This window comes from Cetorhinus maximus, chromosome 12 (genome assembly GCF_964194155.1).
Source record: "Cetorhinus maximus chromosome 12, sCetMax3.hap1.1, whole genome shotgun sequence".
NCBI lineage: Eukaryota > Metazoa > Chordata > Chondrichthyes > Lamniformes > Cetorhinidae > Cetorhinus > Cetorhinus maximus.
Window position 1 is genome coordinate 56,127,405 of NC_135890.1, and position 144,179 is coordinate 56,271,583.

The 144,179-nt window shown below is 47.2% G+C and overlaps 2 protein-coding genes across 3 annotated transcripts in view; one reads left to right on the forward strand and one right to left on the reverse strand.

Moving 5' to 3' along the window:
- Positions 1–36,934: 36,934 nt before the first annotated feature.
- LOC144687076 (uncharacterized) lies at positions 36,935–101,418 on the reverse strand. Its single transcript, XM_078552841.1, has 5 exons — positions 101,321–101,418; positions 54,462–54,646; positions 51,595–51,783; positions 41,203–41,296; positions 36,935–37,896 (listed from the first exon to the last, which is right to left on the reverse strand). Exons 1-5 carry the CDS (start codon positions 101,342–101,344, stop codon positions 37,618–37,620), a joined length of 771 nt encoding a protein of 256 aa, XP_078408967.1. The 5' UTR covers positions 101,345–101,418; the 3' UTR covers positions 36,935–37,617.
- Positions 101,419–123,478: 22,060 nt separating this feature from the next.
- Positions 123,479–144,179, forward strand: part of rassf8b (Ras association domain family member 8b) — a 124,648-nt gene continuing 103,947 nt past the window's right edge. The window contains exon 1 of one of the 2 annotated variants that reach the window (XM_078553662.1): positions 123,479–124,050. The gene's annotated coding sequence lies outside the window, so the exon portion shown is untranslated. The remainder of the gene's footprint in view (positions 124,051–144,179) is intronic. The other variant, XM_078553656.1, reaches the window with a different exon arrangement.

Consider the following 144,179-nt stretch of genomic DNA (forward strand, 5'->3'; position numbering starts at 1 on the left):
ATGAAGCCAAAATACATCACTTGCAGATCAACTGAGCTCTGCACTGCAGTGATCAGTCTATAATCCTTCAGGTGGCATGACACAAGATTGAGATCTTCATTTTATACATTGTTATCTGGGTGGTAACTTCGTGAATAACATTCCAACCTGCTTTAATAGGTGTGTATGAATTAGTTTGTACATTTCTACATGAATGATGCCTCAATTAGTTAGATTCTTGAAATTGAAACCACAAATTATCAGAATAAATGTCAGTCACAAACTCCTGTTCATTTTAAGAAACAGATAAATCTCATCAGCGAATCCATTTAGATTTACCAGAGCCACAAAATAAGATTGATTTTTGAGGGTTGATTTTAACCTTCCTAACTCATATTGACATGGAAATTCCTCAATATCCCAGCACCAAACACAAGCTATCACTAACACCAGACACTGAAACATCTAGACACTGACCCCCACCTCCAGACACTGACGTCAACCCTGTCCCCCCAGCCATTGCCTGAGACACTGAAACCTCCCAGAACTAATTCCAGACACTGACCCCTCTAGACACTGACACCCTCCCCCAGACACTGATACCACCCCATGTCCCCACCACCTCACACACTGATCACCTCCCAGTACTAACTGCAGACACTGATCCCTCTAGACATTGACACCCCCTCAGACACTGACATCGCCTCACCCCTCCCCACCCCCACCACCTCAGACACTGATCCCCTCCCAGCATTAACTCCAGACACAGACCATCTCCCAGCATTAACTCCAGACACTGACCATCTCCTAGCATTAACTCCAGACACTGACCAGCTCCCAGCATTAACTCCAGACACTGACCATCTCCCAGCATTAACTCCAGACACTGACCATCTCCCAGCATTAATTCCAGGTACTAACCATCTCCCAGCATTAACTCCAGACACTGACCACCTCCCAGCATTAACTCCAGACACTAACCATCTCCCAGCATTAACTCCAGACACTGACCACCTCCCAGCATTAACTGCAGGCATTGACTACCTCCCAGCATTAACTCCAGACACTGACCCCATTCTCCCTTCAACATTAATTCCTGGCTCTGCCTCTCCACCAGAGCCATTAAAGGGTTTCACACGGTGGTATATGAAGAAGAGTATTGGTATTGAATTACCATTAACGTACCCTGCCAGGCCACAGGTCAGCCAGCTTTCCGTTCCATTTAAAGTCACATTTCAGCTTCAATTCTGGGCTGACAGGGGAAGGGGAGGGTGGAGGGGTTGGGTTGGGGGTGGGGGGGGGTGCGGGGTGGTTGGAGGGGAGGTGGGACGATGGGTGAAGCCATAATGTTTCTTCTTCCTGTTTTCACGAATTCCCGACTGCAGTTGGGGATTGAATCCGAGGAGGATTTTTCCAGAAGGCACTCTATAATTCCCCCCTGGATCACCCTGTTATGTCCAGTGGTTCCCAAGGCTGCTGAGAACAGTTACATTTCCCCATTAAGGCTAAGTTACTTCAAAAATACTTCACTGGCATAAATCAGACTGGGCATCCAGAGGTCATGAAGTCATTGTGGAAATGCAAATCATTCTTTCTTTAATAAAAGATATTAAGACATAAATGAACAAAAGAAATCGAACTTAGTGAGATTGACCTGTTAACATCTCACTCCCGGACACTCTGTTTCTTATTGGAATAATGGCATAGTGAACAGGGCCAGAAACTTCTGGACTATTAAATTCTAAGCTGCAGAGACCATTTCTGGGTCCCAGCCTTACTTGTGTCAGTGGCTCACCCTCTGCACAATTTTATGGGAGGCGCCTATTTAACAGTCTATCTCTGTGTTCGCTGCCATGGCTTTGGTGAAACTGGGGCTATTGCGTATTGAATTACCTAACTGGACCTCCCGTCACTGTCGGGGGAGTAATGATGGGGAAGCCACTTCCAGTAATGATGCACAGAAGTGGGAACATGCTGGGGAGCTGGCCTGATGCTTCTCTTTCACAATTTCCACAGCTTTCCACAGCCAAAGTTGCCTCCACAGGACTGGGAAAAGTCAGGCCTAGATTACACGACCAGTAATTGAGGGAATGCAGGCGTGGGGTGGGGGAAATTGGATCAGCTCTGAAATGGGCACAGGGGTCAGGATGCATGATTAGCTCGTGCCCATTTGTTCTGATGCAGGCAGCAGTGAAACTTCTTGCTGCCGGCTCATTTACAGGGTTGCAGCATGCAGTCAGTGCGAGAGAGTCAGTACTCAAATCAGGAGTGTGATGGAATAATCCCCATGGATGAGTGCGGCTCCCACAACACGCAAGAAGTTTGACACCATCCAGGACAAAGCAGCCCATTTGATTGGCACCAAATCCACAAACATTCACTCCTTCCACCACTGACACACAGTAGTAGCAGTGTGTACCATCTACAAGATGCACTGCAGGAACTCACCAAGGGTCGTTAGACAGCACCTTCCAAACCTATGACCACCACCATCTAGAAGGACAAGGGCAGCAGTACATTGGAACATCACCACCTGGGAAGATCCCCACCAAGCCACTCACCATCCTGATATGGAAATATATTGCCATTCCTTCACTGTCACTGGGTCAAAATCCTGGAACTCCCTCCCTAACAGCACTGTGGGTGTACCTACACCACATGGACTGCAGCAGTTCAAGAAGGCAGCTCACCACCACCTTCTCAAGCGCAATTAGGGATGGGCAATAAATATTGGCTTTGCCAGCGACACCCACATCCCATGAACGAATAAAAAAAAGCCACTGTTAAGCGGCTGCACCCCTGAGTAGGAGACGCAAAATCAAGAGAGGCTGAGTCCAAGCAAGCCTGTTCCACTTAAAGCCAGCCTGCAACTCTTAGGGCAGAATGTTTCGTCCCAAGGGAGGGTGAGTGCGCGCCCGAGCAGAACGGGAGTAAAATAGTGCATGATGGCATCAGGTGAGCAGCTCAACGTCATCATGTGCTTGCGTGATATTTCGCTCGGTGGGCACACGTGGGTGCCGGAGCCGCACCCGCCATTAATTAAGCCGCCACTTAAGGCCCTTAACAGTCCAATTGTCTGTGATTTTTCATTGCCCATACAATTTTCTGCTTGTTGCACAGGCCAAATGGGCAGGCGGGCAGCCAACATTTTCACAAACCTCATCCCAGGGCGGGATGAAAAGGGTCAGCAGCATTGCCAGTGGGAGTAGTGAGGAGTTTTGGAGATAGTTTGCTGCTGGTGACTTATTGGTACTTGGCAGCTTCATCTCTGTTCGGGGCTTCATTCTTAGCATTTCCAGGCTCCATTTCAGGACTCATTGGTATCTGAAAGGCCCCGGAGGATTCAGACCGTGCGAACCCTTCCAGGTATCAGACAGCCTTCCCTTACCCCGGTAATGGAGATTGTAGTGTCCGCTGGAGGCAGCTCCTCTGAGGAGGAAGAGAGGGGCAGAAGGGAGAGGAGGCCAGGTGTCCCAATGCAGCCTCCAGGGGAGGGACCTGTGGGAGGAGAGTCGCAGGCACAAGGGGTGCAGGGCCAGCAGGTAGACCAAGGTGGAAGGGGCTGCAGAAGACGCCACTATCCTGCTGCCAGGGTTCACAGGCAGCGATGCAGCTACCTCAATATGTCTGGGATGCAGTGCTGGAGGAAGCTCCGCCTCTCAAGGGAGACTGTGACCTCTATTTGCCAGATGATTGGGCCTGAGATCAGCTCCGACTGTGTGGTTGGACACCCCACGCCAGTGGCTCTGAAGGTCACAGTGGCCCTCAACTTCTATGCCACCGGCTCTTTCCAGGGGTCAGTGGGGGATCATTGTGGAGTGTCCCAATCAGCTGTCCACAGTTGCGTCAAGCTGGTGACAGAAGCTCTGTTCAGGTGGGTACTGACCTTTATTCTTTACCGTACTGATGAGGCCAGCCAGGCTGAGCGAGCCAGAGACTTTGCAGCGATTGCTGGGTTCCTCCACGCCCAGGGTGCCATTGACTGCACACATGTGGCCATCAAGGCACCAGCGGGTCAGCTGGGTGCCTTCGTCAACAGGAAAGGCTTCCACTCCATGAACGTGCAGATAGTGTGTGACCACAGGATGCAGATTTTGCAAGTCTGTGCATGGTACCCTGGCAGCTCCCATGATGCGTACATCCTCAGACACTCCCAGGTGCCGAGGCTCTTCAGTGCTCCAGCCCGACTGGATGGATGGCTGCTGGGTAAGGGTGGTGGTAGAGAGAACCATAAGTCTTCTCAAGATGCGCTTCAGATGCCTGAACTGTTCATGGGGAGCACCCAGAGTGGGTGTGGTTGCATGCTGCGCTCTCTACAATCTGGCACTGGCAAGGGGGGACCCACTGGAGGAAGAGGATCTTGAGGCAGCTGCACAGGCCACAGAGGATGAGTCCAGTAGTGAGTCCGAAGATGAGCACGGTGAGGAGAATGCTGAGGGCATGGATGCAGACCTCGGTAACCTCCAGGGAGGCAGGGACACCAGGGATGCCTTGATCAACACTCCTTCAGCTAAGCTGCCAAAGATCAGCTTCAAACACATGCCAGGGCTGCTGCCTCCATCCCGGATGTCCGAAAGGAGCCTTTCATTTGAACACGAAGAATACTCAGTGCCTGTGCAAAAAGCTCAGAACCATCTACGTCCAGCATTATATACTAGCGTTCCCCACACCAATAAAATAAAAAGGTGAAACCATGAAGACAAAAACGCAATTTATGTCATTCTGACAACTCAATAATCTTAACAGAAACTTTTCTGGTATTCAACATCGGACCAGTATACAAAAATGAACATAAAATCATCCATGACCTCTTCGTCTTGTGCTCATGGTGCCTTTAACTTACGTTTGCGAGTGCTACATCTTGGAGCTCCCCCCTCGCTGGCATTGGAGGCAGCCTGCTGACCCTGCTGTCTTGTTGGCCTTGATGACTTTGGCGGTCGCCCTCTAGCCACTGGAGCCTGTGCTGGCCTCACCTGGGAGGGAGCAACCAGTGCCATGCCTGGCATCTCCCCAGTCGCCGCAGCTTCATCAGATGCCACGGTCACTGGTGGAGGGGCGGAGGAGCTGCTGCCATCATCCAGAGCGCCCCGAGAGGAGCCCGCAGAGATGGCAGGCCCCACGTGCGCCATTGTGAGGTCGCTCTGGACCTCCCTGCTCACCATTGATGGGCGGGCACCTCGCTGGCATACTGGGTGCCTCATCCATCTCCCACACTGGCACTGACCACCTGAGGCCATTACCTGTGCGAGGGCTTGAAGGTCTGAGCGCAACCCCAGGAACCCCTCATTCTGTCCCTGGAGCTGCCTCTCCATGAGAGTCACCACTATCTCAATGGAGGAGGCAGTGCACTGGGCCACGAGGGTCAATTCAGTGCTCACGCTCAGCACAGACTCCTCCATCATAGGGACCATGCCACGCAGACCCTCATGGATTTCCACCAGATGCTCTCGCACATCTCACTGGGCATCCAGCATCTCCCACCTAATGGACTCCAGAGGCTCATCATCTGCCTTCAACTGACCATCGTCTTGGTCCCCAGCAGTCCCCCGACTGCCGGCACCCTGGGCACTCTCTGCCTTCGCCTGCACCTCAAGTAAGTGTGAAGTGCCCCCACCAATGTGCACTGAGATACTAGCTGCTGCTCTAATGCCCACTGAGGTCCTGGTATCTGTGCTGGTTCAGAGAGTGGGTGTGACGCAGGTGCAACAGAAGCTCGGTGGTCCTCCAGTGTCAGGGGTGGCCCTTCGGGGTCTGCAGAGCGAACGCCTGCTGGTGAACCTAAAAGGGAGAAGAAGGACATGTCATTAGTTACCGTCATCACCCTGTCACTGTGCCTGCCAGGCACCCTGGTGAGACAATGGAGATCTGTATCATGGTGCCCTCATCTTCCAATGATCAATGAGGACTCCAGGTTCGAGGCTCCCATCAATGAAGACACTACACTAGAATAGTTGCACAAGCCAAAATTCTCACCTCTCTGTGCACTGCACTCTTACCTTCATCTGGCACCCCCGCCTCTCCACACCCGGTTGCACGTGGGGCGTGGCGGCTCTCGTGCTCCAGGGCACCTTGCTCATACCTCAAAAGGATTAGGAGGCTAGCAGGGCCTCCGCCAGTCCGCAATCTTTCTATTTTGTTATGGGTCATCTTCTCCTGAAAGGACAGAGGAACATTGATCAGTTCACTCTGTACCTGCAGCTCCATTACAGCCTGGCCAACCCCAGCTGAGGAACATCTCACAGGGCACATCTGAGTCGTGGCCCTCGAGCCACAAGGCACTCAGTCCAAGCAGCCAGGGCTCACCCCCTTGGCCAGCTCCGACATCACTGACAGTTGGCACTCAGACTCTAACATCCCTGATCTCCACGCGGGGACGGCCACACCTTAACACTTCTGCACACTGACCCATGCCAACACGGTACTCACCCTTCCTAAGCGCAGCAGGTCATTGAAGCGCTTCTGGCACTGCACCCAGGAGCACCGCACCACGTCACAGCTGCTGACCAGCACTGCCACCTCCTCCCATGCCCCCTTGGTGAGGTGCGGTGGCCTCTTCCTCCCATCTCTGGGGACAAGGGTGTCCCTCCTGGCAGCCACCTCCTCCACGAGTACAGCAAGTCACTCATCAGGAAAGTGGAGGGGGGCCGAGTGCCCACCTGACCTGCCCTCCCACCTGCCCTGTCCGGCTGCACTCAAGTCCATCGTGCCGGCTCAGGGAACGTCCTCCGTGGCAGACTGGGCCATTTTTAAGCCATTGGACCCGGCGGCCAACAGGCCCCTGCCCGTGCTTGGCCCTTCCCGACCAGTGCGAGGCCACGTTTCACGCTGGGCCGGCCTTAATTAGCCCGCAAGTGTGAAATTGCGGCCAGGGCCCGATCACGGGCTGTGATCCATTTCACAGCTGCTCCGGGCCCATCCAAAGAAGGGAAAATCCTGCCCTTAATGTGAATGTGTATCTTTGCTGTGGCAGGTGTTGAATTCCAGGTGCTGGAACTCAATGTACAAGTGACTTCAGCCTGGGAAAAACACAGGAATGATGCAACATGACAGACAGTGCGCTCCAAGGTTCACCAACACAGCAATGATGGCTTAGTCAGGAAGTGGACAGGAGGAGGGGAGCCTCTATCCACAGGGAGCCAGGAGGCCCTGCAGAAAAGCTCTGAAAAGGAAATAGGAGCAGATAGCCGTGCAGGTCAAAGCCAGCAGCGTAGTCCCGAGATCTGGACACGGTCCTGAAAGAGGTTCAATGACCTTACAGGAGTGGTTAAGGTCAGTAAGTGCATCTTCATACAACACATTCTACCAACTGCAGCACAATCCTGACTTGGAAATATATCACCGTTCCTTCACTGTCGCTGGGTCAAAATCCTGGAACTCCCTCCCTAACAGCGCTGAGGGCAATTACGGATGGGCAATAAATGCTGGCCTAGCCAGTGATGCCCACATCCCATGAATGAAAAAAAACTGGCCTCAGCCACTGCTCAACTGACCATACCCCATCATTCACCTACCAACAATCTCTGTCAATGATGATTCATACCTAACATTCATAGCTTCATCTCACCCTCGCACACTCAGCACTGCTGCCCACATCTGACAGCTTACACATCCTGCCAGCTATTCAACCATGATCAGCATCAGCCAAAGACATTGCACCACACTCACTGATCCAACACCTTCTCTCTGACTGTTAGGACAAGGTGACATGTAACCACAGGCAGCAGCACCTGGCTGATGGGTGACTGGCGCAGCCACACGTCCTTACCCCGATGGGGGAGATGATGCTCGCCATCATTGGAGGGAGCAAGACTGACGCCGTGCTCGGTGGCGATGCTGAAAAGATTGAAGGTGACAGAATCTTCCTATCTAATCCTCCTTCTCATATCCCACATCCCCCTCATCTCTCAATCTCATCTGATTTACCAGCAGCCCGTAGTGTCAGCAGTGATCTCTTGCTTTCCCCTTCCCCTCACCACAATTCTACCCTTAGGCATCTGAAAGGGGAAAGGCACAAGAGTTTCCAGTTGGACAGGCAGTGGTGTAGGGGAATGAAGCATCAGTGCAAGGACAGTCCGATGATGAAACACTGTCACTCGCAGGCACCAGATGACACTGCACATACCTCAGAGGTTAACACAGGGGTGGAATCTGCCGGTGGTGAGTCGCTGGTCACAAATGGCCTGCAGTCAGGACGGGGGTAAGGGCAGCACAGGAACCAGCAGGCCAGAGGGTAAGGTCGCACGCGAGTTCTGCTGAAGGGGACTCAGGTCAGGACTCTGGTAGGGCAGGATGCAGGAAAAAGCTGATGGGCATGCACAAAGAGATACCTGGTAGATTGGTAGGACTTCCAAAATGCCTGTGGTCACTCTCCAGGACCTGGTTCTAACTTAGCCCAGGACTTTGCGCAGAGAATTGAGCACGTCCTTTGCAGTGTGGAAGTGGTGGCCAACTCCATGGGGACACTTGTGGAGCTGGCCAAGATGTAGCATCTCATGGCCGATGTCTCAGCTTCCATTGTAGCAGAAGCAGAAGCCGCCTAACAACCAAATGCTGCAGCGCAAACTTGGACTGAAGTTATCGGAGCTCAGCTTATTGGCACACAAGCACAGCTTGCTGCTGCAGAGGCTCAGACTGCTGTCATCATGGTTGCAGATACCAATGTTCAAAAAGGGGCTTGCAGGGTCTCACAGCAGCCCTGCAATATTTACTCCAACAGATTACAAGCATTGCACCACCCCGGAGGTACAGCAGTGGCTCCGTCCAGTAGGAACCTGCTGTCCTTCCTCAAAACAACAGCATTCACACTCCCACCAGTGCCACTCCACCCTTTCCCCTGCTATTGCCTGTCAGCACCCCCAAGCCCAGACTGCTGCTGCCCTTACCTGCTGTGCACAGGTGACCTTCCAGGGCCAGCGCTGCTGGAAGGCATTCTCCAAGGAATCTGCAGCCTCCCCCGGTGAAGTCTGCAGCCTTTCACCAGTCGTGGTGAAGCCACTAGGGTATCAGTGTGTAGGAAGAGCAGTAGACAAAGGCACTCAGAAGATAATCTCTAAGGAATGCACGAATGTGGTTAGTTAACTTATGGGCGGAATTTTATGGCAGCAGGAATTTATGTTTCCGCCAAAGTCAATGGAGTTTGGAATGGCTCACTGCATTTTATGGCCCCCATCCTCACCGCAACAGAGCCGTAAAATTCCGGCCTATGTATGGGACACTGGGTGGTTTGGCTGATAAAGTTGTTTTGGAATGTTTGATTTGTGATGGTGTGGATGATGACCAAGAGGATACTGAGTTGGTTGGTTACAGAGGGTCACTAAGTTGGAAGGTTGCTGGTGAACGGGGAGTCGAGGTCAGCTTCATTGGTACTGCAGTCGGCTGAGCTTTCCTTCCTGCTGCTGAAGATACGTTCAGTTCTGTGAGGTTAAGGCGTTAGCTGCATTGTTGAGATCAAAAGTGGCGTTGCTGCAGTTGAATCAAGTCATACACTAACTGACGTCACAATCTGCATACTTCCAGCGCACACTCCTAACACCCACGCTAAAGCCGTCATCAAAATGACCATAGCCAGCACTAGCAGCATGCATTTGCACCCACAGCGGCAAAACAAAACGGGCGCTACAGAGCCGTATTTTGCAGCTTGTGAGTTCAAAACCCACCTTGGCTGTTTGTGAATTTGAATTCAGTTACTCCACTGTCTGGAGTAAAAAACTGGTGTCAGTCAGCGTGACTATGAAGCTGCAAAAACCCGACGGCCAATTAGAGAAAGAAATCTGCCCAGTCTGGACTATTTGTGACTCCAGTCCCACAGCAAAGCAGTCGACTCTTAACTGTCCTCTGAAGTGGCCGAGCAAACCACTCAGTTACATCAAGGACACAAACACCTTCCCAGCCCGGCAATGAATGGGCAATAAATAGCAGCCTTGCCACAGTTGCTCATATTCCAAGAATGAATAACATTGCTTTTACTGCTTAATTATTTGTTTCCTAAAGGAGAAAGCTGGATGTTAGTCCCAAGACTCACAGTGCAAGACTGCAAAGAGTAGGAGAGAAGCAGTTAGTTGACACCAAGGTTGAGATTTAAAACCAAGTGGATTGCAAGAGAAAATGAAAAGTGTATCGTTATATCCTTAACACACATCAAATTTTCTAAGGTTTTGTAAGTCAATGCATTTGCTTTATTGAATGTAAGAAAAATAGAATGGATGTTGGGCTGGATTTGCATTAGCGAAGCAGGTAGCTCAGTAGAAAATGTCCCATTAGACCAATTGCTGCTTGGTGGGAGGGGAAGGGGTGGGGGGCTATGGGATGGAGTCAGGTTTGCCACCCCCCAGACGCAGATCGGAGGCAACCACAAGGGCGGCCAAGTGCTGATGGAAGCCGGTTAAGAGGCCCACCCTTGGTTCTCTGGGACTGCATCCCAGTTGTTTTGTTAAACTTTAGGCCCTCTAGCCCTCACTGCTCACACCCTATCACTCCCCCACCCACTCTCCAAGGCACCCCCATGCAAATTCAATGCCAACTCATGCCAACCCACCCACCTCCCTTGTCTCTTACAGCCTCCAGGCCAACTCACCCAGTATCCACCATGGAAAGACCTCTGCAGCCATGTTGAGATGAAATAAAATAGAGTTCTACAAATGTAATTCAGTCTTTACTATTATAAAAAAAACTTCCATTCACGAAAGCCCATTCAATCCTTTTAAATATCCTAAAGTGGTTAATCTCTTATAAAAACAAACTTCTACTTATAATCCCATATCAAAGACACTAATCCTTGAATAGCCTCTTTGAGCTGTCAATCAAATTGTGAACTTAGAACTCTCCTGCTGAAATAATTATCTCTCTCTCTAGGTACTATGCCCTGAAAGGGCTACAATGGACTTCTATTTTGGTCCATAGATATGTTTGGCAAGGTACTGCAGTAGTTTGCCATTGCCTTCTGCAAATGACTAACTGGAAACTCTTACTGTCTGCCATTGGTGTATTGGAAGGATTTACGGCTAATAATCAGCCTGTTTAGCCACATTATAAACATGACCATCAAGTACCTGGGGTGGGACTTGAACCCAGAACTTCTGGCTTAGAGGTAGGGACAGTACCCACTCTACCACAAGTCCTTCTGGGGATAATTATAGCTTTTGGAAATCAGTCAAACATTCATAGAGTCCTTAGGGAAATGTAATCAAACACATTGTAACTGCCAGAACAGAGTTTTTTTTAACCTATCACTGATACCAGCAGTCTTTTTTTTAAAGTATAAAGAGCAGACTATTTAAATAACTTCACATCATGACAGTTGTCCAGGCCTTATCCACCCTTTAAGAGCCTTTATGTCTCCTCCATAAACCTGTGACTCCCACACTGCAAGTTAAGGCCTTTGCAACAGCTAAAAGGTCTGTTTGAACTCAGCATCCAATTCCAATGGCCCTGCTAAGTTCAGGTTCCCCACATGTGGTAAGTCATGTCCCCCCTGCCTTTCCCCTACCGACAGAAATGGAATCTATCAGAAATAGGAGCAGGACTTCTGCATCCAGGCCCCGCCCACCATTTTGGAAGCTGTGCGGAGTCTCCATGACTCTGCAAAAATCAGGCCCATGGTGTCAATTTGCACTCAGTGGGTAGTACTACGGCGTCTGAGGGCTGTGGATTTAAGTCCCACTCCAAAAACGTGAGCTGACACTTCTGTAGCCTCTGTTACAAATGAGGAAGCATGGCAGCCAACTTGTGCACAATAAGATCTCACCTGTTTTAGGTTTCAATTGGGGGATTAATCTTGGCCAGGACTCTGGGGAAAGCTAAGACACTGCTGACACAATGTGATGCCTTAAAACTATAAACAGAAAACTATAAATCTTCAGGTTTTAGAACCGAATGCCATCCACCCATTCAGGTGGGCCTATAATTCCCATTATTCTATTTGAAGAAGGGCAATGGAGCTCTCCTGGTTGGAGATGCTGTCTTTCCGATGAGACATTAGGGCAGGCTCTATCTGCCTTCTCCAGTGGATCTAAATGACTCCATAGCACGATTCAAAGAAGAACAAGCGAGTTTGTCCTTATGTCCTGGCTGTCAGGTCATTAACTGACTTAAACTGAGCCTTCACATCTGGGGATCAAATCCAGCCTCTGAGGGCTGCTGGCCAATCAAAGAGCCTGCAGCTCTCTGATCCCAGCAGCACCTCCAAGAGCAGTGGCCATTTCTGGAACCACAGTCAGTCTGCAATGGGGATCGTTGGTGGAGCTAGATGAGAGAGAAAACGGGAGGGTGGGACAGGCTCCAGTGAGGAAAGTGGTGGGGGTGTGGGGGGGGGGAGGGGGAGCCAGGGTGGATAGGGCATGGGGGAGGGGAAATGTGGGATTAGGAAGACCTGAGTGGGCAGGAGGGGGCTCCACATGGGACCCATAAACCTCACCTCGCCCAGCCACCAGCCCGAGCAGTGAAAGCTACCAGGCTGCAAACTTGATACCGGCCTCCTCCCACTGTGTGTAAATGCGGCGAATGTGGCATGGTACCCAATGTTACGCCTCACCACCTGCCAACTCACCAATTGGGGGCTGTAAAACCCTGGCTTACTTGTGGGAAGTTGGGCACTAATTGGCAGTGACCATAAGAATCAAATTCATTGGCTGTTAAATCATTTTGGGCATCTTAAGTAAATAGGAAAAAAGTCACATCGATACAAGTTCCTCCTTTGTCAATGTAGATCTATCTATATAATTTCAAAACTGACAAATTTGGAAAAAAAGAAAATACTATTCTAGTCTGAGTGATTTTAAATGATCTTCACTCACCTGTTTCCTCCCAATTGGTCTAGTGCGTACTTCAGATCATTAACACTGAATGCTGATGCCTGACTGAGTGCGTCTTGAGAAAACAGTGGCAAAAACCTTTTGTAAAACATTACAGGCTGTGGAATAAAAATAGCTTGCTGTGTGCAAGGTAAAAACACTGGTAATAACTTCCTGCAACTGAGGGACCTCGACTGAACATTGAAAGCACTAATCAGAACAGACAGAAGAGCTGAAGAGAGACAGAATGTGGACAGTGGAACTAATTAAACTTTGACTTTGTGTTTGGAGGCTCCCTGAGTGCCTGTCAAGCTGTAAGCAGCTGCCGATACGCGCTGGTGCACCAGAATGGATGAGTTACCGCAAAGTTGAAGTCTCTGTGCAATTTCTTTCCTTAGCTCTACCTTTAGGCAGAGTTGAGGTGTAGGGACAGACTTTGATAGTAGGTTTTGATGATAGTCCAGCGAAAAAGAAGCCCGGAGTATTTTAATTCTCCCGCCTCAGTTAAATGCCGCTGGCCAACTTCCTAACCTTTTCCCTCTGCAGACCAAGGAATGCTGGAGATCATTTTAGCATAATTTTTCACTCTGGAAAGTGGCGCTCCAGTGCAGTACTGAGGGTGTGCTGCACTGTCAGAGGTGCTGTATGTCAGACAAGATGTTAAACTGAGGCCCCATTTGCCTGCTCATGGCACTATTTTCAAGAAAAGCAGGGGAGTTATCCCCAGTGCCCTGGCCAAAGTTTATCTCTCAATCAACATCACAAAAACTGATTATCTGTTCATTAACACGTTGTTGTCCATGGGATCTTGCTGTGTGCATATTGGCTTCTGCGTTTCCTACATTACAACAGTGACTACACTTCAAAACTGCTTATTGGCTGCAAAGCGCTTTGAGATGTCCTGTAGTCATGAAAGGTACTATAAAAATGCAAGTCATTCTTTTCTTTAGCTCAACCGTTGAGGGGTGATGTCAGGGAGTATGAATTCACAAAGGAAGATAGTGGAAATCTGGAACTGTCTCTCTCAAAAAGCTGTTGAGGTTGGGAGTCAAATGAAAACTTCAAAACTGTAATTGATATCTTTTCGCTAGGCAAGGATATAAAGGGACATGGAGCCAAGCCAAGAAGATGCAGTTAAAATACAGGTCAGATGCCTATTAATTGAAAGGCAGAACAAGCTCAAGGGGCTGACTTCTGTTTCGATGCTTTCTACTGAGTTCCTATTCGGAAGGGCTGGAAGATCTGTTGGGGTTGGGGAGGTATTTAAATGAGGCCCCAGGGTTAAAATACTCAGTACCTCATTTCTGGGGCAGTGGGTCAGTTCACCCACACCGCTGACCCAAAATCTGGGCCACATACTCAGTCATGTGCATATACTCCCAGACTCACACTGTCACTTTCATCGGTTTGTGTACCAGACTCAACAGTTTAGCATTTCAACTTGTCAAATCAAAAGTAACAAACTTAAAACGGCAAAGAAGCAAATGAAAATACAAATTACAGTAGCCAATTCTTGAAATCTATCACTGGGATACTTCCTGGTGGATTTATTGCAAATTTACACATTCAAGACATTGATTCTAGTCTCATTAAGAACCAATTACACCATTATTGAGACCATTCTTATTGTAAACCAGGTCTGGTTATCGCCAGATTATTATGAGGGGGGCATAATTTTACAATTCAGTGCCAATCATTGCTCATTGGGTAGCATTCTTGCCTCTAAATCACAAGGTTCCAGGTTCAAATCCCACCTCAGGACTTGAGCACATGAATCAATGCTGGTGCTCCAGTGCAGTACTGAGGGTGTGCTGCACTGTTGGAGGTGCTGCGTGTTGGATGAGATGTTAACCCAAGGCCCCGACTGCCTGCTCACATAAGCTGCATGTTAAAGAGCCAGCAGTAACCCTTCTTGACCTTAAGGATATTCTCTGCCCCGATCGACAGATAATACCTCTGGCATTTTACAGTCCAGTGCTCATCACTGTTTTGGAAAGAACTGTTTTGGCTCATGTTATGAACTTGTCATCTCCACTATGTTACTCTTCCCTTTGAGTAACAGTGTTCAACAAATCAGATGCAGCACATCACTTCATTTTCTGATCATTCATGCATCAAGCACTCCTACAGTAAATAAACAAAGACCCCTCACTTTACCAGACCTTGATTAAAAGCAGGACTGTGTGACTAGAGCAGCGCAGTCCAATACTTTCTATAATGTGGTTAATTGGGAACCCAGGTGTGGTTAATTACATTTCTGATTAGTAAATATTAGCCAATAGATGCTGTCATTGGGCCTGTGATCTCAATAGACATATTCACATAGCGGATACAAGTGAGTTTTAATCTTTTTGGCTGTAAAATGGTGAGAGAAAGACCAGAAAGTGAAGGTATTTATTGATCATACTTTATTGGTTACCAGATATTGGGAGATGGTTATTATGTAAATGTACACACGTGGAGTACATTTACCTGTGTTGTCTGTGTGTGTGTGTGTGTGTATGAGGTATTCTACTAAAATTACTGCATGTTGTTAAAATGGGGTTAAATGCAGCCTTGCTAGTGGCTGGTCAGCTTATTCTATTGAACAACACTGGGCTCTAGGGCACATCACAACCTGCCAAAATACAGAATACCTTTTCATTGGCAAACTCATTATTCTATGCAAAACAATGTAGAGGAGGAAAAAGATTCTTCATTGTCTGTTTATATCCTCCAAGAAACCTTAAAAGCATTTCAGTCCTACCTCCATAAAACATAACTAGAAGCTGGTGCTGGTCTCCTTGAACCACTATAGCTCCGGCTTCCACCTGAGGTAATTGTCAAAGACTCAAATACTGTCCTGAGGTAAATCAATAAAAGCAAACAAAGCAACTCGCATGCTATAGTAAAACAGAAAGGTTTATATATTCTAACTCAGCAGTGGCAGAAATTTTAGATACACAAGGGAAAAAATAAAAAAACCACCTCTTGAACCTCTCTCAGGAAACATAACTTCACTTCACCTGGTAGCGAAAGGTCACAATTAGCAGGATGAGATCAGTCAGTTGAAGCCTTGTTTGAGGGACTTACTTAGACCACTAGGTTTAAACCAGAGCCATAGTGCTTCAAGGTCCAGCACCAGCTTCTAGTTATGAGCAATTAATGCCGGCCAGTCCTGCATCACTCACATCCCTATAACAAATGTTTACAAATTTCAATCTCCAAATGCAATTTCAGTTTAGCACTGAGTATAAACCAGGCCTCTCACTCCCCTTGTTCTGTTGTTGTAAATTCTGCTGTCCATATTCTAACTCGCACTCGTTCACCCATCATCCTTGATGCTCACTAACCTACACCGGTTTCTAGTCTGGCAATGCCTCAATTTTAAGATTCACATCCTTGAGCTCAAATCCCTCCATGGCATCACCCTTCCCTATCTCTGTAACCTCCTCCAGCCCTACAATGCTCTTAGAACTCTGTTTTTCCAACTAAGTCCTTGTGTACTACACACTTCCACCGCCCACTGTTGGCAGGCATGGCTTCAACCATCTAGACCTAAATTCTGGAATTCCTTCGCTAAATATCTCCACCTTTCCATCTCTCTCTCCTCCTTTAAAATGTTCCTTAAAACCTACCTCTTTGACCAAGTTTTTCATCACGTGTCCTAGTAACTCCTATTGCATAGAATATGTAGCTTAGAAATACGTAATTAGGCCCAACCAGTCCATATATTGATCATTATGAGTGCGTTAGTGTCTTGATTACCAGATATTGGGAGATAGTTGTTATGGAAATGTAGTCACATGAAGTACGTTTACCTGTATTGTGCGAGTTCCTACTCCACATAAGCTCCTTCTATCTTTCCTCATCTAACTCTGTCGTTGAACTCTCTGTTTGTCTAGCTTCCTCTTAAATGCATCTATACTATTCACTTCAATCTGTGGTAACGAGTTCTACATTCTCACCACTCTGAGGAAAGAAGTTTCTCCTGAATTCTCTACTGAGTTTCTATAGTGATGGACTCCAGTTCTGCTGGAAGAAACATTCTGGGCAGGATTTTACAGGCCCTGCAGGGTGGTGGGCTGGGGGGTGGGGCTGGGGGGTGTGGGGATGGAAAAGAGCAATGAGCTGCAGCTGAACAGCTCCCTGATGGATATCCTGCCTCCGAGACATTTTCCTAGCAGTGGGACCAGATGTGGAGCTGGCCAGATAGGTGGGCAGCTGATTTGCATATGGAGCCAAGACATTTTTCACACAGTTGAGTGATTTCCACGGCCCCCCCACCCCGACTCACGCTATCAGCTGTATGGTGATGGCCTCTTCACATAGTTTGGGGGGGGGGGGGGGGTGAAGTGGGATGGTCCCGGTTGTATCCAGAGGCTCCATGGCCCACATGGGGGCCACAGACAGGGAAGCCAGCCCCCACAGTCATAAAGATCTCCTTGGAGGGGTTTCCACTCCACCCCTCAGCACTCTGAATTTTCCCTTTTGTTAAAAACTTGCCTATCGGTGGGTGGAGGGTGGGGGGTCGAGACCTCCTGCCCACCTCACCCAGGGCTGAGGCTTCAGAGCTGCCAGTTTCTGATTGGACCGGCAGCATCAGGAACCCGCCCACTGTCCTCAATTGGATGGCAGGCCCTCAGGTGACCAGTTAGGAGGTTGTTGGCAGTAAAATCACTAAGCAAGCGGCACTGCCAGCAGGTGGGTCCCAATTTCCATCCCAAGTCCCATGGTGAAATTCAGGCCCCTGTATTTTTTTATTTATTTGTTCATGGGATGTGGGTGTCACTGGCTAGGCCAACAGCAGCTATTGCCCATCCCTAACTGCCCTTGACAACTGAGTGGCTTGCTAGGCCATTTAAGAGTCAACAACATTGCTGTGGGTCAGGGGGGCCACATGTAGGCCAGATCAGCTAAGGATGGCAGATTTCCTTCCCTAAAGGACATCAGTGAACCAGATGGGCTTTTATGACAATCAACAATAGTTTCATGGTCACCACTGGACTTTTAATTCCAGATTTTTTATTGAATTCAAATTTCACCATCTGCCATGGTGGGATTCAAACCCGGGTCCCCAGAGCAATACCCTGAGTCTCTGGATTACTAGTCTAGTTAGTCACAATTCCACTACGTCACCGCCTCCACTCTATCAAAGTCTTTCGTAATTTTAAAGATCTCATTGGGTCAACCCTCAGCTGTTCATTCTTTCTTGATAGGTATAATCTTGGATTTCTGGTATCACCCTTGTAAATTTTTGTGTACAGTCTCCTGTGCCTCTGTATCCTTTGTGTAAAATGGAGAACAGAAATGACACACAGTACTCCAAGGCTGAAATTTTCCTTCTCTGTTGGCATCGGGTGTCAGGGCGGGTGTGAGTGGGCAATATGGTCCGAAGGCCAAAAATCGGTCTCATGACATTGTGAAACCAGTTGGTGATGGTCAGCCCTGCCCGTCGATGGCGGGCGCCCCTCCTACTGCCGCACGTTGGGAATGTCATTTTAATACATCTGCATATAATTATAACCCTTGCCCAACGGAATCAGCTCCCCATGCTGGATCATCCTGGCATGTCGGCGTGATTGACATGTGTTTCACAACAGCATTTAAAAGGCGTGCACCTCGTGAGCTGAACTTCGAGGGGAACTCGGAGGTGAGTGCACAGTAATGTTGTGGAGCGCTCGCGAGGGTCACCCACTGGGCTTCAAGGTTGAGGCACCGCCCATTCAGCAAAGGGCACAGGAAAGTCGCTTTTTCCTGGCTGGCTGACAGTGCGGTGCCAGGGCAAGGGCTGCACTGCGGTTGGGGTAGGTTGGGTGTGGGGGGTGGTGGGGGGCAAGGCAGCACAGTCTGGTGCGAGTTGTGGGCAGCAAGAGAACATGGTCTGATGTGCATCGGGGGGGTGGGGAGGTGGGGAGGTGGGGCCAAGGCAGCAAGGTCTGATGGTAGTGCACAAGCACACGTGGTTGTGGTTGGGGCTGGGGAGCGGTGCGGCCATGCACTTGTATAAAATGACCATTCCCCCGTAGCTGAGACAGTTCAGGTGCAGCTGCATTGACATGCATGGAGTCGGGCCTCCAGCTTATCTGCCCACTCAAGCAATGCAGAGGTATGAAAATGCCACCAAGTGCTCCGGATCTTTTCATCCCTTGGGCACAGACTACAAACTAATGAGCGTTTTCGTGGACTACAGAACAATTGGATGACTGAGCACATTGTACAACCTTCTTGTGAAAGCTGTCCATGGAGCAGTCACTGCTGGACTGCTGGAGGCTCAAAGCCCCTTTCAATGTCATCATTCAGGTTAAGCCTCGTGGCTGACAGAGAGCAGAGACGAAGGAGAAGGCAGCAATGGAGGTGCCTGACTGCGTCCACCACACCCACAGGAAGAAGGGGCAGCTGGGGCTCCTCCACACACTGCTGAAGAGCAGTGAGACGTCACTGGTCAGTGCCTAGCCAGACCCAGCGTCTACATACTGCGTTTTCATTCATACAGACAATCAAGAACCAGTGTCACCATAGACTGCCCAGGTCTGGGGAACTGGTCGGTCACATGCTGCAGGATTTGGCGCCACGTGGACATGGAGGGCATCCACTGCCAGTGGCTGTGAAAGTGACAGCGGCGCTCAATTTCTATGCCAGTGACTCCTTTCAGGGCTCTACAGGTGACCTCTATGAGATATCACAAGCCACCACCCACAAATGCATCCATCAGGTCACGGATGCCATCTTCGCGAAGGCATAGAACTTTGTGCATTTTACCTGGGATCAGGAAGCAAGGGCACTGGGATTTGCACAGATCCTGGGTTTCCCACAGGTGCAGGGTGCCATCAACTGCACTTACGTGGTGCTCAGATCTCCGTGGCAACAAGCAATCAACTACCTCAACTGTAAGGGCTGGCAGTAGCTGAATGTTCAGCCGGTGTGTGACAACCACAAACACATCCTGTAGGTCTCCGCACCGTCCCCAGGGAGCGTCCACAACTGCTACATTCTCAGTCGGTCACAGATCCCTGACATCTTCCAGGGTCCACAGAAACTGCAGGATTGGCTCCTCGGGGACAAGGGGATGTGGCGGATGGCACTTGTGTGGTGGTCTCAGGCTGCAGCAGAGCGATGGTATAACGAGGCTCGTGCTGCAGCTCACACCTTGGTGCAGCAGACTATGGGGATGCTGAAAATGAGGTTCCGGTGCCTGGGCTGGTATGGTGGTATCAGCATCACCTGCTGCGCCCTTTACAACCTGGCGCTGCAATGGGGAGAGGAGCTGCCTGGGGAGGAGATGGAGGAGCTGCATGTCTCCTCCAATGAGGAGGACATCGACAGGGATGAGGATGAGGAGGTCCACGAAGGCGACGATAATAGCGATGAGGCTCTCGCACTGACCAGATGAGGCAGGCATGCTCAGGAGGGCCTCATAGCTGCTAGATTTGTGGAGGATGATGACAATGTGCAGTGAGGAGACACCATAGATGCTCACATCACATCTCTGAAAGTTTGACTCCAGTCCGGCTGATGGCAGTGCACATACCCTCTGTGATAAGGCTCGTGTCATGGAGACGCAGCGGATGCCCCTAGTCCCTACATTCCAGGAGGGTGATGATGAGATGCAGTGGGGACCCTCCATAGATCCTCACATAGTTTATGTGAATGTCTGACTCCTGTCTGGCTGATGGCACCTTGCTTGCGCTCTGTGAACAGGGTCATATCATGGAAAAAGCAAAATACTGCAGATGCTGAAATCTGAAATAAAAACAGAAAATGCTGGAAAAGCTCAGCAGGTCTGACAGTATCTGTGGAGAGAGAAACAGAGTTAACATTTTGAGTCCATATGGCTCTTCTTCAGAGCTAAGTAGAAGTAGAAATGAGATGGAATTTATCATGGAGATGCAACGAGGAAACTTTAACTTCTTCTGATCCTATGGCATCCTTGCCAGCCACACCTCACATAGAGAGAATGACAGACCCCTGTGCTGCCGGCCCAGGACATTCTGGCAGCAATGATAAGCCCCATCGCGGTGCAGGCATGACTGATGTGTCCAGTGTCAGTGAATGCACACCAGCAGTGTGCTGGGAAGGTTGCACAGAGCACAGAGAAGAGAGCCTGGACTGAGACACCTGCCTTTATCTTGTGCAGAAAAGGTTTCAAATCTGAGCAACATGAACACTGCTCATCAGAACAAGGAGCCATAGGCAGGGAGACATTCTTGGGGGTTTGTTTACAATAGTGCATTATATACAAGTGATTAACACCCATGCCCAGGCTGTGCAACTACATCTTCTTAACCTTCCTAACCCTGCCTCTATGTCTTTGTGCTCCCCAGCTGTTCACCATGGAGGTGGACCAGCCAGCTGACTGCTATGACCTGTCTGTGATGACCTCGACGGGCGTCCTCTGGAGGGCCAAGACTTGGAAGGCCGGGCCTGCTTTTGCGGTACTGCTGTGTGGCAGTGGTACCTTCCTTGCCTGTGGAGCTGGAGCTGCTGAGGTCACAGGAAGAGGGGGTTTGGATGAGCTGGTCACTCCCGGAGTCACCTGGGTGGATGGCCCTCGGGTGTACGCCTGATGATCCTCCTCTCTATGGGTGCTCAAGGGCCCCTGGCTAACTCCTTGAGGAGGAGGGGAATCTGGAGTGAGATCGAGCTGCCCCACACCCTTCTCGCGTTGACACTGCTGGAGGCCAACTATGTCATCAGTGATGGAGTTCAGCCTGTGCAGCAATGCAAGGGCAACACCCTGGACCAAGATCTCCATGGCGGCCACCATCCTATACGTGTTGACCTTGGTGCATTGGCATACTGGCGTTATCACCTCAGAGTGAGGACGAACGGACTCCTCCATTGTGCCTTGCAATTTGAGGAATGCAGCGGACATCCCTTCCTGATGTTCCCGAGGTTGCCTTTGCAGCTCCAGCAACCGTGACATGACCGAGTCCAGAGGCTCGTCATGTGACTCAGACTCAGCAAATTTCTGGCCTCCAGCAGTCCTCCGAGTGCCGAACACCTGGGAAGTCCCTGCTGCCACCTGCTGTGGATCAGACAACGCGATATGTTCACCAGATTGTGACCCTAAGGCTACTCTAGAGCTAGAGTCCCACTGAGATGTGTGTCTCCGCACTGGTGGAGGGTGTGGATGAGCACTGTGATGGATTCTTCTTCCGAGATGTCTTCGGGGCTTGGGTCAAGGACCTGGATCGTGAATCCCTTCTGCTGCTTTCCAGATGTGCCTGCAAAAGCAAAAAGAGATAATTAGTGCATGGTAGGGGACTGCGGAACAGGGGAACTGACTCACAGTATGGTTGTTTGATAGATGTTGCACAGCTGGATACTCATTTGGTTGAGCATCACCGACCTCACCGTCAGCACAGGAAAGGTCCAGGTCGTCGCTGGCCAGCTGGATGGCTCTGTTTTCAAAATCCATGAGGGCCTTGGCGTCAGGCATTTCTCCACCAGTCTGCAACCTCTCGCTTTTGTTGTGTGCCAGCTTGTCCTGCATGAATGCAGATGGAGAGAGTGTAAGCAGGACACCTGCTAAGCCAGATGATAAGGATACTTAGCATGTGTGGGTGGTGACTGGTGCTATGGACAGGATGAGGACATGATCTGCAGGGCAGATGAAGGTGTGTGTGAGAGAGTGAATGGTGATGTCCCTTGAACCAGCAGTGAGTGAGATCCCTGTGGATGTGCTATGGGCTTGTGAGTGTGTGAGTTGAGAGTGGTGAGGTGGTTGTCTTACCCTGGCGGAATGGAGATCATTCATCCTCTTTCAGCACTGGGTGGCTGTCCTCTTTTGCAGGGCATTGGCGCTGACCATCACTGCCACCACCTCCCGTGCTGGATTGGTGACTTTGCTGGCTGGTCTTCGCCCAGAGCAGGGGTAGAAGACATCATGCAGGCCTCCATTGCATCCAGTAGGCACTCGAGGGAGATTTGGGGTGGCATGTTTCCTCCCTTTGGCAGCCATCAGTTCCCAGCAGCTTCCTATCCCTTGGAGAGTGCTCGCTCTGTGTAGGGGCGGCCTTCAAATATGGCACCCGGTTTATTGAAGGCCTGAGGTGATGGCGGGGCAGGCGACTCAGAGGCCGCCCCGCCAGTGACCCAGCATGTTTCCCGGGAATGTATTATTAATGAGGTGGGATTGGGATGACACAGCATGAAAACCCGTCATTGTGTCCTTTTTCCCCGCCCGCTACCGCACTTAGTGTAAATCAGCAACAATTCTGCCCCCAAGTGTGGTCTAATGGTTTAAATACAAACTTAGATAAACTGCTCTACTTTTCAATTCTAATCTTCTAGAAATAAAAAGGCTTTTTATGGCTTTATTCATCTGTGTTGCTCCTTTTATGGATTTGTGAATCTGTACTGCCAGGTCCCTTTGTTCCTCGACCTTGTTTAAATTCTTATTCTGCGAGTAACATGTGAACTCCTTACTTTTCTTACCAAAATGTCATACCGCCATGTAACTTATTAAAATTCACTTGCCTACTGCATGCCTGTCCTGCAAGTTTCCTAGTGTTTTCTTGTAACTTGTTGCAGTCCTCCTCGAGTATTGACTGACCCACCCCATGGACCCACTAACACGCCCAGGCACCAGCCCGGAGTTTTGTCCCTGGGCTGGATTTGCAGAGCTGAGGGATTTCCCAGCTCGGTGTGGGTGGTGGGATGGGAAGCGGGGGTGCTGCTGGGAAAAGAGCAATGAGTCGCAGCTGGACAGCTCCCCAATGGAAATCCTGCCTCCGGGGCATTTTTCCCATGTGGAACTGGCCGAGGTGGGCAGCTGATTTGCATATGGACCCAAGGCATTTTACCCACAGTGGAGTGAAACCACTGCCCCCACTGCTCCTCCTGCACCCCCCCACCTGGCCCCTGTGGGGAGGCCATCAGCTGTACGGGGGGGGGGGGCAGCCCAGGTTTAGTTGCGGCGGAGGAGGGAGCTGGGTGGTCACAATCGGAGCAGGAGCCTGCCATCCCAATTAAGGGCAGTGGGCACGGTTCCTGATGCTGCCAGTCCGATCAGAAACTGGCAGCCCTGAAGCCTCGGCAGTGACACTGGGAGAGCTGGGGCACGGACGAGGTGGGCAAGAGATCTCCAGCGCCACCCGCACCCCGCCACCTCGACTCCGACAGGCTAGTTTATTTTTAGAAAAAGAGAAAGTTCAGAGGGCCGAGGGGTGGAGGGGAAGCCCCCTCCGGGGAGATCTTTATGACTGTGGGGCTGCCTGCAGGTTGGATGTTTGGTTTGGTGGGGGAGGGGCGGGGGGAGGGCTGGGGAGGGGCCAGCGGGGCGGGAGGGGGGGGTGGGGAGGGGCGAGGGGTGGTGTCAGGCTGCCGATAAACAAGCTGAGGCAGGCGACCCTTTAACGAGCGCTGAGGCTGCTGAGAGCTGAGGTGGGCAGCATGCAAGGCCTGTCTCTGTGCTCTGGCACAGTGTCTAAATAATGCTTTGTTTTAAATCCCTCCAGCTCTCACCCCACCCCGCCCCCCCCCCCCCACACACTCCCTATGCCCCATCCATGCCAACCGATGCCAATCCATGCTCCCATAACCCCTCACACCCACAAGCCAACCCATGGCACCCCCCACCCCCCATTTTCCCATATCCCGAATGCCAACCTTCACTACCCACCTCCATTGCCCCCATTCCCCCTATGCAAACTTAGTGCTCCCCTGCCCACTGGTATTTATGAAAGGTAAACACTTTAAGGCATCTTTTGGTTGCGCCTAATTTTAAGTGTTCCTGCAGAACCCAGAACAGTCAATATTGCCCGTTATCTCACAATCTCAGGTTCTACAAGAGCTGAACTCACTAGACGCTCAGGAGGTTCTTTTTGCCTCAGGGAATGAGACTCAGGCGTGAAGACTCGAACTGACTCCAACGTGAAGCAGAGTGAGCCTCCTCACTCGCCTCACTCCACTGCACCTTTGCCTACTGTGATGTACTGTTAAAGAGCATATCCTGTCCATCACTATCTACCATGAGACAGGATGTGACGTATAATCCCATACACTCTGTAGACAGGGCAGGGCAGCGGTCCATAAGGTTAGGCGAGTCTAAATCACCTCCCAGTTACCATTGTCTGTATATAGTCTTATCTTCAAATAAAGGACCCACATTATTGTTTTACCAATCCTTGTTATACAATTGGTATCTTTGCAATAAACAAAACACAACAGTGTGAGCTCAGACTCTGACCCCAGATTCCGACCCCAATTTACTCACAACAAAATGTCAGTGCGATATGAAGCTACTTTGTGCCGGGACCATTTTTATAATGTGAACGCAATCCCAGAATGGTGACTTGAACCTGTGACAATGGCTCTGTCACCTGTGCAAAGCCCTCTGGAACCATTGCTCACTCCCACAGCAGCAGAAACTGCAGTTCAGTCTGCATCAACTTTCAACCCAGGTCACCATTCTATGTGCCTTGCACAATGTAGGAACGCAGCAAAGAAGGGAGACGGGCTCCTTTCAGTATGGGAAATTGGAGACACGAGCTGATCCTGGTGTTTAAAATATAAGTATGTTGACAAGATAGATACAGAAAAACAATTTCCTTTGGAAAATGAGAGCAAGTTCATTCAGTAGTGAAAGGAAGCACCTTTTCACACAAAGGATAGTGGAAATCTGGAATTCTCTACTTCCAAAAGACTGGGAATCAGTTGGAACTTTCAATATTGAGATTGATAGATGTTTGTTGGGTAATGATATCAAGGCATGTAGAACTAAGTTGGGTAAATCGGTTTGAGGCACAGATCAGCCATGATCTACAGAATTCAGAACTGTAACACTGCAGATACAGAATTCAGACTTGTTACAGCGCAGAAGTAGGCCATTCTGCCCATTGCACCTGCACCAGCTCTCCATCTGAGCAATTCCCTTAGTGCCATTCTCCTGCCTTCTCCCTGTAACCCTGCAGATTCTTCCTTTCAGATAACAGTCTGATTCCCTTTTGAATGCTTCAACTGGACCTGCCTCCACCACCAGGCAATGCATTTCAGACCTTAACCGCTTACTGCAGGAAAAAGATTTTTCCTCATGTCACTTTTGCTTCTTTTGCCAATTACTTTAAACCTGTGCCCTCTCGTTCTCAATCGTTTCACGAGGGGGTGAAACCGTTCCCAATCTACACTGCCCAGGCCACTCATGATTTTGAATATCTCAAATTTCCTCTCAGCCTTCTTTTCTCCAAGGAAAACAATCCTAACTTCTCTAATCTATCTTCATAACTGAAGTTCCTCATTCCTGGAACCATTCTCATGAACCTTTGCTGCACTCTCTCTAATGTCTTCACATCCTTCATAAAGTGTGGCGCCCAGATCTGGACGCAATACTCCAGCTGAGGACAAACTAGTGTCTTATACAAGTTCAACATAACGCCTTCCCTCTTGTACCTTATGCCACTATAAATAAAGCCCAGTATACTGTATGTTTTATTAACTGCTCTCTCAACCTGTTCTTCCACCTTCAATGACTTAGGCACATGTACACCCAGGTGCCTCTGCTCCTACACTCCCTTTAGAGTTGTACTCTTTATTTCATACCGTTTCTCCATGTTCTTTTTATGGAAATGAATCACTTCACGTTTCTCCGCATTGAACTTCATCTGCCACCTGTCCACCCATTTCCACCAACTTGTCTACTTTCCTCCTCACAGTTCACAATGCTTCCAAGTTTCGTATCATCTGCAAATTTTGAAATTGTGCCCTGTACACCAAGGTCCAGGTCTTTAATGTATATCAGGAAAAGCAAGGGTCCCAACACACCACCCCTGGGGAACTCCACTACAAACTTTCCTCTAACCCGAAAAACATCCATTAACCATTACTCTCTGTTTCTTATCACTCAGCCAATTTCATATCTATGTTGTATCTGTCACTTTTATTCCATGAACTTTGCTCACAAGTCTATTGTGTGGCACTATATCAAATGCCTTTTGGATATCCAAGTACACCATATCAACAGCACTGCCCTCATCCACCCTCTCTGTTACTTCTTCAAAAACTCCAGCAAGCTAGTTCCAAACATGATTCTCCCTTAAGAACTCCATCCTGGCTTTCTTTAATTAACCCACATTTGTCCATGTGACTATTAATTTTGTCCCAAATTATTCTTTCCAGAAGTTTCCCTGTCACCAAAGTTAAATCGACTGGTCTGTAGTTGCTGGGCTTATCTTTATACCTTTTTTTGAACAAGAGTGTAACACGTTTGCAATTCTCCAGTTCTCCGGCATCGCCCCGGAGTATAAGGAAGACTGAAAAGTTATGGCCAGTACCTCCGCCGTTTCCACTCTCACTTTCCTCAGTATTTCTGGATGCATCTCATCCAGTCCTGGTGCCTTACCAACTTTAAGTACACAACGCCTCTTCCTTATCAAATTTAAGCCCTTCTAGTGTCTCAGTTACCTCCCCTTTTACCATGGCTTGGGTAGCATCTGCTTCCTTGGTAAAGATAGGTGCAAAGCATTCATTTAATACCTCAGCCATACTCCTTGCCTCCATGCGGAAATCCTCTTTTTGGTCCCTAATTGACCCCACTCCTCCTTTTACTAGCCTTTTATTATTTATTTGTTTATTTATAAATATTTATTTATTTATTTATATTTATACTTTGGGATTTTCTTTTATGTTGGCTGCCAGTCTCTTTTCATGCTCCCTCTTTGCTTCTCTTATGTGCTTTTTCACCTCCCCTCTGAACCTTCTACATTCAGCCTGTTTCTCTGTTGTGTTTTCTACCTGACATCTGTTGTGAGCACACTTCTCCTTCTTTATCTTAATTTCTATCTCTTTTGTCATCCAGGGAGCTTTGGCCTTTTTGCCCTATCTTTCCCTTTTGAGGGAATATATCTGGACTGCGCCCAAACCATCTCTTCATTGAAGCAAGCCCATTGTTCAGCTACTGTTTCTCCTGCCAATCTTTGACTCCAATTTATTTAACCGAATGACAGAACAGATCTGATGGGTGGAATGAACTCCTCCTGTTCTTAATATCCTTATGTTACTAAGATCCAGTCTGGTAACCTGGTCTCAGACTCACACTAACCTTGGTTTGCAGCATTTTAATCTCAGTTGAAAGGTTATTAATATGCTGACGAAGGCACTGGTTTTCCTCCTGAACTTGTTCCAATTGGATCCGTTCCTTATTCAGGCACATGCTTACCTCCATCAGCTAAGATAAAAATTAATACACAGGTGACAGAAGGACTGAAACTTAAAACCTCATTATCACAGCAGTAATAATCATTAGCAAGTTTGCAACTGTGGCAGTTATGGAATCCTGATAACAGATTATAAAATATTTTGTGGCAATGTTGGCTCAGTTTGTCATCTGCTTACTTCTAAGACAGAAGGTCAATTGTTCAAACCTGCTTCACAGCAACACAATCCAGGCTGACACACCAGCCCTTATGAGGGACTGCTGCATGTCTTTCAAAAGAGACATTAAACTGAGGCCCGGTATACATGTATAAATGTTAAATATTCCAAAGAATGAAAAGAGAAGGACTGGATGTTAAATATTCTTGGATACAAGGGGCTGGATTTTCAAAGCAAGGTTGGGAACCCAACATCCGGATGAATTTGGGTTCCGACCCCAAGCCTCAACCTCGTCACTCTTGTGATGCTATTTTTAAATGTAAATGGCCTAAGACAGTGACCATCTCCAACAAGGGAGAATCTAACCATCTCCCCTTGACGTTCAATGGCATTACCATCACTGAATCCCCCACTATCAACATCCTGGGGTTACCATTGACCAGAAACTGTACTGGACTAGCCATATAAATACCGTGGCTACAAGAGCAGGTCAGAGGCTGGGGAATCTGTGATCAGTAACACACCTCCTGACTCGCCAAAGCCTGTCCACCATCTACAGGGCACAAGACAGGAGTGTGATGGAATACTCTCCCCTTGGCAGAATGAGTGCAGCTCCAGCAACATTCAAGAAGCTCAACACCATCTAGGACAAAGCAGCCCACTTGATTGGCACCCCATCCACCACCTTAAACATTCAGTCCCTCCACCACTGACACAGTGGCAGCAGTGAGTATCAAGTACAAGATGCACTGCAGCAACTCACCAAGGCTCCTTCAACGGCAACTTCCAAACCCGCCTCTACCACTTAGGAGGGCAAGGGCAGCTGATGCATGGGAACACCACCACCTGCAAATTGCCCTCCAAGCCACACATCAGCCTGAATTGAAACTATATCTTCATTCCTTCAATGTCACTGGGTAAAAATCCTGGAGCTTATTTCCTATACATGGAGGCAGGGGCATTGTTGAGGTACTGAATGAATACTTTGTATCTGTCTTTACCAAGGAAGAAGATGCTGCCGAGGTCATAGAGAAAGAAGAGGTACTTTAGACACTGGATGGGATAAAAATTTATAAAGAGGAGGTATTAGAAAAGTTGGCCATACTTAAAGTTGATAAGTCACCAGGAAAGGCTGGAGTGCATCCGAGGTGCTAAGTAAAATAGGAGCGGAAATTGCAGAGATACTAATCTTCTAATTTCCCTTAGATAGAGGAGTGATGTCAAGGGAGTTGAAAATTACTAATGTTACACCCCTGTTCAAAAATGAGTGTCAGGATAAACCCTCAACCACAAGCCAGTCAGTTTAGCCTTAGTGGTGGGAAAATCTTTAGAAATGGTAATCCAGGACAAAATTAACGGTAACTTGGACAAGTATGAATTCATTAAGGAAAGCTACCATGGAGTTGTCAAATGTAAATCGGTTTTAACTAACTTGATTTGAGTTTTTTTGATGAGGTGGCAGAAACGGTTGATGAGGGTAACGTGGCTGATGTGGTATACGTGGTCTTCCAAAAGGCATTTGATAAAGTGCCACATAATAGGCTTGTCAGCAAAATTGATACCCATGGAATAAAAGAGACAGTGATATCATGGATACAAAGTTGGCTGTGTGACAGGAAACCAAGAATAATGGCAAATGATTCTTTTTCAGACTGGAGGAAGGTATTTAGTGGATTACCCAGGGGTTGGTTTTGGGACCACTACCTTTCTTGATCTATATTAATGACCTAGGCTTGGGTGTCGAGGGCACATTTCAAAAGGTGCAGATGATGTAAAACCTGGAAGTATTGTGAACTGTGAGGACAATAGTGATAGACTTCAAGAGGACATAGACAAGCTCATGAAATAGGCAGACACATGACAAATGAAATTTAATGTAGAGAAGTATGAGGTGATGTATTTTGGTAAGAAGAACAAGGAAAGGCAATAGAAAATAAAGGATATAATTCTAAAGGAGGTGCAGGATCAGAGTGATCTGGAGGTTATGTGCACAAATCATTGAAGGTCAGGTTGAGAAAGTGGTTCAAAAGGCACCCGGGATCTTGGGCTTTATAAATAGAGGCATAGAGTACAAAAGCAAGGAAGTTACAATGAACCTTTATATAGTACTTCTCAAATGGAGTATAGTAGCCAATTTCTAAAAATTCTTTCTTGGGATGTAGGCATTACTGGCAAGGTCAGCATTTGTTGCTCATTCCTAATTGCCAGGTGAGGGTGACAAATTTCCTTCCCTAAAGGACATTAGTGAACCAGATGGGTTTTTACACCAATTGATGGCAGTCTCCTGGTCAACATTACTGAGACTAGCTTTCAATTCCAGAGCCTTTTCAATTAATTGAATTTAAATTCTACCAGTTGCCGTGGTGGGATTTGTCCCCAGAGCATTAGACTAGGCCTCTAAATTACCACTAAACCACTGTCTCTAAACTCCAAGCACTGTGCTTTAGGAAGGATGTGAAGGCTTTAGAGAGAGTGCAGGAAAGATTTATGAGAATGGTTCCAGGGATGAGGGACTTTAGTTATATGGATAGATTGGAGAAGCTGGGGTTGGTGTCCTTGGAGAAGGGAAGGCTGACAGGAGATTTGATCGAGGCATTCAAAATCATGATGTTACTAGACAGAGTAGACAGAAAGGAACTGTTCCCAATGGCAGAAGTGTCAAGAGCCAGAAGATACCAATTTAAGGTGATTAGCAAAAGAACCAATGACGGCATGAGGAAAACATTTTTGTGCAGCCAGTGGTTAGGATCTGGAATGCACTGCCTGAGAGTGTGATGGAGGTAGATTCAATCATGGCTTTCAAATGGGAATTGGATAATTATTATTAATTAATTATTTGAAGAGAAATAAAACGCAGGGTTACAGGGAAAGGTGGCTGAGTGGACCTAGTTCAGTTACTATTGCAGAGAGACAATTGGCCAAATGGCCTTTTCCTTTGCTGTAACCGTTCTATGATTCTATCACACTATTCGAAGGGGAACAGAAAAGTTCTCCTGTATCCTGGACAACAATCCTCACTTAACTAACTCCAGTGAAAACCAGATTAACTGGTCATTTATCCCAAGTTTTATTTGTGGGATCTTGCTGTGTGCACACCTGTGACATTGACTATAAAACAACATTCAATCACCTTTGCCAAAGTATGGGCTACAGAATACTGCATTGTTTCATGTTGTAATACAACTCACATGCTTACTAACAAAGTCATACAAACAGAATTAGGAGCAGGAGTAGGCCATTCAGCCCCTCAAGCCTGCTCTGCCAGTTAATAAGATCATGGCTGATCTGATTGTGACCTCAAATCCACTTTCCTTCCTACCTCCCTATACCTATTGAATCCCTTGTCAATCAAGAATCTATCTAACTCAGCCTTAAAAATATTCATTGACCCTGCCCCCACCGCTCTCTGGGGAAGAGAACTCCACAGACTAACGAACCTCTGAGAGAAAAAATTCTCCTCATCTCTGTCTTAAATAGGAGACCATTTATTTTTAAACTGTGTACCATAGTTCTAGTCTATCTCACACAGGGAAACATCCTCTCAGCATCCACCCTGTCACGTCCCCCTCAGGATCTTATATATAAGATTGCTTCTCATTTGTCTAAACTCCAATGGATACAGGCCCAATCTGTCCAACTTTTCCTTCTAGAATAACCGTCCAATCCCACGAATCAGTAGAGTGAACATCCTCTGAACTGCTTCTAATGCAATTATATCCTTTTGAGACCAAAACTGCACACAGTACTCTCGATGTGATCTCACAAATACCCTGTACAACTGTAGCAAAACATCATTATTTTTATATTCCATTCCCCTAGCAAGAAACAACATCATCTCATTTGCCTTCCAAATCACTTGCTGTACCTGCATACTAACTTTTTGTGATCTTTGAGCAATCATTTCTGCTTTTAATACTGTTATAGAGTTGATTTTCCAGGCAACTTTTCTTGGTGGAAACATTGAACTTTATTCACAAGACAGCAGCGGCTACACGTATACAACTAACTCTATAACTAAAGAAGAACTCCCTCCTAGAGGTTCCCCACACTGCAGGCTGATTGGTTTACACAGACCATGTGATCTTACAGCACAGAATTATTCTTAAAGCTACAGTCCTACGTTCATCAAAACTATAATTACTACATTCCTCCCGCTTTAATTTTTCTGTACATTTTGTATTTACAAGGATATTTATCTCATGACATTACAATATTTACACAGGTCATGAAATTATAAGTTCAGTTTTTCAGGTGGTTTCCTGATCCATGTGGAACGTCGTAGGTCCACGACTTCCAAAATTTTTGCAGGAACCACATTCTCGGAACCGCATTATCATCAGGTACCTCATTAGGCACAGGCAGTTCAGTGTTGTCCACTCTGACAGAAACATCGGGTATGTCTATCTTTGGTTGAACAACTTCAACAGGAACCACAGGTTCAGCAATAGTTACAGGTGGAACATCATTTTGTTGGGTCATCTCCCTTCTTCCTAAATGATCCACATGCTTACGGGTGATCTGGCCCTCCACTTCCACGTGGTACGACAATAGTCCGGTCACAGAGCTTACTTTACCAGGTAACCACCTCGGTCCTCCACCGAAATTCCTTACATATACTTTTCCCCCAAGAGTAAATTCTCACTCATGACTATGCAAATCATGAGTCACTTTTTGGTTCCCTTGACTTATCTCCACCTTCCCCTCGAAATTGGGAAGTATCAGGCTTAGTCTTGTTTGAAGACAACGCCTCATCAGTAACTCTGCAGGTGTTGCTCCTGTCATAGTGTGGGGGGGTTGTTCCATGGTGAAATAGGAAATGAGCAAGTTTAGTTTCCAATGATTCACCTGTTAATTTTTTCATTCCCGCCTTAAAAGTCTAGACTGCTCTTTCAGCCAGTCCATTAGATGACAGATGGTTTGGTGCAGTTTTCACGTGTTTGATACCATTTAGGCCGACAAATCTTTGAAATTCAGCGCTAGTAAACGCAGTACCATTATCTGAAACCATTACTTCTGGCAATCCATGGATAGAAAAGCTTTGGCATAGTTTTTCTATAGTAGCGCCTGATGTTGGCAACTTGACCTCATAAACGTCTAACCACTTGGAATGAGCATCTATAATCAGTAGAAACATGGTTCCAAGAAAAGGCCCGACGTAATCTATGTGCAATCGCACCAAGGGCCTACCAGGCCACTCCCATGGGTGTAATGGAATTGCCACCGGCAACTTCTGTAGCTGTTGGCATTGCACACATTGTTTAACCATCTTCTCAATATCGCTGTCCTTTGTGCGATCATCTTCATTCTTGAGGTTCCCGGATGGGCACTGTGTAACTCTACTAAGAGCAGTTCCCTTCCTTGTGAAGGAACTACTCCTCACATACCCATAACAGGATACCACCTTGACTGCTCATTTCATTTTTTTCAGTTGAAAAATGGCTTCAATTCATCAGGGACTGGTTCCTGGGACCATCCATTTAATGCTTGATCTCTCAATTGAGACAGGACTGGATCATGATTCATCCAGTTTCTTATCTGCCCAGCACAGACTGGTGAGGAATCCAGGAAATTCATCACTAATAGGTGCTCTTGGGGAATTGGGACGTGATCATTGTTCTCTTGCAAAGGAAGGTAACTTAGGGTATCGGCATTGGCTATATGCATCCCTGGTCTATGCACAAAAGTATATTCATACACAGATAAAATTAGGGCCTATCTTTGAATTTGTGCAGAAGCTATGGGAGGGGATAGCCTTTTCTTCGCTAACAGACCCAAGAGTGGTTTGTGATCTGATATTATCATGAAATGTAAGTATTGGTGGAATTCTTTTACATCAAAAATAATCAACTGTCCTTCCTTTTCGATTTGTGAATATCCTTTTTTGGCTGTGATAAGTGTCATGGATACTTAGCCTATCAGTCTCTCTGCACCGTCGTCCCACTCCATAGGAGGATGCATCACCGGTTAGCACCAATTCCTTATTCGGGTCGTAGTGCACCAGCAAATTTGAAGTGTGCAAAAGCTGCTTGACTTTCATGAAGGCTTCTTCCTGGGGTCACGTCCAAACCCAATGCTGATTTTTCTTTAGTAGTGAGTGTAGCGGGGCTAGGAGCGTTGACAAGTTGGGTAGAAATCGATCATAATAATTTACCATCCCTAAGAATGATTTAAGTTCAGAAACATTCTTAGATGCAGGTTCCTGCCTAATAGCTCTAAGCTTCTCTTCAACTGGGTGTAACCCTTGGGCATCTACCCGGTGGCCCAAATAAGTGACTTCACTTGGCTGAAAAGTGCATTTTTCCTTCTTTAGGTGCACTCCTGCTTCTAAAAATCATTTCAGGACTTCCTCCAGATTAGTCCAGTGTTGACTTTCCATGAATCCAGTTATTAGTACATTGTCCAGGTAGACCACAACTTGAGGTAGTCCTTGTAGCAAGCTCTCCCTCGTTCTCTGGAAAATGGCACAGGCCAAAGAAACACAAAGGGCAGGCGTGTATAATGATTTAACCCTGTGGGTGTTTATGGTCACAAATTCTCAGGAGACATCATCCAGCTCCAGTTGCTGATATGCGTGACTCATATCAAGCTTTGTATATGTTGTCCCTCCTGCTGATTTGGCAGAGGTCTTCAAACTTGGGAAATGTCCAGTTTGGCTGTTTTGTTAACCATTAGCTTATAGTCCCCACAGATCCAGATGGTCTGATCCAGTTTTAGGACAGGGACTATGGGTGCCCACTCGGAGAACTGAACCGCTTTCATGACACCCAGCCTCTCTAGCCGGTTCAATTCAACGTCAACCTTCTCTCTCAGAGCGTATGGCACCGGTCTTGCTTTCGAGAAATGAGGGGTTGTTTCTGGGTCCATGTGAATCTTGGTCTGAAGGCCTTTGATTCTCCCCAGTTCATCCCAGAAGATGGTGTCTTTTTTTTTTAGCAGCTCGGGCAGTCCTTCTACTCGCAACTGGACAATTTCAGACCAGTTTAATTGAATCTCTTTCAACCAATCGCGACCTAGAATGCTTGGTCCTTTCGCCTTCTACCACCATCACTGGTAGTTGTGCTGTTTGGTGTTTATAATGTGGTAATACCCTTTATTTGGATTGCTTCTCCTGTATACGTTTTCAACTTGGCAGCAGTTTGTTCTAAATTTAATTGTTGAGCACCTTTATTTAAATATCTAAAAGTGTGTTTTCCAATACAGTAGTAGAAGCACCAGTGTCTACTTCCATTTTTAAGGCTTTCCCATTCACCTGTGAAGTGACAGTGATTGGCCCTATCTTCCCTACTTTCATGCTAAATAAGGAATAAATGGTTCTTCCACATTATATACTTCATTTGACTTTGTTTTTTGCCTGGAAGCCTATGTTAATTTTGCTTTGCAATGTTTCAATATCTGACCTCTTTTATGACAAAAATAGCACTCCACCTCTTTAAATAGACAATTGTTAGGAGTATGATTGTTTCCACATCGATAACAATTAGTTTTTTAATTTGCTGCTGAGCTGTTTCCTCTAAATTTTCAGTTAGTGGGAATGTTCCCGCTTCGCGGCGGAGTCCCGGCTCTTTGCGTCACTTTTTGCTGACCGTTCCTACCCAACTAGAAAAACGGCACCATTTTGTGCATCTTGAATCGCCTGTGAATCCCTTACATCACTTTCCATCACAAGCACTATTTCTAACGCTTTCTTAAAATCAAGATTCACTTCAGCCAACAATCTTTGCTGAATAGCATTAGTTTGCACACCACAGACCAAACAATCCCTGAGCATATCATTCAGGGTTTCACCAAAATCAGAATATTCCGTTAGTTGCTTTAATTTCACCATGTAGGTAGCAATGATCTCCCCTGGGGCTCTATCCCATGAAGTGAACCTGAATTGTGACTGAGGGTTTGAGTTGAAAATGTCTCTTAACGAGGTCCATCAATTCGCTGAAGGTCTTCGAATCTGGGGCACTGGGAGCCATCAAGCTTCGAATTTGATTGTAGGTCTTGATCCCACAAATACTTAAGAGAATCGCTCTCCTCTTTCCTTTCCCCATGATTTTATTGGCTTGAAAGTAGAAACCAAGATGTTCTATATATTGAGACCACCTGTCTGTGGCTGGCTCAAAGGGATCGATTCTGCCAAACTGTGGCATCTTTGATGAGTACATTTTCCTTTCTTTTAATTATCTTAAATACTCACAATTGCTGGGTGAGGGACAGCACCGGATCTGATTAATCCTCATCGCCAGTTTGTTATAGAGTTGATTTTCCAGGCAACTTTTCTTGGTGGAAACATTGAACTTTATTTACAAGACAGCAGCAGCAGCTACATCTGTGCATCTAACTCTATAACTAAAGAAGAACTCCCTCCTAGAGGTTCCCTGCACTCCAATCTGATTGGTTTACACAGATCATGTGATCTAATAACACGGAATTGTTCTGAAAGCTACAGTCCTACATTTATCCAAACTATAATAACTATAAATACATAGCTGTAAATCTACAAGGGGAATGTGGTCACCTTCAAATCATGCAAATTATTGACTTAAGTAACCCAGATCTAAATCCCTTTGCCATTTGGAAGTGTTGCTTCTAATGGAAAGTCAGATCTGGAAAATGACAATGTGAAACACCCGATCAATGTCCTCTCAATGTACTGGGTGAGCAGTAAATTCAAATTAAACTCAATAAAGCTGGAAGTAACCTTGGGAATTGGATAGGGGACAATACTTTAAATCAAGCGATATTGGATTGGCCGCCTGTTATATATCTCTCCAAATTTGAAGTCAATGGAAAGCAAAATTGTAAAAAGGTATATAATGGGAGGTCAATCAAATACCTGTTTAAAGACATTAAAATGTTAGCGAAGCATGTGGATACGTAGGCAGTGGAAATAGTGTATTTGCATTTTTAATTAAGACAATTAACACACTTTGTTAACTTTGAAAAATCAACACAAAAATTAATGGTACTGGAAGTAACTTTGTTTAAAAAACAGATTAAATGTCTATTGATCAGGTATCTACATGGACCATGATCACAATTCAGCGACTGTTTTTATATGTTAATTCTTAGGGCCAATCCATATTTCATGGATCTACAAAAACCAAAGTAATTCATGAAACTTCTGTCTATTTGCTTAACACTAGAGCCATCACATGGAACAAAGGACTTCAAGCACCACTAAAGCCTTGAACAGAGGATGTTTACTGGAATGGTGCTGAGAATGAGGACTTCAGTTACATGGAGAGACTAGAGAAGCTGGGGCTGTTCTCCTTACAGCAGAGAAGGTTAAGAGGAGATTTAATAGAGGCCTTTAAAATCATGAAGGGTTTTGATTGAGAGAATAAGGAGAAACAGTTTCCACAGGCAGGAAGGTCAGTGACCAACCCAGGGGACACAGATTTAAGGGGATTGGCAAAAGAGGCAGGAAGATATGATTTTTTATTTCTACAGAGGATTATTATGAACCCGAAATGGTGGTGAAAGCAGATTCATTGCTAACTTTAAAAAAGGGGTTAGATAAATATTTGAACAAGAGAAAAATGGGGACAGAGCAGGGGAGTGGGACTAATTAGAGAACTCTTTCAGCGAGCTGCCACAGCCATGATGGGCTGAATGGCCTCCTCTTGTGCTGTGGGATTCTATGATGATATGAATTACAGCTTACATTTTGATTGTAGTTCTGTTCGGTTTGGCGCTGATACTGTCTCATCTCAGCTTCATTCGCCTCCCGGATTTTCTGGAGCATCTTCATGGCGCCACCATCGTCACTTGGCCTTCTCAGCTTTTCTTCCAGCTCCTGAATCAAAGCATCTGCTTCCGCAGCCTTCTCTCTCATGCATATCATGTCCTGAAAACACAGCGTAAAGAGTTTAAGAAGTATTTGGATGTGCACTTGCGATGCCATGACATACAAGGCTATAGGCCCAATGCTGGGAAATGGGATTAGAATAGTTAGGTACTTGTTTGGCTGGCAGACTTGATGGGCTGAAGGGCCTGTTTCTGTTCTGTAGACCTCAATGACTCTGAGAGTTACTGGGCAAAGCGCTCCGCCAAATGGTTACTGATAACCGCCATCCATTCAGTTTTCTTTAAACTAATGCATTTGGCTCTTTATAATGAGTGGGTTTCAAAGTACATTTCACAAGGGTGACCTGCGTTTCAAAGGTCGCGCTCAAATATTGTTTGGAAGTGCCTGCCTGAATCTTTAAATAGGTTGAGGTAAAGCTCAATGGAAATGCTGGCCCAGATTTCCGAGAACCAAAAGTTGGACAAATTTAATGGTGGCATTGCATGATTAAATCTCACAAGGGTACTTTAAAAAGCTCTGTGTGCATGATTTGAATTCAGGGCGATTTCAGTATGAGTAATGAATATGTCACATTTGTACGAGGTGAGATAAGCTATCAGTGAGCCACGGTTGTCACCCAACTGCAAGGTAATAAGATATGCCCATGTTGTCTGTTAGCCTATGATTAAGTTAGTGTCTTAAACTATAAGGGGGAATCACAGGCAGTTTATCAATGTCATCTGAACTCAGAATTGTGTAGAGAGAAAGGAACACTGACTCAGAGGGAAAGTTTGAAAATACTCCATTCCTCAGCAGTAAAACCCCTCTCCTTGATAAGCACAAAAATTGCCAAACTCATCAGATAATCTTCTTGTTTTTAAGAATATCCCAACAGCAGCCCAGTTTGCTGAGCTGACTGCAGTTATCACTGAACCCTAACTTTAATCTAACCTAACGGGTAAACTCAGGTCGAATGCTTGTTTTACACAGAGCCTTCTCTCCTCCCCTCTTTCTCACGTTTCCTACATTACAACCGTCACTAACACTTAAACAGTAGTTGAATATAATGAAGCACTTCAGGATGCCCGAAGTACAGAAGAGCTCTATGTGAATGCAAGTTCCTTTTTTTTTACCTTTTATTTATGTCGCCCCTCCCTATCTCTGTGATGTCCTCCAGCCCCACAACCCCCCGAGATATCTGCACTCCTCTCATTCTGCCATCCTGAGCATCTCTGATTTTAATTTCTCCGCCATTGGTGGTCACGCCTTCAGATGTGTAGGCCCATATGCTCTAAAGTCCCTCCCATAAACTGCTCAACCCGCCTGACTCACTTTCCTGATTTAAGACACTTTTTAAAAACTACCTCTTTGAGCCAGCATTTGGTCATGTGACCTAATACCGCCTAATGTGGCGCAGGGTCATATTTTGTTTTATAATGCTGCAGTGAAGCACCTTGGGACATTTTATTACATTAAGGATGCTATATAAATATGTTGTTGTTGTTAATTGAATACAAAAAGGGCATTATTTCTGGAGAGCGACGGCAACTCAGAACTGGCAAAAGACGGCTTGAGAGAATTGCATACCATGCCCAGCATTGATGTACAATAATATTTTACTACTAGCTAAATCACTACTTTTATCCCTCTAATCTCACTAAAAGTCTAGAAATATTAACCTGCTGGGACTGCAATACACTGTCCTAATCAAATTTTATTGACAGTCAGCATTTACAACATTCTGGTGAGAATTCCCTGGGATATTTCTTGAGGAAAATAGACCCGGCATTCTATTACTGCAGCAAAACAGTTCCCTTGGCAGGCATTACATTCACATTACAGTACAATGCTGGCTGTATTCTACATTGATGAAATGCTTAACTTGATTAACTTCTCTATTTTAAACCAGTAAACTTAAATAAGTCACCAATAAAAAAGCATTTTGACTTGCACTCCCTTGGGAGCTACACCTTGAGCTGTTGATAATTACGTCAAACTAATTCATGGGTTTTATGTGGGCTCCAAGTTCAGTTGAAATGGGAAGAAATTCCACACTGTAAGAAAGTGTTTGGAGTACATTTCAAAGCTGTGACCAGAAGCAACATTAGAACCATACACAGGGCCCCACATGCAGTGTCAGGTGAATGGTGATAATTGGGGTCCATTCCCTACTCCCAAGCCCCACTTAATGAGCCCTATTGCCAGCAGGTTCCACATGAAAGCTGGTGATTTTCTATCGTAGCAAATCAGCAAGCTGCAGTTGATGCCCACTTACCCCACACGTCCACCGTTTATAACGCCCGAGCACCGACATAATTCATGGCCTTCAAATGGTGGCCTTTTTTATTCTTTATTCTTTCATGGGATGTGGGTGTCACTGATAAGACCAGCATTTGTTGCCCACCCCTAATTACCCTTGAATTTGCTAGGCCATTTCAAAGGGAAGTTAAGTCACATGTAGGCCAGACCAGGTTTTTATGACAATTGATTCATGGTTACTAATCAATTTTTTATTAGCTAAATTCAAATCCCACCAGCTGCCATGGTGGGATTTGAAAGTATGTGCCCAGAGCATTAACCTGAGTCTCTTGACTGCTAGTTCAGTGACATCACCGCCACCACTGGGTCAAAATCCTGGAACCCCCCTTCCTAACAGCTCTGTGGGTGTACCTACACCACATGGACTGCGGCAGTTCAAAAAGGCAGCTCACCACCACCTTCTCAAGGGCAACTAGGGATTGGCACTAAATGCTGGCCCAGCCAGAGAAGCCCACATCCCGTGAATGAATTTTTAAAAACCCACCATTTATGCACAGCATTTCCCTCTTGGGCAGCCAACACGGAAGCACCAGCAATATTGCACTTGTTTTGGGCTCAAACTGAAAGCCGCCCTTTATACTGTCGACTGTGGCTCAGTGGTTGGTAGCACTCTGACCTCTAACTCTGGGTTCAAGCCCCACTCCAGAGACTTAAGCATATAATCCCGAGCAATACTCTGCTGCAGTACTGAGGGAGTGCTGCACTGTTGGAGATGCGTTCTTTTGATGTGAGGTTAAACTGCGGCGGACATAAAATATCCTCTGGAAGTATTTAAGGAAGAACAGTGGATTTCTCCCTGCTATCCTGGCCAATGTTTAGCCCTCAGCCTACATCAGTAAAACATTATCCAGTCATATCACTCATTGTTATTGGTGGAATCTTGCTGTGCGCACACTGGCTGCCATGTTTCCTGCATTATAACAGTGACTAACTTACAACAGTACTTAATTGGCTGCAATTCTTAGTGGAATCCTGAGTGAAACATGCTATAGAAATGCAAGTTCTTTACTTCCTTTTACAAGTTATATGCCATTCCAAAGTGCTGACCTGGCAATGATTTTCCTGTTGTCTCTCAAGTTTATGTCTCAGCTGTTGAACTGTGCACTGAAGCTCCATGTTCTGTTTGTGTTCCACCTCATACCTGCACAAGACAAGACAAATACACATTTTGAAATCATGCCAAGCATTTCTAACTGTATCCAAACTTCCGGAGGCATTCCAAATGTATTGGCACTTCCCCCTGGTGTCCTGGTCAACAGCCATCCCCCAACCAACATCAATAGAATAGACTAGCTTGTTCACTCATCACGTTACTGTTTGTGGGATCTTCGTGTGTATGTGTGTATTGGCTGCCATATTTCCACAGCATGGTTACCAGGCCAAATAGTTACCGTGGGCCAAAGACAGATAAGATTTTCCAGTCACATTGGGACCTAAATTTAACATTGTTGGACTCGGTTTACAGGCCTCAAAATGGACATAACAATATCCAATTTAGCAGGGGAGTAGCCAGTGCCTCATCTGCACATTCAAGTGCAATAGCAGTGCACTGGCATCCACCCGACAGGAGGGCAGTGCTTATTTCAGTATTAAAACCGGGCTCCCTCGCTCATTTCAAACACGGACTCCTGAATTGCTTGCTCCAGTTGATGTTTCCAATCTGCAAGCTCTGGCTAAAGGACTCCAGGTCCTGAGGAGCCGAACCAACAAGCCATAAAGGGCTTAACAGTCCTTAAAGTCTGCAGGCCACACAAAAATGGTCCAAAAGCTTTTTGGGAATAAGATTTGCTTTGGGCCCGTCAGATATTGTGTTGTGCGCCCAGCAAGTGCCCAAACCGAGAGGCCCAGTGGATCAGGACACCTGATGTGAGCTATACATGTTGTCCGAGTCATCACAGGCAGCTTGCTCAAAGCAAGTGTCGGGTCGCTTGTCTCACCGACAGCATCGCCCATGGCACCTAAACAGAAATGGTCCTTAGCATTTAGCAGTGGGGCCCCAATGCCTGTGATGATTGGTGTGGCTTGCTTCTGCTTTGCACTCAAAAAAACTGATGTAACGTGAACCAATTTCAATTCCATAGCATTTTGTGCAGTCAAAAGGAACAGAAACCCCACCCCACCCGGTTTCCACAAAACAACGATATCAACCACCAGCCCACCCTTTAAAATGACATGTGTGAAATGTGTGTGTGTTGCAGATGGTGGGGTTACTGCCACTGAGTGCATCTGAATGCTTCTGTATTTACAGCTCATTACAAGGTTTTAACCCTTTAACTTGCATAAATGACATTGACTCTCAACAGTTTAGACTAGGAAATTATGATAACATTAGTTGTACATAACATGAAAGCAACTCGACAGAGTTACTTGCACAAAAAGAAATCAAGAAAAATTGCAGATATTGGTTAATAAAGGAAAAGGTTGGATAAGAAATTAATGTAGAGCATTCCACATAAATTATTGATGTAAATTAGTAGCTTTAGGGTTAAGTCCACTATTTAAATGTAAATTGGCGCACTTTTAAAATCTAAAGGGAATGCTTTTTGATTGGAAAACATGACAAAATTATGCAGCGTGGATTAATTAATATTAAAATGCAAAATAACCTCATCAGATATTTGCTTCATTATAATAGCCTTTGAGAAAACTGGAGGAGAATGTTTAGCTCGGTGGGCAGGCGCACGCCCTGCCTGACTGAGCATGAGATGACGCGCGATATTTCGGTTGGCAGGCGCGCGCCAACAATTAAATAGGCCTATTAAGGCCATTAAAAAGGTAATTGAAAGAAATTTTTCACTACCCGTCCAACCTTACAGTTGGCGGACAGGCGAAAAGGCCAAGCAGCCTTTGCATTTTTTAGGAAACCTCCATGGGCAGGGTGAGGTTTTCTAAAGCTTGTGTGACAGAGTCGCATGAAGGGACATGTTTTATAACATTTTAGTAACCTTTATTTTTTTATTTTGAAAACTGTTCATCTCCCTGAGGCAGTTCTGTGCCTTAGGGAGCTTTTCCTGCGCGCACCTGTGCGAAATTGCGCGTTCGCTCTCCTCCCCCCCGCAAAAAAAGGCAGCGCTGAGCACTGCAGCGCACGATTCTGTGGTGGTCCTTAATTGCCCCGCCTGTGTGAAATCATGGTCCAGTCCCGCTCCCACCGAGCCTGCCCAACAAGGGAAAAATCCTTCCCCTGGGGCAGAATTTTGCCGTCGGTGAGCAGGGGGCGGGGCCCACTCACCAACGCGTAAAATGACGTGGGATGACATCAGGTGGAACCCCCGATGTCATCCCGCCCCATTTAAATTTTCAGGAAGGTGGGCCCACAGCAAAATCAGTGGCGGGCCCACCAACCTGTCAATGGCCAATTGAGGCCATTGACAGGATCATTTAAACAATTAAAGGACCTGCCCGTCCAACCTTAAGGTTGACGGGCAGGACAGGAGCCTTGGCGGCAAATAGAAAAAACATGAAACCTCATCCAGCGGCGGGATGAGGTTTCATGCAGGGTTTTAAAAATTTTAATAAACTTATTATGTAAATTATGAACATGTCCCATCTCACGTGACATTGTCACATGAGGGGGACACATTAGGGATTTTTTTTCTATTTTTCATATTTTTAAAAGTGTCAGCGATTTCCCTGAGGCTGCAGTTAGCCTCAGGGAGATGTGCACTCTTTCATGTGCATGCGTGAAAGAGCGCACTCTCGCATTTGGAGAATCCCTCCCCCCGCCCGCACAGGGAGCACATAGCGCTTCCCGGTGGATGTCACGCTGGGCGGGCCTTAATTGGACCGACCACTTATAATGGCGGTGGGGCCCGCTTCTCCGGCGGGGATTGGCTTCCCACCCGCCGGAGATTGGGTCGGGCCCGCCCGCCTGACAGGCAGAAAATTCTGCCCCTGGTGTTTAAGTCACACGTCAAGCACTGGTGCAAAATCAAAAACACTTTTTTCACATTGATACAAATAGCAACTATCAATAGTATGCATGGATAGTTCTATAGTATAGAACAATACTATATAACTTGTCTTATTGATACAGCCTGAAGCAAGGGAATGTGTAAGGCTAGCAGACACTAAGGCCAAGTAAGAAACAACAACAGCCTACATTAATAGAGTGTCTTTCATACATACAAAATGTCCCATGGAGCTACAGAGAGGCATAATCCAAAGTAAAAAATGGTTGCCCGGTCAAATAGAGGAGATATTGGGAGGGGGGTCACCAAAAGCTTAGTGAATGGGTGGGTTTTAGTGAGAGTCTTGAAGAGGGAGGTGGAGAGGTAGAGGGTTTATCGAGGGTGTTCCGAAGTGTGGGGCATGACTTTCATTGATGATGCTAACAATCTCCTTTTCACCATGGACATCCAGTCCATCTACCCCTTTATCCCCCACAGACATGACCTCTGGATATTCTCGTTCTTCCTTGAACAGAGGCCCAACCTGTCCTCATCCATCACCATTTTCTTCCACCTCAACTTGTTCTCACACTGAACAACTTTTTCTTTGACTCCTCCCACTTCCTCCAGGTAAAAGCTGCTGCTATAGGAGCCCTTTGGGTCCTAGCTATGTCTGCCTTTTTATGGGATATGTGGAAAATTCTTTGTTCCAATCATACTCAGGCCTCTTCCTTCACCTCTCTTTCCTCTACACTGATGACTGTATCGGTGCCACTTCCTGCTCTCACTCCAACCAGAAAATCTTGAAAACATTAACTTTGCTCAAATTTCCACCCAAACCTCATCTTTGCATGTTCCATTTCCAATTCTTCCCTTCCCTTCCCTTCCCTGACTTCTCTATTTTCATGTTTGGGGATAGGCTGTCAACCAATATCTACCACAAGCCCACTAACTCCCATTGATACTTTAATTAGATTTCCTCTCACTGCACTCCTGTTAAGACCCTATTCCATTATCCCAGTATTTCTGTCTCAGTCACATCTGTTCTGATAATGCAACCTTCCATACTTGTGCTTCTCATTTGTCTTTCTTTTCCCTCACCCAACTTTGACAAGGACCTCTACCATATTCATCCCATTTCTTGCACTTTTGCATTCAACCCTTGCTTCCCTCTCAGAATCACAATAGAGATTCCCCCCCCCTTCCCCCCCACGCCCCACCCCCCTGCACCCATCCACACCTTCCACCCCACCAGCACCCACATTCCACAGGTCATCCTCCACCCTTACTGTCACCTCCAGCATGATTCCATCACTAAATGTCATCTTCCCCTTCAGCATTTCAAAGGGACTGTTCCCTCTTCACACTTCTATCACCCCCAGTCACACCTCTCTGCCCTTCCTCCCACTATCTAGGACACCAGGCACTTGGCTGTCCAGAATGGAGACATCAAATGCTGATGTGATCGATTTGCTGAACACCTCCATTCATTCCATAAACATGGCACCAAGCTTCCAGTCACCTAGCACTTTAATTCCTAGCCTCTTGTAGCCACAGTATTTACATGGCTGGTCCAGTTCAATTTCTAATCAATGGTAGCCCCAAGCATGGGGGATTCAGCGATGATAATGCCGTTGAATGTCATGGGGAGATGGTTAGATTCTCTCTAACTGAAGATGGTCATTGCCTGGCATTTGTGTATGATACAAATGTTACTTGCCACTTGTCAGCCCAAGCCTGGATATTGTCCAGGTCTTGCTGCATTTGCACATGCTTCCGTATCTGAGGAGTCGCGAATGGTGCTGAACCTGGTGCAATCATCAGCGAACATCCCCATTTCTGAGATAAAAACAAAAACTACTGCGGATACTGGAAATCCAAAACAAAAACAAAATTACCTGGAAAAACTCAGCAGGTCTGGCAGCATCGGCGGAGAAGAAAAGAGTTGATGTTTCGAGTCCTCATGACCCTTCAGCAGAACTGGTTCTGCTGAAGGGTCATGAGGACTCGAAACATCAACTCTTTTCTTCTCCGCCGATGCTGCCAGACCTGCTGAGTTTTTCCAGGTAATTTTGTTTTTGTTTTGGATCCCCATTTCTGACCTTATGATGGAGGGAAGGTCACTGATGAAGCAGCTGAAGATGGTTGGGTTGAGGACACTACCCTGAGGAACTCCTGCAGTGATGAACTGCGATAGATGTTTGGTCTCCAACAACCACAACCATTGCTTCCATTTTTCTAGAGAGCAGGTGCTGATAATGACCCTGCTGATGCCATTCACACCTTCTCTAGGGCCATCTTTTGTTTCTTTTCCCGTCCCATGATCATCCCCTTTTGCCTCGCACTATCATCCGCTTTGAGATTTAATCGCTCCAGCCTGTTACAGACCTTCCCTTTTTGTTCTTTCATCCCCCCTCCCTTTCTCTGCTTTTGTACTTGCATAAAATCTACCTCGCTAACTTTTTTCCAGTTCTGATGAAAGGTTACCAACTTGAAATGATACCTCTGTTTTTCTCTCTCCACAGACTGCCAGGCTTCCAGCATTTGCTGTTCTCTGTTCTAACTCTGTTTGTTTTGGAATTTGGTCTGGTTACCATCAGTGATTAAGTCTTGTGAAACGTACCCCCATACTGCATGAATTGCTTAGTTTAAGACATTCTCTAGTTACTATCAGGTGTCAGATCAATGCTGCTCATTAATCAGTCAACAACTACAAACAGATTCAGAAAGCTCTGCGTGTTAGAGAGAACAGCTATATTTACCAGACCAGGGTGGCCAGGTTTAAAACAGCCACAACTAAAGAAATGCTTTAAGGATTCTTTTTTTAATTAGATGACAGGGCTTGAAACTAAAAAAGATGTTTACACACAATCATATCACCATGGTGACATGAAGTCTTCCAGACAGTTTGGAGATTTCAAATACTTCAGTAAAAACCTCCTAACATCAAACATTTGCCAGAATAATTAATATCAACTGTCAATGAATTCTCAGGCGAAATATTAATTCATAGTATTTCGAGACATAGTTCATCCACATCTTCTCTACCTTCATCCACTGAAAGCTTATTTAAAACAAACAGACAGTAGCAGAGTACCTGCTGCTTCAGGGTTAGTGTCCCATTATATGGCCCTCCTATTAAGCTTAAATTGTGGTTGAAATGGATACTGGGACTGAAATGAGACTGGGATATCATGTCCAGTCACTTTAAATAAAAGCTTAGGCGCATACTTATATAGAAATGTGCTGACAAATTTGTACTAGCAACTGACTGTAAGGTGGGTGATGAAACTATCTCTCATTATGTAAATCCCAAAGAATTAAATGAATTGTTGTTTATAATGACATTATTTCCACATCAGCCTACTTAATGGCATTTCTTTGCTTCCAAATCGGAACAGAGGCTATGAACCAAACATCCCATCAACCACTGCTGGTTAATTCTGTAACAGTCATCTGGCCACAGCTAGTTTGTGCAGTGCCTGTCTTGTTGCTTCAAGTCCACTTTAATAATGGCATGGCTTTGATACATTGAAAAGCAATGGTTCATTCGTATGGGCCAAGTTCAGGCTTAAGCTGGATAGTCTATCTTCCTTTGAAATCAATGTTCCACTGAGTTTTTATGCTTCTATGATTTTATGAGTTTCTGAAGCAAATGCTAGATGGCCTCGTCAGTGCCAAATCAACTAGGCGGTGGAACACTGATGGAAACAGAGGCCAGAATTTTCCGGCTAACGTGCGGGTGGCGGAGCCCACATGTCAGTACTTAAAATGTCGCATGCTGACATCGCTCGAGCGTGCCGATGTCAGCGCGCGGCATCGCGATATTTCGGTCGGTGGGCGCGCTCAGCAGCGGGGCATTCGCCCGCCATTAATTGAAGGGCTCGTTAAGACCCTTAACTTGCCAATTGTCCTGGATTTTGAGGGGCCCGTGCGAACTTCAGTTCGGAGCACGGGCCCAACGGGCAGGCAGGTAGGAGATTTTTTAAGAAAACTCATGCAATGTCGGGATATGTGGACTCAGAGGGGTTGTTCATGTTTTACACGAAGTCTTAATTGCTGAAAGTGTTTAAAAGTTGTCTGTGTGATTGTTAGCAGTTCTCATCGATTTCCACGAGCTTTTTGTGTACTTTGAAACCAGTCTGCAGACAGCTATCTTTCTCGGGCCTGCAGCTTTCCTGAGGCCTCCATTTAGCCTGGGGTTACAGGTTCTGACTTCTCCACTGGAGGCAGCTCCCCTGAGGAGGAAGGGAGGGATAGAATAAGGAGGAGGCCAGGACTGGACAATCAGCCTCCAGGGGAGCCACCTTTGGGAGTACAGGCCCAGGCACAAGGGGCACGGGACCAAGAGGTTGTCCAAGGTGGAAGGGGCCACAGAAGATGCCACTATCCTGCTGCCAGGGTATACAGGCGGCGAAGCAGCTACCTCAATATGACTAAGGTGCAGTGCCGAAGGAAGCTCCAACTGTCAAGGGAGACAGTCAACTATATCTGTCAGATGATTGGCCCTGAGATCTCCCCTAACTGTGTGGGTGGACACCCCATGCAGGTTAAGTTTGTTTCTTTAATTCATCAAATCTTCATAAGTGCAGATGAAAAATATTTCAGATAATATTTTAGACATTTAGATCCCAATTTACTCTCAGCAGTTCCCATTCCATCATAAGTAGGAATTCACCAAGGCTCCTTCGACAGCACCTTCCAAATCCATGAACAATACCATCTAGAAGGACAAGGACAGCAGATACATGGGAACACCACCACCTGGAGGTTCCCCTCCAAGTCACTCACCATCCTGACTTGGAAATATATCGTCATTCCTTCACTGTCGTTGGTAAAAATCCTGGAACTCCCTCCCTAACAGCACTGTGGGTGTACCTACATCACATGGCCTGCAGCGGTTCAAGAAGGCAGCTCATCACCGCCTTCTCAAGGGCAATAAATGCTGGCCCAGCCAGCAACACCCACATCCCATGAATGAATTTTTTTAAAAAGTAACTTTGATGGAAGTGTGGCAGAAACTGTCTATATGTGGTGTGCTTCACAATTCTGGCAGAAGTAGCAGCAGATTGGTACCAGCTCCTAGGAAATTGCAAGTCTTAAAAGTTATTTCTGGTGTGGTAACCAACGAGCTTAACAGAAAACCAAGAGACTCTGTTCACCACTTACTCGAGTAGTAAAAGTAATTAATAAGGCAGATTGTCTGACTATTGAAAAGAAAGAATAAAGAATAAAGAATGTGCATTTCGAAGGTGCAGAAGAATTTTACAAAAACGTATGGGCTTTGCATGTTTCCCCAAATCCCTGCTTCAGCTGCCAGAAACAACCTAAAGAAATTCCACATACAAAATGAATTTAAAAGTTTAGAAAGAACTACAAAGACTGTTTTTAAAATAGTTCAAATAGTCAATTAGTCAAGCACTGAACTACTGTTTACTTGGAATAAAACAGAAAATGCTGGAAAAACTCAGCAGGCCTTCATAGGCTGTGAAACACCTTGGTGAAAAGCGCTACATAAATGCCAGTCTTTATTTGCCCACAAGTTACAAAGGAGTAGATTCTGAATTTACCAGTAGGGTGTAAAATTGTTTTTGTGGATCTGCCAAAACCTTTTCTCAAAACAGTGGGGTGTAAGAGTGTACCAAGATCCATTGTGGATTGTGAACTTGGTGATGATACTTGGAATGATATTTAGGTGAACAATTTATCTAAGTTGAAAATCTACCCAAACGAATGTCAACTCTCAGATTCGTGGCCTCCTGAGACAGGAGTGTACAGAATAAGTGCAGTATAAAACAGCATATGTTATTGTATTACTTACACATGGTATTATTCTGGCTTTTGAATGCATCTCCCAAGTAAAGGGTCCAAAGACTGGTAAAAAAAAGTGGGGAAGGGAGATAGATCTATGGAGTGTCTGGTCAACTAAAGGGCTGGTCTATGGTATAAAGTGGGCTGTTAGTAAAAGGCTGTACTATGAACAGTCTGCATTGAGATTCAGTACTGTACTGTACTTCATGCACACCTGTCAAAAGAAAAGCAATTTGCTTCCAATTATAAGCTCAGACCACAAATTGAGTATTTTTATGAAACTTAAATAATTCTTACCAATGTGACATTCATTAAAATGGCCAAGCTGCAATTATAGACTGAATGTGCATGTAAGGGATAGAGAGAGAAAATGAGACAGGAAGGAGGAAAGAGGGCATTGAAAATAAAAATAAATGTTTGCGTGCTATATTTAAAGACTGCAATACCTTTAAAAAAGTCCTAGAGCTGGTGTTCCTCTGTTTTGTGTTCAGGAAACTCAATTTCCAGGCACAAAGTTAAGAATAAAAGGACCACAGACACGTTACGGTAGATGTAACTCTGTACTCCCCAGATATGATTTATCTGGGAGGAACTCTGGAAGAATATTGCAGGTAGATAGGGATGCTCAGCTGTGACAGAGTCCATCTGATTGTTTTTGACTTAACTTATTGGAGTGAAGATCTGTTGTGGGATCTGTCGTGAGCCTGCTTTCCTCCCCGCTTGGCTTTACATTCTGCACACCACCTGGGTGATGCTGTCAGCTAAGGTGTCCAAAGCAAAGTCCATCCTGTGATGCCCTCACCGACCCACCACCCCCCACCCCATCCCACCTCCATGGGATGGAGGTGTGGAGGAGCTTCAAGCAGGTACAAACGTTGACGTCATATTAAAAGGCCTGAGCTCATAATCCAAGCCAAAACTCCAGTGCAGTATTGAGGAAATGTTGCACAGTCAGAGGTGTCATCTTTTGGATGAGGTGTTAAACTGAGGGCCCCTCAGTTCTCCCAGGTGGGTGTAAGATATTTTATGCATTATTCAGAAAACAGCAGGGGAGTGTTCCCCTGGTCATTGCTTAGTCCTCACCCAATATCACCAAAACAGGTTATCTGGTCATTATAACAGTTTGTATGTGGGTCTGTGCTATGCACAAATTGGTTGTTGCACTTTCCGCAATAGTGAGCACATTTCCAAAGTACTTAATTGACTATAGAGTGCTCTGAGACTTTCTCACATCATAAGAGGCATTATATAATTACAAGTTCTTTTTTCTTAAATGAGGCAGGGGTGATTCATCGAAGCGTTCTGTCCCAAGATCATGGGGAATCTTACTGGGGCCTTGAAGCCACTTGTTTGGAAAAGTTAAGTACCTACATTTGCAAGTGGATGAAGAAGGGAATCAGGGCTAGAGGCAGCAGCCGAAAGGACCTGCTTTGATTACCATTAACACCATCACCATTACCGCCATTACCATTACCATCGCTGCAGGTCTCTCAGAAATTGGATTCTGGTCCCGTTTCCTGGCACAAAATACCAGTCAAGAGTTGAAGGCCTGGTAAAATGATCTGAAACTAGAAATATCGATGGTTGCAGAATCAAGTCAGGCAGAGTGCACATTGGATGTGGTGAGAGAAATGGGGAGGCGGTGGAAAATTGAGCCCATTTTGTTTAACTTGTACAATAGTTGCAACACAAATATGTATCATATCTGTTTAAACACTTCAGAGAAATGTAATCTTACTTCTTTTGGATGTCGTCAAGGTTGCTGCGTAGCCTCTCGAGCTCGCGTTTGAGGTCCTCCACCTCTGAAGAAGGGTTTGATGCATTGTTCATCAGTTCCCTGACCTCTGCCTCCTTCTGACACAGCATTAACTCCATACCTTTCTTCTCTTCCTCCTTCTGTAACATGGCCGTGTTGAGTGCCAGTATGCTGTACCAAAACCAGAACACACTGGTATCATTACACTTTCCCTACAAGAACAGCTGAATGAATATTGCTGCTGACTGCTCTCATTGGTTCAGCATTTTGCCCTCAGCAATATATTTATTTTCATTTATTCCTGGCACATGGGCGCCAATGGCAAGGCCAGCATTTATTGCTCATCTCTCGTTCCTTGCATCTGTGTGACTTGCTAGGCCACTTGAGGGCAGTTAAATGACATTAGTGTGGGACAGGGGTCACATATTGACCGAGACAGGGTAAGGACGTTAGAGGAGCAGCTGGGCTTTTTACAACAATCTGACAGCTTCATAGTCATTTTTACTGACACCAGCATTTTTTATTTCCAGATTTTTAAAAATTGAATTCAAACTGCTGTGATGGGCTGAATGATTCTTGTTTCAGTGTTCTTTGCTAGGGGGCACAGTCTCAGAACAAGGGGCAGGCCATTTAGGACAGAGATGAGGAGGAATTTCTTCACTCAGAGGGCTGAATTTTTCCGTCAGCAAGCAGGGAGTAGGGCCCGCTCGCCGACGCATAAAATGACACGGGATGACATCGGGGGGGAACCCCCAACATCATCCCGCCCCATTTAAATCTTCAGGAAGGTGGGGGCGCAGCAAAATCAGCTGCGGGCCCGCCGACCTGTCAATGGTCAACTGAGGCCATTGACAGGATAATTTAAACATTTAAAGGACCTGCCCGTCCAACCTTAAGGTTGGCGGGCAGGCCAGGAACCCCAGCGGCAAATAGAGAAAACATGAAACCTCATCTACGGGCGGGATGAGGTTTCATGTAGGGTTTAAAAATGTTTATTAAAGTTTTTGTGAAATTTATCAACATGTCTCATCTCATGTCACATGAGGGGGACATGTTAATGATTTTTTTTTCTATTTTTAATGTTTTTAAAACTGTCAGCAATCTCCCTGAGGCAGCACTTAGCCTCAGGGAGATGTGCGCTCTTTCGTGCGCATGCGCAAAAGAGTGCACTCTCGCATTTGGGGAATCCCCCCCCTGCCTACACAGGGAGCGCATAGCGATTCCCGCCGGACGTCACACTGGGCAGGCCTTAATTGGCTCGACCACTTAAAATGGTGGTGGGGCCTGCTTCTCCGGCGGGGATCAGCTCCCCGCCCGCCGGAGATTGGGTTGAGCCCGCCCACCCGACAGGCAGAAAATTCTGCCCAGAGGGTGTTGAATCTTTGGAATTCTCTACCTTAAAGGGTTGTGGAGGCTCAGTCAGTGGCCTGAATTTTCCTGTCGGCGATTTGGGGGCGGGGCCCGTTCACTGATGGGAAAATGATGCAGGATGACGTCGGGAAGAACCCCTGACATCATCCCGGTCCCTTTAAGTTTTTAGGAAGGCGGGCGGATAGCCCGCCAACCTGTCAATGGCTAATTGAGGCCATTAAGATAATTAAGATAATTAAAGACCTGCCTGGCCAACCTTAAGGTTGGCGGGCAGGCCAGGAGCCCCAGCGGGCTTCTGATAATACATGAAACCTCATCCACTGGCAGGATGAGGTTTCACATCTGTTTATAAAAACTATAATACATTTTATGTGATATTTATTAACATGTACCATCTCGTGTGACATTGACACATGAGGGGGCCATGTTAATAATTTTTAAATTTTTCTATTTTTAAAGTTTTCTGGACTGTCAGTAATCTTCCTGAGACAGTACTTAGTCTCAAGGAGCAGTGCACTCTTTCACGCGCATGCTCGAAACGGCGCATTTTGACAGATGGGGAATCCCTCCACCCCCTGCATAGCGCTTCCCGTTGGACAGGCCGCTGGATGGGCCTTAATTGGCCCGCCCACTCAAAATGGCGGCGGGGCCTGTTTCGGTGGCGGGGGTTGGCTGCCTGCTCGCCGCCGAGCCGGTGGGGCCCGTCCGCCCACCAAGGGCAAAATTCTGCCCATTGAGTATGGTCAAGACAGCGATCGATCAATTTCTAGATATTAAAGACCATCAAGGGATATGGGGAGAGTGTGGGGAAAGTGACATTGAGGTAGAAGATCAGCCATGATCTATTTGAATGGTGGAGCAGGCTCGAGGGGTCAAATGACTTACTCCTGTTCCTATTTCCCAGGTTGTGATGAAACACGTCTGGATGGCATTCTTCACGTTGTGAACATTGGGAAATTGAGTTTTCCATAACAATAGGAAAAGCCACTTACATCCTCTGTAACCCACTTAAACACCATAAACTCTAGCCTGTGAGCCACATGGATGTAGGACGTTGATCTTGAGGTGCCGATGGGTGGACCATAAGCTGCAACAATTGCCTCGACTCCACCTCAGACCCCAAACCCCTCCACAACTTCCAACTCAGCTCCGTAGAGGAACTATAAACAACATTTCCAACCCCTCCCCCAGATAGTGAGTGCTGATGAGCACTGGTTCAGTGCCTGCAGCCTACCGATGGAATCTAAATAAGGTCCGACTATTATAATGGCTCAAGCCCATTGCTGAGGGTATGAGGCAAGCAGACTAATGTCCATCTGAAGTGAACCTTTCCCCCAGTATTTCAGCTTTTATAAAATATTTGCAGAGCCAGTTCACATCCTACATAACTAACTTGTAACTATTTTGGTGGTTACTTTTCCCTCTTGTTTCTTCATTTATTTACACAAAAAGCTACTCAAGCCAGAGGAATCACTCACCTTTCCCTGAATTCAGCAATCAGTTGTGAATTTTTGAGGTTGTTCATTTCAATCTGCATTCTTTCTTTACAGTTCTGGTCTAGCTGATCATGTAAAGCCTGGATTTCTTTGTTGTACATATTGCGAGCAGCTACCATCTCCTCTTCCAGCTCTTGAATCCGTTTTAAATCATTGGAATTATCGGACTGGACAAAAGGAAAAAATATAACACATTAGTTAAACCCAGCACATTGAACATTGAGGGTGATGTCACGAATGGTTAGCACCCAGGCTTCAATCATCGGGGTGTGGGTTTGAATCAGCTCCAGGCTATAAGCATAAAAGTCTCTTCTCCTCATCCAGCAACACCTCAAATTTAAAATTCTCATCCTTGTGCTCACCTTCCTCCATGGTCTCTCTCCTCCCTATCTCTGTAACCACCTCCAGCCCTACAACCCTCCAAGATACCTGTGCTCGTCCAGTTCTGGCCTCCCGTCTATCCCCGATTTTAATCATTCCACTGTTGCCGGCTGTGTCTTCAGTTCCCAAGGCTTTAACCTCTGGAATTCCTTCCCTAAACCTCTCCGCCTCTCCACCTCACTTTCCTCTTTTAAGGCACTCCTTAAAACCTACTTCGTTGACTAAGGTTTTAGTCACCTGACCTAATATCTCCTTACGTGACTTGACATCAAATTCTGTTTGATACTCTCCTGAGAAGAAGCTGGAGTCTTTTTACTGTGTTAAAAGGTGCTATATAAATGCAAGTTTATGTTTTTGTTTTCCACCTGAAATAGGTTTATTCCCATCCCAGGCCATGGGAGTATCAGCATGTATCCATGGCACAAAAATAACATTACATTGGTAATTTTAACAAGAGATTGTGAAGATGTGAGAATTGCGGATGGGCTGCTGCACTGGCTTCACTTTTAGACTACCTCATGATATCAGAATGCTTGGCACTGTCAATGGACGTAAAAACCCCACCAGCCTCCGCGTTCAAAGGATCATCCTCTGCCATTTCCACCAACTCCAGCATGATGCCACCACCAAACACATCTTCCCCTCACCCCCCCGACAGCTTTCCGCAGGGATCGTTCCCTCCGGGACACCCTGGTTCACTCCTCCATCACCCCCTACACCTCAACTCCCTCCCACGGCACCTTCCCATGCAACTGCAGAAGGTGCAACCCCTACCCCTTTACTTCCCCCCTCCTCACCGTCCAAGGGCCCAAACACTCCTTTCAAGTGAAGCAATGCTTCACTTGCACTTCCCTCAATTTAGTCTACTGCATTTGCTGCTCCCAATGGTTTCCTCTATATTGGAGAGACCAAACGTAGACGGGGTGACCGCTTTGCAGAACACCTTCGGTCTGTCCGCAAGCATGACCCAGGCCTCCCTGTCGCTTGCCATTTCAACACACCACCCTCTTCTCATGCCCACATGTCCGTCCTTGGCCTGCTGCAATGTTCCAGTGAAGCTCAACGCAAACTGGAGGAACAGCATCTCATCTTCCGACTAGGCACTTTACAGCCTCCCAGGCTTAACATTGAGTTCAACAACTTTAGATCATGAACTCTCTCCTCCATCCCCACCTCCTTTCTGATCCCCCCTTTTCCAATAATTTATAATTTTTAACCAAATATATTTTTCTTTTCCCACCTATTTTTAAAATTATTTCGATCTATTGTTTTATCTCCACCTTTTAGCCCATTTCAATCCCTTCCCCCCACCCCACCCCCACTAGGGCCATCTGCCACTAGCTTGTCCTGCTTGCTGCCCTTAATGTCCCCATTAGCACATTCCTTAGATAATATCACCACCATCAACACCCCTTTGTCTTTTTGTCTATGACATCTTTGGCAATCTCTTCTTGGCCTCTACCTATCACTGTCCCCCTATCTAGCTCTACCTGTCCCAACCCCCTCTACCAGCTTATATTTCACCTCATTTCTCTATTTCCTTACTTCTGATGAAGAGTCATATGGACTCGAAATGTCAACTGTATTCCTCTCCACAGATGCTATCAGACCTGCTGAGTTTTTCTAGGTATTTTTGTTTTTGTTTCAGATTTCCAGCATCCGCAGTATTTTGCTTTTGTACATCAATGAATATAGAGTGGAGGGATGGAATGGATAGTACCAGAAGGGGAATGGATGGACATGAAATGTGGAACTGGCTGGAAAGGGAAAGGGCAAGTGAAGATCGAGGAAGGGAATGGGAAATAGTAATGAAAGGAGGGGTGAATGAATGGTAACAGATGAAATAAGCTATCAAGGATAATGAAAGGCAGAGGGAAGTGAAAGAAGCTGAGAGAAGTGCTTTGGGGTGAAGGAGCACAAAGGAACGGAACGGTACTTGTTGAGAGGAAGGGGAGGTGGAAGAGGGAAATGCTTCGGAATAGGGGATGAAGGAGAGGACCAGCATTAGCTGAGAGGGAAGGGGAAGGAGAGTTCAGGTAGAGCTCTGGGGGTGGGAGAGTGGGGGAAGAAAGTTAGGGTATCAGCTTAATGGGGTTTCAGGGAGCAACAATGCCAGGATGAATTGGTAAGGGGGAAGAAGGAGAATGCCAACATGTGGTGCGAAGGTAGAAGAGATTGGTGCCAGAAAGAGTGACAAATTGGATAGAATACAGCGTTTATGAACTTGGGTGAGTTGAGTAGTAGTTTTAGATGTGGGGGATAGATTATTGAGGTAACTTTAGATAAATGTTTGTTGAAAATTGGAAAGTCATTTCATTTTTTCAAGAATCAAAATCCATGAGTTGTGAAGTATAAAATCACAGAATCGCAGAATCACACAGTGCAGAAGAGGCCCTTTGGCCCATCGAGTCTGCACCGACACGTGAGAAACACCTGACCTACCTACCTAACCCCATTTACCAGCACTTAGCTCATAGCCTTGAATGTTATGACATGCCAAGTGCTCATCCAGGTACTTTTTAAAGGATGTGAGGCAACCCACCTCCACCACCCTCCCAGGCAGTGCATTCCAGGACGTCACCACCCTCTGGGTAAAAAAGTTTTTCCTCACATCCCCCCTAAACCTCCTGCCCCTCACCTTGAACTTATGTCCCCTCGTGACTGACCCTTCAACTAAGAGGAACAGCTGCTCCCTATCTACCCTGTTCATGCCCCTCATAATCTTGTACACCTCGATCAGGTCGCCCCTCAGCCTTCTCTGCTCCAACGAAAACAACCCAAGTCTATCCAACCTCTCTTCATAACTTAAATGTTTCATCCCAGGCAACATCCTGGTGAATCTATTCTGCACCCCCTCCAGTGTAATCACATCCTTCCTATAATGTGGCGACTAGAACTGCACACAGTACTCCAGCTGTGGCCTCACCAAGGTTCTATACAACTCCAACATGACCTCCCTACTTTTGTAATCTATGTTTAAGATCAAGCAAAATGCATTGTTTTTCATGTAAAGATTCAAAATTTTCCAAGGGGCTATGAGTTCGAAGATTGAGGGTTCATGTTCCACATCAGAGACTAGAGCACAAAGTCTAGGATGGCACATCAGTGCAGTTCTGAGGGAATGGTGCACTGTCAGAGGTTAAACTGAGGCCCAACCAACCCTCTCAGGTGGATATACAAGAATCCATGGCACTGCTGAAGAAGATCTTTTTTTTCTATTCTTTCATGGGATGTGGGCATCGCTGGCTGGGCCAGCATTTATTGCCCATCCATAATTGCCTTGAGAAGGTGGTGGTGAGCTGCCTTCTTGAACTGTTGCAGTCCATGTGGTGTAGGTACATCCACAGTGCTGTTAGGAAGGGAGTTCCAGGATTTTGACCCAGCGACAGTGCAGGAACAGCGATATATTTCCAAGTCAGGGTGGTGAGTGGTTTGGAGGGGAAATTCCAGGTGGTGATGTTCCTATGTATCTGCTGCCCTTGTCCTTCTAGGTAGTCACGGTTGTGGGTTTGGAAGGTGTTGTTGAAGGAGCCTTGACAAGTTGCTGCAGTGCATCTTGTACTTGCTACACTGCTGCTACCGTGCGTCGGTGGTGGAGGGAGTGAATGTTTGTGGATGGGGTGCCAATCAAGCGGGCTGCTTTGTCCTGGATGGTGTCAAGCTTCTTGAGTGTTGTGGGAGCTGCACTCATCCAGGCCAATGGAAAGTATTCCATCATATTCCTGACTTGTGCCTTGTAGATGGTGGACAGGCCTGGGAGTCAGGAGGTGAGTTACTCTCCCCAGGATTCCTTGCCTCTGACTTGCTCTTGTAACCACATTATTTATATGACTGGTCCAGCTCAGTTTCTGGTCAATGGTAATCCCACCAGGATGTTGATAGTGGGGGATTCAGCGATGGTAGTGCCATTGAATGTCATGGGGCGATGGTTGGATTCTCTCTTGTTGGAGATGGTCATTGCCTGGCACTTAAGTGACACAAATATTACTTGCCACATGTAAGCCCAAGCCTGAATGTTGTCCAGATCTTGCTGCATATGGACAGGGCCTGCTTCAGTTTCTGAGGAGATGCAAATTACGCTGAACATTGTGCAATCATCAGCGAACATCCACACTTCTGATGGAGGAAGGTCATTGGTGGAGCAGCTGAAAATGGTTGGGCCTAGGACAGTGTCATGAAACTAACATATTTATTCATAATAGTTTTCCAGTTTATTGTGAAGTAGGTTTATGAGGGTAAGTGGTTGGGTCTGTGTGTGATTTAATTACATCTGGTGTCAAGTAGACTGCAAGTTTAAATTATCAAAAGAAGCTCAGTGTTTGACATGCTAATGAGTAAACACAGATGCTGACTTAGCATGTAAGGTGTGAAGGGAATTTGCATTTTTAGATAAATGAAGGGATATTTGGATTTCAAAGGGATCTTAGTCTGCTTACAATTAGCCACATAAGTAAGGCTAAGGAATGTGTTTATTTTCCCAAAGGTTACTAATAATATTGGCAGCATTAAAGTTTTTATATTATGAGAAAGATAGTTTCAAAGACATATGGAGCAACAGAATTTACATATTAAAAAGAGAGAAACATATATAAAGGAGAATGAAAGGTTATGTGTCAGAAAGCCATGTAAGATCTAACAGGAGTGCGTGAAATAGCCTTAATGAAGCCTCCTAGATTTGTGCATAAGTCTGCCGTCTAACTAAGCACAAGTTGATGAAGTATCATTAGGAATTCCATTGTCCAGGAAATTGTGTTAACTTGCTGAGTTTGTTGAAATTTTAAATTCTATTTTTGGACCATATTGGGAGTATAACTGGGAGTCAGGTTAATTAGGAATTTTAAGAGCTATTATAGTAGTAATTGTAGTTTAATGTATGTGCTTGAAATCTTTTATTTTGTTAATAAATATTTTAATTTAATTTTTAAAATTTCTACAAGTCTTGAGGGACTTATTACACAGTGCACAAATCTCGTAATAAATACAAATTGCAAAACCGTTGTGATAGCGCAACTAAGGGCTGAATTCTCCAGTTGGCGAGTGGTGGTGGGGCCCGCTCACTCACGTGTAAAATGATGCGCGGTGACATTGGGCGGGTGTCCCGATGTTCACGCATCATTTCGGTTTCCAGTCCAGCGGGCATGCAGCTGAGTCAGCTGTGCGCCCGCCGAACTGTCAAAGGCCTAATTAGGCCTGTTAAAAACTAATTAAAGCAATCAAATGAGCTGCCCGTCCAACCTTAAGGTTAGCAGGCATGCGAAGAGCCCAGGCAGCCTTCGCGTTTTTCATGAAACCTCATCCACGGGCGGGATGAGGTTTCATGAAGGGTTTTAAAATTCAATAAAAATTTTAAAAATAATTCTTTGACATGTCCCAGCTCATGTGAGTGTCACATGAGAGGACATGTTTTAAAAGTTTTTAAATACTTTATTTCAAGCTTTTAAATGTCAAACTGATCTCCCTGAGTCACCTCTGTGCCTCAGGGAGATTTCTGCACATGCGCAAAAGAGCGCAGGCCCCGACTCAGGGAATTCCGCCCCTCCGCCCGCACAGGGAGCGCTCAACCCTTCCGTGCGAGCGTCACACTGGGTGGACCTTAACTGGCCCGCCCACATAAAATGGCGGCACGACCCAGATTGGGGGCACCAATCAGGTTCGCACCCACCCCCACCTGCCCCTGCACAACCGCCCCCCCAACGGAGGGTAAAATTTTCCCTAAGTTTCCCTCTTGGATTTGGTCCGTCTGGCATACATCATCTGCCACGTCTTAACAACACTACCCTGAGGAATTCCTGCAGTGATGTCCTGGGACTGAGATGGTTGACCTCCAACAACCACAACCATCTGCCTTTGTGCTAGGTATGACTCCAACCAGCGGAGAGTTTTCCCCCTGATTCCCATTGACTCCAGTTTTTCCTCGGGCTCCTTGATGCCACACTTGGTCAAATGCTGCCTCAATGTCAAGGGCAGTCACTCTCACCTCACCTCTGGAGTTCAGCTTTTTTGTCCAAGTTTGAACCAAGGCTGTAATGAGGTCAGGAGCTGAGTGGCCCTGGTGGAATCCAAACTGGGCATCATCGAGCAGATTATTACTAAGCAAGTGCTGCTTGATAGCACTGTCGATGACCCTTTTCATCACTTTACTGATGATTGAGAGTAGACTGATGGGGCGGTAATTGCCCGGATTTGATTTGTCCTGTTTTTTGTGGACAGAATAATGTTGGTAATTTGCCACATAGCCACTGTTGTAGCTATACTGGAACAGATTGTCTAAGAGCACAGCTAGTTCTGGAGCACACGTCTTCAGTACTAATGCCGGAATATTGTCAGGGCCCATAGCTTTTGCAGTATCCAGTGCCTTCAGCCATTTCTTGATATCATGTGGAGTGAATCGAATTGGCTGAAGACTGGCATCCGTGATGCTGCAGCCTCAGGAGGAGGCCAAGATGGACCATCCACTCGGCACTTCTGGCTGAAGTTTGTAGCAAATGCTTCAGCCCTGTGTTTTGCACTGATGTGAGGATGGGGATATTTGTGGAGCCTCCTCCTCCAGTGAGTTGTTTAATTGTCCGCCACCATTAGGTCAGGAAAGTTCTGCTCAGTGTCCTGACCAATATTTACACTCAACTAATATTACTCCAAAAAAATAGATTATCCAGTATTATCGCATCTTTCAGGTTCACACTGACTGCGCACAATTAGGTCACATCGGCTGCAGTATAACTTCTGTCTGGTGTGGAGCTTAAATTGAAAGGGTTCACTAGCATTCTAAGGTATCTTTTCAAACCTTACTTGAAATCCTTTTTTGAAATGAGCAGGGAGTTGACTGGGACACCTGTTGGGATTTGGGTGCATAGTCTCTTAGACTTTATCCCCTCAATATTCTATTTTACAATGAACGGAGAGTGTGGTTTGTTACATTCCCAGTGCCTCAGGAAAGCTGTGAAGATACAAATGCACCCCATTGTTTCTGCTGTGCTATGAACAGATAGGCTTTGTTTAAATTAAACAGATAACAGCGAGATAGGAGTACAGCAGTACGCTGATTACTGGTTCTGCAAGGAAGAGGCGGCACAGGACCCAGTCATTTACAGAGTGAAAACACCCCTTCACTAGCCTACAATCGCCTTTTCAATAGCTTTATCTGAAATAAAACAGGATATAAAACAATGGGGGGAAATTCTCAGTATGTTTAAACGTTCATTTCCCCATCAGAGCCTACGCTCGACCTTCAAGTCCATCACGTTAATTAAGTTTGAAAAGCCAAATGGGAAAGGTGACATTTTAAAATTCGCACAGAAACTCAGGTCTCTATCTTTTTGGAAACTTAATTTTTTTTTGTGGTTGTCAAAATCTAATATATGCAAGATCCAAAATCCTAGTAAGGAAACATATTCATGTCACAGCTCAAATGATTCAGATGATTCTGTTTTAAGCCTCTGCTGTCAGATGTCAAGCTATTAATTCCAGATTGACATTCCATTGCTGAGGCCTTATCAAACTGACATCTGCTACAAGTCTTGGAGACAACTCCTAAAAATTCCCCAATCAGACAGACTGCCATCATCAACATGCAGGCTGAATATTTAAATAATTGCTATATGAGAATGAAACTAAGGCTACTTATACTGGCATCTTCACAACATCAGCATACAAAACATCTGGTATTCTTATTGTGGTTAGAGTTACTTTTCAAGACAACAATCTCCAGCCTCAGCAAATTCTGGACAATAGTTTCACAGAATCCAAGCATTTTGTTTTAATGTTTCAAAATAAATCTGCAGATTTGAATGGTGAGCTGGAATAGGGAAAGCTGAGTTCCCCTTACTTGGAGAAAGGCTGGGTAGCTTGGCATTTCATTCATATTCGTTCTCGGAATGTGGGTGTCGCTGGAAAAGCCTACGTTTATTGCCCGCCCCTAGCTGGGGTAGTAGTGGTGGGCCTTCTTGAGCCACTTTAGGTTGTGTGATGAAGATATTCTCCCCACCCCTCCCCACTGCTTTTAAGTGGGGAACTCCAGAGTTTTGACCCAGCATCTGAAGGAATGGCAATATATTCCTAAGTCGGGAAGGTGGGGAAATTAGTGGTGGTTGCATTCCCATGCAGCCTTGCCCTTCTAGGTGGTGGAGGTCGCAGTCCTGGGAGGTGCTGACGAAGTGGAGAGGTAGTGAACATAGCCATTTGACTACATTACTTCAAGGGAAGTCATTTAACTTTGTTTTTTTATAAAACCTTGCCCTGGAAGTTATCTATCTGAAAAGATAACAGAAAGATTAAGATTCATACTATGTGTATGAGATGAGCTGTAGAGAAAGATTAGAGAAGCTCAATGTTTATTATCTAGAAAGGAGCAATTGAAAGGAAGAGCCCTCTTGGAAAAGCACCAAGCATATTAAATGGCACGGCTAAGGTAGAACCAAATTGTTTCTTCAGAGGAAGTCAAGAAAATAGAATCGGAACTAGGTATATAGAAACTAGTGAAAAGTAAATTTAGAATGAATATCAGGAAAAGCTTAAAATAAAAGCAAAATGCTGCGAATGCTGGAAATCTGAAACAAAAATAAAACTAGCTGGAAAAACTCAGCAGGTCTGACAGCATCTGCGGAGAGGAATACAATTAACGTTTCGAGTCCGTATGACTCTTCATCAGAACTGAGGAAATATAGAAATGAGGTGAAATCAGGAAAAGCTTCTTCACTCTCAATGAGAAGTGTTTGGAATAATTAGCTGCACAAGATATAGAGGGTCATTCAAAATACATGTATAAGCCTGAATAGGTGAATCAATGTGCTGAAAGAAACAACACTGGTCAACTATTTGGCCTTTTCTCAACCCAACATTTACTCAGCATACTGGTCAAGAGAGCACAGATTTAAGTAATTGGCAAAAGAAGTAATAGTGACATGAGGAAAATCTTTTTCACGCAGCAAGTGGTTAGGAATGCATTGCTTGCGAATGTAGTGGAGGCAGACTCAATGGAGGAGTCATGAGGTTATCTGAACAGGAAGAATGCGCAGGGTTACAGGGAGAAAGCGGGGCAATGGCACTAGGTAAACAAAGAGCCAGCACAGACAGGATGGGCTGAATGGTTTCCTCCTGTACTGTAACAATTCTGTGATTCTGAGAAAAGCAACAAGTCCAATTCCGTAAGGCACAGCAGCGGTAGAGCAGGAGTTACCATGTGCCAAATGGTTCTGACATTGATCCAGCAGGAATATCTAGTGCCAACTGATTTCGATACAGGAAGACTTAATTTATTTAGCACTTTTCATGACCACCTGACATCTCAAAACGCTTTTCAGCCAATTAAGCACTTTTGAAGTGTAGTTACTGCTGTAATGTAGGCAGCTAATTAGCACAAAGTGAACTCCCGCAAACAGCAATGTGATAATGACCAGATAATTTATTCTTGTGATGTTGGTTGAGGGATTAATATTGTCATGGACACCAGGAGAAAACTCCCCTGCTCTTCTTCAAAATAGTGATGTAGGATCTTTTACACCCAGGGAGGCTTTCCTTTCACATCTCAGGTGAAAGGCAGCACCTCCAACAATGCAACACACCCTCGGTACTAAAATAAAAGCAAAATACTGCGGATAATACTGGAAATCCGAAATAAAAACAGAAAATGCTCAGCGTCATACAGACTCGAAACATTAACTCTGTTTCTCTCTCCACAGATGCTGCCAGGCCTCCTGAGTTTTTCCACATTTTCTGTTTTATTACACTCTCAGTGCTGTCAGCTTTGATCTTTCTGTTCAAGTCCTGGGGTAGAATGTGAACCCAGCACCTTATGACTCAGAGTGAGCCACAGCTGATGGTTGAATAGCTGAACAGCGGTCAGCAGCCTCTTTCCTGCTTCGGAGTGATAAGCTACATTATGTTGGGGGGTGGGGTCTGGGAGACTAAGGGCGAATCTTCGCTCCCGAGGGTCAGGAAAATTCCTGACTCCACAAACCTGACTCTTCCCAAATCTTCAGATTTTCGTTGTAGGTGGGGAATAGGTGCTAACAGGAGTCACAGGGGTTGCCAGGTGTTGAGGGGGGCTGTTTAAAAGCCTTGCCTCAGTGCTTGGCAACTTCATCCCAGTTACAATAAAGAACAGTACACAAAAAACAGCCCTCTAACCCTCACCCCCTCTTCCTCCCCATGCCCCATTCATTCTAACTCATGCCAGCTCATGCCTCCCACCCACCCCATGGCCCCACATACCTTCAATCCCAACCTATATCCCTCAACCGACCCATAGCCCCTCATACTCTCCATGCCAACACATGACCCCCAACCCATCCCCATGGCCCTTTATAGCCCCTATACCAACTTAGTGCCAATTCATACAAACTCATACTCCTCCACCTGCCACCCTTTGTCTTTACACCCTCCATGCCAACTCACCCTGTATCCACCATAGACAGACCTCAGGAGCCATGGTGAGATGAAATCAAATAATGTTCTAAGTATCTATTGCAGACACTATGGCCAGGATTTTCCATTCGTTGAGTGGGATCAGCCAGGAAATGGCCCACCGCCCACGATCGGTCTCCGGCCGTGGTTTCACGTTGACTGGCCAATTAACAGCCAGCCAGCGTGAAAGGCACGCTGAGGAGCTCAGCGTTGTCAGGGTGGGGGCGGGAGGAGTGCGAGTGCTAAAGTCTGTGCATGTGCGGTGGACCGCGCACTGAAAGCTCCCTGAAAGGCACAGAGCTGCTTCAGGGAGCTGAAGAATTGAGGATTCGAAAATAAAGATTTTAAAAGTGAGAGAAACATGTCCCTACATGTGACTCAGTCACACGAACAGGGACATATTAAAAAAGATGTTTCAATTTTTAAATTTATTTTTAATTACTGTTGGAAACCTCATCCCGCCTGTGGATAAGGTTTCCAAAAAAATCCAAAGGCCGCTTGGCCAATTCGCCCACCCGCCAATCATAAGGTTGGACAGACAGTGAAAAATGCCACTTAATTAATTGATTAATGGGCTTAATAGCCCCCTTAATTGTCGGCGGGCTTGCTGCCGACTCTCACGCGCGGCTGTGGACTGAAATATCGCGCGAGTACGCAATGACATCAGGAAGCTCACGTGACACCATCGCTATTTTATGCCCGATCAGGTAGAGTGCGCGCCCACCAGCGGGACATAAAATCCTGCCCTATATTTAAAAGAAACTCGCATTGATAACATTTAAATCCCTTCACATACTTAATCCCTTATGAAAACATACAGTTGTATTCATAACCCCACATCAAAGGCAGCTAATCCCATTATAACTACTTTGTCAATCAAACTGTGAACTTACTGCGTTAATGATACTTGTGGAATAAGTCAAGCAACTGTAAGTTGTTTCATGTCAACAAAAAGTGAAATAGCATGCACTAATTCTTTCAACTGCAGGTTGGATGCTTTTTTTCCAAAGTTTAAAGGGCCTGGGGATTTAAATGACTTGTCAGCTAGACGGTCCCACTGAGGTTATCCACTTTTTGGGCACATTCATGTCTACTCTTAACAATCCCAAAAGGGTACCTGACCTCTCCCAAAAGGCACCTGACCTCTCCAAAAGGGTACATGTACCCATACCCACCCCGCCACCCCCGCCCACCCCAGCAAAAATGGTGGGGCCAGGTTTGTGGCGGAATTTCCGGAACAGGGATCCAGCACTATTTTGGTGAAGGAACCCTTTTGTCTCTGTGAAAATTCAGATACAAGGCTCAGATACACCCACTGCAGCAAGGCATTTATTTAAAGGGCAGTTGAAGGATGAGGCAAAAGCAGGTGTGTCAACAGTTCTGAGGCCAGCAATTATACAGATTTAAAGGCAGACCATAATAAAGGGTGATGATTAATGATCGAACATATGGGGGGCAGTAGAGCACAGCATTTAGTGTCAGGACACATGGCGAGTTCCACAGTCGAAGGTCTGAACAACAATGTCCTCGACGTCAATGAACAAATTGGGAGATGGAGTGATTTCCGTTGTGACTGAACACTTGTCACAGATTCATAGCGTTATACAGCACAGAAGCAGGCCCTTCAGCCCATCATGTCCGTGCCAGCCATCAAGTGCCTATCTATTCTAATCCCATTTTCCAGCACTTGGCCCATAGTCCTGTATGCTATGACATTTCAAGTGCTCATCTAAATACCACTTAAATGTTGTGAGGGTTCCTGCCTCTACCACCCCCTCAGGTAGTGTGTTCCAGATTCCAACCACCCTCTAGGTGAAGAAGTTTTTCCTCAAATAGCCTCTAAACCTCTTGCCCCTTACCTTAAATTTATGCCCCCTGGTTATTGATACCTCTGCTATGGGGAAAAGTTTCTTCCTATCTACCCTATCTATGCCCCTCAGAATCTTGTATACCTCTATCAGGTCCCCCCTCAGCCTTCTCTGCTTGAAGGAAAACAACCCTAGCCCATCCAGTCTCTCTTCATAGCCGAAACGCTCCAGCCCAGGCAACATCCTGGTGAATCTCCTCTGCACCCTCTCCAGTTCAATTACATCCTCCTATAGTGTGGCGACCAAAACTGCACACTGTGGCCTAACTAGCATTTTATACAGCTCCAACATAACCTCCCTGCTCTTATATTCTATGCCTCGGCTAACAAAGGCAAGTATCCCATATGCCTTCTTAACCACACTATTCACCTGTGCTGCTGCCTTCAGGAATCTATGGACATGTACACCAAGGTCCCTCTGATCCTCTGTACTTCCTCGGGTCCTACCATTCATCGTGTATTCCCTTGCTGTGTTAGCCCTCCCAAAATGCATCACCTCACACTTTTCAGGATCAAATTCCATTTGCCACTGCTCTGCCCATCTTACCAGCCCGTCCTGTAATCTAAGGCATTCCTCCTCACTATTTACGACACCAACAATGTCATGTCATCTGCGAGCTTACTGATCATACCTCCTATATTCACGTCTAAATCATTAATGTACACTACAAACAGCAATGGTCCCAGCACCGATCCCTGTGGTCCACCACAGGCTTCCAATCACAAAATCAACCTTCGACCATCACCCTCTGCCTCCTGCCACTAAGCCAATTTTTGGATCCAACTTGCCAAATTGCCCTGGATCCCATGGGCTCTTACCTTCTTGACCATTCTCCCATGCAAGACTTTGTCAAAAGCCTTACTGAAGTCCATGTAGACTACATCAACTGCACTACCCTCATCTACACAGCTAGTTACCTCCTCAAAAAATCCAATCAGATTTCTTAGACATGATCTCCCCCTGACAAAGCCATGCTGACTGTCCCTGATTAATCCCTGCCTCTCAAAATGGAGATTAACCCTGTCCCTCAGAAATTTTTCCTATAGTTTCCCTACCACTGATGTTCGACTCACTGGCCTGTAATTACCTGCCTTATTCCTTCTACCCTTCTTAAATAATGGTGCCACATTTGCTGCCTTCCCGTCCTCTGACACCTCTCCTGTGGCCAGAGAGGATTTGAAAATTAGTGTCGGAGCCCCTGCAATCACCTCCCTAGCCTCACATAGCAGCCTCGGATACATCTCATCTAGGCCTGGGGATTTATCCACTTTTATGCCCGCTAAAACCGCCAAAACCTCCTCCCTTTCAATGCTAATTTATTCAAGTATATCACAGGCCCCCTCACTGATTTCTACACCTACATCATCCTTCTCCATAGTGAACACAGATGAAAAGTAATTTAAAACCTCACCTACGTCCTCCGGCTCCATACACACATTGCCACTTTGGTCCCTAATGGGCCCTACTCTTTCCCTGGTTATCCTCTTGCTCTTAATACATTTATAAAATGCCTTGATATTTTCCTTTATCTCGTCCGCCAGTGTTTTCTCACGTCTCCTCTTTGCTCTCCTAATTACTTTTTTAAGTACCCCGCTACACTTTCTATACTCCTCTAGGGCTTCCGCTGTTTTCAGCTCTCTGTATCTGCCATAAGTCTCCTTTTTTCCCATATCCAATCCTCTATATCCCTTGACATCCAGGATTCCATGGACTTGCTGGTCCTACCCTTCACCTTTACGAGAACATGTTGGCCCTGAACTCTCATTATTTCCTTTTTGAATGACTCCCACTGCTCTGATGTGGACTTTCCTACAAGTAGCTGCTCCCAGTCCACTTTGGCCAGACCATGTCTTATCATATTGAAATCGGCCTTCCCCCAATTCAGGGCCTTTATTTCTGGTCCATTTTTGTCCTTTTCTAAAACTACCTTAAATCTTACAGAGTTATGGTCACTATCCCCGACATGTTCCCCCGCTGACACTTCTACCACTTGCCCGGCTTCACTCCCTAAGATTAGGTCCAGTACCGTCACTTCTCTTTAGGACTTTCTACGCACTGGCTCAAAAAACTCTCCTGGATGCACTTTAAGAATTCGGTCCCCTCTAAGCCTTTCACACTAAGACTATCCCAATTAATATTGGGGAAGTTGAAATCCCCTACTATTATTACCCTATTATTTTTACACTTTTCTGTCATTTGCCTACATATCTGCTCCTCTACCTCCCCCTGACTGTTTGGAGGCCTATAGTACCACTCCCAGCAAAGTGATTGCCCCCTTTTTTGTTTTAAGTTCTACCCATATGGCCTCATTTGAGGAATCCTCTAAGATACCATCCCTCCTTACTGCAGTAATTTACTCCTTGATAAATAGTGCAATGCCACCTCCTCTTTTACACCCCACCCCCCACCCCCCATTTTGTCACGCCTGAGGATTCTATACCCTGGAATATTGAGCTGCCAGTTCTGCCCTTCCCTCAACAACGTCTCTGTGATAGCAACAATATCATATTCCCATGTGTTAATCAATGCCCTCAATTCATCTGTCTTACTGTAAGACTCCTTGTGTTAAATTGGATGCAATCTAGCCTTGCATTATTTCCTTGTGCCTTAAAAAGTCACCCACAAGGATGTTGGTCTCGTTCCAGTTCAGGTGCCACCCCTCCGACTTGTACAGGCCCCACTTTTGCTAGAAACAGGCCCAATGATCCAGGAAACCATCTCATCAGCCACAATTCATCCTCTCTATCCTCCTACTTCTGTATTCACTAGCACGTGGCACAGGGAGTAATCCAGAGATCCAGAGATTACAACATTTGAGGTCCTGCTTTTTAATCTGCTACCTAGCTCCCTAAATTCTTGTTGTAGGACCTCTTCCTTCTTTCTACCTATGCCGTTGGTACCAATGTGAACCATGACCTCTGACTGTTCGCCCTCCCCCTTCAGAATGCCCTGCAACCGTTCTGTGACATCCTTGACCCGGACACAAGGGAGGCAATACAACATCCTGGAGTTACATCTATGGCCTCAGAAGCACCTGTCTGCACCCCTCACTACTGAATCTCCTATCACTATTGCTCTTGCACTCTTACTCCTCCCACCTTGTGCAGCTGAGCCACCCACAGTGCCGTAAACTTGGCTCTGGCTGCAGTCTCCAGAGGAACCTTCACCCTCACCGTGTTCCAACATAGAAAAATGGTTCTCGAGTGAGTTTCACTCTGGAGCTTTCCTGACTACCTGCTTACATCCCTTCTTCTGACTGGTGGTCACCCATTCCCTCTCTGACTGCACTTCCTTAAGCTGCAGAGTGACCACATCTAAAAATGTGCTATCCATGTAACCCTCAGCCTCACGGATGCACGCCTGAGTCTCCAGCTGATGCTCGAGCTCTGAAACCTGTTGCTCTAGCTGGTCAAACCGGAGGCACTTCCTGCGCATGTGGTTATTCAGACTGCAAGGAGTGTCTGAGAATTCCCACATGCTGCAGGCCATACAACACATGGGACTGAGCTCCCTTGTCATACATTTTGTTTGTTTTTAATTAAAAGACTATTTCCTTAAAGTGAAGCCAAGTAGAAAACTATTTTGTTTTTCTTTAAAAAATACAAATGCTGAGACCCTGAGCTTCTGTGATGTTGCTTTAAAGTGGAAAAAAAACTTACGCACTACCTACCAATCATCTCTCTCCCTTCTCCTCACATCACTCCTTTCGAATTCCAGCGCCGCCGAGTGTCTGGGTGAGAACTGGCTCCCTAACAGGTAAACTCCGCTCCGCTCTTTATACAGCCGCTCCGCTCCCTCACAGATAAACTCCGGTCCTGCTCTTTATACAGCCGCTCCGCTCCCTCACAGATAAACTCCGCTCCCACTCTTTATACAGCTTCTCCGCTCCCTCACAACTAAACTCCGCTCCCGCTCTTTATACAGCCACTCCACTGCCTCACAGGTAAATTCCAGTCTTCATACAGCCGCTCAACTCCCTCACAGGTAAACTCCACTCCTGTTCTTTATACAGCCGCTCCGCTCCCTCACAGGTAAACTCCACTCCTGCTCTTTATACAGCCGCTCAATTCCCTCACAGGTAAACTCCACTCCTGCTCTTTATACAGTCGCTCCGCTCCCTCACAGGTAAACTCTGCTCCCGCTCTTTATACAGCCGCTCCACTCCCTCAGAGGAAAACTCCGCACATGCACCTTATACAGTCATTCCGCTCCCTCACAGGTAAACTCCACATCCCCTCTTTATACAGGTGCTCCGCTCACTCACAAGTAAACACCGCTCCCACTCTTTATACAGCCGCTCTGCTCCCTCACAGGTAAACTCCGCTCCCGCTCTTTATACAGCCACTCTGTTCCTTCACAGGTAAACTCCGCACCCCCTCTTTAATTAGCCGCTCCGCTCCCTCACAGGTAAACTTCACTCTTCATAGGTAATCTCCGCTCCCTCACAGGTAAACTCCACTCCCCCTCTTTATACAGCTGCTCCACTCCCTCACAGGTAAACTCCACTCACCCTCTATATACAGCCGCTCCGCTCCCTCACAGGTAAACTCCGCTCCCGCTCTTTATACAGCTGCTCCGCTCCTTTATAGTTAAACTCCGCTCCCGCTCTTTATACAGTCACTCCGCTCCCTCACAGGTAAACTCCGCTCCTGCTCCTTATACAGTCGCTCCGCTCCCTCACAGGTAAACTCCACTCCCCTTCTTTATACAGCCGCTCCGCTCCCTCACAGGTAAACTCCGCACATGCTCCTTACACGGTCGCTCTGCTCCCTCACAGGTAAACTCCGCTCCTGCTCCTTATACAGGCGCTCCACTCCCTCAACAGGTAAACTCCGCACATGCTTCTTATACAGTCGCTCTGCTCCTTCACAGGTAAACTCCGCTCCACTGCTTATACAGCCGCTCCGCTCCCTGACAGGTAAACTCGCTTCCGCTCTTTGTACAGCCGGTACACTCCCTCACGGGTAAACTCCGCTCCCGCTCTTTATACAGCTGCTCCGCTCCCACACGGGTAAACTCTGCTCCTGCTCTTTATGCAGCCACTCCGCTCCCTGACAGGTAAACTCCACTCCTGCTCTTTATGCAGCCACTCCGCTCCCTCACAGTTAAACTCCACTCCACTCTTAACACAGCCGCTCCGCTCCCTCACAGGTAAACTCCACTCCTGCTCTTTATACAGCTGCTCCGCTCCTTCACAGGTAAACTCCACTCCCTCACAGGTAAACTCCATTCCCCCTCTTTATACAGTCGCTCCGTTCCCTCACAGGTAAACTCCGCTCCTGCTCATTATACAGCTGCTCTGCTCCCTCACAGGTAAACTCCGCTCCCGCTCTTTCTACAGCCGCTCTGCTCCCTCACAGCTAAATTCCACTCTTTATACAGCTGCTCCACTCCTTCACAGGTAAACTCCACTCCCTCACAGGTAATCTCCTCTCTCTCTCTTTATACATCCACTCCGCTCCTTCACAGGTAAACTCCTGTTCTTTATACAGCCAATCTGCTCCCTCACAGGTAAACACCGCTCTTCATACAGTCACCCAACTCCTTCACACGTAAACTCCGCTCCCGCTCTTTATACAGCTGCTCCGCTCCCTCACAGGTAAACTCCACTCCCGCTCTTTATACAGCTGCTCCGCTCCCTCACAGGTAAACTCAGCTCCTGCTCCTTATATAGTCGCTCTGCTCCCTCACAGGTAAACTCCACTCCCCTTCTTTATACAGCCGCTCCACTCCCTCACAGGTAAACTCCGCACATGCTCCTTACACGGTCGCTCCGCTCCCTCACAGGTAAACTCCGCACATGCTCCTTACACGGTCGCTCCGCTCCCTCACAGGTAAACTCCGCTCCTGCTCCTTATACAGGCGCTCCACTCCCTCAACAGGAAAACTCCGCACATGCTTCTTATACAGTCGCTCAGCTCCTTCACAGGTAAACTCCGCTCCACTGTTTATACAGCCGCTCCGCTCCCTGACAGGTAAACTCGCTTCCGCTCTTTGTACAGCCGCTCCACTCCCTCACGGGTAAACTCCACTCCCGCTCTTTATACAGCCGCTCCGCTCCCTCACAGGTAAACTCCACTCCCACTCTTTATACAGCCACTCGCTGCCTCACAGGTAAACCCGCTCCCGCTCTTTGAATAGCCATTCCACTCCCTCACAGGTAAACCCCGCTCCTGCTCATTATACAGCTGCTCTGCTCCCTCACAGGTAAACTCCGCTCCCACTCTTTCTACAGCCGTAATGCTCTCTCACAGCTAAATTCCACTCTTTATACAGCTGCTCCACTCCTTCACAGGTAAACTCCACTCCCTCACAGGTAAACTCCATTCCCCCTCTTTAAACAGCCGCTCCGCTCCCACACAGGTAAACTCCGCTCCCGCTCTTTATACAGCTGCTCCGCTCCCTCACAGGTAAACTCCTCTCCCGCTCTTTATACAGCTGCCCGGCTCCCACACAGGTAAACTCCGCTCCTGCTGTTTATGCAGCCACTCCGCTCCCTCACAGGTGAACTCCACTCCTGCTCTTTATGCAGCCACTCCGCTCCCTCACAGGTAAACTCCACTCCACTCTTTATACAGCCGCTCCGCTCCCTCACAGGTAAACTCCACTCCTGCTCTTTATACAGCTGCTCCGCTCCTTCACAGGTAAACTCCACTCCCTCACAGGTAAACTCCATTCCCCCTCTTTATACAGTCGCTCCGCTCCCTCACAGGTAAACTCCGCTCCTACTCATTATACAGCTGCTCTGCTCCCTCACAGGTAAACTCCGCTCCCGCTCCTTCTACAGCCGCTCTGCTCCCTCACAGCTAAATTCCACTCTTTATACAGCTGCTCCACTCCTTCACAGGTAAACTCCACTCCCTCACAGGTAAATTCCATTCCCCCTCTTTATACAGCCGCTCCGCTCCCACACAGGTAAACTCCGCTCCCGCTCTTTATACAGCTGCTCCGCTACTTTACAGTTCAACTCCGCTCCCGCTCTTTATACAGTCGCTCCGCTCCCTCACAGGTAAACTCCGCTCCTGCTCCTTATACAGTCACTCCGCTCCCTCACAGGTAAACTCCACTCCCCTTCTTTATACAGCCGCTCCGCTCCCTCACAGGTAAACTCCGCTCCTGCTCCTTATACAGCCGCTCCGCTCCTTCACAGGTAAACACCGCTCCCGCCATTTATACAGCCGGTCTGCTGCTTCACAGGTAAACTCCGCTCCACTGTTTATACAGCCGCTCCACTCCCTCACAAGTAAACGCGCTCCCTCTCTTTGTACAGCCGCACCACTCCCTTACAGGTAAACTCCGCTCCCGCTCTTTATACAGCCGCTCCACTCCCTCACAGGTAAACTCCACTCCCACTCTTTATACAGCCACTCGCTGCCTCAAGGGTAAACTCGCGCCCATTCTTTGTACAGCCGCTCCGCTCCCTCACAGGTAAAATTCACTCCCGCTCTTTATACAGCTGCTCCGCTCACTCAGAGGTAAACTCCGCTCCCCCTCTTTATGCAGTCGCTCCGCTCCTTCACAGGTAAACTCCGCTCCCGCTCTTTATATAGCCTTACCGCACCTTCACAGGTAAATTCGCTCCCGCTCTTTATTCAGCCACTTCGCTCCCTCACAGGTAACTCCGCTCCCGCTCTTTATACAGCTGCTCCACTCCCTCACAGGAAAACCCAACTCCCGCTCCTTATACAGCTACTCTGCTCCCTCACAGGTAAACACCGCTCTTCATACAGTCACTCCGCTCCTTCACAGGTAAACTCCGCGCCTGTTCTTTATACAGCCAATCTGCTCCCTCACAGGTAAACACCGCTCTTTATGCAGTCACTCCGCTCCCTCACAGGTAAATTCCACTCTTCATAGGTTATCTCCGCTCCTTCACAGGTAAACTCCGCTCCCCCTCTTTATACAGCTGCTCCGCTCCCTCACAGGTAAACTCCGCTCCTGCTCTTTATACAGCTGCTCCGCTCCCTCACAGGTAAACATCACTCCTGCTCTTTATACAGCTGCTCCGCTCTCACAGGTAAACTCCGCTCCCACTCCTTATACAGTCGCTCCGCTCCCTCACAGGTAAACTCCACTCCCCTTCTTTATACAGCCGCTCCGCTCCCTCACAGGTAAACACCGCACATGCTCCTTACACGGTCGCTCCGCTCCCTCACAGGTAAACTCCGCTCCTGCTCCTTATACAGGCGCTCCACTCCCTCAACAGGAAAACTCCACACATGCTTCTTATACAGTCGCTCCACTCCTTCACAGGTAAACTCCGCTCCACTGTTTATACAGCCGCTCCACTCCCTGACAGGTAAACTCGCTTCCGCTCTTTGTACAGCCGCTTCCACTCGCTCACAGTTAAACTCCACTCCCGCTCTTTATACAGCCACTCGCTCCCTCACAGGTAAACACCGCTCCCGCTCTTTATACAGCCGCTCTGCTCCTTCACAGGTAAACTCCGCTCCACTGTTTAGACAGCCGCTCCGCTCCCTCACAGGAAAAGGCGCTCCGTCTCTTTGTACAGCCGCTCCGCTCACTCACAGGTAAACTCCGCTCCCCCTCTTTATGCAGTCGCTCCGCTCCTTCACAGGTAAACTCCGCTCCCGCTCTTTATACAGCCTTTCTGCACCTTCACAGGTAAATTCGCTCCCGCTCTTTATTCAGCCACTCTGCTCCCTCACAGGTAACTCCGCTCCCGCTCTTTATACAGCCTTACCGCACCTTCACAGGTAAATTCGCTCCCGCTCTTTATTCAGCCGCTCCACTCCCTCACAGGTAACTCCGCTCCCGCTCTTTATACAGCTGCTCTACTCCCTCACAGGAAAACCCAACTCCCGCTCCTTATACAGCTACTCTGCACCCTCACAGGTAAACACCGCTCTTCATACAGTCACTCCGTTCCCTCACAGGTAAACTCCGCTCCTGTTCTTTATACAGCCAATCTGCTCTCTCACAGGTAAACACCGCTCTTTATACAGTCACTCCGCTCCCTCACAGGTAAATTCCAATCTTAATAGGTTATCTCCGCTCCTTCACAGGTAAACTCCGCTCCCTCACAGGTAAACTCCATTCCCCCTCTTTATACAGCCGCTCCACTACCTCACAGGTAAACTCCGCTCCCGATCATTATGCAGCCGGTCCGCTTCCTCACAGGTAAACTCCGCTCTCGCTCTTTATACAGCAGCTCCGCTCCGTCACAGGTAAACTCCGTTCCCGCTCTTTAAACAGCTGCTCCGCTCCTTTACAGTTAAACTCTGCGCCTGCTCCTTATACAGTCACTCCGCTCCCTCACAGGTAAACTCCTCTCCCCATCTTTACACAGCCGCTCCGCTCCCTCACAGGTAAACTCCGCACATGCACCTTACACAGTCGCTCCGCTCCCTCACAGGTAAAGTCCGCTCCTGCTCCTTATACAGTCGCTCCACTCCCTCAACAGGAAAACTCCACACATGCTCCTTATGCAGTCGCTCCGCTCCTTCACAGGAAATCTCCACTCCTGCTCCTTATACAGCCGCTCCGCTCCTTCACAGGTAAACACCGCTCCCGCTCTTTATACAGCTGCTCCGCTCCTTCACAGGTAAACACCGCTCCCGCTCTTTATACAGCAGCTCTGCTCCTTCACAGGTAAACTCCGCTCCACTATTTATACAGCTGCTCCGCTCCCTCACAGGTAAACTCGCTCCCTCTCTTTGTACAGCCGCTCCGCTCCCTCACAGGTAAATTCCGCTCCCGCTCTATATACAGCCACTTGCTGCCTCAAGGGTAAACTCGCTCCTGCTCTTTGTACAGCCGCTCCACTCCCCCACAGGTATACTCCACCCCCGCACTTTATACAGCTGCTCCGCTCACTCACAGGTAAACTCCACTCCCCCTCTTTATGCAGCCGCTCTGTTCCTTCACAGGTAACTCTGCTCCCACTCTTTATACAGCTACTCTGCTCCCTCACAGGTAAACACCGCTCTTCATACAGTCAGTCCGCTCCTTCATAGGTAAATTCCGCTCCTGCTCTTTATACAGCTGCTCCGCTCCCTCACAGGTAAACTCCACTCCCACTCTTTATACAGCTGCTCCACGCCCTCACAGGTAAACTCCACTCCCGCTCTTTATGCAGCTGCTCCGCTCCCTCACAGGTAAACTCCGCTCCCGCTCTTTATACAGCCGCTCTGCTCCCTGACAGGTAAACTCCACTCTTTATACAGCCGCTCCACTCCTTTACAGTTAAACTCCGCTACCGCTCTTTATACAGCCGCTCCACTCCTTTACAGTTAAACTCCGCTCCCGCTCTTTATACAGCCGCTCTGCTCCCTCACAGGTAAACTCCGCTCCCGCATTTTATACAGCCGCTCCGCTCCCTCACAGGTAAACTCCGCTCCCGCTCTTTATACAGCCGCTCGCTCCCTCACAGGTAAATTCCGCTCCCGCTCTTAATACAGCCGCTCCGCTCCCTCACAGGTAAACTCCGCTCCCGCTCTTTATACAGCCGCTCCGCTCCCTCACAGGTAAACTCCGTTCCCTCCCTTTATACAGCCACTCCGCTCCCTCACAGGTAAACTCTGCTCCCTCTCTTTATACAGCCGCTCGCTCCCTCACAGTTAAACTCCGCTCCTGCTCTTTATACAGCTGCTCCGCTCGCTCACAGGTAAACTCCGCTCCCGCTCTTTGTACAGCTGCTCCGCTCCCTCACAGGTAAACTCCATTCTGCTCTTTATATAGCTGCTCCGCTCCCTCACGGGTAAACTCCGCTCCCTCTCTTTATACAGCTGCTCCGCTCCCTCACAGGTAAACTCCGTTCTGCTCTTTATACACCTGCTCCACTCCCTCACAGGTAAACTCCAATCTCGCTCTTTATACAGCTGCTCCGCTCCTTCACTGGTAAACTTCACTCCTGCTCTTTATACAACCGCTCTGCTCCCTCACAGGTAAACTCCGCTCCCGCACTTTATACAGCTGCTCCTCTCCCTCACAGGTAAACTCCGCTCCCGCTCTTTATACAGCCGCTCGCTCCCTCACAGGAAAATTCCGCTCCCGCTCTTTATACAGCTGCTCCGCTCCCTCACAGGTAAACTCCGCTCCCTCACAGGTAAACTTCAGTCCCTCACAGGTACTCTCTCCCTCTCTTAATACATCCACTCCGCTCCCTCACAGGTAAACTCCGCTCCCTCTCTTTATACAGCCGCTCACTCCCTCACAGTTAAACTCCGCTCCCGCTCTTTATACAGCTGCTCCGCTCGCTCACAGGTCAACTCCGCTCCCACTCATTATACAGCTGCTCCGCTCCCTCACAGGTAAACTCCGTTCTGCTCTTTATACAGCTGCTCCGCTCCCTCACGGGTAAACTCCGCTCCCTCTCTTTATACAGCTGCTCCGCTCCCTCACAGGTAAACTCCGTTCTGCTCTTTATACAGCCGCTCCGCTCCCTCACAGGTAAACTCCGTTCTGCTCTTTATAGAGCCACTCTGCTCCCTCACAGGTAAACCCCACTCTTCATACAGCCACTCCGCTCCCTCACAGGTGAACTCCGCTCCCGCTCATTATGCAGCCGTTCCACTCCCTCACAGGTAAACTCCACTCCACTCTTTATACAGCCGCTCCGATCCCTCACAGGTAAACTCCACTCCACTCTTTATACAGGCATTCCGCTCCTTCAGAGGTAAACTCCGCACACCCTCTTTAATTAGCCGCTCCACTAACTCACAGGTAAACTCCCCTCCCGCTCTTTATACAGCCACTCTGCTCCCTCACAGGTAAACTCCACTCCCTCACAGGTAAACCCCGCTCCCGCTCTTTATACAGCTGCTCCACTTCCTCACAGGTAAACACCACTCCACTCTTTATACATGCATTCTGCTCCTTCACAGGTAAACTCCGCTCCCTCACAGGTAAACTCCGCTCCCCCTCTTTACACAGCCGCTCCACTCCCTCACAGGTAAACTCCAATCTCGCTCTTTATACAGCTGCTCCGCTCCTTCACTGGTAAACTTCGCTCCTGCTCTTTATACAACCGCTCTGCTCCCTCACAGGTAAAATCCGCTCCCGCTCTTTATACAGCCGCTCGCTCCCTCACAGGTAAACTCCGCTCCCGCTCTTATAACAGCCGCTCCGCTCCCTCACAGGTAAACTCCGCTCCCTCCCTTTATACAGCCGCTCCGCTCCCTCACAGGTAAACTCCGCTCCCTCTCTTTATACAGCCGCTCGCTCCCTCACAGGTAAATTCCGCTCCCGCGCTTTATACAGCCGCTCCGCTCCCTCACAGGTAAACTCCGCTCCCTCCCTTTATACAGCCACTCCGCTCCCTCACAGGTAAACTCTGCTCCCTCTCTTTATACAGCCGCTCGCTCCCTCACAGGTAAAATCCGCTCCGGCTCTTTATACAGCTGCTCCGCTCCCTCACAGGTAAACTCCGTTCTGCTCTTTATACAGCCGCTCGCTCCCTCACAGATAAATTCCGCTCCCGCTCTTAATGCAGCCGCTCCGCCGCCTTACAGGTAAACTCCGCTCCCTCCCTTTATACAGCCGCTCCGCTCCCTCACAGGTAAACTCTGCTCCCTCTCTTTATACACCCGCTCGCTCCCTCACAGGTAAATTCCGCTTCCGCTCTTTATACAGCCGTTCCGCTCCCTCACAGGTAAACTCCGCTCCCTCCCTTTATACAGCCACTCCGCTCCCTCACAGGTAAACTCTGCTCCCTCTCTTTATACAGCCACTCGCTCCCTCACAGGTAAACTCCGCTCCGGCTCTTTATATAGCTGCTCCGCTCCCTCACAGGTAAACTCCGCTCCGGCTCTTTATACAGCTGCTCCGCTCCCTCACAGGTAAATTACGCTCCCGCTCTTAATACAGCCGCTCCGCTCCCTCACAGATAAACTCCACCCCCTCACAGGTAAACTCCACTCCCGCTCTTTATACAGACGCTCCGCTCCCTCACAGGTAAACTCTGCTCCCGCTGTTTATACAGCTGCTCCGCTCCCTCACAGGTAAACTCCACTCACGATCTTTATACGGCCGCTCCGCACCCTCACAGGTAAACTCCGCTCCCTCCCATTATACAGCCACTCTGCTCCCTCACAGGTAAACTCTGCTCCCTCTCTTTATACAGCCGCTCGCTCCCTCACAGGTAAACTCTGCTCCGGCTCTTTATACAGCTGCTCCGCTCCCTCACAGGTAAAATCCGCTCCCACTCTTTATACAACTGCTCCGCTCCCTCACAGGTAAACTCCGTTCTGCTCTTTATACAGCCGCTTCACACCCTCACAGGTAAACTCCGCTCCCACTCTTTATACAGCCGCTCGCTCCTTCACAGGTAAATTACGCTCCCGCTCTTAATACAGCCGCTCCGCTCCCTCACCGGTAAACTCCACTCCCTCACAGGTAAACTCCACTCCCGCTCTTTATACAGACGCTCCACTCCCTCACAGGTAAACCCCGCTCCCGCTATTTATACAGCCGCTCCGCTCCCTCACAGGTAAACTCTGCTCCCACTCTTTATACAGCTGCTCCACTTCCTCACAGGTAAACACCACTCCGCTCTTTATACATGCATTCTGCTCCTTCACAGGTAAACTCCGCTCCCTCACAGGTAAACTCCGCTCCCCCTCTTTACACAGCCGCTCCGCTCCCTCACAGGTAAACTCCGCTCCCCCTCTTTACACAGCCGCTCCACTCCCTCACAGGTAAACTCCGCTCTCGCTCTTTATACAGCTGCTCCACTCCCTCACAGGTAAACTCCAATCTCGCTCTTTATACAGCTGCTCCGCTCCTTCACTGGTAAACTTCGCTCCTGCTCTTTATACAACCGCTCTGCTCCCTCACAGGTAAACTCCGCTCCCGCACTTTATACAGCTGCTCCTCTCCCTCACAGGTAAAATCCGCTCCCGCTCTTTATACAGCCGCTCGCTCCCTCACAGGTAAATTCCGCTCCCGCTCTTAATACAGCCGCTCCGCTCCCTCACAGGTAAACTCCGCTCCCTCCCTTTATACAGCCGCTCCGCTCCCTCACAGGTAAACTCTGCTCCCACTCTTTATACACCCGCTCGCTCCCTCACAGGTAAATTCCGCTCCCGCTCTTTATACAGCCGCTCGCTCCCTCACAGGTAAAATCCGCTCCGGCTCTTTATACAACTGCTCCACTCTCTCACAGGTAAACTCCGTTCTGCTCTTTATACAGCCGCTCCGCTCCCTCACAGGTAAACTCCGCTCCCGCTCTTTATACAGCCGCTCGCTCCCTCACAGGTAAATTCCGCTCCCGCTCTTAATACAGCCGCTCCGCTCCCTCACTGGTAAACTCCGCTCCCTCCCTTTATACAGCCGCTCCGCTCCCTCACAGGTAAACTCTGCTCCCACTCTTTATACACCCGCTCGCTCCCTCACAGGTAAATTCCGCTCCCGCTCTTTATACAGCCGCTCCGCTCCCTCACAGGTAAACTCCGCTCCCTCCCTTTATACAGCCACTCCGCTCCCTCACAGGTAAACTCCGTTCTCCTCTTTATACAGCTGCTCGGCTCCCTCATAGGTAAACTCCACTCCGCTCTTTATACAGGCATTCCGCTCCCACACAGGTAAACTCCGTTCTGCTCTTTATACAGCTGCTCCGCTCCCTCACAGGTAAACACCGCTCACGCTCTTTATACAGCTGCTCCGCTCCTTCACAGGTAAACACCGCTCTTGCTCTTTATAGAGCCACTCTGCTCCCTCACAGGTAAACCCCACTCTTCATACAGCTACTCAGCTCCCTCACAGGCGAACTCCCCTCCCGCTCTTTATACAGCTGCTCCGCTCCCTCACAGGTAAACTCCACTCCCGCTCTTTATACAGCCGCTCCGCTCCCTCAAAGGTAAACACCGCACCCACTCTTTGTACAGCCGCTCCGCTCCCTCACAGGTAAACTCTGCTCCCGCTCATTATGCAGCCACTCTGCTCCGTCAAAGGTAAAGTCCGCTCCCGCTCTTTATATAGCTGCTCCGCTCCCTCACAGGCAAACTCCGTTCTGCTCTTTATACAGCTGCTCGGCTCCCTCACAGGTAAACTCCACTCCGCTCTTTATACAGGCATTCCGCTCCCACACAGGTAAACTCCGTTCTGCTCTTTATACAGCTGCTCCGCTCCCTCACAGGTAAACTCCGCTCCCGCTCTTTATACAGCTGCTCCGCTCCTTCACAGGTAAACACCGCTCTTGCTCTTTATAGAGCCACTCTGCTCCCTCACAGGTAAACCCCACTCTTCATACAGCCACTCAGCTCCCTCACAGGTTAACTCCGCTCCCGCTCTTTATACAACTGCTCCACTCCCTCAAAGGTAAACTCCGTTCTGCTCTTTATACAGCCGCTCCGCTCCCTCACAGGTAAACTCCGCTCCCTCTCTTTATACACCCGCTCGCTCCCTCACAGGTAAATTCCGCTCCCGCTCTTTATACAGCCGCTCCGCTCCCTCACAGGTAAACTCCGCTCCCTCCCTTTATACAGCCACTCCGCTCCCTCACAGGTAAACTCTGCTCCCTCTCTTTATACAGCCGCTCGCTCCCTCACAGGTAAACTCCGCTCCGGCTCATTATACAGCTGCTCCGCTCCCTCACAGGTAAAATCCGCTCCCGCTCTTTATACAGCTGCTCCGCTCCCTCACAGGTAAACTCCACTCCCGCTCTTTATACAGCCGCTCCGCTCCCTCAAAGGTAAACACCGCACCCGCTCTTTATACAGCCGCTCCGCTCCCTCACAGGTAAACTCCGCTCCGGCTCATTATGCAGCCACTCTGCTCCGTCAAAGGTAAAGTCCGCTCCCGCTCTTTATATAGCTGCTCCGCTCCCTCACAGGTAAACTCCGCTCCCGCTCTTTATACAGCTGCTCTGCTCCCTCACAGGTAAACATCGCTCTTGCTCTTTATAGAGCCACTCAGCTCCCTCACAGGTGAACTCCGCTCCCGCTCATATGCAGCCGTTCCACTCCCTCACAGGTAAACTCCACTCCACTCTTTATACAGCCGCTCCGCTCCCTCACAGGTAAACTCCACTCCACTCTTTATACAGGCATTCCACTCCTTCAGAGGTAAACTCCGCACCCCCTCTTTAATTAGCCGCTCCACTAACTCACAGGTAAACTCCGCTCCCGCTCTTTATACAGCTGCTCGGTTCCCTCACAGGTAAACTCCGCTCCCGTTCATTATACAGCCACTTTGCTCCCTCACAGGTAAACTCCCCTCCCGCTCATTATGCAGCCGCTCCGCTCCCTCACAGGTAAACTCCGCTGCCGCTCTTTATACAGCTGCTCCGCTCCCTCACAGGTAAACTTCTCTCCGCTCTTCATAAATGCATTCTGCTCCCTCACAGATAAACTCCGCACCCGCTGTTTATACAGCTGCTCCCCTCCTCACAGGTAAACTCCGCTCCCTCACAGGTAAACTCCGCTCCCTCACAGGTAAACTCCTCTCTCGCTCTTTATACAGCTGCTCCCCTCCTCACAGGTAAACTCCGCTCCCGCTCTTTATACAGCTGCTCTGCTCCCTCACAGGTAAACTCCGTTCTGCTCTTTATACAGCCGCTCCACTCCCTCACAGGTAAACTCCGCTCCCGCTCTTTATAAAGCCGCTCTGAGTCCTCACAGGTAAACTCTACTCCCGCTCTTTATACAGCTGCTCCACTCCCTCACAGGTAAACTCCGCTCACGCTCTTTATACAGGCATTCCACTCCCTCACAGCTAAATTCCAGTCTTTATACATCTGCTCCGCTCCCTCATAGGTAAACTCCTCTCCCTCTCTTTATACAGCCACTCCGCTCTCTCACAGGTAAACTCTGCTCCAGGTCTTTACACAGACCCTCCGCACCTTCACAGGTAAACTCCGCTCCCGCTCTTTATACAGGCATTCCACTCCCTCACAGGTAAACTCCGCTCCACTCTTTATACAGCTGCTTCCCTCCTCACAGGCAAACTCCGCTCCCGCTCTTTATACAGGTACTCCGCTCGCTCACAGGTAACTCCGCTCACGATCTTTATACAGCGCTCCGCTGACCTCACAGGTAAACTCTGCTCCCGCTCTTTATACAGCCGCTCCGCACCCTCACAGGTAAACTCCGCTCCCTCCCTTTATACAGCCACTCTGCTCCCTCACAGGTAAATTATGCTCCCGCTCTTAATACAGCCGCTCCGCTCCCTCACAGGTAAACTCCGCTCCCTCCCTTTATACAGCCGCTCCGCTCCCTCACAGATAAACCCCGCTCCCGCTCTTTATACAGCCGCTCCGCTCCCTCACAGGTAAACTCTGCTCCCTCCCTTTATACAGCCACTCCGCTCCCTCACAGGTAAACTCCGCTCCGGCTCTTTATACAGCTGCTCCGCTCCCTCACAGGTAAACTCCACTCCCGCTCTTTATACAGCTGCTCCGCTCCATCACAGGTAAACTCCGTTCTGCTCTTTACACAGCTGCTCCACTCCCTCACAGGTAAACTCCACTCCATTCTTTATACAGCTGCTCCGCTCCCTCACAGGTAAACTCCGCTCCTGCACTTTATACAGCTGCTCCGCTCCCTCACAGGTAAACTCCGTTCTGCTCTTTATACAGCCGCTTCGCACCCTCACAGATAAACTCCGCTCCCGCTCTTTATACAGCCGCTCGCTCTCTCACAGGTAAATTATGCTCCCGCTCTTAATACAGCCGCTCCGCTCCCTCACAGGTAAACTCCGCTCCCTCCCTTTATACCGCTGCTCGGTTCCCTCACAGGTAAACTCTGCTCCCGCTCTTTATACAGCCGCTCCGCTCCCTCACAGGTAAACTCCGCTGCCGCTCTTTATACAGCTGCTCCACTCCCTCACAGGTAAACTCCGCTCCCGCTCTTTATACAGCCGCTCCGCACCCTCACAGGTAAACTCCACTCCCGCTCTTTATACAGCTGCCCCGCTCCCTCACAGGTAAACTCCGCTCCCGCTCTTTATACAGCCGCTCCGCACCCTCACAGGTAAACTCCGCTCTCGCTCTTTATACAGCTGCTCCGCTCCTTCACTGGTAAACTCCGCTCCCTCTGTTTATACAGCTGCTCCGCTCCCTCACAGGTAAACTCCGCTCCCGCTCTTTATACAGCCACTCCGCTCCCTCACAGGTAAACTCCGTTCTGCTCTTTATACAGCCACTCCGCTCCCTCACAGGTAAACTCCACTCCTTCACAGGTAAACTCCACTCCCTCACAGGTAAACACCATTCCCCCTCTTTACACAGCCACTCCGCTACCTCACAGGTAAACGCCGCTCCCGCTCTTTATACCGCTGCTCCGCTCCTTCACAGGTAAATTCTGCTCCTTCAGAGGTAAACTCCGCAACCCCTCTTTAATTAGCCACTCCACTAAGTCACAGGTAAACTCTGCTCCCGCCCTTTATACAGCTGCTCGGTTCCCTCACAGGTAAACTCCGCTCCCGCTCATTATGCAGCCGCTCCGCTCCCTCACAGGTAAACTCCGCTCCGCTCTTTATACAGCCGCTCCTTTCCCTAACAGGTAAACTCCGCTCTCGCTCTTTATACAGCCGCTCCACTCCCTCACAGGTAAACTCCGCTCCCTCTCTTTATAAAGCAACTCTGCGCCCTCACAAGTAAACTCCGCTCCCACTCTTTATACGGCTGCTCCACTCCCTCACAGGTAAACTCCGCTCACGCTCTTTATACAGGCATTCCGCTCCCTCACAGCTAAATTCCAGTCTTTATACAGCTGCTCCGCTCCCTCACAGGTAAACTCCTCTCCCTCTCTTTATACAGCCGCTCCGCTCTCTCACAGGTAAACTCTGCTCCTGCTCTTTACACAGACCCTCCGCACCTTCACAGGTAAACTCCGCTCCCGCTCTTTATACAGGCATTCCACTCCCTCACAGGTAAACTCCGCTCCACTCTTTATACAGCTGCTTCCCTCCTCACAGGTAAACTCCGCTCACGATCTTTATACAGGTGCTCCGCTCCCTCACAGGTAAACTCCGCTCCACTCTTTATACAGCTGCTTCCCTCCTCACAGGTAAACTCCGCTCACGATCTTTACACAGACCCTCCGCACCTTCACAGGTAAACTCCGCTCCCGCTCTTTATACAGGCATTCCACTCCCTCACAGGTAAACTCCGCTCCACTCTTTATACAGCCTCTCCCCTCCTCACAGGTAAACACCGCTCCCACTCATTATGCAGCCGCTCCGCTCCCTCACAGGTAAACTCAGCTCCCGCTCTTCATACAGGCATACCGCTCCCTCACAGGTAAACTTCGCTCCTGCTCTTTATACAGCTGCTCCGCTCCCTCACAGGTAAACTCCACTCCCGCTCTTTATACAGCTGCTCCGCTCCCTCACAGGTAAACTCCACTCCTGCTCTTTATACAGCTGCTTCATCCTCACAGGCAAACTCCACTCCCGCTCTTTATACAGGTACTCCGCTCCCTCACAGGTAACTCCGCTCACGATCTTTATACAGCCGCTCCGCACCCTCACAGGTAAACTCTGCTCCTGCTCTTTATACAGCCGCTCCGCTCCCTCACAGGTAAACTCCGCTCGCGCTCTTTATACAGCTGCTCCGCTCCCTCACAGGCAAACTCCACTCCTGCTCTTTATACAGCCGCTCCGCTCCCTCACAGGTAAACACCGCACCCGCTCTTTATACAGCTGCTCCGCTCCCTCACAGGCAAACTCCACTCCTGCTCTTTATACAGCCGCTCCCCTCCTCACAGGTAAACTCCGCTCCCACTCATTATGCAGCCGCTCCGCTCCCTCACAGGTAAACTCGGCTCCCGCTCTTTATACAGGCATTCCGCTCCCTCACAGGTAAACTCCACTCCTGATCTTTATACAGCTGCTCCACTCCCTAACAGGTAAACTCCGCTCTCGCTCTTTATACAGCTGCTCCGCTCCTTCACTGGTAAACTCCGCTCCCTCTGTTTATACCGCTGCTCGGTTCCCTCACAGGTAAACTCTGCTCCCGCTCTTTATACAGCCGCTCCGCTCCCTCACAGGTAAACTCCGCTCCCGCTCTTTATACATCCGCTCTGCTCCCTCACAGGTAAACTCCGCTCCCGCACTTTATACAGCTGCTCCGCTCCCTCACAGGTAAACTCCGCTGCCGCTCTTTATACAGCCGCTCCGCTCCCTTACAGGTAAACTCCGCTCCCGCACTTTATACAGCTGCTCCGCTCCTTCACAGGTAAACTCCGCTCCCGCTCTTTATACAGCCGCTCCACTCCCTCACAGGTAAACTCCGCTCCCGCTCTTTATAAAGCCGCTCTGCGCCCTCACAGGTAAACTCCGCTCCCGCTCTTTATACAGCCCCTCGCTCCCTCACAGGTAAACTCCGCTCCCGCTCTTTATATAGCCACTCCGCTCCCTCACAGGTAAACTCCACTCCTTCACTGGTAAACTCCACTCCCTCACAGGTAAACACCATTCCCCCTCTTTACACAGCCACTCCACTACCTCACAGGTAAACGCCGCTCCTGCTCTTTATACCGCTGCTCCGCTCCTTCACAGGTAAATTCTGCTCCTTCAGAGGTAAACTCCGCAACCCCTCTTTAATTAGCCACTCCACTAAGTCACAGGTAAACTCCGCTCCCGCTCTTTATACAGCTGCTCGGTTCCCTCACAGGTAAACTCCGCTCCCGCTCATTATGCAGCCGCTCCGCTCCCTCACAGGTAAACTCCGCTCCGCTCTTTATACAGCCGCTCCTTTCCCTAACAGGTAAACTCCACTCTCGCTATTTATACAGCTGCTCCGCTCCTTCACTGGTAAACTCCGCTCCCTCTGTTTATACCGCTGCTCGGTTCCCTCACAGGTAAACTCTGCTCCCGCTCTTTATACAGCCGCTCCGCTCCCTCACAGGTAAACTCCGCTCCCGCTCTTTATACATCCGCTCTGCTCCCTCACAGGTAAAGTCTGCTCCCGCACTTTATACAGCTGCTCCGCTCCCTCACAGGTAAACTCCGCTCCCACTCTTTATACAGCCGCTCCACTCCCTCACAGGTAAACTCAGCTCCCTCTCTTTATAAAGCAGCTCTGCGCCCTCACAGGTAAACTCCGCTCCCACTCTTTATACAGCTGCTCCACTCCCTCACAGGTAAACTCCGCTCACGCTCTTTATACAGGCATTCCGCTCCCTCACAGCTAAATTCCAGTCTTTATACAGCTGCTCCGCTCCCTCACAGGTAAACTCCTCTCCCTCTCTTTATACAGCCGCTCCGCTCTCTCACAGGTAAACTCTGCTCCTGCTCTTTACACAGACCCTCCGCACCTTCACAGGTAAACTCCGCTCCCGCTCTTTATACAGGCATTCCACTCCCTCACAGGTAAACTCCGCTCCACTCTTTATACAGCTGCTTCCCTCCTCACAGGCAAACTCCGCTCCCGCTCTTTATACAGGTGCTCCGCTCCCTCACAGGTAAACTCCGCTCCACTCTTTATACAGCTGCTTCCCTCCTCACAGGTAAACTCCGCTCACGATCTTTATACAGGTGCTCCGCTCCCTCACAGGTAAACTCCGCTCCACTCTTTATACAGCTGCTTCCCTCCTCACAGGTAAACTCCGCTCACGATCTTTACACAGACCCTCCGCACCTTCACAGGTAAACTCCGCTCCCGCTCTTTATACAGGCATTCCACTCCCTCACAGGTAAACTCCGCTCCACTCTTTATACAGCCTCTCCCCTCCTCACAGGTAAACACCACTCCCACTCATTATGCAGCCGCTCCGCTCCCTCACAGGTAAACTCAGCTCCCGCTCTTCATACAGGCATATCGCTCCCTCACAGGTAAACTTCGCTCCTGCTCTTTATACAGCTGCTCCGCTCCCTCACAGGTAAACTCCACTCCCGCTCTTTATACAGCTGCTCCGCTCCCTCACAGGTAAACTCCACTCCCGCTCTTTATACAGCTGCTTCCCTCCTCACAGGCAAACTCCGCTCCCGCTCTTTATACAGGTGCTCTGCTCCCTCACAGGTAAACTCCGCTCCACTCTTTATACAGCTGCTTCATCCTCACAGGCAAACTCCACTCCCGCTCTTTATACAGGTACTCCGCTCCCTCACAGGTAACTCCGCTCACGATCTTTATACAGCCGCTCCGCACCCTCACAGGTAAACTCTGCTCCTGCTCTTTATACAGCCGCTCCGCTCCCTCACAGGTAAACTCCGCTCGCGCTCTTTATACAGCTGCTCCGCTCCCTCACAGGCAAACTCCACTCCTGCTCTTTATACAGCCGCTCCGCTCCCTCACAGGTAAACACCGCACCCGCTCTTTATACAGCTGCTCCGCTCCCTCACAGGCAAACTCCACTCCTGCTCTTTATACAGCCGCTCCCCTCCTCACAGGTAAACTCCGCTCCCACTCATTATGCAGCCGCTCCGCTCCCTCACAGGTAAACTCGGCTCCCGCTCTTTATACAGGCATTCCGCTCCCTCACAGGTAAACTCCGCTCCTGATCTTTATACAGCTGCTCCACTCCCTAACAGGTAAACTCTGCTCTCGCTCTTTATACAGCTGCTCCGCTCCTTCACTGGTAAACTCCGCTCCCTCTGTTTATACCACTGCTCGGTTCCCTCACAGGTAAACTCTGCTCCCGCTCTTTATACAGCCGCTCCGCTCCCTCACTGGTAAACTCCGCTCCCGCTCTTTATACATCCGCTCTGCTCCCTCACAGGTAAACTCCGCTCCCGCACTTTATACAGCCGCTCCGCTCCCTCACAGGTAAACTCCGCTCCCGCACTTTATACAGCTGCTCCGCTCCTTCACAGGTAAACTCCGCTCCCGCTCTTTATACAGCCGCTCCACTCCCTCACAGGTAAACTCCGCTCCAGCTCTTTATAAAGCCGCTCTGCGCCCTCACAGGTAAACTCCGCTCCCGCTCTTTATACAGCTGCTCCACTCCCTCACAGGTAAACTCCGCTCACGCTCTTTATACAGGCATTCCACTCCCTCACAGCTAAATTCCAGTCTTTATACAGCTGCTCCGCTCCCTCACAGGTAAACTCCTCTCCCTCTCTTTACACAGCCACTCCGCTCTCTCACAGGTAAACTCTGCTCCTGCTCTTTACACAGACCCTCCGCACCTTTACAGGTAAACTCCGCTCCCGCTCTTTATACAGGCATTCCACTCCCTCACAGGTAAACTCCGCTCCACTCTTTATACAGCTGCTTCCCTCCTCACCGGCAAACTCCGCTCCCGCTCTTTATACAGGTGCTCCGCTCCCTCACAGGTAACTCCGCTCACGATCTTTATACAGCTGCTCCGCTCCCTCACAGGTAAACTCTGCTCCCGCTCTTTATACAGCTGCTCCGCTCCCTCACAGGTAAACTCCGCTCCCACTCATTATACAGCTGCTCCGCTCCTTCACAGGTAAACTCCGTTCTGCTCTTTATACAGCTGCTCCGCTCCCTCACGGGTAAACTCCGTTCCCGCTCTTTATACAGCCGCTCCGCTCCCTCACAGGTAAACACCGCACCCGCTCTTTAAACAGCCGCTCCACTCCCTCACAGGTAAACACCGCACCCGTTCTTTATCCAGCTGCTCTGCTCCCTCAAAGCTAAATTCCACCCTTTATACAGCCACTCTGCTCCCTCAACAAAAAACTCCGCTCCCGTTCTTTATACAGCCACTCTGCTCCCTCACAGGTAAACTCCACTCCCGCTCACTATGCAGCCGCTCCGCTCCCTCACAGGTAAACTCCGCTGCCGCTCTTTATACAGCTGCTCCGCTCCCTCACAGATAAACTCCGTTCCTGCTCTTTATACAGCTGCTCCGCTCCCTCAAAGGTAAACTCCGCTCCCTCTGTTTATACCGCTGCTCGGTTCCCTCACAGGTAAACTCTGCTCCCGCTCTTTATACAACCGCTCCGCTCCATCACAGGTAAACTCCGCTCCCGCTCTTTATACATCCGCTCTGCTCCCTCACAGGTAAACTCCGCTCCCGCACTTTATACAGCCGCTCCGCTCCCTCACAGGTAAACTCCGCTCCCGCACTTTATACAGCCGCTCCGCTCCCTCACAGGTAAACTCCGCTCCCGCTCTTTATACAGCCGCTCCGCTCCTTCACAGGTAAACTCCGCTCCCGCTCTTTATACAGCCGCTCCACTCCCTCACAGGTAAACTCCGCTCCCGCTCTTTATAAAGCCGCTCTGCGCCCTCACAGGTAATCTCCGCTCCCGCTCTTTATACAGCTGCTCCACTCCCTCACAGGTAAACTCCGCTCACGCTCTTTATACAGGCATTCCACTCCCTCACAGCTAAATTCCAGTCTTTATACAGCTGCTCCGCTCCCTCACAGGTAAACTCCTCTCCCTCTCTTTATACAGCCACTCCGCTCTCTCACAGGTAAACTCTGCTCCTGCTCTTTACACAGACCCTCCGCACCTTCACAGGTAAACTCCGCTCCCGCTCTTTATACAGGCATTCCACTCCCTCACAGGTAAACTCCGCTCCACTCTTTATACAGCTGCTTCCCTCCTCACCGGCAAACTCCGCTCCCGCTCTTTATACAGGTGCTCCGCTCCCTCACAGGTAACTCCGCTCACGATCTTTATACAGCTGCTCCGCTCCCTCACAGGTAAACTCCGCTCCCGCTCTTTATACAGCTGCTCCGCTCCCTCACAGATAAACTCCGTTCCTGCTCTTTATACAGCTGCTCCGCTCCCTCAAAGGTAAACTCCGCTCCCTCTGTTTATACCGCTGCTCGGTTCCCTCACAGGTAAATTCCGCTCCCGCTCTTTATACAGCCGCTCCGCTCCCTCACAGGTAAACTCCGCTCCCTCCCTTTATACAGCCACTCCGCTCCCTCACAGGTAAACTCCGCTCCCTCCCTTTATACAGCCGCTCCGCTCCCTCACAGGTAAACTCCGCTCCCGCTCTTTATACAGCCGCTCCACTCCCTCACAGGTAAACTCCGCTCCCGCTCTTTATAAAGCCGCTCTGCGCCCTCACAGGTAAACTCCGCTCCCGCTCTTTATACAGCTGCTCCACTCCCTCACAGGTAAACTCCGCTCACGCTCTTTATACAGGCATTCCACTCCCTCACAGCTAAATTCCAGTCTTTATACAGCTGCTCCGCTCGCTCACAGGTAAACTCCTCTCCCTCTCTTTATACAGCCACTCCGCTCTCTCACAGGTAAACTCTGCTCCTGCTCTTTACACAGACCCTCCGCACCTTCACAGGTAAACTCCGCTCCCGCTCTTTATACAGGCATTCCACTCCCTCACAGGTAAACTCCGTTCCACTCTTTATACAGCTGCTTCCCTCCTCACCGGCAAACTCCGCTCCCGCTCTTTATACAGGTGCTCCGCTCCCTCACAGGTAACTCCGCTCACGATCTTTATACAGCTGCTCCGCTCCCTCACAGGTAAACTCCGCTCCCGCTCTTTATACAGCTGCTCCGCTCCCTCACAGGTAAACTCCACTCACGATCTTTATACAGCAGCTCCGCTCCCTCACAGGTAAACTCCGCTCCCACTCATTATACAGCTGCTCCGCTCCCTCACAGGTAAACTCCATTCTGCTCTTTATACAGCTGCTCCGCTCCCTCACGGGTAAACTCCGTTCCCGCTCTTTATACAGCCGCTCCGCTCCCTCACAGGTAAACACCGCACCCGCTCTTTAAACAGCCGCTCCGCTCCCTCACGGGTAAACTCCGTTCCCGCTCTTTATACAGCCGCTCCGCTCCCTCACAGGTAAACACCGCACCCGCTCTTTAAACAGCCGCTCCCCTCCCTCACAGGTAAACACCGCACCCGCTCTTTATCCAGCTGCTCTGCTCCCTCAAAGCTAAATTCCACCCTTTATACAGCCACTCTGCTCCCTCAACAGGAAAACTCCGCTCCCGCTCTTTATACAGCCACTCTGCTCCCTCACAGGTAAACTCCACTCCTGCTCACTATGCAGCCGCTCCGCTCCCTCACAGGTAAACTCCGCTGCCGCTCTTTATACAGCTGCTCCGCTCCCTCACAGATAAACTCCGTTCCTGCTCTTTATACAGCTGCTCCGCTCCCTCAAAGGTAAACTCCGCTCCCTCTGTTTATACCACTGCTCGGTTCCCTCACAGGTAAATTCCGCTCCCGCTCTTTATACAGCCGCTCCGCTCCCTCACAGGTAAACTCCGCTCCCTCCCTTTATACAGCCACTCCGCTCCCTCACAGGTAAACTCCGCTCCCTCCCTTTATACAGCCGCTCCGCTCCCTCACAGGTAAACTCCGCTCCCTCCCTTTATACAGCCACTCCGCTCCCCCACAGGTAAACACTGCTCCCGCTCTTTATACAGCTGCTCCGCTCCCTCACAGGTAAACTCCGCTCCCGCTCTTTATACAGCTGCTCCGCTCCCTCACAGGTAAACTCCTCTCTCGCTCTTTATACAGTCGTTCCAGTCCCTCACAGGTAAATTCCACTCCTGCTCTTTATACAGCCGCTCTGCTCCCTCACAGGTAAACTCCACTCCCGCTCTTTCTACAGCCGCTCCGCTCCCTCACAGCTAAATTCCACTCCTTATACAGCTGCTCTGCTCCTTTACAGGTAAACTCCATTCCCCCTCTTTACACAGCCGCTCCGCTACCTCACAGGTAAAGTCCACTCACGATCTTTATACAGCTGCTCCCCTCCTCACAGGTAAACTCCGCTCCCTCTCTTTATACAACCGCTCGCTCCCTCACAGGTAAACTCCACTCCCTCTCTTTATGCAGCTGCTCCGCTCCCTCACAGGTAAACCCCGCTCCCGCTCTTTATACAGCCGCTCCGCTCCCTCACAGGTAAACCCCGCTCCCGCTCTTTATACAGCTGCTCCGCTCTCTCACATGTAAACTCCGCTCCCGCTCTTTATACAGCAGCTTCCCTCCTCAGAGGCAAACCCCGCTCCCGCTCATTATACAACCGCTCCGCTCCCTCACAGGTAAACCCCACTCTTGATACAGCCGCTCCACTCCCTCATAGGTAAACTCCGCTCCCGCTCTTTATACAGCCGCTCCACTCCTCACAGGTAAACTCCGCTGCCGCTCATTATGCAGCCGCTCGCTCCCTCACAGGTAAACTCCGCTCCCGCTCTTTATACAGCTGCTCCGCTCCCTCACAGGTAAACTCTGTTCTGCTCTTTATACATCTGCTCCGCTCCCTCACAGGTAAACTCCACTCCGCTCTTTATACAGGCATTCCGCTCCCTCACAGGTAAACTCCACTCCATTCTTGATACAGCTGCTCCGCTCCTCATAGGTAAACTCCGCTCCCTCACAGATAAACTCCGCTCCTGCTCTTTATACAGCCACTCCGCTCCTTTACAGGTAAACTCCACTCCCTCACTGGTAATCTCCTCTCCCTCTCTTTATACAGCGCTCCGCTCCCTCACAGGTAAACTCCGCTCCCGCTCATTATACAGCCGCTCCACTCCCTCACAGGTAAACTCCGCTCCCACTCTTTATACAGCTGCTCCGCTCCCTCACAGGTAAACTCCGTTCTGCACTTTATACAGCTGCTCCGCTCCCTCACAGGTAAACTCCGCTCCCTCACAGGTAAACTCCGTTCTGCTCTTTATACAGCTGCTCCGCTCCCTCACAGGTAAACTCCGTTCTGCTCTTTATACAGCTGCTCCGCTCCCTCACAGGTAAACTCCGCTCCCTCACAGGTAAACTCCACTCCCTCACAGGTAAACTCCACTCCACGCTTTATACAGGCATTCCGCTCCTTCACAGGTAAACTCCACTCCCTCACAGGTAAACACCATTCCCCCTCTTTACACAGCCACTCCACTACCTCACAGGTAAACACCGCTCCCGCTCTTTATACCGCTGCTCCGCTCCTTCACAGGTAAATTCTGCTCCTTCAGAGGTAAACTCCGCACCCCCTCTTTAATTAGTCGCTCCACTAACTCACAGGTAAACTCTGCTCCCGCTCTTTATACAGCTGCTCGGTTCCCTCACAGGTAAACTCCGCTCCCGTTCTTTATACAGCCACTCTGCTCCCTCACAGGTAAACTCCGCTCCCGCTCATTATGCAGCCGCTCCGCTCCCTCACAGGTAAACTCCGCTGCCGCTCTTTATACAGCTGCTCCGCTCCCTCACATGTAATCTTCACTCCGCTCTTTATACAGGCATTCCGCTCCCTCACAGATAAACTCCGCACCCGCTCTTTATACAGCCGCTCCGCTCCTTCACAGGTAAACTTCAGTCCCTCACAGGTAATCTCCTCTCCCTCTCTTTATACATCCACTCCGCTCCTTCACAGGTAAACTCCGCTCCTGCTCTTTATACAACTGCTTCCCTCCTCACAGGTAAACTCCACTCCATTCTTTATACAGCTGCTCCCCTCCTCACAGGTAAACTCCGCACACTCACAGGTAAACTCCGCTCCTGCTCTTTATACAGCCGCTCCGCTCCTTCACAGGTAAACTTCAGTCCCTCACAGGTAATCTCTCCCTCTCTTAATACATCCACTCCACTCCCTCACAGATAATCTCCTCTCCCTCTCTTTATACATGCACTCCGCTCCTTCACAGGTAAACCCCAATCTTCATACAGCCACTCTGCTCCCTGACAGTAAACTCCGCTCCCTCACAGGTAAACTGCGCTCCCGCTCTTTATACAGCTTCTCCGCTCCCTCACAGGTAAACTCCTCTCTTCATAGGTAATCTCCGCTCCCTCACACGTAAACTCCGCTCCCCCTCTTTATACAGCCACTCTGCTCCCTCACAGGTAAACTCCGCTTCCGCTCTTTATACAGCCGCTCCGCCCCCTCACAGGTAAACTCCACTCCCTCACAGGTAAACTCCATTCCCCCTCTTTATACAGCCGCTCCACTACCTCACAGGTAAACTCTGCTCCTGCTCTTTATACAGCTGCTCCGCTCCCTCACAGGTGAACTCCACTCCTGCTCTTTATACAGCAGCTCCACTCCCTCACAGGTAAACTCCGCTCACGATCTTTATACAGCTGCTCCCCTCCTCACAGGTAAACTCCGCTCCCGCTCTTTATACAGCTGCTCCGCTCCCTCACAGGTAAACTCCGTTCTGCTCTTTATACAGCCGCTCCACTCCCTCACAGGTAAACTCCGCTCCCGCTCTTTATAAAGCCGCTCTGTGCCTTCACAGGTAAACTCCGCTCCCGCTCTTTATACAGCTGCTCCACTCCCTCACAGGTAAACTCCGCTCACGCTCTTTATACAGGCATTCCACTCCCTCACAGCTAAATTCCAGTCTTTATACAGCTGCTCCGCTCCCTCACAGGTAAACTCCTCTCCCTCTCTTTATACAGCCACTCCGCTCTCTCACAGGTAAACTCTGCTCCCGCTCTTTACACAGACCCTCCGCACCTTCACAGGTAAACTCCGCTCCCGCTCTTTATACAGGCATTCCACTCCCTCACAGGTAAACTCCGCTCCCGCTCTTTATACAGCTGCTTCCCTCCTCACAGGCAAACTCCGCTCCCGCTCTTTATACAGGTGCTCCGCTCCCTCACAGGTAACTTTCGCTCACGATCTTTATACAGCCGCTCCGCACCCTCACAGGTAAACTCTGCTCCCGCTCTTTATACAGCTGCTCCGCTCCCTCACAGGTAAACTCCACTCACGATATTTATACAGCCGCTCCGCACCCTCACAGGTAAACTCTGCTCCCGCTCTTTATAGAGCCGCTCCGCTCCCTCACAGGTAAACTCCGCTCCCGCTCTTTATACAGGCATTCCGCTCCCTCACAGGTAAACTTTGCTCCCACTCTTTATACAGCTGCTCCGCTCCCTCACAGGTAAACTCCACTCCCGCTTTTTATACAGCTGCCCCGCTCCCTCACAGGTAAGCTCCACTCCACTCTTTATACAGGCATTCCGCTCCCTCACAGGTAAACTCCACTCCTGATCTTTATACAGCTGCTCCGCTCCCTCACAGGTAAACTCCACTCCTGATCTTTATACAGCTGCTCCGCTCCCTCACAGATAAACTCCACTCCGCTCTTTATACAGCCGCTCCACTCCCTCACAGGTAGACTCCGCTCCCCCTCTTTATATGGCTGCTCCGCTCCCTCAAAGGTAAACTTTGCTCCCACTCTTTTTACAGCTGCTCCTCTCCCTCACAGGTTAACTCCATTTCACTCCTCCTCTCGTACTCTCCTCTAGGTGCTGCTGACTGCCTGTCCCAGGGTTGTCCTCTTGCACTCTCCTTGCTGCTGTCTGTGATAATATAAGAGACAATTCCAAAAAGCTGGGAAGAATCATGGAACATGGCTGTTTCAAAAGGGATCACTTGCCCTGTGGGTGAAGAGTAAGGTTTAGTGTGAAATGCATTCGAGCTGTGAAAGAGAGGCTAAAGGGTGGAGTCCAGGGATAGCAGCTACCTGAAGCAATCATTTATAATTTGCCACTGAATATTTTCTTGCCCCACCGCTCCTCCCCCACAGGCTGTTGCTTCATCGACTTCTTCCTTCTCAGATTTGTCTCCCTTGTGGTGATGTTTGCCATCCTTCTCTTGGTGCCTTCACTCCCGGGCCTTGTTAGTGGCCATGGCTGCAAAGCAACAGAAGAAGTAGCCATGGTTCACATCACATGGTCCTCCTGTCTAAGTGAGCCAGCCAGTACAAACAACCCCAATGGGATCCTAATGGTACGTTGGCACGTTCTCATATGTACCCTCATGTGTACCCTCATATATACCCTCAGGTATATACCCTTATATGCACCCCCATATGTTTGATCGTTAATCATCACCCTCTATTACTGTCTCCCTTTAAATCGGTATAATTGCTGACCACAACAGAACTTCTGACCCACCTGCTTTTGCCAAATCCTTCAGCTGCCCTTTAAGTAAATGCCTTGCCACAAGGGGTGTATCTGAGCCTTGGGCCTGAATTTTTGCAGAGACAGAAGGGCTCTTTCGCCAATGGTATGTAGCCAACACAGACACAATGGGCTGAATGGCCTCTTTGTACAATATAGGGCTTCAAGGCAGAGATCTGTGACCCTATGCTTGCAATGTGGCAGAGTGCCCAGTGTGGTACAGAGATCGCCGCTGGTCACCTGCAAACAGTCAGCAAGGAAAATTCAATGTGGTGCTGACTTTCCTCACCAGTTAAGGACAGCGCACATCAAAGTTCATAGTTGAAGATGAGGACGCAACAGGTATCAAAGTTTATCTACAGCAGGTTTGATTAAACAAATTTAGAAGAAGCACAGCATATTATATTATATATTACATTATATATTGTATTATATTATTATCTTATATTATACACCCATATCATATTACACTCATTTTATACTAATGCACATCTTCCTCCTGTTCCATTCTTTCATCCTCCTCCTTTATCCTATCCTCCTCATCCATAACGTCTTCCTCCTCCTCATCCATCACGTCTTCTTCCTCCTCCACCACATCTTCCCCCTCCTCCTCCTCCTCCACCACATCTTCCCCCTCCTCCTCCTCCTCCACCACATCTTCCCCCTCCTCCTCCTCCACCACATCTTCCCCCTCCTCCTCCTCCATCACATCTTCCTCCTCCTCCTCCTCCACCACATCTTCCCCCTCCTCCTCCTCCATCACATCTTCCTCCTCCTCCTCCTCCATCACATCTTCCTCCTGCTCCTCCTCCACCACATCTTCCTCCTCCTCCTCCATCACATCTTCCTCCTCCTCCTCCTCCTCCTCCATCACATCTTCCTCCTCCTCCTCCTCCTCCATCACATCTTCCTCCTCCTCCTCCTCCATCACATCTTCCTCCTCCTCCTCCTCCACCACATCTTCCTCCTCCTCCTCCTCCATCACATCTTCCTCCTCCTCCTCCTCCATCACATCTTCCTCCTCCTCCTCCTCCTCCATCACATCTTCCTCCTCCTCCTCCTCCTCCATCACATCTTCCTCCTCCTCCTCCTCCTCCTCCATCACATCTTCCTCCTCCTCCTCCTCCTCCCCCATCACATCTTCCTCCTCCTCCTCCTCCTCCATCACATCTTCCTCCTCCTCCTCCTCCACCACATCTTCCTCCTCCTCCTCCATCACATCTTCCTCCTCCTCCTCCATCACATCTTCCTCCTCCTCCTCCTCCATCACATCTTCCTCCTCCTCCTCCTCCTCCAACACATCTTCCTCCTCCTCCACCACATCTTCCTCCTCCTCCTCCTCCTCCACCACATCTTCCTCCTCCTCCTCCTCCACCACATCTTCCTCCTCCTCCTCCTCCATCACATCTTCCTCCTCCTCCTCCTCCTCCTCCATCACATCTTCCTCCTCCTCCTCCTCCACCACATCTTCCTCCTCCTCCTCCTCCATCACATCTTCCTCCTCCTCCACCACATCTTCCTCCTCCTCCTCCTCCTCCACCACATCTTCCTCCTCCTCCTCCTCCTCCACCACATCTTCCTCCTCCTCCTCCTCCACCACATCTTCCTCCTCCTCCTCCTCCATCACATCTTCCTCCTCCTCCTCCATCACATCTTCCTCCTCCTTCTCCATCATATCTTCCTCCTCCTCCTCCTCCTCCACCACATCTTCCTCCTCCTCCTCCTCCACCACATCTTCCTCCTCCTCCTCCTCCACCACATCTTCCTCCTCCTCCTCCTCCACCACATCTTCCTCCTCCTCCTCCTCCACCACATCTTCCTCCTCCTCCTCCTCTATCACATCTTCCTCCTCCTCCTCCTCCACCACATCTTCCTCCTCCTCCTCCACCACATCTTCCTCCTCCTCCTCCTCCTCCATCACATCTTCCCCCTCCTCCTCCTCCATCACATCTTCCTCCTCCTCCTCCTCCACCACATCTTCCTCCTCCTCCTCCACCACATCTTCCTCCTCCTCCTCCTCCATCACATCTTCCTCCTCCTCCTCCATCACATCTTCCTCCTCCTCCTCCATCACATCTTCCTCCTCCTCCTCCTCTATCACATCTTCCTCCTCCTCCTCCTCCACCACATCTTCCTCCTCCTCCTCCATCACATCTTCCTCCTCCTCCTCCATCACATCTTCCTCCTCCTCCTCCATCACATCTTCCTCCTCCTCCTCCATCATATCTTCCTCCTCCTCCTCCTCCACCACATCTTCCCCCTCCTCCTCCATCACATCTTCCTCCTCCTCCTCCATCATATCTTCCTCCTCCTCCTCCTCCTCCACCACATCTTCCTCCTCCTCCTCCATCACATCTTCCTCCTCCTCCTCCTCCATCACGTCTTCCTCCTCCTCCACCACATCTTCCTCCTCCTCCTCCTCCATCACATCTTCCTCCTCCTCCTCCTCCATCACATCTTCCTCCTCCTCCTCCTCCACCATATCTTCCTCCTCCTCCTCCGCCACATCTTCTTTTCCCTGTAAATTGTCCTCCTGCATATCTTCCTGCTCCTCTTCATATTTGCCCCAAGATAATCAGCACCTCCTGATTTATTGATTACTTAAAGTGCTGACCACATGAGTCACTATGGCTGAATTCCACTATATCACCTACAGGGTAAAATCAGCACCCAAGCAGCAACAGACCAAAAATGGGAACCGAACATTTTTGCACCTTGTGCATCAGCATGTACAGCAATGTTCACACATAAAGGCACATGCTAATTTAGTGAATCATGTAAAAGAATTGTGACCAAATTCATTTCATTTCTTCTTCCTCTGCCCTTGCAAATTATACTTCTCATCTTATAAACAGTGGCGTTTCGGCTACATTGTTGAGATTTCCTTGTGAAAGATTTTCATAGAGATTAAAAAGCTAAAATTCGTTTTAACCATACACGTACACATCATGTACCAACAGTTTAGCCATGGGAGAAGGTTGGAATGACAAAGGCCATTAGGATGGTGCATCATTTGCCTCTCAAACATATGGGCTTATTTCAAACAAAATATATTCACACAAGACCAAGTAAATATTCGAGAAATTTTACTTTCATGCACTTCTAAAATATAACATTTTCACTCCTTCCCCCTTTTACTGCTTCTTTTAGATTTGAATATGATGACTGTACCCAGCCCCCTTCCAATAGGGGGAAGCAAGTGAAACAATTCTGACTTTGCAGTTGGTATGTCAGTGATTCTCCCATTGAAAGAACAACTCCATCTGAAAGCAGGGACAGAAACCATTGACTTTCAACTTTCCAATTCCATGGGCATTTTTTGCTGCTGTGCTGCATGTCATTCAGATCATTTCAAACGGTTAAAAGAATGAAAGACTTGCATTTATATTTTGCCTTTCACAGCTTCAGGACATCCCAGAAACAGGGCAGAGCAAGCAAAGAGGAAAAAATCTGGAAGATTATTATTTTCAGTACTGTACCGGTGTTCCAAGCTGGTCTGTCATGCATTTCACATTTTGTATATATTGACAGAATCGTTCATTCAGCTCCTGTAGCTGAGCTTTCTCTGACTTTTGACCAATAGATCCACATTGCGCCATCTTGTTAGCTGCAGAAAACAAGTGGTTCAATTTACTGAAAGGTATTTTCAAATAGCGGGAATAGTGTCGCAAACTCTGGGTTCACCACATAAATCACACACGAATGTATCCATACTGCAGTTTAGCCTGACATTAAAGCTACGGTTAGATTGCCTTGAGACAGCAGGTTGTCCAGAGTGGGGTGCAATTTAAGCCATCTGCAGTGAAAACAATGCATAACCCTCATCTTCCCAGGATTCATCAGAGTTGGCAAGACAAAAATCTCATGGTAGGCACCCATGTGGTTCACAACTCTGCACATTGCATACCAACTGTGCATGAAGGGACTGGAATCCCTTCCTCTTCAAGAAATATAAAGGCTCCTTGAATGGGTCCCACCTACACCACCCTGAATCTTGGGGAAGCCAAAGAACACTAGGCAATCCTTGCTAGCTGCACCTGAGATAAGCTGCAAGCTGAGAAGCACATTCTGACCACCGGGCACTATTTCCCCTGCACAGGACCTAACACTGGGGTTGTGTCACCACTGTCCCTTGATGTGCAGTAGAGAATGCTGCACTGTTGGAGGTGCTATGTTTTGGATAAGATGTGAAACCAAGGTTCTATCTGTCCTCTTAGGTGGACATAAATGATCCTGTGACCCTATTCAAAAAGACAGAATTTCTCCTGGTAATATTTATCACTCAACCAATATTAAAACAGATTACTTTTAGAAAGAAAAACTTGGACTTATATTGTGCTTTTTATGGCCTTAGGATGCCTCAAAATCCTTCACGGCCAATGAAATACATTTTTGAATTGTATTTAACATTATAATGTAGGGAAACATGTCAGCCAATTTGCACACAAGATTTGCACAACAAAGAGCAATGGGATAATGGGCAGAATTTTTCCGTCGGTGAGCAGGGGGCGGGGCCCGCTTGCCGACGTGTAAAATGACGCGGGATGACATTGGGCAGAACCCCCGACGTCACCCCGCCCCATTTAAATTTTCAGGAAGGTGGGGGCACAGCAAAATCAGCTGCGGGCCCGCCGACCTGTCAATGGTCAATTGAGGCCACTGACAGGATCATTGAAACAATTAAAGGACCTTAACGTTGGTGGGCAGGCCAGGAGCCCCGGCGGGCAATAGAAAAAACATGAAACCTCATCCAGCGGCGGGATGAGGTTTCATGAGGGGTTTTAAAAAGTTTAATAAAGTTTTAGTGTAATTTATGAACATGTCCCATCTCATTGTCACATGAGGGGGACATGTTAAGGATTTTTTTTTTCTATTTTTAATATTTTTCTAAGTGTCAGCGATCTCCCTGAGGCAGCACTTAGCCTCAGGGAGATGTGCACTCTTTCGTGTGCATGCACGAAAGAGTGCACTCTCGCTTTTGGGGAATCCCCCCGCCCACACAGGGACCACGTAGCGCTTCCCACTGGACATCACGCTGGGCGGGCCTTAATTGGCCCGCCCACATAAAATGGCAGCGGGGCCCGCTTCTCCGGCAGGGATCAGCTCCCTGCCAGCCGGAGATTGGCTCGAGCCCACCCGCCTGTCAGGCAGAAAACTCTACCCAATGACTGAATAATCTGTTAGTTGAAAGTAAATGTTGGCCAGAACACTGAGAATACCCCCACATTTCTTTGGGATTACTTATGTCAACTTGACGGGGTAGAATGGGCCTTAGCTTAACATCTCATCTGAAAGGCAGCTTCCTAGAGTGCAGCATTTCCCTCAGTAATGCACTGGGAGTGTCAACTCTCTGGTAGCAATCTCTCTTTCTGCACAAACTATTTCTGATCAGATATGTCCCAACAATACCAACTAATTTCATACACCTTGCAGAAAATGCTTTCATGTTCCTTCAAAAAGCATTTCCCTCAAACTAATGTGCCGGACTGACTTGGCACCTATTCTGCCTTGTGCACTAAACCACCAGTCTCATCCATGCTGTTGTGGAGAGCAAAGGCTAGTTGTTTCTCTGCAAGAGACAGAGTGTAGTACAGAGTCACCCTGCACTTCCCTTGCAAAACTCCCAGTAGTCAGTTCCATAACAACACTGCTGGGGGCGGGGGGAGTCAGCTGGGGGACTAATTTAATTAAAAGCAAAATACTGCAAATGCTGGAAATTTGAAACAAAAACAAAAATTGCTGGAAAAACTCAGCAGGTCTGACAGCAGCTGTGGAGAGAAAGAGTTAATGTTTCGAGTCCAGGTGACTCCCCTTCTAATTTAATTTCTGCGCAGCCCATATCATGAGGGACAGTGAGAAACTAAGTCAAAACAAACCCATAAAAAGAAAGAAAACACAGCTGCTGTGGTTCTGCAGTAAATATTGGAACTCCACGAGCGTGACTTTAACTCTTTGGAAATTGTTCTTCCCATGTCTAGGTGACACATGAGGCAGACAAGCACACAGGCTATGTCTGTCTCCATAGCTAGGTTTACCCGGAATAGATCACTAGCCTGATGCCAGAGGCTATTGCTTGAAGGGATAGTTGACCAGGCAACTCTCCCTCTCTTACCCCCTGCCCATAGGTGTACTGGAAGGCTTTACACATTGATCCTCGACCTGTTTAACCATGTTACGAACACACCTTCCATGGCCATTGAGTCTTGGAGTGGGACTCAAACTCAGGGCTTCAGGCTCAGGGGCAGGGGCATTACCCACTGGCACCACAACACCCCACCCTCAGAAATTATACTGCAATTAAAAGCAGTTTCTCTGCTGCCCACTTTCATCATTCTCCATAGTCCATACATGGCCCTCCTGAAAGAGGTGATAAATCCGGCTAACAACCCGTCTATGTAAAAATGCCAACAAAAAAAAAAGAGCGGGGAAAAACTCCGCAGGTCTGTGGAGAGAAACAGGTCAATGACCTGTCATCAAGACCTGACCTGCTGAGCTTTTCCAGCTTTGTTTTCTTATTTCATGTTTCTAGCATCCGCAGTGTTTTGTGCTTGTTTGTAAAAATGCCTTCGTTACAGAAACAATCCAGAAACAATGGATATCGGTCATGGATTGGCAAATATAATCATCAAGTGCAGATATTCCAATGAGGGGGTCAAATACAGACAAGCAGCAATAAACAAGTGCTGCTTCATGTACCACTATAGGCACACCAGGCTCCAAAAATAAATTCAACTACAAATCCAAAAGGTACAGTGTGGTATTTACAACTTTGGTAATGGTACTATTAAGATTTGTATAAACAGGAACATAGGTACAGGAGCAGGTCATTCAGCCCCTGGGGCCTATTCTCTTATGCAAGTACATAATGACTGTATCTTAACTCCGTTTTCAGTTCCATATTCCTTATCTAACAAAACTCCATCAACCTCAGTTTTAAACGCCCCAATTAACCACATTCCAGACCGTTTTGTGTGATGAAGTTTGTCTGATTTCGCTCCTGAACAGACTGGCTCTAATCTAAAGAATCATTCTCCGCCCTGAGGACACGGGGGCTCTGTATTTGCCGGCTCAGAATCTTATATCATTTTAAACACCTCCACCTGGCCACCCCTCAATCTTCTGCATTCATGGGAACCAGCACCAAACATCTGGAACCGGTCCTGAAACCTCTCATTTCTGTTATCATCCTGACACTATCTTGTGTCTCTAAGAGTTGCTCAGACCCCCCTCTACCAGACTTGGGACTGGGCACATAGACAGCTGCAGACTGCCTGTGATGTACCTTTATCACACACCGTTATAAACCGGTTCACCCCCTCCCAGGGAAAGGGTCCAGACAGAAGATGTGAGCCTGTGTGGAGACCCCCCCCCACCCCGCCCCCCAGCCCCGGCTCCAGCTGCAGGGAGATGGGACTTTACCTGCACCGCTGCCGGCTCCGCTCTCCCGCCGCTCCGGGGCCACTCTGGCTTTCCCAGCGCCGTTTGTTGACCGTTTCCATGGAGCTGCGGCTGGCGGAGGGAGGGAGAGAGGTCACCGCAGCCGCTTCCTGGTAGACGGGAGGCGAGCGAGTGAGTCCCGGGGCCCGGGACACTTCATCAGGGCAGCACTGTCGGACAGACTGCACTAACCCTGCAGCCTGGTACTGCCAACGTAACAGTGTCCTCTGTCTGTCTGTCCACCTCTCTGTTCCTCTGTCTGTCCACCTGTCTGTTCCTCTGTCTGTCTGCCTGTCCACATGTCTGTTCCTCTGTCTGTCCATCTGTCTGTTCTTCTGTCTGTCCACCTGTCTGTTCCTCTGCCTGTCCACATGTCTGTTCTTCTGCCTGTCTGTATGCCTGCCTGTTCCTCTGCCTATCTACCTACCTACCTGCCTGCCCGCCTGTCTTTTTACATAACTACCTGTCTGTCTGTCAATCTTCTATCTTCCTATCTGCCTATTTATGTTTGTCTGTTGACCTGTCCACATGCCCATTAGTCTGTCTACCTACAATACCTGTCTGAGTGTGTCTGTCTGTCTATTTACTTGTCTGTCTGTCTGTCCATCTGTTCATCTGTCTACCTTTCCGCCCATCTATCAATCCACTTATCCATCCATCTGTCAATGTTGCTATCTATCAATTATAAATGGACCATATTTTACAAATGAACATCTACTCAAGATATCATCTAAAATTATATTAATCTTTATTAATGCATATGAGAAAACTCACCTTAGTAATATAAAATGTTCTAAAGGAATGTTTGTTACTGAGACTATTCTTATCGAGGCTTTGGGAAGTGTGCAAAGGAGGACCATCAAACTATTTACCACTTTAAACTATCTTGGATAGGCTCAAAGAGCTGGGTCACTATGCATTAGAGAAACAGAACCAGGAATGATTGTGCTTAATAAGGGCATTAGATTATATGTGTGTAGACTTTAAGTTTTGAGTGAATAGGTTCAGGAGGAGAAGGCATCATTCTTTTAAGCTATACAAGGGCAGGAATAAGTTCAACATCAGGTAGTTGTCCTATATCCAGAGAATAGTGGGGCCTGTGCAGAAGACTGTCAGCTCATGTATGGACACTGATTTGCTGAATTCTGCCAAGTGAGAACTGGATCTATTTCTAAGTGGAGACCACTTCATATCAAGCTAGGTACCTTGTAATGTTAATCAGTGTCAGAGTGACCTCCTGGGCAGGAGGCTGGCAATGAACTTTCCAGATTTTTTGCACCGGGTTTTTATCTTTTGCTTCTCTCAGGGAATCACATGGTGTTCAGGTAGGGTGAGGAGTGCATGTGTTGTGATGCAGCACAGTTGTGTTGGACTGGCCAGATGTACCATTATGGGCGGTGGCCTTTGTATTTACCAGTGCTCTGGATGGGGGGGTGGCGTAGAGATGATTCTTTGTGAGTACAAGTTCTTGGGATCTCAGTGTGTTGGACCTACTGTGAGTAAATTCTACCCACCACATTTAGACTTAGTAGAAGTTACTTTGCTTCACCACAAGTGCACCAAAAACTTAGTGTTTTGCAACCTACCTGTATTTGAGTTGAGATGTGTTGTTGTATTGTTTGCAGTATAAATGGGAGCATAAGGCTAGGAAAGACTTTCTGGATTGTTCAGGATGAGAACTGTTGCAGGAGTGACAACTTGCTTGGAACCATATGTCAAGTGATTCCCTGCAGATCCAAAGCCTAGAATGAGAAACTGATATATTAGGTTCCATTCAGGTGTCTGAAGACTATGAACATACATGAGGAAGACAGCCAAGTAAAAACGTCAATCATTTACTCAGGAACTATTACTTCAAAGTGGAAACAATTATACTTAATTGTTTCCATGTTCCTAATACCTTTAAATTATTGCTTTATCTCTTTAAGCATTCTTAGGTAGAGCTAGTGGTGTAGAGGTGATGGCATAGTGGTGTCGTCACTGGACTGGTATTCCAGAGACCCAGGGTAATGTTCTGGGGACCTGGGTTTGAATCCCACCATAGCAGATGGTGAAGTTTGAATTCAATAAAAAGTCTGAAATTATAAGTCTATTGTTGTAAAAACCCACCTGGTTCACTAATGTGCTAACTCTAGACCCACAGCAATGTGGTTGACTCTTAAATGGCCTAGCATACCACTCAAAGGCAATTAGAGATGGGCAATCAATAAAAAAAATTCCTGATGTATTTTAATGAATGAACAATTATCAAAATGTCCATATCCCTGCTACTTTTATAATGTAATTGATTGTCATGAGGAGGAAATATTTGCCTTCTAATTTCCTGCCCTTGAATGCACAAGGACTGGCCTATTCTCTGCATATTTTAATGAATTTATCACATAGAACATCACAGTCTCCAAAGTTTATGGGCACAATGCTTTGATACGCAAATCAGTGTTGGACTTGGAATAATCTGAAGTCTACTTTATTTCCTTTATTATTTAAATTCACTTCCCAAATTTCTCAAACTCTTTTCTATTCTGAGACTCAGAATTATTCATATTAATGTGGGGGAAGTCCAGAACGAAGGGGCATAACCACCTTCAACCTAGCGCAAAGTTTGACAGAAGTGATGTCAAGAAGCACTTCTTCACACAAAAGCAAGTGGAAATCTGGAACTCCCTCCCCCGAAAAAGCTGTTAAGACCAGATCAACTAAAAATGTCAAAACTAATATTGATAGGTTTTTGTTAGGCAAACGTTTAAGGGCTGCAAAACTATGGTGGTTAGACGGAATTAAGATACAGGTTAGCCATGATCTAATTGAATGGTGGAACAAGCTCAAAGGGCTGAATGGTCTACTCATGTGCCAAGGCACCCTGTACATCGAGAAGAAAGTTTATATAGCACCTATCACAATCTCAGGGCTCTACAGCCATTGAAGTATTTGAAGTGTTATCATTGTCATAAATTCCCACAAACAGCCGTGTGATTATTGTTCTTTTTATTCATTTATGAGATGTGGGCATCGCTGGCTAGGCCAGCATTTAGTACCCATCCCTAATTGCCCTTGAGAAGGTGGTGGTGAGCTACCTTCTTGAACCGCTGCAGACCCGGTGGTGTGGGTACACCCACAGTGCTGTTAGGGAGGGAGTTCTAGGATTTTGACCCAGCGACAGTGAAGGTCCAAGTTAGGATGGTGAGTGGTTTGGAGGGGAACTTCCAGGTGATGGTGTTCCCGTGTGTCTGCTGCCCTTGTCCTTCTAGGTGGTAGTGGTCGTGGGTTCGGAAGGTACTGCCTAAGGAGCCTTGGTGAATTCCTGCAGTGCATCTTGTAGATGGTACACACTGCTGCTACTGTGCGTCAGTGGTGGAGGGAGTGGATGTTTGTGGAAGGGGTGCCAATCAAGCTTTGTCCTGGATGGTGTTAAACTTCTTGAGTGTTGTTGGAGATGCACTCATCCAGGCAAGTGGGGAGTACTCCATCATATCCCTGACTTGTGCGTTCTAGTTGGAGGACAGACTTTTGGGAGTCAGGAGGTAAGTCACTTGCCACAGGATTCCCAGCCTCTGATGAGATAATCCATTTTAGTGATGTTGGCTTGAAGGATAAGGATTAACCAGGACTGGTTGAAAACTTCTGTCAGGGGCCTCAACTGTGTCTGACCCATTTCCCGCATTTCTGCTCTTACCCCTTTCCCCTCCCTCCCAGCATCATGATAAAGTTTCCCTTGTCCCCACCTTCCACACTCAACCCCCTAGTCTCCGTATTCAACAGATCATCCTCCTACATTTCCACGACCCCCAGCATGATGCTACTACCAAACACATCTTCCCCTCCCCTCCCTTTTAGCATTCTGAAGGGACCGTTCCCGTCCTGGTCCACTTCTCTATCACACCCAACTCCTCATCCCCTTCCCACAGCACCTTTCTATCTAAGTGCAGGAGGTGTAACACCTGTCCTTTTAACTCCTCTCTTCACAGACCAAGGCCCCAAAACACTCCCTCCAGGTGAAGCAGTGATTTATGTGTACTTTAATTTAGTCTACTGTATTCACTGCTCACAATGCGGTCTCCTCTTCATTGGGGAGACTAAACGCAGATTGGGCAACCACTTTTCACAAACATGACCCCAAGATTCCGGCGGCTTGCTGTTGCAATACCCCAATATGCTCTCAAGCTGACCTCTGTCCTCAGCCTGCTCCACTGTTCCAGTGAAACTCAACGCAAGCTGAAGGGAAAGCACCTCATCTTCCGATTGGGCACTTTACAGCCTCCTGGACTCAACATTGAGTTCAACAACTTCAGACTGTAATCTCTGATCTCTCGCTCCCATCCCTCAATTTTGTCTCATTTTCTTTACAGGTTTCGGCCTTAACTTTGTTTTTCTCATCTTTGCTCTTGGAGAGCAGCTGCTCATCATTCAGCCATTTACACTTCCTCTGAACCCATCTTTTGTTCCTTTACTTGTCCCATTACCATTCCCTTTGCCCATTCCTACCAGATCTTTTGCCATTTAATCCCTCCTGTCTTCTGCCTTATTCAAAGACCTACCCTTTAAATTTTTTCACCCTTCTTTTTCCACCCCCTTAAAAACTATTGCATTGCAACTTTTCCCAATTCTGATGAAACCTGAAACCTTCATTGTTTCTCTCTCCACAGATGCTGCCGGGCTTGTTGAGTATTTCCAGCAACTTTTTGTTTTTATTCCAGATTTCCAGCATCTGCAGTGTTTTGCTTTTGGATTCAGCCTCACTTCTGCTCTCAAGGCTGATCTCCACTTCAACTACTACCTTTGTATGGAACACATTCTGCCGGATTTCCCTCCTGAACAACCTACCTTTAATTTAAAGATTATGTCACTTTTTTCTTGATTACCCCACCAGAGGAAATAGTTTCTCCACATCAAGGAAATCAAATCTTTCTGACGTGTTAAATATTCCAATCAGATCACCCGTCAATCTTTTATATTTAAAGGATGAAAGAAAGTCTTACATTTACATAGCACCTTCCACAGCCTTAGGATAACCCAAAGAGCTTTATAACCAATGAAATACTTTTTTGAAGTATTCACTTTTGTTTTATTTGTTCAGGGGATGTGGGCTTCGCTGGCTGGGCCAGCATTTATTGCCAATCCCTAGTTGTCCTTGAGAAGGTGGTGGTGAGCTGCCTTCTTGAACCGCTGCAGTCCATGTGGTGTAGGTACACCCAAAGTGCTGTTAGAAAGGGAGTTCCAGGGTTTTGACCCAGTGACAGTGAAGGAATGGCAACATATTTCCAAGCCAGGATGGTGAGTGACTTGGAGGGGAACTTGCAGGTGATGATGTTCCCATGTGTGTGCTGCACTTGTTCTTCTAGATGGTAGCAGTCATGGATTTAGAAGGTGCTGTCTAAGGAGACTTGGTGAATTCCTGCAGTAGATCTTGTACTTGGTACACACTGCTGCTACTGTGCACCTGTGGTGGAGGGAGTGAATGTTTGTGGATGGGGTGCCAATCAAGCGGGCTGCTTTGTCCTGGATGGTGTCGAGCTTCTTGTGTTGTTGGAGCTGCACTCATCCAGGCAAGTGGGGAGTGTTCCACCACACTCCTGACTTGTGCCTTGTAGATGGTGGACAGATTTTGGGGAGACAGGAGGTCAGGTACTTGCCACAGGATTCCTAGCCTCTGACATGCTCTTCTAGCCACAGTATTTATATGGCTGGTCCAGTTTAGTTTCTGGTCAATGGTAGCCCCCAGGATGTTGATAGTGGGGGATTCAGTGATGGTAATGCCATTGAATGTCAAGAGACAATTGTTAGATTTTCTCCAGTTGGAGATGGCCATTGCCTAGCACTTGTGTGGCATGAATGTTACTTTCCACTTGTCAGCCCAAGCCTGGATATTGTCCAGGTCTTGCTGCATTTGAACATGGACTGCTTCAGTATCTGAGGAGTTGTAAATGATGCTGAACATTGTGCAATCATCAGCGAACATCCCCACTTCTGACCTTATGATCGAAGGAAGGTCATTGATGAAGCAGCTGAAGATGGTTGGACCTAGGTAATGTAGGAAATGCAGCAGCCAATTTGTACACAGCAAGCTCCCACAAACAGCAATGAAATAATGACCAGATAATTTGTTTTTTCTTAGTGAGTACAAGTGAAATTTATGAAACATGTTCTTATAATTAAACTTCTAAGTCCTGGTATCATGCTGTTGAATCTATGCTGCACTCTTTCTAAGGCCAACAAATGTTTCTGAAGTTTGTGCCTAAAACTAAACCCCATGATCAATTCTCTATACAACTGAGTGTAACGTTCTCCCCTTTGTATTCCAGCCCCCTTGAAATGAAGGCCAACTTCCATTAACCTTTATGATTACTTTTTGTCCTGGTTAAATGGCTCTTAATGATTTGCATATTTGGACTCCCAAATCTCTCTGCTTCCTAGTTTCTCACCATTTAGAAAAGGCTCTCTGATTTCCAGCATCACAGTATTTTGCTATTATCTTAGTGTTTAATTCACTGCCACTTCTCTTCCAGGAATGCCTACCTTGACGAGGTCCTGCTCTTCTCTCTGACAGGACTTCCATTTGTCTCTTCCACCTTGTTCACACCTCTATTCAGCTCTGCGAAATGTTAACTCTGCTTCTCTCTTCACAGCTGCTGCCAGGCCTGCTGCATTTTTTCAGCATTTTCTGTTTTTATTTCAGATTTCCATCATCTGCAGTATTTTGCTTTTATTCTGATTTATCTACCTTGTGTCCAAAGTGGATGATTTCATACTTGCCACATTCAACTCCATTTGTCATAGTTTTGGCCATTCATTTAATCTGTTAATGTCCCATTATAACTTCCTCCTCCCATCTGCAAAATTTACTGATTGGCCTAACAGTGAGATTTGCAAACTTGACATATAACTCTATTCCTCCACCCAAGTCAATAATAAATATGGTGAAAAGAGGAGGTCCCAAAACAGATCCCTGGAGAACACCACATGTCACATTCAACCTTTTAAAGTACCTACTCTCCATCTTCAACCTCTCAAACAAATCTCAACTGAAGTCATCTCTGCTTATAGTTCCTGGTATGAGACTTTATTGGTTGCCTTCTGGAAGTCCATATAAATAACATACATAGGCATGCCCTTATCTACTATAATGACCTCTTGAAAAATTAATTATTTTCAACTTAATTATTCAAGCAGATGATGGCACAGTGGTAATGTCATTGGGCTAGTAATCCAGTGGCCCAGGCTAATCCTCTGGGGACATGTGTTCAAATACCACCATAGCAGCTAATGGCATTTAAAGCTAATATCAGCAATGATGACCATCTGTTCACTAATGCCCCTTTAGGGAAGGAACTCTGCCATCCTTATCTGATCTGGCCTGACTCCAGAACCACAGCAATGGTGATTGATTCTTAACTGCCCTCAGCAATGGCCAAACAAACCATGGGCAATAAATGCTGACCTTACCAGTGATACTCACATGCTGTGAAAAAGTAAGTTTAAGAAAAGCCATGTTGGCTCATTCTGATCAAGTACTTGGTCACAGTGTTGACTGGAGCCTGACACCTATTCTGAGTGTGAGCAACCAGCTGAACTAAGGCCAAGATCTCCACTAGAAATTTCAATGTATCTGATACAGCAAACACAGATAGAGAAACGTGGATTCTTTACAGAGATTTGTAGACAGATGATGTGTGCCACTGGCGTCAGGCTTGAGACTGTGCTGAATCAATCCAGACAGTTGGAAGAAAGCTGTAATTATTGTTTCAGCCCTCACAGCTCGGTTGAATAATTACTGTGACATCCCGAACACTGTTGGCTATTCTTTAACCCTTCAACAACAAGAAGCCCCAATTTAAAATTAGATGCAGATACGATTATTTTTTAAAATTCTCCTAATCTGTAGATGATGCCACTGTATTTCTAACTCAGTGTGTAAATTTATCCATATGGAAATGAAGGCCAATGGGAATTAAAGCAAAATACTATTGTTGGAAATGTTTCATTAAACAAGATTACCTTTTGGTTTGTGCCACACACACAGGCTCATGAAAATACAGCATAATTTGTTTGAAACAACGCGATTGGACTAGGATTTCCTCGAACCAAAGATAATAGACCATCTGTATGCCAACCAGTTAACTGAGCTCAGTCTGAGAGGCACTTCAGTTTGTCTGCCACTGGCTGAGAGCAAGTGCACACAATTTGTGGCTGATATGAGGGAAGCAAATAATAATAACGTGACAGGATGTTCGTCCTTGAGGATGAACAGATTTGCAATTATTTAGCAGCTTTTCGCATCTTCAGGTATGCCAATTAAGGCTTTTCACAGCTATCTTGGAAGACTGTTGTAATAGGGGGAAAGCAGCAGTCAGTTTGTGTGCAGCAAGGTCCCTCCCATAAGCAGAAATAAGGTGAATGAGCAGTTCAACTGTTTTGTTGAAGTCAGCCAGGACACCAAGAATCTGCTGCTCCTCTTTGAAAAGAATGCCAGGAGATCTTCGGTGAGCACCTGAACAGAGATGTTGTAGTGAGGATGGTGTTGCACTCCCTCAGAATTGCACTAAAGTGCCAGACAAGCACAAGTGCTGGAGGGGGACTTGAGCCTACAACTGTCTGAAGTACAGACGAAAATGTTAACAAATAAGCCAAGCAACAGAAACTAACATTAGCTGTCACAACCAGTTACAACCACACTCCAAAATGGTCACATTTCTCAGCGTTATTTATGTAAGTAAACAGTCCGCTTGATTGGCACCCCATCCACAAACATTCACTCCCTCCACCACTGACGCACAGTAGTAGCAGTGTGTACCATCTACAAGATGCACTGCAGGAACTCACCTATGCTCCTTAGGCAGCACCTTCTAAACTCATGACCAATACCATCTAGAAGGACAAGGGCAGCAGACACATAGGAACACCACCACCTGGAAACCCCTCCAAGCCACTCACCATCCTGACTTGGAAATATATTGCCGTTCCTTCACTGTCGTCGGTCAAAATCCTGGAACTCCCTCCTTAATAGCAGTGTGGGTGTATCTACACCACGGACTGCAGCGATTCAAGAGGCAGCTCACCACCACCTTCTCAAGGGCAATTAGGGATGGGCAATAAAAGCTGGCCTAACCAGCAACACCCACATCCCATGAATGAATTTTTAAAAATCACAGGTTTTACTCACCAGCTGAAATTGGGAAAACATTCAGCCAAATCTTCCTGAAAGGGTAACTGACTTCATGACACACGCTATTATTAATGACCAAATCAGCCAGCAAGTTCAGAGGAATAAAACATTTGCTGTGCGTTTGTGTCTCCTTTACATATTGTTCGATTTATGCCACTGTGTGGCACAAAAGGAGGCTTGACATCAACTCCATTATTTTTAAGAACTCGCTGGATTCAATTATCCATTAACCTCACTGCAGAAAGTTAGGGCTCCTATTGAACAGCCTTTCAGCAAGTGATCATTCCAATACTCTACCCTGCCAGAAAGGGAATAATTTAACCTGTTGCATGTAGCAAATTCTTTACTGAGGCTTTCAAAATTTTAAATTTTATATTTTCTTTTGTGTCTCTTTTTTTGTCTCTCTTCATCCAATCCTTCTGTCCCTCCCTTTAATTCTCTATCACTACCTGATTTGATACTAATTCACCCCTTTTTTCATTGTTCCTTCTTTCTCAATCCTTAAACTCACTGCACGTCCCGTTGTTTGGTAAAGTCCCATATGCTTGGTTGTTCTCACCATACCTTTATCAGATCACACATCCAGTAAACTGAAGCACAAATTATATTCAAACTAAACTGTGCAGAAAGAAAATGTCGCACTCTAGCAAGATTTGACCCACTTTATATAGTATGTTATATGAAAAATATCATTCTGTACCTGTGGGTGCTGAACTAATTGGAAATCTCTCTTGGTCATGTGCTTGCAGTTTGGTCTATTAAAAATGTTATAGATAAAAGTTACTCAATGATATCACAATTGGGCATGAGTTGGTCAGATAAATGTCATGGACTGTGATTGGTTAAATGGTCATTACATCACAAAAATCCTCAGGATTTCAAGCTGAAGGCTCATCATTACCATTAGCAGATACACGTAGGGAGCTATTACTCCTGTCAGTACTTCTGAAATATAATCGCTGTTACAATGTAGGGCAGCCAATTTGTGCACAGCAAGCTCCCATGAACAGCAATAATGACCAGATCACCTACTTTAATAAATGTTGGTTGAGGGATGAATGCTGTTCAGATCTCTCCGACCTGTCCAATCCCTTTCTTCCATGTTTTTTGACCTCAAAACATTCACCCCAATCCCTCCCTGCCTCTGAGCTAATGTTGAGCCCTTGGAGTTCTTCTCTATTACGGGCCTGGTAGGCAGCTGCTGAATAGATAGGATTTCCTCTGGCAAAATTATGCAACTCACCTTAGATAGATTGCATTGTAAAACACTTGCCTGACTTCACTTCAAAGATGTCTGGATATGCACCACAAGTGCCATAACCTGCAGGGCAACAGACCATATGTAGGGGAGGCGGTGGTGTAGTGGTATTGTCACTTGACTGGTAATCCAGAGACCAAAGGTAATTCTTTGGGACCTAGGTTTGAATCACACCATAGTGGAATTTGAATTCAGTTAAAATTAAACGCTGATGCCCATAAGCCATTCTCAATTGTTTTAAAAACCCATCTGGTTCACTATTGCCCTTTAGGGAAGGAAATTGTCTGCCCTCTGATGTGACTCCAGACTCACAGCAATGTGGTTGACTCTTAAATGCCCTCCAAACAAGGGTAATTAGGGATGGACAATAAATGCTGGCCTAGCCAGTGATGCCCATGCACGAACAAATAAAACAAGGATGGGCAATAAATGCTGGCCTAGCCAGTGAGGTCCATGCATGAACGAATAAAAGTGTTGAAAAGTGAGGTTAGGCTGAGCTTGTTCTTTGGTTGGCACAGACATGATGGGCCAAATGGCCTCTTTCTGTGCCGTAAACTTTCTATGATTCCACGAACACTAGCTCAAAATCACCATGTTGAGTGACCTTGTGTGTGTCAGGCACACTTTACTCCTGTCATTTCTCGAATTGTTTGAGACTGTAACCACCTTCCTTTAAAAGCCAGGCTTGCTTTCAATTATCATCACCAAAACAACTAAGGATACGGACACCACAGGAGCTGACAATATGATGTCAAGCACAATACCAGTGGGCGATGAAGTTGATGTCCACACATCATAGTGCTGATCATGTGCTTGGAGCTTGTACACTAAAATGATATTCATGGTGGTGGTGTGTTAAATTACACTCAGGGAGCACAAGTTGCGATGGCAACATGCACTTTTACAAGCATATTGTACTCTGGAGCTACAAGTAGTGCTGATAGAGGCTCCAATATTCTTTCCACATGGCTGGCCAAGAACCTCTCTCGCTCTCACCAGCTGCCATTGGCATGTTTTGGAAGGATTTGCAGGCTGATGCTCAACCTATTTAGCCACATTATGAACACACCTCCCTTGGCCATCAGGTCCTGGCAGTGGGGCTTGAACGCAGAGCTGCTGACTCAGAGCCAGGAACACTACCCACTGCACCACAAGACCTCCTAGTTTGTACATTGAATTTGCACAAAGCTGGTCACTGCCTAGTTCCACTGAACTGAGGATAGTTTCCCACTAAGGAAACCAGAACGTAGGTACAGGCTCTGTTTAAAGCCACACTGCTGGGGAGGCCTCTCCGTTTAAATAAATACGACCTGACCGTGTGTCATTATTCAGAGTGTATAGCATGGCTTCAACTAATTAGGTCTGGCCTCAATAACTGGTGTAGTGTTAAATAGTCACTGCTGTTCAGCAAAACGGGTTATACATGGCCCTTACACCATTATTCCATAAAGGAAGTAAAGAACAAAAGAGAATAAAAAGATAACATTTTGCATCTTCAGAAATGACATAAGTTACGATGGCGAGCTGTTAAATGACAGCAAAAAGCAAGGCTGTTAACAAAAAAATCGTTAATTGTTGTCTAGGCAACCCCAATTACAGGCTACCATAAATATGAGAAAACCCTCAAGCCATTGTCCAGGTAGCTAATTACAGATACAGATGGGACTAATGATAATGCCATCTTTAGAATTCCAGAAACCAGCAAAGGATCTCGAAAAGAAACAGAGAGGGAGAAATTGGAGTTTGAGAGAAGACTAGCAAGAAATATAAAAACAGACACTTAAAGCTTTTACTAGTATATAAAAAGGAAGAGTAGCGAAAGTGAATGTTGGTCCTTCAGAGGGTGAGACTGGGGAATTAATAATGGGAAACAAGGAAACAAATGGAAGAGACTTTGAACAAATAATTTGCATCTGTCTTCACAGTATAAGACACAAAAAGCATCCCAAGAATAGTAGAAAAACAGTGGGGAAAAGGGAGGGAGGAACTTAATCAGAATAAGTACTAGAAAAACTAATAGGACTAAAGGCTGACAAGAACCTGATGGCCTGTATCCTAGGGTCTTAAAGGAAGTGGCTGCAGAGATAGTGAATGTATTGGTTGTAATCTTCCAAAATTCCCTAGATTCTGGAAAGGCCCTAGCAGATTGGAAAACCACAAATGCAATGCCGCTATTCAAGAAAGGAGGGAGTCACAAAGCAAGAAACTATAGACCAGTTAGATTAAGATCTGCCATTGGGAATTTTTTTTTATTCATTCATTTATGGGATGTGGGCTTCGCTGGCTGGGCCAGCATTTATTGCCCATCACTAGTTGCCCTTGAGAAGGTGGTGGTGAGCTGCCTTCTTGAACTGCTGCAGTCCGTGTGGTGTAGGTACAACCACAGTGCTGTTAGGGAGGGAGCTCCAGGATTTTGACCCAGCGACAGTGAAGGAACGGCGATATATTTCCAAGTCAGGATGGTAAGTGACTTGGAGGGAAACTTCCAGATGGTAGTGTTCCCACCTATCTGCTGCCCTTGTCCTAGATGGTAGTGGTCGTGGGTTTGGAAGGTGCAGTCGAAGGAGTCTTGATGAATCCCTGCAGTGCATCCTGTAGATCGTACACACTGCTGCTACTGTGCATCAGTGGTAGAGGGAGTGAATGTTTTTAGTTGTGGTGCCAAGCAAGCGGGCTGCTTTGTCCTGGAAGGAGTCAAACTTCTTGAGTATTGTGGGAGCTGCATTCATCCAGGCAACTGGGAAGTATTCCATCACACTCCTGATTTGTGCCTTGTAGAGGTGGACAGGCTTTGGGGAGTCAGGAGGTGGGTTACTCATCGCAGGATTCCTAGCCTCTGACCTGCTCTTGTAGCCACAGTATTTATATGGCTGGTCCAGTTCAGTTTCTAGTCAATGGTAATCCCCAGGATGTTGATAGTGGGGGGTTCAGTGATGATAATGACATTGAACATCAAGGGGCAATGGTTGGATTCTCTCTTGTTGGAGATGGTCATTGCCTGACACTTGTGTGACGCAAATGTTACTTGCCACTTGTCAGCCCAAGTCTGGATATTGTCCAGGTCTTGCTGCATTTGGACAAAGACTGCTTCAGTATCTGAGGAGTATGAATGGTGCTGAACATTGTGCAATCATCAGTGAATATCCCCATTTCTGACCTTATGATGGAAGGAAGGTCATTGATGAAGCAGTTGAACATGGTTGGGCCTAGGACACTACCCTGAAGAACACCTGCAGTGATGTCCTGGAGCTGAGATGACTGATGTCCAACAATCACAATCACCTTCCTTTGTACTAGGTATGACTCCAACCAGCAGAGAGTTTTCCCATTGATTCCCATTGACTCCAGTTTTGCTAGGGCTCCTTAATGCCACACCCTGTCAAATGCTGCCTTGATGTCAAGGGCAGTCACTCTCACCTCACCTCAGGAGTTCAGCTCTTTTGTCCATGTTTGAACCAAGGCTGTAATGAGGTCAGGAGCTGTGTGGCCCTGACGGAAACCAAACTGAGCGTCAGGGAGCAGGCTATTGCTAAGCAAGTGCTGCTTAATAGCACTGTTATGACCCCTTCCGTTAGTTTATTGATGATGGAGGGTAGACTGATGGGGCGGTAATTGGCCAGGTTGGATTTGTCCTGCTTTTTGTGTACAGGACATACCTGGGCAATTTTCCACATAGCCGGTTAGATGCCAGTGTTGTAGCTGTACTGGAACAGCTTGGCTAGGGGCATGGCAAGTTCTGGGGCACAGGTATTCAGTACTATTGCCAGAATATTGTCAGGGCCCACAGCCTTTGCAATATCCAGTGCCTTCAGCCATTTCTTGATATCACGTGGAGTGAATCTGTGATGCTGGGGACCTCCAGAGGAAGCCGAGTTGGATCATCCACTTGACACTTCTGGCTGAAGATTGTTGTGAATTCTTCAGCCTTATCTTTTGCACTGATGTGCTGGGCTCCCCCATCATTGAGGATGGGGACATTTGTGGAGCCTCCTCCTCCAGTGAGTTGTTTAATTTTCCACCACCATTCATGACTGGATGTGGCAGGACTGCAGAGCTTAGATCTGATCCGTTGGTTGTGGGATCGCTTACATCTGTCTATCACTTGTTGCTTATGCTGTTTGGCATGCAAGTAGTCCTGTGTTATAGCTTCACCAGGTTGACACCTCATTTTTAGGTATGCCTGGCACTGCCCTTGGCATACCCTCCTGCAATCTTCACTGAACCAGGGTTGATCCCCTGGCTGATGGTAATGGTAGAGTGGGGGATATGCTGGACCATGAGGTTACAGATTGTGGTTGAGTACAATTCTGCTGCTGATGATGGGCCACAGCGCCTCATGGCTGCCCAGTCTTGAGTTGCTAGATCTGTTCAAAATCTATCCCATTTAGCACAGTGGTAATGCCACACAACGCGATGGAGGGTATCTTCAATGTGAGGGCGGTACTTCATCTCCACAACGACTGTGCAGTGGTCACTCCCACCGACACTGTCATGGACAGATACATCTGCGGCAGGCTGGTTGGTGAGGATGAGGTTAAGTATGTTTTTCCCTCTTGTTGGTTCCCTCACCACCTGACGCAGACCCAGTCTAGCAGATATGTCCTTTATGCTAGAATCATTATTAAAGAGGTAGTAGCAGGATATTTAGAAAATCATAATACAATCAGACATAGTTGGCATTGTTTTGTGTTTGTTAAGTTTATTAGAGCTCTTTGAGGATGTAACAAGCAGGGTGCCTAAAGGGGAACCAGTAGATGTAGGATTTCCAAAAGGCATTTAATGAAGTGCCACATTAAATGTTACTACACAAGATAAGAGCTCATGATGCTGGGGGTGATGTATTAGCATTGGTAAAGGGTTATTTAGTTGACAGGAAACAGAGAGATGCAGTAAATGGGTCATTTTCAGGCTGGCAGACTAAGTAGTAGAGTGCCACAGGGATCAGTGCTGGGGTCTCAACTACTTATGATCTATATTAATGACTTGGATGAAGAGACCAAGATTGTAGCCAAGTTTGCTGACGATAGACAAAATAGGTAGGAAAGCAATTTGTGAGGAGGATAGAAAGAGTCTACAAAGGAAAATGATTGTGCAAACATTTGGCAGATGGAGTTTAATATGGGAAAATTTGAAGTTGTCCACTTTGTCAAGAAGAATAGAAAAGTAGACTATTGTTTAAATGGAGAGAGACTGCAGAATGCTGCAGTACAGAGGGACCTGGCTGTCCTTGTACACAAATCACAAAAAGTTAACAAGCAAGTACAGCAAATAATTCGGAAGGCAAATGGAATATTGACCTTTATTGAAAGGGGGTTGGAAGGTAAAGAGAGGGAAGTCTTGCTAGAGCTGTACAGGGCATTGAGGAGACTGCAGCTGGAGTACTATGTACAGTTTTGGTCTCCTTATTTAAGGAGGGATATAGTTGCATTGGACATGTTCAGAGAAGGTTCACTAGGCTGATTCCTGGGCTGGAGGGGTTGTCTTATGAAGAAAGGTTGAGCAGTTTGGGCCTATACTCATTGGAGTTTAGAAGAATGAGAGGTGATCTTATTGAAATGTATAAGATTTTGAGAGGGCTTTGACAGGGTAGATGCTGAAAGGATGTTTCCTCTTGTGGGGGAATGTAGAACTAGGGGGCACAGTTTAAAAATAAGAGGAATTCCATTAAGCCGGAGATGAGGAGGAATTCCTTCTCTCAGAGGGTCATTAGCCTTTGGAATTCTCTTCACCAGAGAGCAGAGGAGGCTGAGTCATTGAATTTTTTCAAGGCTGAGTTAGACAGATTTTTGATTGACAAGGGAGTCAAGGGTTATGGGGCACAGGCAGGAAAGTGGAGTTAAGGCTACAATTAGATCAGCCATGATCTTCCTGATGCTGGAACAGGCTGGGTGGGCCAAATGGCCTACTCCTGCTCCTAATTCTTATGAACTTATTTGCAGCCAATAACTGGATTGTCCATAGGCTATATTTCTTTAGTTTTCACTACAACATGTTTGTTACTCTGTAACAGTCATTGTCTCAACAGCACTAACTTCCCTACATTATTATAACATTGTCTACACTTCAAACGTATTTTTTGGCTGCAAAACTTCCTTCCTTCCTTTCCTCCGTCGCTCCCTTTCTCTCTCCCTACTTTCCTTCCTTCCCTCTCTCTCCCTCCCTTCCATGAGTTCTGCCTTTCTGACCACTGTAGAATATGTATGTAGCTTGCAAGCACAGTAAAATATTGTTTTGATTTTTATCCTTTTCCAATCTTTTGACCTTTTTTTTCCTTTTTATGCCCCATACCAAATAATTCAGTAACCAGTTGTATGTGATCTATTTTGATTTATAACCCCTGCAAAAACACTTAGGAATAATTTACTGCTGTAATAAATCTAGTTTGAAATTTACAAACTAGCATTAATCCTTTCTAAAGCAGTCTTGATGTCTGGACTGTGATATGATAAGGAGTCAATAAAAAAATGAATAACGGTTTAGTATATTTTTGCTTAAGTTTAAACTGAGGTTTTTTTTGTATTGTGATGCCATCAGTACAACCACAAATATTGATAAATTATATGGCAGAACAAAGCAATTGGCCAATCAGAGTGCTGTGTTTATAAATTACAAGAAATTGCACAGTATTTAAGGAGTTATGTAAACATAGCTTCCATTGTACCTAATTTATTTTTTAACTTACATTTTAAGAGCATGCAAGCTGGAAGATCGATGTTTTACCCAGAGTCGGGCCTGAAAATTGAACGTTGGGATCCAAGTCAAAGGCTCATGAGGTGCAGGAAACTGCATTGCAAAATTGTAATGAATTTATCATCTTTATGTGCAATGTTGTTTATGATGAGGGTATTAAATTATGAATGGAAAAAGTAGCATAGTATCTATTTTACAGGACTGGTAATCCAGAAACCTGGACTCATGATCTGGGGAGGGTGTTTAATAGGGTGTTCTTCCTGGGAATGTGAAATGGGGGTGTGATATGGGGGTTGTTATTTGGGTATGTTCCTGGGAGTGTGATATGGGGTGTAATATAGGGGTGTGATATTGGGTATGTTCCTGGGGGTGGGACATAGGGTATGTTGTTGGAGGTGTGACATGGGGATGTGATATTGGGTATTTTCCTGGGGGTGTGATATGGGGATGGACTGTGATATGGGAGTGTGATATGGAGTTGTGATCTGGGCATTGTAATGGGGCTATGATATATGAGTGTGATATGGTGGTTCTGATATGGAGGTCTGATATGTGGAGTATAATGAGACTGTGAAATGGAAGATGTGATATAGGGGTGTGATATGGGGGTGTAATATGGGGGGTTGTTATGGTGGATGTGATATGGGGCTGTGATATGGGGTATGTGATATGGGGGGTGACATTGAGGGTGTAAAGGGGCTGCAATATGGACGTGTGATATGAGGGGCTGTGATATGGGAGTATGATATGGAGTTGTGATCTGGGGATTATAATGGGGCTGTGATATAGGAGTGTGATAAGGGGGGGTGATACAGTGGTTCTGATATAGGGGTGTGATATGGGGGTGTAAAGAGGCTGCGATATGGGTGTGTGACATGTGATTATGGGAGGTATGATATGTGGGCGTATACAATGGAGGATGTGATATGAAGGGTGATACGAAGGTATGATATAATGTGTGATTTTGAGGTGTATGATATGGGGGTGTGATATGGGGGGGGGGGGTTGATATGACGCTGTTCCAGCTTGTTACACTGGGTCGGTGACATCACAAAGCTGGTCCACAATGTGTTGCGGGTCCGCTGGAATCCCGGATTTGCGGGAACTGCCGCTGGCCCCGGGACCGGGCCGGTGCGAGTCCCCTTTAAAGGATTCCGATGCTGCCGAGGGGGAGGGAACCGGGCCGGGCCGTGGGTCGGTGCGAGTTTGCGGAGAGAGCACAGCAGCGGCATGGCAGGCTGTGTGCCCCGGTGGAGGTGAAGCGGGACTCCGGGAGGAGAGCGATGCATTGGCCCCGGGGGAGGAGTGAGGCTTGCAGGGAGAGGGCTTGACCCCCCCCCCCCCCACCCCAGCCCCGGGGACACTGGCTGATCTGCATCTTTCCCAGTGTCGGCGAGTTGGATACAAGTTAATGAGCATTTGCTGCGCCCAACACTGCCGGTGCAACAGGTACCGGGGGGGCCAGCACGGGGTTTGTCACCGGCCCGGCCCCCGCCCCGGGGTAGAGGGGGATTTGCAGCCCCAGCCGATTCCTGGACCCAGGGAAAGTGAACCCGTAGCGATCCCGGGGCTCTTGATTGACAGGTATGGAAGCGAGTGGCCCGTCCCATTGCACACTGCAGGACTTGCTGCTGGGGCTCCTAACTCTGCTCGCTGTGAGGACCGTAAGTTTGACATTCGTGTTATTTGCTTAAAAGAAAGAACTTGCGTCTGTATAGCGCCTTCAGGATGTCAATCCAGCACCTTCTTAAATTGTTGAAAGGTAGTCCCCTGTAAGTAGGAAACAAGACAGCCAATGTGCACAGCAAGCTCCCATGCACAAGGTGATTATGACCAAATCATCTGTTTCAGTGATGGTTAAATGCCAGGGGAGTTCCCTCCCCTGCTCTCCAAAGTTGAATCCCATGGCTTAAAAGTGACCAAGCTGGCCCAGTGGAACAGAGCTGTAGGACTGGTTATAAAATAAGAACATAAAATTTTGGAAAAACTCAGCAGGTCTGGCAGCATCTGTGGAGAGAGAAACAGAGTTAACGTTTCAAGTCCAATATGACTCTTCTAACTGAAGAAGAGTCACATTAGACTCAAAACTGTTTCTCCACAGATGCTGCCAGACCTGCTGAGTTTTTCCAGCATTTTCTCTTTTTATTTCGGGTTTACCATAAGACCATAGGAGCAGAATTTAGGCCATTCGGCCCATCGAGTCTGCTCTGCCATTCAATCGTGGCTGATAAGTTTCTCAACCCCATTCTCCCGCCTTCTCCTCGTAACCTTTGATCCCCTTACCAATCAAGAAACTATCTATCTCGGTCTTAAATACACTCAATGACCTGGCCTCCACAAGTTTGTCCTCATCTCTGTTCTAAAAGGTTTTCCCTTTACTCTGAGGCTGTGCCCTCGGGTCCTAGTCTCTCCTACTAATGGAAACATCTTCCCCATGTCCACTCTATCCAGGCCTTTCAGTATTCTGTAAGTTTCAATCAGATCCCCCCTCATCCTTCTAAACTCCATCGGGTGAAGACCCAGAGTCCTCAAACGTTCCTCATATGTTAAGCTTTTCATTCCTGGGATCGTTCTTGTGAACTTCCTCTGGACCTTCTCCAGGGCCAGAACATCCTTCCTGAAATACGGGCCCCAAAATTGCTCACAATATTCTAAATGTGGTCTGACCAGAGCCTTATAAAGCCTCAGCAGCACATCCCTGCTTTTATATTCTAGTCCTCTCGAAATAAATGGCAACATTGCATTTGCCTTCCTAACTACCGACTCAACCTGCAAGTTAACCTTAAGAGAATCCTGGACTAGGACTCCCAAGTCCCTTTGCACTCTAGATTTCTGAATTCTCTCCCCATTTAGAAAATAGTCTATGCCTCTTCTTCCTACCAAAGTGCATGACCTCACACTTCCCCACGTTGTATTCCATTTGCCACTTCTTTGCCCATTCTCCTAACCTGTCCAAATCCTTCTGCAGCCTCCCCACCTCCTCAATACTACCTGTCCCTCCACCTATCTTTGTATCATCTGCAAACTTAGCCAGGATGCCCACAGTTCCTTCATCTAGATCATTAATGTATAAAGTGAAAAGTTGTGGTCCCAATACTGACCCCCACGGAACTCCACTAGTCACTGGCCGCCATCCTGAGAAGGACCCCTTTATCCCCACTCTCTGCCTCCTGCCAGACAGCCAATCTTCTATCCATGCTAGTACCTTGCCTCTAACACCATGGGCTCTTATCTTACTGAGCAGCCTCCTGTGCGGCACCTTGTCAAAGGCCTTCTGGAAGTCCAAGTAGATAACATCCATTGGCTCTCCTTTGTCTAACCTACTCGTTACCTCCTCAAAGAATTCTAACAGATTTGTCAGGCATGACCCCTTGATGAAACCATGCTGACTTTGCCCTATTTTACCATGCACTTCCAAGTACTCTGAAATCTCATCCTTAATAATGGACTCTAAAATCTTACCAATGACTGAGGTCAGACTAATCGGCCTGTAATTTCCCGTCTTTTGCCTCACTCCCTTCTTAAACAGGGGGGTTACATTAGCAATTTTCCAGTCCTCTGGGACCCTCCCTGACTCCAGTGATTCCTGAAAGGTCACCACTAACGCCTCCACTATCTCTTCAGCTATCTCCTTCAGAACTCTGGGGTGTAATCCATCTGGTCCAGGTGATTTATCCACTTTCAGACCTTTCAGTTTTCCTAGCACCTTCTCCTTGGTAATGGCCACCATACTCACCTCTGCCCCCCGACTCTCTTGAACTTTGGGGATGTTACTCGTGTCTTCCACCGTGAAGACTGATGCAAAGTACTTATTCATTTCCTCAGCCATTTCTTTCTTCCCCACTACTACTTCTCCAGCGTCATTTTCCAGCAGCCTAATGTCCACTTTTGCCTCTCTCTTACCCTTTATATATCTAAAAAAACTTGCAATTTTCTTTTATATTACTGGCTAGGTTACCCTCATATTTAATCTTCTCCCTCCTTATTTCTTTTTTAGTTGTCCTTTGTTGGTCTTTGTAGGCTTCCCAATCCCCTGGTTTCCCACTGCTCTTCGCCACATTGTATGCTTTCTCTTTAGCTTTTATGCTGTCCCTGACTTCCCTTGTCAGCCATGGTTGCCTCGTCCTCCCTTTAGTATGCTTCTTCCTCCTAGGGATGAATTTTTGCTGTGTCTCCCAAATTACTCCCAGAAACCTCCTGCCATTGCCGTTCCACTGTCTTTCCTGCTAGGCTCATCTCCCAGTCAATTCTGGCCAGCTCCTCCCTCATGCCTCTGTAGTTGCCTTTATTCAACTGTAATACCGTTACATCTGATTCCAGCTTTTTCCCCTCAAATTGCAGGGTAAATTCTATCATATTATGGTCACTTCCTCCTAAGGGTTCCTTCACCTTAAGCTCCCTTATCAAATCTGCCTCATTACACATCACTAAATCTAGAATTGCCTGTTCCCTAGTGGGCTCCACCACAAGCTGCTCCAAAAAGCCATCTCGTAGACATTCCACAAATTCTTTTTCTTGGGATCCACTACCAACCTGATTTTCCCAGTCTACCTGCATATTGAAATCCCCCATGATCACTGTAACCTTGCCTTTCTTACACGCCTTTTCTATCTCCTGGTGTATCCTGTGCCCCACATCCTGACTACTGTTCGGAGGTCTGTACATAACTCCCATTATGGTTTTTTAACCTTTGCGGTTCCTCAGCTCTACCTACACAGATTCTACATCATCTGACCCTACGTCGTTTCTTGCTATCGATTTAATTTCATTTCTTACTAACAAAGCAACCCCACCCCCTCTGCCAACCTGCCTATCTTTTCGATAGGATGTATATCCTTGGATATTTAGCTCCCAGTCCTGATCCCCTTGCAGCCATGTCTCCGTGATGCCCACCACATCATACCTGCCAATTTCACTCTGTGCCACAAGCTCATTTACCTTATTTCGTATACTGCATGCATTCAGATACAACACCTTCAGTCCTGTATTTCCCATCCCCTTTCTCATTGTCGTCCCTTTATCTGATGTGCTTGAAGTTAGATTCCTAGCCCTTTCCAAACACTCTGTCCTATTTTGTGTTCTGGAGACTTTAATAGCCTCTCTTGGGCTCTCCTTTCTTTTCGGTTTTTTCATAATTTTCCATGAAGTTGAATCCATCCCCCCACCCGCTAACCTGCTGCTTTGTTTCCCATTATTCATACTTCCTGGAGTTTTACCCTTTCCTCTCCACACCCCCCCCACCACCACTTTCTAGTTTAGAGACCTGTTGACCACCCTATTTACCCTTTTCGCTAGAACATTGGTCCCAGATCGGTTCAGGTGGAGACCGTCCCAACGGTACAGATCTCTCCTGTTCCAATGCTGATGCCAGTGCCCCACGAAATGGAACCCCTCTTTCCCGCACCACTCCTTTAGCCACGTGTTTACTTCCCTTATTCTTGCGTCCCTATGCCAATTTGCACGTGGCTCGGGCAGTAATCCGGAGATTATAACCCTTGAGGACCTGTTCTTTAATTTAGTTCCTGGTTCCTGATAATCCCCAAACAGGCCTTCCTAGTCTTCCAGTGGGTTTCCAGCATCTGCAGTATTGTACTTTTATTATAATGAGCAAGGTTGCTTTTCAGCCTGGAGGAAGATCTATAGTGGGGTTCCCCAAGGGTTAGTACTTTCTTGATCTATATTAGTGGCCTAGACTTGTATGTGGAGGATGCACTTTCAAAATTTGCAGATGACACAAAACTTGGAAGTGTTGTTGACTGTGAGGAGGATCGTGATAAACTTCAAGAGGACACAGTTGGTGGAATGGGCAAACGTGGTGGATGAAGTTTAATGCAGAGAGATGTGGAGTGGTACATTTCAGTAGGAAGAATGAGGAAAGGCAGTGTAAAATAAAGGATACCATTCTCAGGTGCTGCAGGAACAGAAGGACCTGTGGGTATATGTGCACAAATTATTGAATGTGCCAGGCCAGGTTGAGCAAGTGATTAATAAGGGCATACGGACAGGATCCTCAGCTTTATAAACAGAGGCATAGAGAACAAAAGCAAGGAAGTTATGATGAACCTTTAGAAAACACAGGAATGGCCTCAACTGGTGTATTGTGTCCAATTCTGGTCACCACACTTTAGCGAGGAGGTGAAGAAAAGATTCACAAGGAGGGTTCCAGGGATGAGGAAATTCAATAACGTGTATAGATTGGAGAAGCTGGGACTGTTCCCTTTAGACAAGAATTGTCTGAGAGGGGATTTGATAAAGATGCTCAAAAGCATGCGAGGTCTGGACAGAGGAAGGAGGAATGTTCCCATTGGTGGAAGGATCGAGAAGCACAGCGTATAGATTTAAGGTGCTCAGCAATATAACCAGAGGAAAACCTTTGTTTTCCAGCAAGTGATTAGGATCAGGAACGCACTGCCTGTGAGTGTGGTGGAGGTAAACTCGATCGCAGCTTTCAAAAGGAATTGGATAATTATCTGAAGAGGAAAATATTGCAGGGCACTGAGGAAAAGGTGGGGGAGTAGGACTAGCCGAATAACTCTTGCAGAGAGCTGGCACAGGCACTGAGTCGATTGGCCTCCTCCTGTGCTGTAACCATTCTTTGATCCTATGAATATTCTGATCCAAACATTTCACCCAACTGAGAGGACAGATGGGCCCTAGTTTAACATTTTATTGCAAAGATTGCAGCTCCGACAGTGCAGCACTCCTGCAGCACTGCACGGGAGTGCCTTGGAATACGTGCTCAAGTCTCTGGAGTGCACCTTGAACCCTCAACTTCCTGACTCATAGTTGAGAGTTGCTACCCACTGATCCATGGCTGATACGTATATCGGCCAGTCAGCCCCTAGAGTCTGTTCCATAATCCTTTTCTTCATCCTCTTCCAATGTTGATTCTCATTTTCAGCATTTTTGCAGTGCAAAGTTTAAAGCAGAGGTTCAGTGCTTTTCAAAAGGGGTGACGGGAAGAATTTGATAGTCTTTTTGTTCAAATATTTAAGAATACTCGAGAATGATGGATCGGAAAGTTAGACTTGTGTCCTGAATTGACTGATGGTTAGCTTGTATGGGCAAAGAGCTGCCCCCAGAACCATTATATTGGGTAATTCTAGGTATGGAGATGTTTATCTAATAGCAGTAGCACCGTGGATTTGAGTTGACCTTTTAATCTGATGCCTTTGTGTCCTAGTCTTGCACTGCCTCATCCCACGTAGTCCAAGGTAGCCACCGACCCTTTAAGGAACAACAACAACTTGCATTTATATGGCATCTTTAATTTAGCTTACAGAAGTGTGATCTGATAAAGGTTGACCCCGAGCTAAAGGAGGAGACATTAGGACAGGTGGCAGTTTGGTTTTAACGAACATCTTAAAGGAGGAGTGAGAGATGGGGAGGTTTAGGAGGACTCCTGAGAGGAGCTATATGCCCTCTTAGACTTGCTGCAGTGATGTATCCAGAATTAAGCCATGGCCACATCTGTTTTTTTTTGTGTTTTTACATGTGTGTCAGAATTCAGGGCTGAAAAGGATGTTTCCCTTTTTGCCCCTCCCCCAACGCACTTTTAATGGCACATGTGCCTATTGGATGTTACATGTGTGGGTTGTTTCAAACTGATGTGGGTCTTGCGGGGTGGGGGGGAAAGTACTTTTTATTGTTCTGGTAGGAAGTGTTGTCTTACATAAGTTTTTCTAGGGTAGGATTTTACAGTCCTAACAAAGTCAGTGGATTTTTGAAAGACTTGCTGGATCTTATGGCCTTGTAAATGGGGCGGTAAAATTCCGCCCCTAATGTGTGGTAAGTGGTAGTGGGGGGGGAGAAGTATGCTTGATATCGATAAGATTTTTTCATCTTTTTAAAGTTTTTAAAGTTTTACATTAGCTGGATAAGAATGAACATGAACCAAATCTAAATTGACCCACTGAGAAAATTTAGGTATGAATCGGTTAATTATATCTCTGGACCGACTGAACTCCACTCACACAAGGCTTTTTTTCCCATTTGATGACTGCTCTCAGTTCAATTTGTTTTGCAAAGGACTGAAAGAAAGAGTGGAAAGAGTATTCACAATGTGGTGGGTGAAGAAGCTGGTCTTTACAGGGCTAGTACAGCTGGTTAACAACTGGTCATGCTCTGTCCCCTCAGCCTGACATCACTGATTGATGACCCTAGAAACACCCACCCTAAACATAACAAGGTATGACGCAGCAGGAAGACCAGGTATCGATTGGTTCTTCATGGGCTGTAGTTGGCTCCACTCCCTTTAGGCAATAATAAATCAGACCAAATGAAGCTTTGTAGAGTGACAGTATACATAGCACTGGAATCAGCAATGAGCCCTGTATGAAGTCGTGGGTCATTGCATTAGACACAGGCACATTCTACAGCAGATCTGTAATCTGTGTCAAATGTAAATTTAAATCTCTGAAAGCAAAATAAACTTTTAAAATTTGGGTTAAATTTGGGAAAGAAAGAATTTTGCATTTATTCAGCTACATCCAGGACCTCAGAACATCCCAATGAGGTACTTTTAAAGAGTATTCAGCATTGTAATGTATCAAACACGCGAGTCAATTTGCCCCACAAACAGCAATGTGATGAGGAGCAGATGGTCTGTTCTAGTGACCTTGGTTGGGATTTTCCGGCCCCATCGCGGGTGGGACCCACCGCAGGCGGGACTACGCCCCAGCCTGAGGTCCATTGACTTGTGGTGGGACCGGATGATCCCGGTGGCGGGTGGGTGCAGAAAGTCCCACGCCTTGACTGCTCATCTGCTGCTGAGACACCCATTCATGTCTTTTGTTACTTGTAGACTTGATTATTCCAACATACTGCTGGCTGGTCTCCCACATTCTACCCTCCATAAACCTGAGGTCAAATCTCAGCTGCATGTGTCGCAACTCACAGCAAATCCCGTTCCCCTATCGCCCCAACTCACAGCAAATCCCGTTCCCCTATCACCCCAACTCACAGCAAGTCCCGTTCCCCCATCACCCCAACTCACAGAAAGTCGAATTCCCCTATCACCCCAACTCACAGCAAATCCCATTGCCCATTCACCCCAACTCACAGCAAGTCCCGTTCCCCTATCGCCCCAACTCACAGCAAGTCCCGTTCCCCTATCACCCCAACTCACAGCAAGTCCCGTTCCCCTATCACCCCAACTCACAGCAAGTCCCATTGCCCATTCACCCCAACTCACAGCAAGTCCCGTTCCCCCATCGCCCCAACTCACAGCAAATCCCATTCCCCTATCACCCCAACTCACAACAAGTCCCGTTCCCCTATCGCCCCGACTCACAGCAAATCCCGTTCCCCTATCACCCAAACTCACAGCAAATCCCGTTCCCCTATCACCCCAACTCACAGCAAATCCCGTTCCCCTATCACCCCAACTCACAGCAAGTCCCGTTCCGCTATCACCCCAACTCACAGCAAATCCAGTTCCCCTATCACCCCAACTCACAGCAAGTCCCGTTCCCCTATCACCCCAACTCACAGCAAGTCCTGTTCCCCTATCACCCCAACTCACAGCAAGTCCCATTGCCCTATCACCCCAACTCACAGCAAGTCCTGTTCCCCTATCACCCCAACTCACAGCAAGTCCCATTCCCCTATCACCCCAACTCACAGCAAATCCCGTTCCCCTATCACCCAACTCACAGCAAATCCCATTCCCCTATCACCCCAACTCACAGGAAATCCCATTCCCCTATCACTCCAACTCACAGCAAGTCCCGTTCCCCTATTGCCCCAACTCACAGCAAGTCCCGTTCCCCTATCACCCCAACTCACAACAAGTCCCGTTCCCCTATCGCCCCAACTCACAGCAAGTCCCGTTCCCCTATCACCCCAACTCACAGCAAGTCCCATTCCCCTATCACCCCAACTCACAGAAAGTCCCATTCCCCTATCACCCCAACTCACAGCAAGTCCCGTTCCCCTATCACCCCAACTCACAGCAAGTCCCGTTCCCCTATCGCCCCAACTCACAGCAAATTCAGTTCCCCTATCACCCCAACTCACAGCAAATTCAGTTCCCCTATCACCCCAACTCACAACAAGTCCCATTCCCCTATCGCCCCAACTCACAGCAAATCCAGTTCCCCTATCACCCCAACTCACAGCAAGTCCCGTTCCCCTATCACCCCAACTCACAGCAAATCCCGATCCCCTATCACCCCAACTCACAACAAGTCCCATTGCCCTATCACCCCAACTCACAGCAAGTCCTGTTCCCCTATCACCCCAACTCACAGCAAGTCCTGTTCCCCTATCACCCCAACTCACAGCAAGTCCCATTCCCCTATCACCCCAACTCACAGCAAATCCTGTTCCCCTATCACCCCAACTCACAGCAAATCCCGTTCCCCTATCACCCCAACTCACAGCAAGTCCCATTCCCCTATCACCCCAACTCACAGCAAATCCCGTTCCCCTATCACCCCAACTCACAGCAAGTCCCATTCCTCTATCACCCCAACTCACAGCAATTCCCATTGCCCTATCACCCCAACTCACAGCAAATCCCATTCCCCTATCACCCCAACTCACAGCAAGTCCCGTTCCCCTATCACCCCAACTCACAGCAAGTCCCATTGCCCTATCACCCCAACTCACAGCAAGCCCTGTTCCCCTATCACCCCAACTCACAGCAAGTCCTGTTCCCCTATCACCCCAACTCACAGCAAGTCCTGTTCCCCTATCACCCCAACTCACAGCAAGTCCTGTTCCCCTATCACCCCAACTCACAGCAAGTCCCATCCCCCTATCGCCCCTGTGCTCACTGACCTACACTGACACCTAGCCAAGCAGTGCCTTGATTTTAAAATTCTCATCTACGTATTCCAATCCCACCATGGCCTCACCCCTTCCTTTCTCCGTAATCTCCTCCAGCCTCACAACCCACTGAGATAACTGCCCTCAGCTAACGCTGGCCTCATGAGCATCCCCAATTTTAATGGTTCCACCATTGGTGGCTGCATCTTCAACTGTCTTGGCCCTCCCTAAATCTCTCTGACTCTTGACTTCCCTTTTCTCCTTTAAGACACTCCTTAAAACCTATACCTTTGACCAAGCTTTTGGTCATCTGACCTAATTTCATCTTGTGAAACTCAATGTCTAATTTTGCCTTTATAACGCTGTTATGAAGTGCCTTATTACATTAAAGGCATGGTATAAATACAAGATGCCTTTGTTCTCCTTTGGATAGTGCCACGGGGGTCTTTTATGTTCACCTGAGAGGGCCTCGGTTTAATGTCTCACCCTCCTCCAACTGTGCAGCAGCTCCTCAGTATAGCACAGGAGCGTCAGCCTCCACTACGTGTTCAGATGTATGGAGTGGGCCTCGAGCCCAAACCTTCTGACATAGAGGCATGAGTGCTATTGAGCCAAGACTGACACCTGGATTTGCATTAGTACCATTTTAACAGTTGGTGTCTTGTTGGCAGCAGTGCGTTAAAAAAATATTTCCAGGAGTACAATGGCTAATCTGAGTGAACAGAGGACACATTGCATTGATTTCAAACGAAAAATGTAGCCCCCCTCCCTCCATGGCTGTGAATCTAATTGATCATTGCAGACACTGGTGGGTTTGAAGATAAAGCCATTGTCCTATTCCATGTTGTTGAGTTTTCCCCTTTTGTTACAATTTCAGTCTTTTGTGGAGCTTTGTGTTGCAGTTGCCATTAACACATGTTCCTCAGCTGTTATGCAACACCACCCGCCTCCGCCCTTGTGGCACAAACTTCAAAGTTGGCAAATAAAAGGGGCAGGGGAGTAAAGGATACATTTTCACTTGTGTCGAGTCCTTCCAGATGTTCTTGTTGCACGCTGGCAAGTAACTCTGCAAGCTAATGAGCAGCGTTTTTTTCAGATTTCTGCCCATTCCCAGGCCGCCTGGGGAAGTAACCAGGTCACAGCTCAAATTTATTTAATATTTGTTTTCCTCTAGTAAGGTTGAAAATGGCCACAAATTAAGAATTTAACTCACGCTCACAATAATTTGCCACTCCTGTCTGAAGGTGTGTGGAATTAATGACAAATTGATGAGTATGGATTGGTGATGACTTAGCGCATAAAACGTGGAAAGCTGGCAAGGCTGCATTTATTGTCCAGCCCAAGAGGTGGTGGTGGTACATCAGAGTGGAGGTCTCGGCCTAGGATACGTCAGAAGCCTTTAACAGTAAACTCACAGAGCCCTAAGTAGGCCAGGCTAGGGTTGGAGCTGCAGATTCCTTTCCCTGAAGGACACTAGTGGGTTAGGAAACCAGTTAGGGGTTTAACTGCAGTGTGGAAACTTTCATGTTCACGTTCTGGTGTCAATCCAAAAATTACTTCAATGTTGGGGTTTGATGCCTTGAAATCCTGTCCAGTGTCAAAACCACTACAGTGTTGGCCGTGGCGTATAGTCTGGTAGAGACCTGTACTGGGTTCCTTGTTATTTACAGCGCTCATAAACATTGCTAAAAATACTCCCAGTATTACCAAATTCGATGATAATGCCAAGTTGTGTGATGAAGTGCCCAGCTGCTAGGGAGATTGATAACATTCAAAGTGATCGATGCATTATGTTTATTAGGCTGATGTGTTGGATGGATCATTCATTTACATGGCTGGAAATAAGGTGATCACATTGACCTGTAAAACATGTAGACAATGGATAGCTATCAATTGGCAGAGATAGAAAAGAGAAGAAAAAAACAAAAAGCTACTGCGGATGCTGGAAATCCAAAACAAAAACAGAATTACCTGGAAAAACTCAGCAGGTCTGGCAGCATCGGTGGAGAAGAAAAGAGTCGACGTTTCGAGTCCACACGACCCTTCAACAGAACTGAAGTATAGTTAGGAGAGGGGTGAAATATAAGCTGGTTTAAGGTGGGGGGCGGGGGGAGAGAAGTCGAGGGTGGGGTGGTTGTAGGGACAAGCAAGCAGTGATAGGAGTAGATAATCAAAAGATGTCACAGACAAAAGGATCAAAGAGGTGTTGAAGGTGGTGATGTTATCTAAGAAAAGTGCTAATTAAGAATGGATGGCAGGACACTCAAGGTACAGCTCTAGTGGGGGTGGGGTGGAAAGACTGACAAGGTATTAGTTGTAGATTTTAAAATAATGGAAATAGGTGGGAAAAGAAAAATCTATATAAATTATTGAAAAAAACAAAAGGGAGGGGGAGGAAAAGGGGTGGGGATGGGGGGGAGGGGGAGTTTAAGATCTAAAGTTGTTGAATTCAGTATTCAGCCCGGAAGGCTGTAAAGTGCCTAGTCGGAAGATGAGGTGCAGTTCCTCCAGTTTGCGTAAACCTTAACCGAGGTTTTCCACCCACGGTCGTTGACAGGGCCCTCAACCGTGTCCGGCCCATCTCCCACGCATCCACCCTCACGCCTTCTCCTCCCTCCCAGAAACATGATAGGGTCCTCCTTGTCCTCACTTATCACCCCACCAGCCTCCGCATTCAAAGGATCATCCTCTGCCATTTCCGCCAACTCCAGCATGATGCCACCACCAAACACATCTTCCCTTCACCCCCCCTGGCGGCATTCCGTAGGGATTGTTCCCTCCGGGACACCCTTGTCCACTCCTCCATCACCCCCTACTCCTCAACCCCCACCTATGGCACCTCCCCATGCCCACGCAGAAGATGCAACACCTGCCCCTTCACTTCCTCTCTCCTCACCGTCCAAGGGCCCAAACACTCCTTTCAAGTGAAGCAGCATTTCACTTGCATTTCCCCTAACTTAGTCTACTGCATTCGTTGCTCCCAATGCGGTCTCCTCTACATTGGAGAGACCAAACGCAAACTGGGCGACCGCTTTGCAGAACACCTGCGGTCTGTCCGCAAGAAAGACCCAAACCTCCCTGTCGCTTGCCATTTTAACACTCCACCCTGCTCTCTTGCCCACATGTCTGTCCTTGGCTTGCTGCATTGTTCCAGTGAAGCCCAACGCAAACTGGAGGAACAGCACCTCATCTTCCGACTAGGCACTTTACAGCCTTCCGGGCTGAATATTGAATTCAACAACTTTAGATCTTAAACTCCCCCTCCCCCCATCCCCACCCTGTTTCCTCCCCCTCCCTTTTGTTTTTTTTTGTTTTTTGTTTTTCTTTGTTTTCAATAATTTATATAGATTTTTTTTTTCCCACCTATTTCCATTATTTTTAAATCTACAACTAATACCTTGTCAATCTTTCCACCCCACCCCCACTAGAGCTGTACCTTGAGTGACCTGCCATCCATTCTTAATTAGCACTTTTCTTAGATAATATCACCACCTTCAACACCTCTTTGATCCTTTTGTCTGTGACATCTTTTGATTATCTACTCCTATCACTGCTTGCTTGTCCCTACAACCACCCCACCCTCGACTTCTCTCCCCCCGCTCCCCACCTTAAACCAGCTTATATTTCACCCCTCTCCTAACTATACTTCAGTTCTGTTGAAGGGTCGTGCGGACCCGAAACGTCGACTCTTTTCTTCTCCACCGATGCTGCCAGACCTGCTGAGTTTTTCCAGGTAATTCTGTTTTTGTTATAGAAAAGAGAAGAATACGTGGCTGTGGATTAATCATTCACTGAAACCATCTAAACCGTGCAAGAATGTTGTCAATAAGATCAAAATGTCACTGTGCGATCTGAGGAATATTTGACTATAGTTATTTCAATCTTCAATAACTCATTGTTGGGATTATATACATGTTGGAATGCAGCTATCTTCAATTTATCATTAATGCTGAAATGCCCTTGGAGGCATTGCTTCAGTCTGCTTCAGACTGTAGAATTGGACCTAGCTAGGTGCATGTGCAAGGTGCATGTATAAGATCCCAGAACATTATTTTGAAGATGATTAGGTGAATTTTCTCTGGTGTCCTGGCCAATGTTCCCTATAATTTTGTTTTGGAGTGACCAGGCGATTTATTTAAATGCATGGTCCCTTTAAATTTTTGTGAAATTTAAAGGGCTTGATTTGTGCATGGCTAGCATGGCTCCTTACAGGTTGTTGCACATCTGTGCAGCATACAGGGAACTATGGTCCTGGCCAACATTTACCCCTCAACCACATGACTGAAAAACAGATGACCGGGTTGTAAGAGTGCTCTTTACAATTGGCTGCCACGTTTCCTATATTACAGCAGTGACTACACTTCAAAAAAAGTACTTCATTAGGTATAATATACTTCGGGATATCCTGAGGTCATGAGAAGTGCTGTATGAATTCAAGTCTTTTCTTCCTTTTCGAATGCACTAGGATTTGTTAGCAGTAAAAGAATTTTTCAAACAACAAGACATTGGTATTAATACCAGGGACTTAATTTTTGATAGAGTTTGCACTGAACTGTCAGTGTAGATTTTGTGCTCAAGTCTCTGAAATGGGACCTGAACCCATAAACTTCATGACTCAAAGGCAAGAATGCCAGCATTGAACTTTAGCTAACCCCATGATGTATCACTCTACTATATTATGGGATGTACCATGGCTTGATGGTTTGTTTGCAAGATGAAATGTGTCAGGGACTGATGTAACTACACATCTGGTACAGTCATGCTCCTTTTCTTTGGCAGGGTGCCAATTTATTGCATATCCCTGACGCTCATTTTATTTCAGATCCTCCATGCAAAAAAAAGTGTCCCATCAATGCTAGTTTGATAGGACACACACTAGCCTGGTGTGAAGCTGTTCTGTGTTTGACATTTCAGTTGTATTCCGGAACCAGTGATAGCTGATTCACCTTTCAGCTTCTCCTGCAGTGTAGAGTGGCAAGATGTGGGTAGATATTAACACGGATCTTTACTCAGCCACTATCAAATATTACTGCCCTGTTGACACAGATCAAATGTGGCATGTGTTTAGATGGGCTGCAAGTGATTAAGCAAGTATTTGCCCTGTTTGTGATTAGGTAGAAGTCCCATGCTGTCCACTGGTAGAATCATGTGGCACAGAAGAAGGCCATTTGGCCCATTGTGTTTGTGCTGACTCTCTGAAAGAGCTACCCAATGAATCCCATTTCCCCTGCTCTTTCCTCATAACCCTACCATTTTTTACTTTTAAAATATTTATCCAAATCCCTTTTGAATATTACTATTGAATTTGCTTCCATCATCCTTTCAAGCAGTGCATTTCAGATCAACAACTAGCTATGCTTAAAAAAAAGCCCCCGCCCACCAGCTTTTTGCCAATAATCTTGAATCTGTGTCCTCTGGTTCCCAACCCTCCTGCCAGTGGAAGCAGCTTCTCCCTATCTATCAAAACTCCTCATAATTATGAAAACCTCTGCTGAATCTCTGTTCTATAGGGAGAACAATCTCAGCTTCTCCAGTCGCTCCTGATAACTGAAGTCCCTGGTACTGGCAAGTCTCTGCACTGCCTCAAAGCCCTTGACATCCTTTCTAAAGTGTCTGCCCAAAACTTGGCATAATACTCATAGCTGAGGTCTAATCAGTGATTTTTAAAGCTTTGGTATAACTCCCTTCCTTTTGTACTCTGTGCCTATATTTATCAAGCCAAGGGCCCCATATGTTTTTTTTAAGCAGCCTTCTCAAACTTAAAAGAAAGTGCTTTGTCTTAATGGATCCTCAGCATTAATCTCAGTATGATATTTGAATAAAACCTCCATCTGCTGAAGAATTGAGCTCTATTTGCATATATATATATGCATTTAAATATGTCTTGACCACATAGATCCAATTCTATCTTGCAATTTTGGCAGTCCATCTAGTAGATTATTATGTTCTGTCTTGGGTCATGGTTCTCTCTGATTACAAATCTTATTTTGAATAAATATTTTGTATGCAGCATTCTGTGCTGCCAGAAACAGATGGAGCGCTACTTGTGTCAAGTGACGTAGAGGCACTTACGTGGCTACAGCAGGAAGATACTGCATTGCTGACCTCTGTGGTGTTTAGAGTTGACAGGCAGTTAACCTTGAAAGCTGCTGTCAGTGTTGCTTTGGTGTCTACAGATTGTTCAGTTGGTAACTAAATTGTTCCTGTTCCTAACTGAAAGATGCTGCATGACTTGTTTTCTCTTTCTGGTTCATGGTTAACCTCAAGAGCGAAGTACCTGACGATTGTCAGGGCATTGAGACGGTGTTCTTGGCTGGTGAAGCACTGAAACTGCCTAGAGCTGGGGCTTGAAGTAGACCACAGTGAGGATGCTAGGCTGTTTCCCTGATGAAGGGACAGGTGTCAAGGGCAAAGGGTCTCCCGAAGCTAGTTACTATTGGCACTCTAGAACCGTAAGTGGCAGTACTATTAGATTAGTAATTACGTTGCCCATAGATAGGTTAATGCATATTTTTCAAAACTTCGAGACAAATCTTTTTAATCTGGTTGAAATTAGGAATAAGCCAGAAGACCTGCTGAATATCAATAACCTCGAGTTAAGCTGTCCTCATCCCATTGGAAGCTTTGTACCTCTGTGGTTGATTCTATCCCGCTGCCCAGATTGACACACACATGTGCAACCTGGCCCTGTGTTCCGGATATCTCTCTTGAGGTGTGATGCTCAAGCCTTAATGCAGTACTCCAGATGGATCTGACCAACGCTCTGTACAGCTGAAGCATAACTACCCCTATTTTTTATTCCAGCCCCCTTGAGATAAAGGCAAACATTCCGCTAGGGCTCTTTTCCATACCCTGCGCTCTAGCTTTAAGTAATCATTGTGTACGTGCTTGTGATTTGCTCCTTGACAGCATCATGGAGATACCATGTTATGTGAAATGTGCAACATAACAGTTGTGTCTGTGCCTTGCAAAGAGCTTGAAGTACACGGCTTGTCTAAAAATAATGCCATAGCACAGCAGCTGCATGTGTCACTTAGAATTATTCCTGTCCTCTAAAATGAGTTGCATTATTGAATAGAACTCACAACACTTAGTGATAGTCCAAGAGAATGTAGGAATGGGTGCAGTGCGTGTTAAATTTTTAGCTGTCATCTCGTCTGAGGTATCCCTTTAATCTGACATTGCAAATAGTTATGTTGCATGTCTCCGATGCTACTTTATGTTAGAAATTATATTTGTGTTGAACTTGCTGACTGTCTATCAGAAACTTTTCACAAGCACGTTATGATGTGTTAGGCAAATAATTATGCGACTAACAAATCCTTAGTGTTTGTTGTTTGCAGCCTGGGGAAGTGGCTAAGAGTAGCATGGTGGTTATGTTACAGGCCAGGAATTGTAGGGGCCTGGACTAATGACCCAGAGACATGAGTTCAGATCCCACAACAGCTTGGGAATTTAAATTCAATTAGTTAAAAAAATCTGGAATTAAAACCTAGTAATGGTGACCATGACACTGTTGGATTATTGTAAAATACCCATATAGTTCGCAAGTTTATTTTAGGGAAGGAAAGCTGCCACTCTTACCTGACTTGGCCTGTACATGATTTGAGACCCACAGCAATGTGGTTGACTCAAAGTGTCCCCTTTGAAATGGCCAAGCAAGCCAAAGTTAGATTCACCGCCATCGTCTCGCAGACAGTTAGGGATGGGCAATAAATACTGGCCTTGCCAGTGAGACCCAATTCTGTGAATGAATGGGGGATAAAAAAAGCATTCCCGCCTCGGAGTCAGATGATGCAGTATTACAACCAGACGTGCCTTGGTGAGTGAAGACCAAAGCTCCACCTCTGAATTTTGGGTTGGCATCAGTGGGTAACAGTAGGTGTGGTTGCCCCCCCCTCATCATTTGAGTGGCAAGGGCTCATATGACCCATAAATAGGCTGTTATAACAATGGCATGTCGTGGAATGAGTGTCACACTGGGCCTGTGAATCAGCCTGCAAACCTTTCCAATACTTCATGCTGTTCTCTAAAGGAAGAGTGTGGAGATATGAATATAACACCAACCATGGGTGCAAAGAGATGCAAATGTTTGGGACTTGCTTGGGAAATAGGATTAAAGTGTGAGTGTTTCATTTGCTATCTTTTGATAGCAGGGCAAAAACATAGACCAGTGACTTTGATTAACCCTCCTGTTGTCGGGTGTGTGGTTGCTTGGGGAATGTTTATGCTCTGTGCCGTGTTCCTCTGTAGGAGTACAGGAGTGATAGTTAATTAAACAGTGGGCTGATCCTGTTCTCTTACAGAATGGAAATAGTTGAGTCAGTAAAAGTAGTACCTTGTGAGGATTCACAAGGTTGCCATGCTCATGTTACTCTACAGGGAGTCAACTGAATCGTGGATTCTGCCAAAAATAGCAACTTTATTTCCAGCTTTCTGCTGTCATCTAGCTCTGACATTCCCTTTCTTGCAGTGCAGACCACCCCTTTGAGATTGCTGTGTCCCACAATCCAAATAATATTCAATTACATTTAAAAGATTCCTGGCAAACTGGTGTATTTTTCCATCAGCTTTGCATTTTGGAATTTAAAACTCTGTTGGCTGATCAGTGCTGTTTATGTAAAGCCTTTGCCAGTCTCATCTTCATGGACCAGTCATGTATTGTAAATTGCTTTTTATTGTGAGGGAAGCCCGAGTATATACTTAAAACTGGACAATTGCAGAGCATTGTTATTCTGGAAAATGAACCCTTTGGACAATCAGCATCCTTTATACTGCTTGCCCATAGTAGTACAATTATTCTGATTGAAAACGTTTTCAGACAATCAAGTCCGCTTCGTATTGTGTTGATGAACAAGGTGAACGTCTAAGTGGAAAAATGTGTTAGAATTACGTCCAGAGTTGACTGGCAGAAATTTAATGTTGCTTTGTATTAATTCCATGAGCTACTCAAATCATGTTTCCTTCCCTCCCTCCTCCCCCATACTGCCCTCCCAACCGCATGCTTCCTGCAATAGTTTTTTTGTGCTTTTATATTCCTGACTGTCTAAACATTTCTACGCAGGGCAGCACGTCTGCACAACAGTTCATCTCACAGAGAAACTTCTGATGCAACGGTGGGTTTAACAAATCCACATCCCAAACTTTCATTCCCAAAGGCACCACTGATTGAGATGGTCACTTGGGTCGTGACCTTGCAGCCGTTTCTTCAGACTCCTGTCAATCAGCAGAGTCTGGACTTTCTCTGTTCTGAATTCAAGGTGCAAATCCTCACCCAGATACCAACACAGCCAGATTCTGCAGCCAGGTAAAGAGATCTCACTGGTCTTTGGCTGCATAAATGAATTGTTATTTAAAGCCAATGGTGACTGAAGGGAGTCAAGAATTTAACATGTAGACATTTTATTGCTGTAATAGTACTCTTGTGTTCTGTACAAACGTCAGGGAGGAAGTTGCTGCAACATGACACCGATGTACGATCCAAAGCAGCAACAAGGCAGCATATGCAGCCGAGCCAATATCATGCCATGTCGGTTTGTTGTATAAAGGATCATGTCAGGACAGGACATGCTGAACCCACTTGGAGACAGACTAATCTGAAAAATTGTGGGGGGGATAACTTTGCCCTTCATATGTGCAGATCATTTTAAAATTGTTTCCAAGGCTTGCTGAAGTATTGCTTAAGAATAATTTTAACTTGTAACCTGCCGAGTAAAGTGGAACTAGTAGAGTTAGTGTAAATGCATGTAGTGCTGTAGGACAGAGTGTTGTGTAATCCACTTCTAATTAGACCTTTCTGGCTGTGGGTATAAAGGGGACATTAGAGTCATTGTTGCTTGTGTCAGCCTTATGTGGGCAGTTATCTCTGTGTGCTGGTACTTTCAGTGCTCACTGGTCCACTTCAGCATGAGACACTTCCTGCCACCATTGCAAGTCATCAGAGAATTATTTTGTGGCCAGGAATGTTTTCAACCAGAATAACTTGGACTGCAACGAGCACTGTTGGCGTTTGAACGATCACACTGACTTGGAAACTGAGGGCAAGGAAGTTCCTTTGGAAACCAGGTGATCCAGATTGATCACTGAGACTGAGGGTCCATAACCAGAGGACATAGATTTAAGATAATTGGCAGGAGAAGCAGAGGGGGGAATGAGGATTTTTTTACATGTAACTTCTTAAGATGTGGAAGCATCACCTTAAGGGGCAGAAGAAGTAGATTCAATCGTAACTTTCAAAATGGAATTGGATAAATACTTGAGAAGGGAAAACAATTCTCTGGGCCATGGGGAAGGAGTGGAGCAGTGAGGCTAATTGGATAGTTCTTTCAAAGAGCCAGTATGGACATAATGCTTCTTCAGTGGTGTTAGTGCCTATCAATTCAGCTCACAACTGAACTGGACTTGTGTGGTGTACATACGTTTACGCAGTGTAAGGTTTCAAACCCTCTTTCGTGGCAAGACATTGAAATATATCATATAGCTAATAGAAAGCAAGGGTCAAGGCCCAAGGATTTAGGAAAACACAGGCACAATGGGCTGCATGGCCTCCTGCCCTCTATTCTATTATTTGAGTTTTCGGTGAAATACATCATATAGTTTTGTCAATGCCCTTTCTTCCAATATCAGAAAGACTCAGTGAAGTCTTGCCATAACTCAGTGGGAAGCACTCTTCCCTCTGAACCAGAAAGTTGTGGGTTCAAATCACATTCCAGAGACTTGAGCACAAAAATGTAGGCTGCTACAGCAATGCAGCCCTGAAGGAGCATTTAACTGTTGGAGATGCTGTGTCTCAGATGAGACATTGGACCAGGGCCCTGTCCGTGTCTGCATCTCTCTCTCACTTAAGTGTATGTAAAAGATTTTGTGGCACAATTTCAAAGATAAACATGACAATTCAGTAGCTCCCACGAACAGCAATGTGATAATGACCAGGTAATGTGTTTAATGATATTGGGTTTTTTTTATTGATTCATGGGATTTGGGCTTCACTGGCTGGGCCAGTATTTATTGCCCATCCCTAGTT

Bases quoted from the DNA above. Each gene is read 5' to 3' on its own strand.
- LOC144687076 (XM_078552841.1), bottom strand. From the start codon at position 101,344: ATGACAGACCAGCTTGGAACACCG. The intron at 54,647-101,320 runs GTACAGTACTGA...CCTTTTGTCCAG, and splicing joins CAGACCAGCTTGGAACACCG to TCCGATAATTCCAATGATTT. The intron at 41,297-51,594 runs GTAAGATTACAT...TGTCTTGTGCAG, and splicing joins CTTGACGACATCCAAAAGAA to GTATGAGGTGGAACACAAAC.